At 27.6% G+C, this 140,962-nt stretch overlaps 17 protein-coding genes across 24 annotated transcripts; 12 read left to right on the plus strand and 5 right to left on the minus strand.

Annotated features, from left to right (window-relative positions):
* The first annotated feature begins 721 nt into the window (after positions 1 to 721).
* On the plus strand, positions 722 to 3,531 carry LOC135956750 (pre-rRNA 2'-O-ribose RNA methyltransferase FTSJ3). The gene is made up of 3 exons (XM_065507321.1): positions 722 to 878; positions 944 to 2,222; positions 2,295 to 3,531. The coding sequence occupies exons 1-3, from the start codon at positions 812 to 814 to the stop codon at positions 3,418 to 3,420; spliced, it is 2,472 nt and encodes an 823-aa protein (XP_065363393.1). The 5' UTR covers positions 722 to 811; the 3' UTR covers positions 3,421 to 3,531.
* Positions 3,532 to 3,904: 373 nt separating this feature from the next.
* Positions 3,905 to 7,615, minus strand: Slc25A46a (Solute carrier family 25 member 46a). Of its 4 annotated transcripts, none has more exons than XM_065508873.1 (9): positions 7,470 to 7,615; positions 7,127 to 7,285; positions 6,906 to 7,069; positions 6,751 to 6,804; positions 5,856 to 5,979; positions 5,631 to 5,789; positions 5,504 to 5,560; positions 5,226 to 5,441; positions 3,905 to 4,902 (listed from the first exon to the last, which is right to left on the minus strand). In XM_065508873.1, coding segments are annotated over exons 1-9 (1,491 nt in total). In that variant the 5' UTR covers positions 7,472 to 7,615; the 3' UTR covers positions 3,905 to 4,346. The 4 variants fall into 4 exon arrangements, with proteins under 4 accessions (XP_065364945.1, XP_065364943.1, XP_065364942.1 ...); XM_065508871.1 differs by having other exon boundaries at positions 6,751 to 6,801; positions 7,371 to 7,606; XM_065508870.1 differs by having other exon boundaries at positions 7,371 to 7,605.
* A 114-nt stretch (positions 7,616 to 7,729) lies between these two features.
* On the plus strand, positions 7,730 to 9,442 carry mRpL3 (mitochondrial ribosomal protein L3). Its single transcript, XM_065507090.1, has 4 exons — positions 7,730 to 7,896; positions 7,983 to 8,079; positions 8,151 to 8,698; positions 8,960 to 9,442. The coding sequence occupies exons 1-4, from the start codon at positions 7,859 to 7,861 to the stop codon at positions 9,387 to 9,389; spliced, it is 1,113 nt and encodes a 370-aa protein (XP_065363162.1). The 5' UTR covers positions 7,730 to 7,858; the 3' UTR covers positions 9,390 to 9,442.
* An 89-nt stretch (positions 9,443 to 9,531) lies between these two features.
* On the minus strand, positions 9,532 to 10,845 carry LOC135956713 (beta-lactamase-like protein 2 homolog). 2 transcript variants are annotated; one of them, XM_065507280.1, is made up of 4 exons: positions 10,664 to 10,845; positions 10,428 to 10,594; positions 10,079 to 10,288; positions 9,532 to 10,017 (listed from the first exon to the last, which is right to left on the minus strand). In XM_065507280.1, exons 1-4 carry the CDS (start codon positions 10,780 to 10,782, stop codon positions 9,638 to 9,640), a joined length of 876 nt encoding a protein of 291 aa, XP_065363352.1. In that variant the 5' UTR covers positions 10,783 to 10,845; the 3' UTR covers positions 9,532 to 9,637. The 2 variants fall into 2 exon arrangements, with proteins under 2 accessions (XP_065363352.1, XP_065363351.1); XM_065507279.1 differs by having other exon boundaries at positions 10,079 to 10,303.
* Positions 10,846 to 11,177: 332 nt separating this feature from the next.
* Positions 11,178 to 16,804, plus strand: LOC135958735 (adenylate kinase 8). The gene is made up of 5 exons (XM_065509629.1): positions 11,178 to 11,310; positions 11,369 to 11,609; positions 11,666 to 12,011; positions 16,367 to 16,487; positions 16,548 to 16,804. The coding sequence occupies exons 1-5, from the start codon at positions 11,215 to 11,217 to the stop codon at positions 16,716 to 16,718; spliced, it is 975 nt and encodes a 324-aa protein (XP_065365701.1). The 5' UTR covers positions 11,178 to 11,214; the 3' UTR covers positions 16,719 to 16,804.
* Positions 12,421 to 16,129, minus strand: LOC135957054 (uncharacterized). 3 transcript variants are annotated; one of them, XM_065507713.1, is made up of 7 exons: positions 15,739 to 16,129; positions 13,771 to 13,869; positions 13,680 to 13,712; positions 13,579 to 13,611; positions 13,342 to 13,514; positions 12,968 to 13,121; positions 12,421 to 12,902 (listed from the first exon to the last, which is right to left on the minus strand). In XM_065507713.1, the coding sequence occupies exons 2-7, from the start codon at positions 13,856 to 13,858 to the stop codon at positions 12,694 to 12,696; spliced, it is 690 nt and encodes a 229-aa protein (XP_065363785.1). In that variant the 5' UTR covers positions 13,859 to 13,869; positions 15,739 to 16,129; the 3' UTR covers positions 12,421 to 12,693. The 3 variants fall into 3 exon arrangements, 2 of the variants coding, with proteins under 2 accessions (XP_065363785.1, XP_065363786.1); XM_065507714.1 differs by lacking the exon at positions 13,579 to 13,611 and having other exon boundaries at positions 15,739 to 16,128; XR_010576397.1 differs by lacking the exons at positions 13,342 to 13,514; positions 13,579 to 13,611; positions 13,680 to 13,712; positions 13,771 to 13,869 and having other exon boundaries at positions 15,739 to 16,119.
* On the minus strand, positions 16,719 to 18,641 carry LOC135957053 (CXXC-type zinc finger protein 1-like). The gene is made up of 3 exons (XM_065507712.1): positions 18,528 to 18,641; positions 18,341 to 18,462; positions 16,719 to 18,272 (listed from the first exon to the last, which is right to left on the minus strand). Exons 1-3 carry the CDS (start codon positions 18,555 to 18,557, stop codon positions 16,838 to 16,840), a joined length of 1,587 nt encoding a protein of 528 aa, XP_065363784.1. The 5' UTR covers positions 18,558 to 18,641; the 3' UTR covers positions 16,719 to 16,837.
* A 1,166-nt stretch (positions 18,642 to 19,807) lies between these two features.
* Positions 19,808 to 21,742, plus strand: Sou (Souji). The gene is made up of 3 exons (XM_065510206.1): positions 19,808 to 20,277; positions 20,336 to 21,117; positions 21,258 to 21,742. Exons 1-3 carry the CDS (start codon positions 20,031 to 20,033, stop codon positions 21,528 to 21,530), a joined length of 1,302 nt encoding a protein of 433 aa, XP_065366278.1. The 5' UTR covers positions 19,808 to 20,030; the 3' UTR covers positions 21,531 to 21,742.
* On the minus strand, positions 21,736 to 53,198 carry Polr3A (RNA polymerase III subunit A). The gene is made up of 10 exons (XM_065510205.1): positions 53,059 to 53,198; positions 52,222 to 52,995; positions 50,968 to 52,052; positions 50,761 to 50,906; positions 26,120 to 26,537; positions 25,897 to 26,054; positions 25,555 to 25,832; positions 22,662 to 23,189; positions 22,084 to 22,591; positions 21,736 to 22,014 (listed from the first exon to the last, which is right to left on the minus strand). Exons 1-10 carry the CDS (start codon positions 53,100 to 53,102, stop codon positions 21,820 to 21,822), a joined length of 4,134 nt encoding a protein of 1,377 aa, XP_065366277.1. The 5' UTR covers positions 53,103 to 53,198; the 3' UTR covers positions 21,736 to 21,819.
* LOC135956652 (brachyurin-like) lies at positions 26,683 to 27,910 on the plus strand. Its single transcript, XM_065507203.1, has 2 exons — positions 26,683 to 26,854; positions 27,164 to 27,910. The coding sequence occupies exons 1-2, from the start codon at positions 26,771 to 26,773 to the stop codon at positions 27,908 to 27,910; spliced, it is 831 nt and encodes a 276-aa protein (XP_065363275.1). The 5' UTR covers positions 26,683 to 26,770.
* On the plus strand, positions 29,869 to 30,792 carry LOC135956653 (chymotrypsin BI-like). Its single transcript, XM_065507204.1, has 2 exons — positions 29,869 to 29,990; positions 30,058 to 30,792. Exons 1-2 carry the CDS (start codon positions 29,907 to 29,909, stop codon positions 30,790 to 30,792), a joined length of 819 nt encoding a protein of 272 aa, XP_065363276.1. The 5' UTR covers positions 29,869 to 29,906.
* On the plus strand, positions 39,058 to 40,055 carry LOC135958923 (brachyurin-like). Its single transcript, XM_065509875.1, has 2 exons — positions 39,058 to 39,175; positions 39,245 to 40,055. The coding sequence occupies exons 1-2, from the start codon at positions 39,089 to 39,091 to the stop codon at positions 39,971 to 39,973; spliced, it is 816 nt and encodes a 271-aa protein (XP_065365947.1). The 5' UTR covers positions 39,058 to 39,088; the 3' UTR covers positions 39,974 to 40,055.
* On the plus strand, positions 46,196 to 47,262 carry LOC135957036 (brachyurin-like). Its single transcript, XM_065507691.1, has 2 exons — positions 46,196 to 46,428; positions 46,493 to 47,262. Exons 1-2 carry the CDS (start codon positions 46,342 to 46,344, stop codon positions 47,219 to 47,221), a joined length of 816 nt encoding a protein of 271 aa, XP_065363763.1. The 5' UTR covers positions 46,196 to 46,341; the 3' UTR covers positions 47,222 to 47,262.
* Positions 53,199 to 55,940: 2,742 nt separating the features above from the next.
* LOC135957588 (pyruvate dehydrogenase E1 component subunit alpha, mitochondrial-like) lies at positions 55,941 to 59,126 on the plus strand. Of its 2 annotated transcripts, XM_065508366.1 has the most exons (5): positions 55,941 to 56,144; positions 56,283 to 56,351; positions 57,376 to 57,565; positions 57,634 to 57,836; positions 58,007 to 59,126. In XM_065508366.1, the coding sequence occupies exons 1-5, from the start codon at positions 56,085 to 56,087 to the stop codon at positions 58,682 to 58,684; spliced, it is 1,200 nt and encodes a 399-aa protein (XP_065364438.1). In that variant the 5' UTR covers positions 55,941 to 56,084; the 3' UTR covers positions 58,685 to 59,126. The 2 variants fall into 2 exon arrangements, with proteins under 2 accessions (XP_065364438.1, XP_065364437.1); XM_065508365.1 differs by having other exon boundaries at positions 55,941 to 56,351.
* Positions 59,127 to 60,423: 1,297 nt separating this feature from the next.
* On the plus strand, positions 60,424 to 62,169 carry LOC135958736 (pyruvate dehydrogenase E1 component subunit alpha, mitochondrial-like). The gene is made up of 4 exons (XM_065509630.1): positions 60,424 to 60,620; positions 60,680 to 60,869; positions 60,922 to 61,619; positions 61,723 to 62,169. Exons 1-4 carry the CDS (start codon positions 60,468 to 60,470, stop codon positions 62,167 to 62,169), a joined length of 1,488 nt encoding a protein of 495 aa, XP_065365702.1. The 5' UTR covers positions 60,424 to 60,467.
* A 2,824-nt stretch (positions 62,170 to 64,993) lies between these two features.
* On the plus strand, positions 64,994 to 79,739 carry LOC135958737 (protein TsetseEP-like). Its single transcript, XM_065509631.1, has 2 exons — positions 64,994 to 65,102; positions 79,327 to 79,739. Exons 1-2 carry the CDS (start codon positions 64,994 to 64,996, stop codon positions 79,737 to 79,739), a joined length of 522 nt encoding a protein of 173 aa, XP_065365703.1.
* On the plus strand, positions 65,065 to 112,550 carry Proc-R (Proctolin receptor). Its single transcript, XM_065507905.1, has 8 exons — positions 65,065 to 65,752; positions 97,923 to 98,651; positions 103,926 to 104,098; positions 104,383 to 104,499; positions 107,828 to 108,250; positions 109,428 to 109,792; positions 109,865 to 110,068; positions 111,686 to 112,550. Exons 2-8 carry the CDS (start codon positions 98,533 to 98,535, stop codon positions 112,052 to 112,054), a joined length of 1,770 nt encoding a protein of 589 aa, XP_065363977.1. The 5' UTR covers positions 65,065 to 65,752; positions 97,923 to 98,532; the 3' UTR covers positions 112,055 to 112,550.
* The last annotated feature ends 28,412 nt before the right edge of the window (positions 112,551 to 140,962 follow it).

Consider the following 140,962-nt stretch of genomic DNA (forward strand, 5'->3'; position numbering starts at 1 on the left):
CAGGCATGTCAGGAAGGATCTTTGTGTATACTAGGAAATTATACAAAGGTATGTGCAGGTTCCATTGAATAGCAATTCGTATATCGCAGCTTTGAACGACATTGATAGAGACGCCATCATTACCGCGGTCACAGGATACCACATGCATGTATGTGGAGGTCGCCCACCGCCCATAGCAAACTCGGAGAAAATTCTGCCGCGAAATACCATTGAGGTCGTGATGTAGCAGTAGTGTCTACTGGTCCCGCACAGACCGTGCCGTCCCAAATGTATGTCCTACATGTGGTCTGGATCCCCATGATACCCCCACATATTCAACTGCCCAGACAATCCTACTTCACTTAGTCCGACAAAAGTTTACCGGGAATTTCTAAAAAATATTTTCAGAAATTTCCAAGGAAGGTCCGTAAAGCTTCGGACAGCCCAAACATTTTTGATATCCAGAATATATTTATTAAGTTCTCAATATACCACAGAATAGAAAGATCCTATCCGGCCAAATAAATTCCATAAATAAAATAAATTAAGAAAAGCAAACAAAATATGAAACATTTAAATTTACACTATTTCTCTACAAAAATTTCTCTCACTGTATTTTTCATTTCATTTGATGTGGCAGCACTGCATTGTTTATTTCTCATTTGACAGCGTGTGTCAAAAAAGCAACACTTCGTATTTATTTCAACAAAAACACGTGCACTACTAAACTCTCATTGGGTTTTGTGCATTTTTATTGGAATTTTATTAATATTTAATAGAGTTAAAATAAAAATTAAGTTTTAAAATAATAGTTAACTAAAAAAGCAACAGAATGGGTAAAAAATCCAAAGTAGGAAAAGCCCGTAAAGATAAGTTTTACCAATTGGCCAAAGAGACGGGTAAGTTGTGGCAAAAAATGTGAGACATGCAAAGATTTTCTATAATTTTATTTTTATGCTTAAAGGTTTTCGTTCCCGTGCTGCTTTCAAATTGATACAACTGAATCGTAAATTTGGTTTCTTGCAACAGTCTCAAGTATGTATAGATTTGTGTGCGGCTCCCGGTGGTTGGATGCAGGTGGCTAAACAAAATATGCCTGTGTCCAGTATAGTCATTGGTGTGGATTTGTTCCCTATACGCGGCTTACCTGGCTGCATAAGTTTGGTGGAAGATATTACCACTGACAAATGTAGGGCTTCGCTCACAAAAGAGTTGCAATCTTGGAAGGCTGATGTAGTATTGCACGATGGTGCTCCCAATGTGGGTCGTAATTGGTTGCACGATGCTTATCAACAGATTTGCTTGACTTTAATGTCCCTGAAGTTGGCCACAGAGTTTCTGAAAAATGGTGGTTGGTTTGTTACAAAAGTTTTCAGATCTAAAGATTACAATGCCTTGTTGTGGGTTTTGAAACAATTGTTTAGGAAGGTGCATGCCACAAAGCCCAGTGCTTCACGTAAAGAATCTGCTGAAATTTTCGTTGTATGCCAGGGTTATTTGGCTCCCGATCGTATTGATCCCAAATTATTGGATGCCAAGTATGTGTTTGAGGAACTCGATTTGGAGGGCAACAAGAAGGGCAGCTTATTGCATCCCGACAAGCAAAAACGCATTAAAGCTGAAGGTTATACAGAGCAGGATATTGCTTTGAGAAACGATTTGTCTGCCACCGAGTTCATGCAGGCCGAAAGTGGTCTGGCTGCTTTGCAGGGCATTGGCTCGATACGCATTGATGATGAAAGAATTGCCAATCATCCCAAAACTACAGAGGAAATTTTGGAATGCTGCAAAGATATCAAGGTGTTGGGTCGTAAAGACATTAAGGGTCTTTTGGCCTGGTGGAAGGCAATCAAAGAACAATATTTCAAAGAGGAGGAGAAAGAAACCGAAGTTATTGAGGAAGAAGATGCTGCCCCAAAACGTCCTTTAACTCAAGAGGAAATTGAAGATATGGAAGATGAGGAATTGCAAAAACAAATCTCCACTTTGGCTGATGAAGAAAATAAGGATGTGAAACGCAAACGCAAGAAGACCTTGAAAGAAAAAGCCAAATTGCAAGAGAAAATGAACTTGAAGATGGTCATAAAGGGAGATGATGGTCCTCAGGAAGAAGTCGATCAAGAAATATTCGATTTGAAAATGGTCAAAACCCAAGAAGAGTTGGATCAAATGTTGGATGTAGTGCCAGATTTTGATGTGGAAAGCAATCAGCCAGAGGTACCCAAATTGCCGAAATATAAGAAGTAAGACCTATAAATCACTCCATCGAGAAGTTAGCATTATTTAGTTTAATTTTTTCTTAAATTTTCTTACAGATACGACAAAGATGACAAACGTATGGATGATGATGCCAATTACGAAAATGATGATGAGCCCGACGTATCTGACGAAGAGGATGAGGAAAGTGATATGGACAAAGACGGCTTGGGTTTAAGTGATGATGAACAAATGGAACAATCCACTAAAGGAGGCAAGAACAAAAAGAAAAAGGATCAACATCCACTGATCAAATCGGGTGATTTTCGTGATAAGGATACCAAAAGGCAACAGAGGGTACAGTTGTGGTATGAAAAGGAAAATCTACAAAATATAGACACTGATGATGATGAAGATTTCGATTTGGATCGTATAGCCAATGTGTACAAGAGCAAAGGCGTATCTGTGTTGGGTGAAACACAGGATACAGGCGAAAGTAATTTGTTAATGGGTAAAAAAGCCAAACGCCGTCAGCGTCATGACAATGAGAAAAAAGAATCATCTTCTGAATCCTCAAGTGACTCTTCCGATGATGAATTGGAGGTTGATGAGGAAGAGGGTGCTGAAAAAACTGCTGGTGATATGTCAAAAGAACCTAAGCCTAAGAAAATACGTTTGAGCGAAGAAGAACTGGCCTTAGGAGCCATGATGATTAAGGGCAAAAAGACCCGACGTGATTTAATTGATGCTGCCTGGAATCGTTATGCTTTCAACGATGACATTTTACCCTCTTGGTTTGTGCAAGACGAGGAGTTGCACATGACTAAACCAGTACCAGTGCCTAAGGAATTGGCCGAAGAATATCAACGTAAGGTCCAAGAACTTAATGTACGTCCGATTAAGAAGGTTATGGAGGCAAAGGCCCGTAAGCGTAAGCGTGCCGTCAAGCGTTTGGCCAAGGCTAAGAAGCAGGCCGAAAAGATTTTGGAAAATGCCGATGCGACCGCCCAGGAGAAGGCCAAACAGATTAAGAAGATTTACAAAAAGGCTCAAGAGAAAAAGAAGGAAGTTACCTATGTGGTGGCCAAGAAACATCAAACTGGTCGCCGTGCTAGACGTCCGGCTGGTGTTAAGGGACGTTACAAGGTGGTGGATCCACGTGAAAAGAAGGACAAACGTTCTCTTGTGGCCAAGGGTAAGAGAGATAAACGACAGGGTAAAGGCAAAGGCAAGGGTAAAAAATAGAATGTTTTTAATCACACACACCATAAACTCCTTAGCTGTTATTAATAGTTTTAACAAAATGTAAGTATATTTAGATAAAAAAAATAAATGTTTTTTACAAAAACCTAAAAATTCGATTTTTTTTTAACAAATTGGAAAAGAAAATGTTAAATTATTGAAGCTGTTTTTAATGAAATATATTAGAAGTAAACATAAATTAGAAGGGATACTCTTACCCTGTGTTTAAAAAGTGAAACAATTTTCACAGAAATGTGTATAATTTCTATTTCCCAAGCGTGTATTTTGAGTGAAAATTTAACAGGTGTTTTGTTATTGTATCAAAAACTAAACAATTTTTGTTCTCAATAAATAAGAACGATTAAAGATATATTTTGTCTATATAATTGAAAACCCACTACTTAAAAAGATACAGTTGAAATCGATAGATTTCCATCACATACCTGATAGTTTTTTTTTCAGAAAGTCTTGATTTTTTTAATTGAGATTTTTTTATTTTTGTTCTGTATTAATTTACATTTATTAGTTTCGATTATCATTTTCTAATTTAATACATAGATTTTTATTTGGTGAAATAAATAAGTTTTTAATTTTATTCGATTTTTTTTAAGAATTTTAATAATAGTTTTGGCCAAAATATGTTAAACTTTAAAAAAAAAAATTATTTAAGCTTCATCATAAATACAGGGAGGGAGGGATTTAAAATGTGTAACGGAAGTATCACAGTACAACTCAATATTTTTTTTTTGTTTGTTCAATTACTATAGAAAACTCGTAGATATAAGTATTACTGCAAATGTGTTTAGTTCAGTTATACACAGATTTAAAAAACAACTTCAAGAGAGCATGAAAGTATATAGTTAGTAAAACTAAGCCATTTACAAAAATTTTGTTTAAACGCTTTTTAAATATTATGCACAATTGTGATTTTAATCCACCGAACGATTGCCCACACTATTGGCATCTAAATCACTGGCCGAACTTAGGCTGGGCGATATCGTTGTTGAGTTTGAAATCATGCCACGATCTAAATTATAATATTGAACTACTTTGGGAGGAGGACGATTTGATATAACTTCCGTTATTTGAGTAACAATCCATTTTGTGAGCTTAATCACTGCAATGTGGGCAGCAAATTGTAATACGATGGCACCAAAACCCTTATAAAGACCCGAGAAACCCTCGGCGGCCACTGTGGTGCGATAGCAATCTATGGCTCCCTGATAGTTGGTTAAGATGGGCACCACCGCATAACCATTATCCAAATTATCTATAATGGTACGTGTACCCTGCAATTGTATGCGATGTAATATAGTTTCCAAGGGATAGAAAAAAACTTCGGTAGTCAGCATGGATATAAGATTCGAATAGACTTCTACGTTTTGATTTTCCAAGGAGTCATCCTTAAACTTGGCACCTTTGCGCTCCTGGGCATGTTGTATGCGACGACGCATTATGCGTGAGGATAAACCCTTGATAACCAAGCTGGATAAGATAAGAGTTAAATAAATTGTTGTAAAAAGTGAAGTGAGAATGAAAAAAAATTGGGTGAAAAATAATTTTTCAAAAACATAAATTTTTTGGAAAAAATAAAATTTCAGAAAAAAAATTGTTCGATAAAAATAATTTTTTCACAAAAAAAGTTTGGGTGAAAAATAATTTTTTAAAAAAAAAAATTTTCAGAAAAAAAAATTGATAAAAATAATTTTTTTTAAAAAAAAAAAAAATTGGTGAAAAAAAATTAAATTGAAATTTTGGATGAAAAATAATTTTTTAAAAAAATCCAGAACCAGAACTATATAACTTACCTAAATAAATATTTTGTTATGCCCACAGATACAGTGGGACCAATTAAAGCCCATACTGGCAGCATGCGTCCTTTTTGGGGATATTTCCAGTATAACAAACGTAGACTACCCTCGCGGAAAACATCAAATAGACCCGGCTTTTCGCTAGCTATATCACTTTGCACACTCTCTACCAAAGAGGCGGCATAAAATGGCATTACCAAGGCAATGCTGATGCTGTTAAGGAAAAACTGTTGATTTAGTTTTATTTATAACATAATTATAAATTATTTGTTTACCTTTTTAGTATAATATGTTGACCAAATCTTTTCAACGAAGTGCGATTATCCACTTCCCTAAAAACAACAAGAAATTGTTAAAAATATTAAAGTGATTTATTTATTAATTTTAAATCTGTTGACTTACTTGGGCCAAGTGGTTAATTTCGATAAAATATCATCCATGGCCATAGACATGCCTCTTACCAACAAACAACTGCCTAAACCTTTCCATAATGTGGTAACACCCTGGCGTCTATGCAGATGTATTATGGAGGGTATTAAAGCAAAAGGATGCAAATGATATCTAGCAAAAATAATTATTTATTATTAAAACATATATTTATAAATGCTATTATTTTAAGTTAACTACCTTTGGGAGGCATTGTATACTTGACATTGACGCCTCAATACAATAAAGGGATGACTGAGTAAATTTTCCGTTACCAAGCTAACCCATTGTACACCAATACCCAAATATTTACGTATTGAGATTTCTAAAAAATATTCAAATAAATAACAAACAAAATTTTATAGCCAAGTTTTTACATATTTTAAAAAAGAAAATAAGCAAAGAGGGGAAAGGCCACACAGTTAATACAGAAAATATTTGAATCTAGCTTTTAGTTTTAGTTATTTACTATTAGTTTAAACTTTGCTTAACAAAATATCCAAAGTCCTCAACCAAAAAATAAAAAAAGGTCTCCAGCTGGCTTTAAATTTTTATAGAATAACAGCGCTAGTTTAAAATATGTTAAATAAATCTATCGCTAGTTCAAAATGTCATAGAGTTCAGTTTAAAATTGCATACAGAGAAAATATTTTCTGCCTCAACCAATATTTATACCCTTCACCATTAGTCGTAAATATATAAGTTTGTCATTCCGTTATTAACCCATTAAGATAGTGGAGTCGATACTGTCATGTCCGTCTTTATTGACATATATAACGGCATAGAAATTCTTACCAACAATTGGAAAAAATATTTGTAACCCGAATTTTTTTTCTACAAAGAAAAATTTTTTATCCAAATCTTTTTTTAAAAAAAAAATGTTTTCATTAATTATTTTTTTTCACCAACAAATTTTTTCACCCAAAAATTTTTTTAAACAAAAATTGCTTTCAATCTTTATCTTAAAGTGTACTTTGGTGAAGGGTATATAAGATTCGGTACAACCGAATATAGCTCTCTTACTTGTTTAATATTCAGTTTGTTATTAACCATACATGCAGAAGACGTTAATTTTTTTTGTTTATAAACTACATACGTTTTTCATCGCTATAGCCTAAAGAACTCATATTTAGCTTCTCAGGATCTTCTACTACAGGAAAAAGGGGTACGAAACAAACACATACAATATTGTAGTAAAATGAACATAAAAAGTAACAAACTTAAAACAAATTTATAACAAAAATCACTTACCATCTTCTTGACTTTCATAGTAATTTTCTAAAACTCTATGCTTATCTAAAGGCAACGATAAATCTCTTTCAGAATTGACAGTTTTCATGCCACCAGCCATGCCATCATGGATACCTCTTAAACTTTCCAAATATACGTGATATTCCTCATCGCTGGTTTGAAATCTTGGTTGGAATACAAATATTTATAGCTAAAGTTTATATAATTTAGAATTTACTTACTGCATTTGTGGTGATCTTTGTATGGGTATATTTAAAGGTGGCAAAGTCGAGGGATCTGCTGGTGTTGAAGTAGTAAATATATTACGTGGTCTCACCGGCCGGGTTTCTAAATTGTCTGTTTCATCTTCGGCATTTACATGTCTCTGATTGGTGGCATACCTTAATTAGAATTATAACCAAAATATTAGCTTACACAAATACACATATCAAAAATTGCTTCCTTATTATTATATTTTTTGCCTACATTAAAGTTGAATAATTATTCATGCCTGCCATGACGCGTTGTTATAAAAAAACTTTGTTTAATTTTTTCTAAATTCTTCAAGTTTTATGCTAATCTTACATTAAGCCTGCAGTAATTTTATTAAATATTACTTAAATATTTGCTATTGCAGGCTGTATTATGGTTTTTTTCTAAAAATCTCCACCAATTCACTAAAAATATATAAAATTCTACAGATATTCTTTTTTTGCAAACTGTCACAAAAATGTCAATAAAATTAAGCTGACCATCCTTGTTTGTTGGTAATATAAACAATACTTGCTTCAATTCTTCTTAAACTGAACATACTCTTTTGAAAACTAAACAGCTGTGATTAAGAAGAAGACTAGAAAGAGAGAAAAAGAAAAATAAACGGCAAGGTTTAACAAGTATTTACAATTTTCCTGTTTCTTTAAAGGAAAATTAATAATTTTATGTATAAATAATTAGCTAATAGGAAATAAAACATCATGCTGAGAACCTTATTAGTGGATTTTAATAAATTAAGGTATTTTTAATAAAATATGTTTGTGAATTTTCTGTATAAATTTAAGATTATCTAACCTCAATTTTTTTGGTTGGGATATTTTTTAGTTTGCGGCCTGTGGCTGTTACACAAGTACGCCAAAAGGGTCAATTAAGCCGGCCACACTTAAGGAATCCATCATGGTTCTTAAGAAAAGAACGCAAGGTAGGTTTTTATTTACATTGAGTTTACTTAATACTTAGTTTAATCATATACTTATTTGTTTTCAATTTTAGATGCGCGACAATTTAGTTACTCCCGAAAATAAATCATTTGTGCAAGAAATTGTACAAGATAAATTTGGTCCTCCTGCTTTAATCAAGGGCGTGCCCTCTTATGACCAGTCCATACGTGAACAATTGGTTAAAACCCAAGAATTAGAACTGCAACCCTGGTCAGATACTGCCCGTCGTACTGGTGTCATAGCCCGCAAAATTGGCCAGTATCCGTTGTGGCTTAAAAATGGTGAAAGAATACGTACCACCTTATTGCAAATTGTAGATAACCATGTCATTAAGTATATACCACCAGAGGAATACAAGCCGTCTCAAAAACCCAATGTATCTAATCTGAGTAATTATGGCTGTTTGCTAGTAGGCGCTGAAAGTTGTGATCCCTCAGTGTTGACTAAGGAATATTGTGGTTTATTTAAGGATTCTGGTTTAATGCCCAAGAAACATTTAGTAAGATTTTTGGTATCTCCCTCGGCTGAAATACCAGTGGGTACCCCTTTGAATGTGGGACACTATAGAGTGGGCGATTATATAGATGTTAGAGGAAAAACGTAAGTAGATTTCTAAATTCAGATAATTTATTTTAGTGAAATCTTTAAATTTGCTTTAAAAAGTAAGAAGAGTCTTTATAAATTAAATTATGACCATACATTGCTAATAAGATGTAAAAAATGTCCTTTAAAAAAAAATCTTGCTGACAGTATCCAACAAAAATTTATCCTTGGCTCAAATATCCAATAAGAATTTACAATTTTCTGTACTAATTATCCTATTCAAATTTTAATAAAAAAAAATCCTTTTTTTTCCTTCAGAGTCGACCATGGATTCCAGGGTGTTGTAAAACGTCACGGTTTCAAAGGTATGCCTGCCTCTCATGGTGTTACTAAGACTCATCGTCGTGCTGGTAATATTGGTGGTGGTGGTGAAAAGGGTCGTGTCTGGCCTGGTACAAAAATGCCCGGTCACATGGGCAATAGATGGCGCATCTCTAAGGGTCTACGTATTTGGCGTATCAATACAAAATACAATGTTATGTGGGTAAATGGCAGTGCCATACCTGGCTCTACCAATGGTTTAGTTTATATCTATGATACTATATTACCATTGCGTAAACATAAAACAGCACCACCATTCCCCACAAGTTTTGAGCAAGTCACGGAAGGACCCGATGATATATGGTTTGATAAAGTGCATAATTTCAAGGACGAAACTATCACATTTAAACCGGAGGAAGAAAAGTAAGGTTTTTTAACAGAGTTGCTGCATATTGTTAACGAATAAAGTTTAGATGTAAAGATTTTTTGTTAAAGTGAAAGTGAGAAAACTGTTATAAAAATGAATAAACCCAAGCAATCAAATTTATTCTCAATAAAATATCAATTACTCAACTTAAAAAGGGACACACTAAAGACATCTTTATAACAACTTTATTTACATAAAAATAGCAAGCAAACGAACAGAAAGAAACAGTATTTACATATCACTTGTATTTATATTTTACTGGAAGTTTGATGCATATAAACATCCTCATCATCTTCTAGGAAATGTTGTAATTTGCCCTCCTTTTGCAATTTTGTCAAATGATGACTGACATTGTAGGCTGCTGCTGGCCATAATTTTTCGGGTGTTTCTTTGTACACCACTTTAACCACATCCATAGCCTGACATTTTTGTTGTGGACGTTGTACAAAGAAATCCAAAATCTGTTCTTCACGCTGATTACGATGTTTTATATAATACTTGATTTTATCCAAAGGATCATCAATGACATTACCATGACCGGGATATATAATCGAGGGTTTAAGATGTAAAATCTTATCCAAACTTTTCATATAGTCATATAAATCCTCGAAAACAGCAGTACCCTCACCTTGAAGATATTAATATAGTTAAGTAAAAAAAAAGTAAACTAATTTTTCTCAAAAGTTTACCCAAGATGCAATCTCCGCTAAACAAAGCTCCCTCGGGAGTGGTCAATACTACATGATCTGTGGTGTGACCAGGAGTATGTACAATCTTAACTTTGCCTCCTTCTACCTCGAATTCCTGATGATCCTGCAACTTTTCCAGCTTAACTTCTTCTGGAATCTCTGGACACACATCTGGGGCATCAGTTCTTAGGTATTTGTAAACCTGACAATCTTTATGAATATTTACTTTAAAGAATAATTTAATTTAACAATTAAAAACACAAAAATAAGAGTTATAAATGAAATCCCATAAAACAAAAAACATTTGATGACATGCATGATTTAAGTTTAAACAAATCGAGATAAAAACCTTTATCAGCACAAATTTTCAAAACATCTTTAACACCGCCTACATGATCATGATGCCAATGGGTTAATATGATGGTGCTAATGGAAGCATTTTCTTCCTTTAATACACCACTTAAATGTTTTATGTATTCTGGAACATCCGGATCACCGGTGTCAATTAAAATACGTCTGAAAAGGGAGAAAAATCACAGATTTATTTGAAATGGACTTTGTTCTTTTTCAATAACATCAACTTACTTTTGTCCAGTTCCCACTAAATAAGTATTGGTGCCCTGCAGGGTCATATGCCCTGGATTACAGCCCAATATTCTTATTATTGAAGAGGAAAGACGAGTAACCGGCGGTATTATAGACATATTTTACTAACTAAACACTCGTGTACTAGGGAATGTTGATAATTAAAAAAAACGCAATATTTACTACTAAATGTTAATTTTTCTTTTTTGGGAGGGGGAGCTTTGGGGAACAGCTGGTTTTTTTCGAGCAACAGCTGGTCTAAAATACACTGGGAAAAATAATTTTATGTAAAAAAATTCGGATTAAAAAATATTTTTCCCAATTTTGATCCATTGTCGGTCCGAATGTCTATGGTGTCATTGGAAAGGTCTTTGAAATGATTATCATTGGATAGCCTACCACTCATGGTGAAGATTATAATAAAGATTAACAAATAATGTCTGATAAAAATTCCTATCGGTAACAAATAGTTTACAGTTTTTTACATCATAAACTAATTTTTTCAATAAAAATATATATATTTTTTTCAAAGTTTTAAAATTCTCCTAAACATGACTCTTTTAAGCAATACCGAATATAAATTAACCGAATATGCTGCCGAAACTATGGTGTACTTTGAAAAGCATAAATTAATCGAGGTTGCTAAAGTAAGTAAAATCATTTCCAAATTTCCCTAAGCCATTGTGATTTTTTAACATGTTACAGAAAATTTTAGTAGAATGTGCTTTACTAAGACCCCTAGATCCCCAAGAATGGATTGGCCAGAATATCAAACGTATAGCCAACGAAATATATCAAGATTGTTTAAATCAAGGCCAAAATGGCATAGTAAAATCTTTGGAACTGTCTGCAAATTTTCTATATCGCATTGTTTTGTTTGGTAGACCTGGATCAGGTAGAAAAACTCAAGCCCATAATTTAGTTACTAGATTTAACTTGGTGTTAAGTAGGTTTTACATTTCGTAAGGATTTGAATAAGTAATCATTATTCTTTCTTGCTAGTTGATGCTGAAATGTTAATATATCATCATTTAAGAGGTGATGATGATCATCCCAATGATGCTTTAGATAGAGAATTGCAAAGAGCTTTTTATTATAATAATTGTTTGGCTAAATCTAAGGCCCTACTAAATATTATTAGCAGACGTGTATTAGAAAAAGATTGTTTAAGTCGTGGTTGGGTTTTAGTAAATTTCCCAAATACTTTACAAGATTTTAAAGATATTTTGGAAAACTTTAAAATACCACCCAATAAATTGGTTTATTTGAAATGTCCGGAAAAGACTTGCATGCGCAGGCTAACAAATACGCCCAATTTGGGTAAACCCAGTCATACCCAGCAAAAAAAGTGAGGAAGAAGATGCAGAATTTTCACAACAAATAGCATGCTTGATGTACTTCCAATTTTGGTGAAAAAGCTATGAATTTTACATTAGCTTGTCATTGGAGGGATGTTGTACATTTTTGACAACTTTTTACTTAATAAATTCGATGCTTTCGATGCGATTAAATTTCGATTTTAAGGTGTTATTTTAATGTAGGTAGTGGATACCTATATTTTTTGGCATCTTGGATGGAAATATAAATAATAGAAAAAAAGTGATGTAATTGAGCATTTATGAATTGATTTTAATGTAGTTATAAAATTTAGCATTTTAAAACCTAAAATTCATTAAAATTAATAAAATGTGATAATCACAATTTAATTAAAAGAAAACATATTTTAGTTTTCGTTTAATTAGTTGCAATTATATGAATTATTTAATTATAAATAATTTAATATTTATTAAAATTAAAGGCTTTCATTCAATAAAAAAAAACAGGTACATATTCAATTGGAGGTACATATTCAATAGGATAAATAAAATAAATTTAATTCAATATTTGAATATATACAAAACAAATTGTTGATAAGTAAGAAATATGAATAATTTAATTATATTTAATATAATATTTTTTAAAACTAAAAAACAGGTACAAAATAAAGCAAATTCAATATTTAATTAAATAAAAAAAAAAATTGCTGAGAACTAAAAAATTGAGGGGTATTTTAATACCAACTCATTGTCTGTGAGTTGCAAGACCTTTTCCGAATCCCCATCTTTGGGGGAGTCTATAGATATTTTTGCCTTTTCTATAGATTTTTTTTCTTTAAAAAATCTATTTTTAGCCAACTTTAAAGCGTCTCTTAACGTATTCTTAAAAGATTTTTCTGAACTATTCTCATCATAAGTTCCTTCTGAAAAACAATAATGAAATAATTTAATATTAATTTTGTAAATTAAATTAAAATTAAATACTTACGAAATAGTATATTAACAAATTTTGGGTAATTTAGAAGTCTCTGTTTATTATGACTTCCTTCCACATTAAAGTCAACCAACAATTTGTGAGACAAAATGTCTGTAAGGCCTTTTTTTAGTCCTCTTTTTCCGGCTATTGCTCTTATAGATGAAATCTGAATAATATAATGAAAAAAAAATATTTATAAGCTTCTGCGAAGTATTACATAACAAGTCTGGTATATATATTTGTTTATATTCTTGTCTATAAATTAGTCCATAAACAAATCTATTGGTTATGCTAGTATATAGTTTAGTCTATAGACTAGTCTGTAGTTTAGTTTATAGTCTAATCTAGACTTGAATTTATATTAACCATTAATGATATATACTTACATATTCCTTTTCGTTGCTCTCGTTAATATTTCGCTCCAAGTCATTCAACTCTTCGATTCTATTTATTGGAAAAGTTTTTATGTATTTTGGATTTCTATCTTTTAAGAAATCTTTTAATGCAACGTTATTTTCACTTAAGGCATCTAGAATCAAAGCATTTTGATTTCGAATTTCTATAATAATTATAAAATAATTATAATTTTGCATTTATTTGAGAAGGAAAATAAAATTGTATACCATTTAGCTGTTTTTTAAAAATATCATTATTTTCTGAAAAAAACACACGTGTGCACATATTAAAATAAAATATATAATGAAAATTATCTATGTCTATCTACCTTTAAGTTGTTTTTTTAATAGTTCATTGTTTTCTAAAAAAAAAAAATTATTATTAGTAAAATAAAATATAAAATAATTCTGAACACTTACCAGTAAGCAGATCAAGTTTCGTATTTATCTTCCGATATATGTCGGATTGATCTTCATTAAATGGCTTCTTGAGCATGACTTTCTTCATTGTTTTGAATCCTAAAAAAAATATTTTTTATTAAATCAGCGGAATTAATACAGAACCTTCCTTATAGGGAAGTAACTGGATTTTTTTTAAATCGTTTATGCAAAATTTGGTTTCAATTTTATCTAATTCCCAGTTTTCGCTGAAAGCAATACCAATATCCAGAGAATTTATAGGATATTCAAAAAAACTTTTTATATTTACAAATTTTTTTCCATAACAATATCCATTTTCAAAAATTTTGGTTATTGTTATATATGTGGTATTATTAATGGAACATATGTTATCTGGGAATTTTGATTTGAATGTGAAATCATTTGTGTAAACAGATTTTACATCCCCATTTTTATATTTTTTAATATTCCTAACGTCTTTTGGTAAAACTATCGATTTTTCTGAAAATTTATTGAAAATTTGTTTTCCTATATGTCGGGGCATTTTAATACATCGTTTTAATTTTTGTAAAAAGTTTTCAAATTCGTAAGCCGAAATATTCATTAAATTGCCAAAATTTTCATAACAATCTGACACATGTAAAACGTTATGAATATTGTATGAACGATTTTGTTCACCATAAAATTTTGAAAAGTTTTTTACAAAAAGTTCAAACATATCTTTAGCAGTGGCATAAGACAAGTTTTCGTTGTATATTTCAGCACCAACAAATATTCTGTATCCGACAAAAAATAAACAGAAATGTTCATAAAAATCAGAATCGACAAAATCTCGTAACAATACTATGCCAGTATAAAGAGCTATTTGCCTATATTCAACAGCCTTCCATCTTGCCATTTCGTCAAGTAATCTTGGTCTCCTGGCAAACTCAGATGTTATAAAAGGAACAAATGAAATAAGTTTACTAGAAATTTCTGATCTGGTAAATTTTTGTATTTTTTGATTGCTTTTATTATTTAATAAAAGCGTCAATATTTTTTTTGTCACACCTAGATCTAGAAGATGCATACAGTCTAACGGGAACTGTGTGATCATTCCAATTCCTGCATCTTCTAGATCAGACCCAATTTCCAAATTAAGATCCTTATGAAAAGAACTATCAATTTTATTTTTAAAATCTAAGTCTGACCTACTTGTGCCCACAGAATCTGAATAGACTGTGTGGTGCCCAATTCGGACACCAATTTGGCGACACATATGGCATCCATTTAAGGCATTGTGGCTCTTTGTGCCGCAAATAAATGATCTTGCGGGGGTGTCGCAAATAAAGGCCCTGATGTTAATCCTAAAGCTCCTTTCATTTACTTTAAAATCTACCTTTAATGATTTCAATTCTTCTATGAAGCTGTGAAGGAAGGTATTGACGTTTATTGGCTTGCTTTTGCCAATATACGTTCCTACCAAAAAGACGTCTATTTGGGGTTGATCAACAACTTTTGCTAGAATCGGCCACAATCCTATCGCAGAGCTTTTGTACAGTGGCAAGCCATCAATGCCAATATCCAATAATATCTCATCATTGGAATGTTGCAACAACAACTCCTTTGCTTTTAACAGTTGATTTTCTAAGCCGATATGGATGTACTTTCCTGGTGCGACGGTTCTCTCTAAACATTGTTTTTTTTCTTTTATGAGGCCACCAACACTAATGGGTACATCCATATTTTCGGCTTTTAGAATTTTAAGGAGGCTGTTGCAACATTCTAATGATGGGTTATATTGTATAAACCAACCCGCGAGCTTCTGCCTTAAGGTTTGTGGCGATTCCTGTATACAATTATACTCCTCATTTATTTCCAACTGTGGGACATTAATTGAAGTTTCAATTGGAGTTTGAGTGATGGAAGCATTTAAAATTTTGTTAAGGCGAGTTTTTTCACTCTGGATCTTTCTTTTGAAAGATCTTTTTGAACTCATATTAAACTTACCTGAGATTTTTATACAAATAAATAAATTTTTTATTATTTTTTCACTTTTTCACGACTTATTCAGTTTTGTGTTTAAATTTTTTATATGAATTTGCGCGTCGTTTTTGTAGTGATGAAGGCATTCAAATTAATAGTTGCGGTTACTCGGTTTCGTACAAGAACGAGTAGTCGAACCACTGAACAAAATAATATTTTATTGACTTACATGTTTAGGAAAATAATTGTTTTATTTGCAAAATAAAAATATGTTTAATTATTAACAATTCTAAACGGGTTTAAATTACATATTATTACAAATTGTTATTAATAGTACTTAATGTATGGGTACTTGTGTTAACAACTTTAATTAGTAACCATAATATAAATCATAAATAATAACAACACTAATCAGCTGTCTGAATGTAAACAAATTCAACTTTTGTGTTTTTTTTAAATTTATAAAAAGTAAATAAAATATGTACATTACAAAACATAAATATATGAAACAATGGTTGATTAATTTTAATGATTAAAAATTGTTTGTATACCAATTTTTACAGGTTTTAATAAATTTTATAAAATTCAAAAAATGTAGGAAACAATTACATCAACGAAATATTTATAATTCAGTGTCAAATACCCATATTTAAAATCACATCTTCAGAGGTAGAAAAGATTCATTTGCAACTTTAGATGTGATTAAAATGTCATATGTAAAGATGCACTTCCATTATTTTTTGCTGGGTACTTATTCTTATTATGGATATGAGGTTTATATAAAAATAATTTAAAGATATTTAAAAAACAAATCTAATAAAATGTTCCTTTAGATGAGATTTTTTAATCAGCAGGAGAAAGGTATAACGGATTATTTGTTACAACGCCAAGAGACGATTTTTGTTAATGCCATGGAACCTTCGGAGACTGTTAAAACTTACATGATGAGCGGTATTATGAAATCTCCTTATGTTATGGGTTTTAAACACAATACCAGGTTGTAATGCTGTCAAATTTTAGTATTTTTTCATTTTATTTCATGTTACTGTAAAGTTTTTATAATTATAAATTTTTTTAAGTTTCACACTTTCGTCCTGTTGTTTTATTATTTTTATTATTACTATTACTTTTCCATTAATTGTTTTTGCTGCTGAGCTGCAGCCAATTGTTGTTGCTGTTGGCGGCATAACTCTTCCATAACCTCATGATTATAAGTGGAATGTAACATTAAACCCAATACACCAGCCCTGGAAGCCATTTGATGTCTTATTTGTCTTTCCTGCTCCAACAGCTCATCCATTTTTAACCATTGCCTAACACGCTCCAAGTCAATTTCAGCCCTACGTATCTTTTCCCAAACATAATGTTTGTAACAGCTTTTCTTGGGAGCTCGACAAAATTCCCCCGTCGGCGTAAATACATCTAAGACCAAGGGACAGCCACAAACATCGGTATCGCTAACTTTCGGATCTTTACAGTGTTCAGGACACAAAACCTTCAAACGTTTGCAATAAGTTTTACTTGCTGGATTATAGAAGTCACAAAACATGGATTGACCCTCAATGCGTGTTTTAAAAATACTGCCAAAAGAAGCTTGCGATTCATATTTGTTAAAACATTTTTCCATGTGTTTGATGGCGGTCCTTGAGTGAATCTCATGACCACATGTAATACAGTACATAGACTGTTCATCTTCAATGTCATTGTGTTCTTGGAAATTTGGATCCAATGACGAATGTTTGGCTCTTTCCACAATCATATCCAATTCCTGGTGTCTTTTATCCAACTCAGCCAAAGCAAAACGTACCATAGCTTGCTTAGATCTAATTTGATCTAATTGTTTTTTGTTTTCTTCCTCGGCACGACAACGCGTTAGATTCCATTCTTGTACTCTTTGTGGTAGCACCTGAAATATTCGAGCGGTGGCCAAACGTAAACCACATTCATCACTACAATACTTAGATTGGGGACGAGAGTTGTGCCTACAACTGGGACCATAACATTGGCGTATGCCTTCTAGTTCTGGATTAATAAAGGGTTCGGGGGTCAAGGATCTTTTTCTTTTACGTTGGCGATCTTTCACTGGCTTTTCCTTTTTCTTAGCGGGTCTCGGTTGGGCTGGTTGCTGCTGTTGAGGTACAATTTGCGGTTGTATTTGTAATGACATTTGGGCCTGAAGTTGTACCAAACAAACACGTCTTTCACAACGTGGTTTATGGCCCACACGTATGCGACAAGCCTCACAGTTATTACAATTGGGCGTACGACAACCTTCACAAGTGCCACAGCGGTTAACTTTAGTGCTAGTTTTAGCCGGCACATCCCCCGAAGTAGTCGCGGTAAGATCTTTAGACTTTTTACGCTTTTCCTGTTCCATGGGCATTACCGCTCCCATAGGATTGGCTGTTTTTTCCACCGGCACTACACGAAAAACAGTTTGCAATGTGGGATCATCTTCTTTGCACTTCTGACAATAATAATGTTTAATATGTTTGGCCTCCTTTTCGGTGATGTTGATACAATCGCCATGATACCATTCCTCGCAACCATCACATCCGCTGTAATAAAAAATTAAGCAATTTATGTTAAATACTTGATGTTTGTGTAAAGTCTAATGATAACCTACATCATAAATCGGGAACAGTCAGAAGATCGGCAAATACAGTAAGCCTGGCCATCTTGCTTCATAATTGTTGCAATTTTTGATTTGCGCTCGGGCAAATCAAACTCCTTGGCAATTTCTTCTTTCTGTGAGAGTTAAAAAGTTATTACTGGTTGGAGCTTTATGGATTTTATTATAGAAATTTACTTACTGATTTCTTGTTTTTCCTTTTTTCGCTCATTGTGCAAAATTTCTTTACAAATTCTAATTGAATTACCACAAATACGCCAGAAAAAACAAAACAATGTTTTCTCTTCTTCCCAATTCCAACTGTCAACGCGCAAAGTGCAATGTGACCAGGGCTGCCAGATCAGCAAAAAAATACAAATTAAAAAGCAATATTTTCCAAAAATTTTATCAAAAAATATATGTAATAGTAAATATAAACAAAATTTATGCAGCATATACCAGGATGTTTCACAAATCTCATTAAATTTGTTTAATTTAATATTTTTTATAAATTTTAGAATTTCCCCTAAAAAGTTTCTGAAAATGTAGGATGGCTTATTTGTGGCAGCCCTGATTAAACAATAGTTGGCAAGGCATATTTAATAAATCTTGGTAGTTGGCAACATTTCATTAGAGGAGCCAGATTGTTTAGCACGGATAATTAAATCGGTTTAAATAATTCGAAAATATAAAAGTATATTGAAATATTGTATAGTTATCAGTATTTATCGTAAATTTTACAAAAATTCTTAACCAAAAATAACAAACGAGTAATAATGGATCCAGAATCCATGTTTTTGATATAAAAAGGTTTTGCTTTAACAGCTAGAACCGAATATATGGTTTTGAATATAACCCAAAAAAGCATTTAAGTTCCAAATTTTTGAAAATCAAATACTGATTGGAATTCCTAGAACCAATTCCTAGCAAACATTTAATATATTAGATTTCTTAGGCTTCACAATAAATGCTTTTAGCGAAGGGGTTAATAAAAGTGTATCTTAAAAAACACACGTTTTAAGCAGAGAAATATCTGTTTATTTTGCTTATTTATGAGGAATATTAAAATCTATCTAAATTTGTAAAAAAAAAATATTTGGATATCTTCGGGCATTTTCCATTATTGTTAATTTTGTAGGGTTTTTTGTACACAAAATTTAATTTTAAATAAATACAACTAATAAATAGAGGGTGTTTAATTCATAAACCACAGATTTGGGTTTGTTTGCTGAATATTTGGACTTCAAAAACGAATTTTCAAGAAAATCTAAGATGTGGCTATTGAATATACACCCGCGATATAGTTTTGCTGTATGTAGTATGTAGCCGACCCGTTATGGGTTAAATGCGTTGCCAACCTTTTGCTCTGTTTATTTTTCCTTATTTCTCTTTACTGTTTATTTTCCGTTTTTTTTTCTTCCAAAATGAAAAGTGCATATTAAGCATAACAAAAACAATTCCATTGTGTTGAAGAAAATTTTCAGACTTGTTTTTAAAGAAAACTAATTTTTAATTTATTGCTCCTAAAAATAAAACATTTTGTTAAAAACAAACAATAAAAAAAATAAAACAAAAATCGAGTTATACCAAAAGAAAAATAAAAGCAATAATAGAAAAGCTTAAAGTCGTGTAAATAAGATATTTAATAAAAACGCGTAGAAAATTTACCCAATAAAACGATTTGTAACAAGTGCAAACATCGATAATGGCCTCGTCTGAATTGGAGCCTATAATAGCTGTAGAAAAAGAATTGGATCGTGTTATAAGTAAATTTACAGAAATACAAGAGAATGCAGCAGCCGAAATTGGCGATGTGGCTTCTTTGCTGGAGGAATTAATGCAAGTCCTGGGCAAGGCTGAACAGGAAATGACGGGAACTATTAATACAGGCACCCAGGTTGATACAGATGACCCCATGGCCGATGAAGCCGAAATGCAAGTTGAAATGGAACGTAAGTTAAATGAAATGAAAGATAAAGATTAGATTTTTTAATATTTAAATTTGAATAGCATCTCCCCCACGTTTGACGGACAGCCAAATAGCCATTATCACTGAGGCCTTGCAAAAGACCAATGAAAAACTACAGCGTTTATCCAGTGAACATCGCGATCTGCATGGTGCCGTCTCCAAGGTGGGCAAAGTTATTGACCGCAATTTTGTTTCCGACTTTACGGCCACCACACGCACTGATGCTCTGCAGGATGAAGAAAATATGATGTTGTTGAACAAGGTCATTGCCAAACATTATTGCCGCCAAGGCATGGATGATGTTGCTCAATTATTGATTAAGGAATCCAAAATGCCCGAAGATATGGCTCAAGAAGTTTTCGATTCAGAACGTAGTTTTGCCGAAATCTATCGCATTTGGAAGGCCATACAACAGCATGACCTCAAGCCGGCCTTAGAATGGACTTCCCGCTATTCGAGTGAATTGATTTCGAAAAATTCTTCGTTGGAATTTAAATTACATCGTTTGGCATTTTTGCAAATTATTTCGAAAGGCATTTCGGCTCAGGCCGAGGCCATTGCTTATGCACGCAATAATTTCCATAAATTCATTGATAGATTCGAACATGAAATACCCAATTTGATGGGTTGTTTTATCTATTTGCCTTTGGGCATTGAGAATTCTCCCTATAAACATTTGATTTCAAATGAAACTTGGACTGAGGCTTCGTATGTGTTTCTCAAGGATGCCTGTCATACGTTGGGCATTAGTAAGAATTCGGCTTTGTCGGTGGTTATAAATGCTGGATGTACTGCTTTGCCGGCATTGTTGAATATAAAACAGGTGAGTTTCGGAATATTTATTAAGAAAAAATGGGTTTAAAAGTACTATAACTAAAAGTTTCTTTCAGCTATAACAGTTTTTAAACAGTATTGAATATAATTAAAAAAAATCAATATTTTTGGATTTTTTTTTTCATTTAGGTCATGCAATCCCGTCAAGTCTTGAACATTTGGAGTGGCCGTGATGAACTGCCCATTGAAATCGATTTGGATCCTGAATATCGCTATCATTCTATATTTGCATGTCCCATTTTAAGGCAGCAGTCCACAGAAGATAATCCTCCCAAAAAACTAGCATGTGGTCATGTGATTTCCAATGATGCTTTACATAAACTAAGTAATGGTCATATATTAAAGTGCCCCTATTGTCCCGTCGAACAAACTGCCGACGAGGCTGTAAGGATTTATTTTTAAAAACAAATTTGGCATACCCAGAGATTTTTAGAGGTACCTAGTTTTAATGATATAAAGGAAATATACAAAATAAAAAGGTCAGCTGGAGTTTAAAAAGAAAACTGATGTGAGCAGAAGACTTTGAAAATTGATTTATAAAACAGCAATGAAAACAAATATTTAACAAAATAAAGCCAATTTTAAATATATGTATATTAAACACACATTAAAAATATTAATTTTTATTTTAAATTCTGTTTAATAAAACTTACGACAAACTTTATAATATAAAACATAAAACAATTTAAATTTAGGCGGCCATGGAGGAAAATATGGGTGCTTGTATTTCAGGCAATGCGGTGTCCTCATGATTGTGTACCAATTTAAAGAGTCCAGTGCCTATAGCGGCCGGCATGCCCAAAATAATACGCTCGGAAACACCATCCACCGCATCGGTTTGGCCAAAGTAGGCAGCATCGAATAAATGATCAGAAGTTTTTTCAAACTAAAAATAATATAAAAAAAAAAATATTAGTTCACTTGTTTAAACAAAGTTTTAAGTATTAAAACTTACCGAAGCCAAATTGAAAACACTTTCACGCATTTTAGCCAAACCATGCCGGGTAATACCCAGCACTTCACCTCTCGAAGTCATTTGACTGGCCAGCAACATGATATGTCTCTGATCCACACTCATGCCATGACCCTCCATGACATCGGTAATTTCGGTCATTATAGTACTGCGTGCTGCCTCAATGCCCAATGTATTATAGACCTCCCAAATGTTATTACTTTTGGTCTTGGCTCCCACCACACCATATGTAGCCATTACATCTCTTAAACCAGCACCTTCTATACACAATTTATAAGTGGCGGGCAGGCGAGAATCATCAATAGCTATAACGGCTCGGGAAATATGAGGTAGACCGGCTACCACCACATTTTGTATGGAGGCGGATAAACGTTGAAGTTCGGCATTTAAGGCAGCACCATGTTTGGAGCTATCAATGCGCACAATGATAATGGAAGAGCCCATAATATCTACCAAGGCCGGTTTAATGCGTAATTTCGAAGTGCAAATGCTAAAAGAAAAGTTAAGGAAACAAATTAATACTGTATTTTAAATAGTATAGTAATAGTAAGAAAACTCACGAATATCTTATAGTTTCAGCATTAATTTCCAAGCCCAACACTTTAATACGATTCAAATCTAAACGTACCACCAAATAACAATCATCCGGCTTATAGACCTCTTCTATATAAGAAGAAATCTCACCTAAAGTAGTCTTTTCTATGCGCGACTTAACCTTGCGCGCATATTCCATACTGGTATTGTTTACAATTTCAGCTGTTATAACGGGGGTCGATATGGTTTTGGTGGCATTGATAATTTCCACAATACGTGGCACACCCTGGGTAATGTTCATGGAAGCTACACCAGCAAAATGGAAAGTTTTCAGGGTCATTTGAGTGCCCGGCTCACCAATACTTTGGGCCGCTACAGCTCCTACCGCTGTACCGGGTTCGGTAACAGCTCTATTGTATTTGTCATTGACCCAACGCATAAATGTGCGTATTTGTCCCTCTGACAAGCGCTCTACCTCATGGCCCAATTTCGGATGCTGGCTGTATTTTTCCTGGACCTTAGTGATTTTCTCAGAGATTTTTTCTATGAAAGTGCTGTAAACAATGAAAGAATTTTGTAAATAATACACGTATTTTTCTATAGAGAAAACTGTTATACACAAATATTTCAACAGAATTTTTCTATAGAAAAAAAACTGTTATACACAAGTTTTTCAATAGAAAAATCAGTTGTACAAAAATTTTTCTTCAGAAAAAACTGTCCTATAGAAAAATCAGTTATTCAGAAATTTTTCTATAAACAAACTGTTATACACAAATTTGTCTATAGAAAAAACTGTTATACAAACATTTTTCTATAAAAAAACTGTTATACGAAAATATTTCTTCAGAAAAAACTGTTATACGAAAATGTTTCTATAGAAAAAAACTGTTATACAAACATTTTTCTATAGAAAAAACTGTTATACAGACATTTTTCTATAGAAAAAACTGTTATACAGACATTTTTCTATAGAAAAAACTGTTATACAGACATTTTTCTATAGAAAAAACTGTTATACAGACATTTTTCTATAGAAAAAACTGTTATACAGACATTTTTCTATAGAAAAAACTGTTATACAGACATTTTTCTATAGAAAAAACTGTTATAAAGACATTTTTGTATAGAAAAAACTGTTATACAGACATTTTTCTATAGAAAAAACTGTTATACAGACATTTTTCTATAGAAAAAACTGTTATACAGACATTTTTCTATAGAAAAAACTGTTATACAGACATTTTTCTATAGAAAAAACTGTTATACAGACATTTTTCTATAGAAAAAACAGTTATACAGACATTTTTCTATAGAAAAAACTGTTATACAGACATTTTTCTATAGAAAAAACTGTTATACAGACATTTTTCCATAGAAAAAACTGTTATACAGACATTTTTCCATAGAAAAAACTGTTATACAGACATTTTTCCATAGAAAAAACTGTTATACAGACATTTTTCCATAGAAAAAACTGTTATACAGAAATTTTTCTATAGAAAAAACTGTTATACAGAAATTTTTCTATAGAAAAAACTGTTATACAGAAATTTTTCTATAGAAAAAACTGTTATACAGAAATTTTTCTATAGAAAAAACTGTTATACAGAAATTTTTCTATAGAAAAAACTGTTATACAGACATTTTTCTATAGAAAAAACTGTTATACAGACATTTTTCTATAGAAAAAACTGTTATACAGACATTTTTCTATAGAAAAAACTGTTATACAGACATTTTTCTATAGAAAAAACTGTTATACAGACATTTTTCTATAGAAAAAACTGTTATACAGACATTTTTCTATAGAAAAAACTGTTATACAGACATTTTTCTATAGAAAAAACTGTTATACAGACATTTTTCTATAGAAAAAACTGTTGTACAGACATTTTTCTATAGAAAGAACTGTTATACAGACATTTTTCTATAGAAAGAACTGTTATACAGACATTTTTCTATAGAAAGAACTGTTATACAGACATTTTTCTATAGAAAAAACTGTTATACAGACATTTTTCTATAGAAAAAACTGTTATACAGACATTTTTCTATAGAAAAAACTGTTATACAGACATTTTTCTATAGAAAAAACTGTTATACAGACATTTTTCTATAGAAAAAACTGTTATACAGACATTTTTCCATAGAAAAAACTGTTATACAGACATTTTTCTATAGAAAAAACTGTTATACAGACATTTTTCCATAGAAAAAACTGTTATACAGACATTTTTCTATAGAAAAAACTGTTATACAGACATTTTTCTATAGAAAAAACTGTTATACAGAAATTTTTCTATAGAAAAAACTGTTATACATACATTTTTCTATAGAAAAACTGTTATACAGACATTTTTCTATAGAAAAAACAATTTTTCTATAGAAGAAAACTGTTATACACACATTTTTCTATAGAAAAAACTGTTATACACACATTTTTCTATAGAAAACTGTTATACACACATTTTTCTATAGAAAAAACTGTTATACACACATTTTTCTATAGAAAAAACAGTTATACACACATTTTTCTATAGAAAAAACTGTTATACACACATTATTCTATAGAAAAAACTGTTATACACACACTTTTCTATAGAAAAAACTGTTATACACACATTTTTCTATAGAGAAAACTGTTATACACACATTTTTCTATAGAGAAAACTGTTATACACACATTTTTCTATAGAGAAAACTGTTATACACACATTTTTCTATAGAGAAAACTGTTATACACACATTTTTCTATAGAGAAAACTGTTATACATACATTTTTCTATAGAGAAAACTGTTATACACAAATTCTTCTATAGAGAAAACTGTTATACACAAAGTTTTCTATAGACAAAACTGCTATATACAAATTTTCCTATAGAGATGCTGTTATATAGAATAAAACACAAAACTTACACCACTTCATTTTGAAAATCTTTACGGCTCATGGTGAATTCGTCCTCTTTCAAAATCTCCTGGGTTTTGTTAATAATATCAGAGGCGGGCAAAGGTTCTTCGTCGCGATACGGATGTACGGCTCTCAAGTGATTTAATTGTCTTACCATATCAACGGGTTTATTTCTGACTTCCATAAAGACCGGATCCAAACCATCACCACCATAAATAAGTTCAACAATTTCGCCAATAGCATTGCGCACAGAGCCATCATAATGCACCACCAAATCTTCCAGACACTTAAAAAAAAACAAGTTTAAATAAATTATTAAGTTTTCATGAATTTCAACATTTACCACTTACTTTCACCAAACGTCTTTGCAAATAACCAGTTTCTGCTGTTTTGACAGCAGTATCTACCAGACCTTCTCTGCCGGCCATGGTGTGGAAAAAGAATTCGGTGGGTGTTAAGCCGGAATAGAAACTATTCTGCACGAAACCTCTGGCTGCCGGTATGGCGGCTAAAAATAATTTAAATATTAAATTAGTATATGTACGTTTAAATATTTGTTTATGAAAAACCTACAAAATTTCTCAAAATGTGGCAGAGCACGATTTTCAAAACCATTGGGTACCCGCTTGCCATTAATGGCCTGCTGTCCTACACAAGCAATCATTTGGGATATATTAATGTTGGAACCTTTGGAGCCAGACAAAGCCATTATCAAAGCACTATTGGTGGGATGTAATTCACGGAAACATATTTTAGCCGCCTGTTCACGTATAGTGGACAATTCACGCAGCATAACAGCTTCTAGGGTCTGTTCAGGCGTACAACCCGGTTGACATTGTAGTGTACCCTTTTTCATTTCCAATATATACTCGTCACATTTGGCATAACCTTTTTCCAGAAGCTTTTGTTTTTCCTCCAGCAAACGGGCACTGGGTGTAACGTCACTGATGCCAAAGGAGAAGCCACGATTTTGTATGAAATATGAAGAGATCTGAAATGGAAGAGAGGGAACATTATTAACAACAAATATGGTGACTTGAAAGTCTGTTTTGCTGAATGAGACAAAACAAAAATAATGAAAAAGCTTAACGAATTGAAAGTTTATGGTTAAAAATTTTAATATAGAGGCCTGGAAGAATCATACGATGTTTAAAACAAAGCAGAAAGGCTGTAGCCATCAAGCTAATTGGAAATCTCCTACAAAATACTTTAAAATTGTTCAATATGAAGACTTGTTATTTGTATACTCTGGGGATTTTAATGATATTTGGAACGTTATATGTAATACATGCACAAACAATAACATTTGTAAGTTTTTGTTAAAAAATATTCAGCCCAATTATGAAACAAAAATTCCCCGGGAGTTTTTCCCCATTTCTCATTTTTCCTATTCAAATTCAATGGGAAAAAACTCCCGGGGAACAAACTCCCGAGGAATTTTTTATTCATAATTAAGCTGATTCTAAAAAAATTAAAGGGAACTGATTCAGAAACACATCCAGAAAACAATTTTCAAATTTTAGTATAAAAATCACACGTAGGTCCAGTTGTGCTTCTGAACCAGGCTCCTCTAAATTAAATTAGTTTAAATAATAAATCTGGTAAATTTATTTTCAGAGTAAACGCATTATATCTGGCACACGGGCAGCAGTAAATCAATTTCCTTGGCATGTGATTTTAAAGAGAGACGAATTTGATGTTTTGCTGTGTGGTGGTTCACTAATTTCCGATAGTTGGGTTTTAACCGCCGCTCATTGTTTTAAAAACATCACCTCAGTTTTTTTGGTATTTGGCACCATAGACCTACGCAATGATGACATTAATATGACCTCTACTGAAATCTTTATGCATCCTCAATACAATGAAATAAACTTTAACAATGATATTGCACTTATTCAGCTACCAGAAACATTAAACTTTACCAGCAGCATACAAGCCATTAAATTGGTAACTACTGCACTGGCTGCCACTGGTTTTATAGGAGCTCAAGCCATTGTTGCTGGATTTGGTCAGCTAAACGATGAAGAGGTGGCATTTCCTGATACCTTACAATGGGCTCAGGTGGAAATTGTCAATACTTCTAAATGTGCCGAAGTGTATGGTGAAGACTTGGCTGCGGCTACAAATATTTGCGCCCGGGGTTATAATGATACGAATATGTCAATTTGTCAAGGTGATTCGGGAGGTGCTTTGGTTTGGCTGAACGATGCCGATAGTTTTGTGCAAATTGGCATTAGTTCATATGTGGCTTTAAACCAGTGTACGCAAAATTTTCCAGCCGGCTATACTAGACTGTCTTCGTATATGGATTTTATTCAAAATATTACTGGCATACATTTTGAGGATGCAATGGAAATTGCTTAACTGTGTTTAAGTTTAATGAAATGATTAAGTATTATTGAAGAAGTGACAATAAAGTGATAATGTTTGTTAAAAGGAATCGATAATTGCTGATATATGGTGGAATATCTACTTATTAGGAGCTTGAAATGTTATCCTTGGTGTTATGTTAGAACAATAATCCAACATTGTGTTCTCGAATGCTTTAGCAATCGAAATATAGGACTGTTAAGCTTGAATCTCCCATCACAATCCTTTTAGGAATGTTTATATGTCGCCAACGAATTTCTTTTAGGAAATTAGTAACCATCACTCCTTCGCTGCGTGATTACCAGTGGAGAAATATTCAAAGCTCGTAAAATGCTGCCTTAAGGACTGTAACAGGCTACATGCACATTACCTTGGAACCCCTTCTACACGAGGAAACAAAGAATCTTGCTGTAATGGAATACAACGTAAAGTCTAAACTGTTCCTACTGCAATGTCACCAGGGGAGCCATCCTAGCTTCAACATTACACAGTTGCAGCCTCCCCCGAGACATGTCAAGAAGGATCTTGGTGTATAAGAGGAAAACATACAATGAAATGTACAGCATCCATTGAATAGCAATTCGTATACAGCAGTTTTTAACGACATTCACAGAGGAATGTTTTACTTGGAGGTCGTCCAACTCGCATAGCAGACTCGGGGAAAAACCTGCCACGGAAAACAAGAATAGCTCAATCTGGCACAACTGAGGTCGGTCAGAATGAAGCAACATGATCAATGCCGCAAAGACCGTGCCCTCCCAAATGTATGCCCTTTATGTGGTCAGGGTCCCCATGATACCCCCACATATTCAACTGCCCTGCCAATCCTACCTTACAAAATTGAAGTAGCGCAGTTAATTGGAATTGACCTCGATGCAGAACCCCCAGATTAGAATATTGTATAGTTTAAGCTGTTACGACAACCTAAAGGGATCATTCCCACGACAGCCGGTTCTACGCACCGGAATGACCCGAGTTCACTCGGCCAAGGGCTGTCAACTCAGCAAACACTGCTGCTTCAACAACAACCTAAAGGGATACAAAATATCTATATATATAAAAATTAAATGGTCCATGTATGTAATGGCATCACATGAGAACGATTGGAGCGATTTGGCTGAGATTTTTTTTTATTCGATTCGAAATTTTCAGGAGATGGTTTGTAAAGAAAAAAATTCATAAATTCCGGGTAAAACACGGAAATTCTTTTTTTTGTGAGTCCAGTCAACAGTAATAAAAAAGCTCCCTAAAGTATGCAGTACAAATTTAGATATTTTATTTGCAAATAAATAAGAACAGGCAGGTGTATGTGGGTTGGAGAAACTTGAAGAACTAACATTAGTAAATGCTACCGGGCGAAGCCGGGGCGATCAACTAAAGGGATACAAAATATCTATATATATAAAAATGAAATGGTCCATGTATGTAATGGCATCACATGAGAACGGCTGCAGCGTTTTGGCTGTTTTTTTGATTCGATTCAAAATTTTCAGGAGATGGTTTGTAAAGAAATAAAAAATTCAAAAATTCCGCGTAAAACTCTGAAATTTTTTTTTTTTTTATTTCAGTCAGCTGTAATAAAAAAGCTCCCTAAAGTATGCAGTACAAATTTAGATATTTTATTTGCAAATAAATAAGAAGGTGAAACTTGAAGAACTAACATTATTAAATGCTATCGGGCGAAGCCGGTCGGTGCAACTAATATTAAATAAGAAAGCAAATTAATATTTTAGAAATAACAAATTACAAAAACACTAAAGTAAATATCAATAATAAATAACTATAATGTCTATGACTTCAAAGTGTTTGAAACTATAGAAAAAAATGCTTTAAAAAAACCTTAACGAATGTATAATTTATGTTAAAAAAACAATTAAATATTTCACTACTTGGAAGCAAAACAAATTTTAAATGTTTAAAACAAAACACAAAGAAAGTTGGTCTCAGTCTATTTGAAAATCTGCAACAAAATACTTAAAATTTGTTAAACATGAAGACTCAATATTTGTATCAAGTGGTCATTTTATTGGTTTTATTCACATTATATATAAAACAAGTTCAAACAATAGCAACTGTAAGTTTTTGTTAAAACAAATTATAAAAAGTTTAAATCAATTTTTTTTTCGAAAATTTATTTTTAGAATGAACGCATTATTTCAGGATCACAGGCCGCAGTAAATCAATTTCCTTGGCATGTGCTTTTAAAGAGAGATGAATTTGATGTTTTGCTGTGTGGTGGTTCTCTAATTTCCAATAGCTGGGTTTTAAGCGCTGCTCATTGTTTTAACAACATCACCTCAGTTTTTTTGGTATTTGGCACCATAGACCTATACAATGATGATATTAATATGACCTCTACAGCAATCTTTAAACATCCTCACTTTGATGCAGAAACCTTTCACCATGATATTTCACTTATTCAGCTACCACAAGCATTAAACTTTTCCAACAGCATACAAGCCATTGAATTGATAACTTGTGCCCAGGCAGAGCATGATTTTATAGGAACTCCAGCCATTATTACAGGATTTGGTCAGCTAGACGATGAAGATGACGGACTTCCTGATATCTTACAATGGGCTCCAGTGGAAATTGTTAATACTTCTAGTTGTGCAGAAGTTTTTGGTGACGATTTGGCCATGGATACACATATTTGTACGAGCGGTTATACCTCAATTTGCGATGGTGATTCGGGAGGTGCTTTGGTTTGGCTAAACGATTACGATAGTTTTGTACAAATTGGCATTAATTCTTTTGTGGCTGTAAACAGGTGTGAGCAAAATTTTCCAGCCGTCTATGTTAGATTATATTACTATATGGGGTTTATTCAAAATATTACTGGCATAAATTTTGAGGAACCAACGGAAATTTTTTAACTTTTGATAAACTATTGCATGTTTAATTAATAAAATTTATGAAAAGCTAAAGAAATATTGAAAAAGCGAAAATAAACTGATAATGTTTGTTACTTTTCAGATACTTGAAATGTTATCCTTGGCGTTCCCATCATACTATTCTAGAATGCTTTGGCAATCGAAATAAATGACTATTAAGTTTGATTCTCCCATACTTATCCTTTTAGGAATGTTTATATGTCGCCAAAGAATTTCTTTTAGGAAATTAGAAACTTTATCAAATAAGGAAAAATATAAATAACTGATTTAAATAAATATTTGAAACAAAATTTGTAAAAAGGAGGTTAGTACGTTTGTTTAATGTGTCAATGATACGTAGCTACTATTATATTTAAATTTTTTTGATATTTTCTATTCTTAAAATCTGTTTATAGGTGTTACGAATTGATTGTAATGGAAATTGTAGCTGATTTTTAATAGCAAAGTTCTCAAGAAAAGTTTATAATTATAAAATTTTCAAAATCAAATTAATTATGGATGACAACCTAACTAAAGTTGTGTTTGTTTCCAACTATTCCGTTTAATCAAGAAAATGAGCTCGATCTGTGATCACTCATATTTCTGACCAAAAATCGATTTTTTTTATATAAAAACTCAAAATATCTAAAATCGCTCATAACTTGGCCAATAAGCGTTTAATCAAGAAAAGCAGCTCGATCTGTGATCACTCATATTTCTGAACAAAAATCGATTTTTTATATAAAAATTCAAAATATCTAAATTCTCTAATAACTTGGCCAATATGCGTTTAATCGAGAAATGGAGCTCGATCTGTGATCACTCATTTTTCTGACCAAAAATCGATTTTTTATATAAAAACTCAAAATATCTAAAATCGCTAATAACTTGGCCAATAAGCGTTTAATCAAGAAAAGCAGCTCGATCTGTGATCACTCATATTTCTGACCAAAAATCGATTTTTTTATATAAAAATTCAAAATACCTAAAATCGCTAATAACTTGGGCAATAAGCGTTTAATATAGAAAAGGAGCTCGATCTGTGATCACTCATATTTCTGACCAAAAATCGATTTTTTTATATAAAAACTCAAAATATCTAAAATCGCTAATAACTTGGCCAATAAGCATTTAATCAAGAAAAGCAGCTCGATCTATGATCACTCATATTTCTCAACAAAAATCGATTTTTTATATAAAAACTTAAAATATCTAAAATCGCTAATAACTTGGCCAATAAGCGTTTAATCAACAAAAGTAGCTCGATCTGTGATCACTCATATATCTGAACAAAAATCAATTTTTTATATAAAAACTCAAAATATCTAAATTCTCTAATAACTCTCATATTCGCTAATACTCATATTTCTGAACAAAAATCTTTTTATTTAAAAACTCAAAATATTTAAAATCGCTAATAACTTGGCCAATAAACATTTAATCAAGAAAAGCAGCTCCATCTGTGATCACTCATATTTCTGTCAAAAAATCGATTTTTTATATAAAAACTCAAAATATCTAAATTCACTAATAACTTGGCCAATAAGCGTTTAATCAAGAAAAGGAGCTTGATCTGTGATCACTCATATTTCTGACCAAAAATCGATTTTTTATATAAAAACTCAAAATATCTAAAATCGCTAATAACTTGGCCAATAAGCGTTTAATCAAGAAAAGAAGCTCGATCTGTGATCACTCATATTTCTGACTAAAAATCGATTTTTTATATAAAAACTCAAAATATCTAAATTCACTAATAACTTGGCCAATAAGCGTTTAATCAAGAAAAGCAGCTCGATCTGTGATCACTCATATTTCTGAACAAAAATTGATTTTTTATATAAAAACTCAAAATATCTAAATTCGCTAATAACTTGGCCAATAAGCGTTTAATCAAGAAAAAGAGCTCGATCTGTGATCACTCATATTTCTGACTAAAAATCGATTTTTTTATATAAAAACTCAAAATATCTAAAATCGCTAATAACTTGGCCAATAAGCGTTTAATCAAGAAAAGGAGCTTGATCTGTGATCACTCATATTTCTGACCAAAAATCGATTTTTTATATAAAAACTCAAAATATCTAAAATCGCTAATAACTTGGCCAATAAGCGTTTAATCAAGAAAAGAAGCTCGATCTGTGATCACTCATATTTCTGACTAAAAATCGATTTTTTATATAAAAACTGAAAATATCTAAATTCACTAATAACTTGGCCAATAAGAGTTTAATCAAGAAAAGCAGCTCGATCTGTGATCACTCATATTTCTGAACAAAAATTGATTTTTTATATAAAAACTCAAAATATCTAAATTCGCTAATAACTTGGCCAATAAGCGTTTAATCAAGAAAAAGAGCTCGATCTGTGATCACTCATATTTCTGAACAAAAATCTTTTTATTTAAAAACTCAAAATATTTAAAATCGCTAATAACTTGGCCAATAAACATTTAATCAAGAAAAGCAGCTCCATCTGTGATCACTCATATTTCTGTCAAAAAATCGATTTTTTATATAAAAACTCAAAATATCTAAATTCACTAATAACTTGGCCAATAAGCGTTTAATCAAGAAAAGGAGCTCGATCTGTGATCACTCATATTTCTGAACAAAAATCGATTTTTTATATAAAAACTCAAAATATCTAAAATCGCTAATAACTTGGCCAATAAGCGTTTAATCAAGAAAAGAAGCTCGATCTGTGATCACTCATATTTCTGACTAAAAATCGATTTTTTATATAAAAACTCAAAATATCTAAATTCACTAATAACTTGGCCAATAAGCGTTTAATCAAGAAAAGCAGCTCGATCTGTGATCACTCATATTTCTGAACAAAAATTGATTTTTTATATAAAAACTCAAAATATCTAAATTCGCTAATAACTTGGCCAATAAGCGTTTAATCAAGAAAAAGAGCTCGATCTGTGATCACTCATATTTCTGACTAAAAATCGATTTTTTTATATAAAAACTCAAAATATCTAAAATCGCTAATAACTTGGCCAATAAGCGTTTAATCAAGAAAAGGAGCTCGATCTGTGATCACTCATATTTCTGACCAAAAATTGATTTTTTATATAAAAACTCAAAATATCTAAAATCGCTAATAACTTGGCCAATAAGAGTTTAATCAAGAAAAGGAGCTCGATCTGTGATCACTCATATTTCTCAACAAAAATCGATTTTTTATATAAAAACTCAAAATATCTAAAATCGCTAATAACTTGGCCATTAAGCGTTTAATCAAGAAAAGGAGCTCCATCTGTGATCACTCATATTTCTCAACAAAAATCGATTTTTTTATATAAAAACTTAAAATATCTAAAATCGCTAATAACTTAGCCAATAAGCGTTTAATCAAGAAAAGGAGGTCGATCTGTGATCACTCATATTTCTGACCAAAAATCGATTTTTTATATAAAAACTCAAAATATCTAAAATCGCTAATAACTTGGCCAATAAGCGTTTAATCAAGAAAAAGAGCTCGATCTGTGATCACTCATATTTCTGACCAAAAATCGATTTTTTTTATATAAAAACTCAAAATATCTAAAATCGCTAATAACTTGGCCAATAAGCGTTTAATCAAGAAAAGGAGCTCGATCTGTGATCACTGATATTTCTGACCAAAAATCGATTTTTTATATAAAAACTCAAAATATCTAAAATCGCTAATTACTTGGCCAATAAGCGTTTAATCAAGAAAAAGAGCTCGATCTGTGATCACTCATATTTCTGACCAAAAATCGATTTTTTTATATAAAAACTCAAAATATCTAAAATCGCTAATAACTTGGCCAATAAGCGTTTAATCAAGAAAAGCAGCTCGATCTGTGATCACTCATATTTCTGACCAAAAATCGATATTTTTATATAAAAACTCAAAATATCTAAAATCGCTAATAACTTGGCCAATAAGCGTTTAATCAAGAAAAGCAGCTCGATCTGTGATCACTCATATTTCTGACCAAAAATCAATTTTTTATATAAAAATTCAAAATATCTAAAATCGTTAATAACTTGGCCAATAAGAGTTTAATCAAGAAAAAGAGCTCGATCTGTGATCACTCATATTTCTGACCAAAAATCGATTTTTTTATATAAAAACTCAAAATATCTAAAATCGCTAATAACTTGGCCAATAAGCGTTTAATCAAGAAAAGCAGCTCGATCTGTGATCACTCATATTTCTGACCAAAAATCGATTTTTTTATATAAAAATTCAAAATACCTAAAATCGCTAATAACTTGGGCAATAAGCGTTTAATATAGAAAAGGAGCTCGATCTGTGATCACTCATATTTCTGACCAAAAATCGATTTTTTTATATAAAAACTCAAAATATCTAAAATCGCTAATAACTTGGCCAATAAGCATTTAATCAAGAAAAGCAGCTCGATCTATGATCACTCATATTTCTCAACAAAAATCGATTTTTTATATAAAAACTTAAAATATCTAAAATCGCTAATAACTTGGCCAATAAGCGTTTAATCAACAAAAGTAGCTCGATCTGTGATCACTCATATATCTGAACAAAAATCAATTTTTTATATAAAAACTCAAAATATCTAAATTCTCTAATAACTCTCATATTCGCTAATACTCATATTTCTGAACAAAAATCTTTTTATTTAAAAACTCAAAATATTTAAAATCGCTAATAACTTGGCCAATAAACATTTAATCAAGAAAAGCAGCTCCATCTGTGATCACTCATATTTCTGTCAAAAAATCGATTTTTTATATAAAAACTCAAAATATCTAAATTCACTAATAACTTGGCCAATAAGCGTTTAATCAAGAAAAGGAGCTTGATCTGTGATCACTCATATTTCTGACCAAAAATCGATTTTTTATATAAAAACTCAAAATATCTAAAATCGCTAATAACTTGGCCAATAAGCGTTTAATCAAGAAAAGAAGCTCGATCTGTGATCACTCATATTTCTGACTAAAAATCGATTTTTTATATAAAAACTCAAAATATCTAAATTCACTAATAACTTGGCCAATAAGCGTTTAATCAAGAAAAGCAGCTCGATCTGTGATCACTCATATTTCTGAACAAAAATTGATTTTTTATATAAAAACTCAAAATATCTAAATTCGCTAATAACTTGGCCAATAAGCGTTTAATCAAGAAAAAGAGCTCGATCTGTGATCACTCATATTTCTGACTAAAAATCGATTTTTTTATATAAAAACTCAAAATATCTAAAATCGCTAATAACTTGGCCAATAAGCGTTTAATCAAGAAAAGGAGCTTGATCTGTGATCACTCATATTTCTGACCAAAAATCGATTTTTTATATAAAAACTCAAAATATCTAAAATCGCTAATAACTTGGCCAATAAGCGTTTAATCAAGAAAAGAAGCTCGATCTGTGATCACTCATATTTCTGACTAAAAATCGATTTTTTATATAAAAACTGAAAATATCTAAATTCACTAATAACTTGGCCAATAAGAGTTTAATCAAGAAAAGCAGCTCGATCTGTGATCACTCATATTTCTGAACAAAAATTGATTTTTTATATAAAAACTCAAAATATCTAAATTCGCTAATAACTTGGCCAATAAGCGTTTAATCAAGAAAAAGAGCTCGATCTGTGATCACTCATATTTCTGAACAAAAATCTTTTTATTTAAAAACTCAAAATATTTAAAATCGCTAATAACTTGGCCAATAAACATTTAATCAAGAAAAGCAGCTCCATCTGTGATCACTCATATTTCTGTCAAAAAATCGATTTTTTATATAAAAACTCAAAATATCTAAATTCACTAATAACTTGGCCAATAAGCGTTTAATCAAGAAAAGGAGCTCGATCTGTGATCACTCATATTTCTGAACAAAAATCGATTTTTTATATAAAAACTCAAAATATCTAAAATCGCTAATAACTTGGCCAATAAGCGTTTAATCAAGAAAAGAAGCTCGATCTGTGATCACTCATATTTCTGACTAAAAATCGATTTTTTATATAAAAACTCAAAATATCTAAATTCACTAATAACTTGGCCAATAAGCGTTTAATCAAGAAAAGCAGCTCGATCTGTGATCACTCATATTTCTGAACAAAAATTGATTTTTTATATAAAAACTCAAAATATCTAAATTCGCTAATAACTTGGCCAATAAGCGTTTAATCAAGAAAAAGAGCTCGATCTGTGATCACTCATATTTCTGACTAAAAATCGATTTTTTTATATAAAAACTCAAAATATCTAAAATCGCTAATAACTTGGCCAATAAGCGTTTAATCAAGAAAAGGAGCTCGATCTGTGATCACTCATATTTCTGACCAAAAATTGATTTTTTATATAAAAACTCAAAATATCTAAAATCGCTAATAACTTGGCCAATAAGAGTTTAATCAAGAAAAGGAGCTCGATCTGTGATCACTCATATTTCTCAACAAAAATCGATTTTTTATATAAAAACTCAAAATATCTAAAATCGCTAATAACTTGGCCATTAAGCGTTTAATCAAGAAAAGGAGCTCCATCTGTGATCACTCATATTTCTCAACAAAAATCGATTTTTTTATATAAAAACTTAAAATATCTAAAATCGCTAATAACTTAGCCAATAAGCGTTTAATCAAGAAAAGGAGGTCGATCTGTGATCACTCATATTTCTGACCAAAAATCGATTTTTTATATAAAAACTCAAAATATCTAAAATCGCTAATAACTTGGCCAATAAGCGTTTAATCAAGAAAAAGAGCTCGATCTGTGATCACTCATATTTCTGACCAAAAATCGATTTTTTTTATATAAAAACTCAAAATATCTAAAATCGCTAATAACTTGGCCAATAAGCGTTTAATCAAGAAAAGGAGCTCGATCTGTGATCACTGATATTTCTGACCAAAAATCGATTTTTTATATAAAAACTCAAAATATCTAAAATCGCTAATTACTTGGCCAATAAGCGTTTAATCAAGAAAAAGAGCTCGATCTGTGATCACTCATATTTCTGACCAAAAATCGATTTTTTTATATAAAAACTCAAAATATCTAAAATCGCTAATAACTTGGCCAATAAGCGTTTAATCAAGAAAAGCAGCTCGATCTGTGATCACTCATATTTCTGACCAAAAATCGATATTTTTATATAAAAACTCAAAATATCTAAAATCGCTAATAACTTGGCCAATAAGCGTTTAATCAAGAAAAGCAGCTCGATCTGTGATCACTCATATTTCTGACCAAAAATCAATTTTTTATATAAAAATTCAAAATATCTAAAATCGTTAATAACTTGGCCAATAAGAGTTTAATCAAGAAAAAGAGCTCGATCTGTGATCACTCATATTTCTGACCAAAAATCGATTTTTTTATATAAAAACTCAAAATATCTAAAATCGCTAATAACTTGGCCAATAAGAGTTTAATCAAGAAAAGCAGCTCGATCTGTGATCACTCATATTTCTCAACAAAAATCGATTTTTTTATATAAAAACTCAAAATATCTAAATTCGCTAATAACATGGCCAATAAGCGTTTAATCAAGAAAAGGAGCTCGATCTGTGATCACTTTTATTTCTGACCAAAAATCGTTTTTTTATATAAAAACTCAAAATATCTAAAATCGCTAATAACTTGGCCAATAAGCGTTTAATCAAGAAAAGCAGCTCGATCTGTGATCACTCATATTTCTGACCAAAAATCGATTTTTTATATAAAAACTCAAAATATCTAAAATCGCTCATAACTTGGCCAATAAGCGTTTAATAAAGAAAAGGAGTTCGATCTGTGATCACTCATATTTCTGAACAAAAATCGATTTTTTATATAAAAACTCAAAATATCTAAAATCGCTAATAACTTGGCCAATAAGCGTTAAATCAAGAAAAGCAGCTCGATCTGTGATCACTCATATTTCTGACAAAAAATCGATTTTTTTATATAAAAATTCAAAATATCTAAATTTGCTAATAACTTGGCCAATAAGCGTTTAATCAAAAAAAGAAGCTCGATCTGTGATCACTCATATTTCGGAACAAAACTCGATTTTTCATATAAAATCTTAAAATATCTAAAATCTATAATAATCAAGAAATGGGGCTTTTTTAATGAAGTTGCTGTAATTCTGAATATGCTAGTAATATCTATAAATTCAAAGTGTGTGAAACTGAAGATAAATGCTAAAAAACCTTAACGAATGAATAATTTATGCTAAAAAAAAAACAATTCACTACTTAGCACCAAAACCAATTTTAGAATGAAAGTTGGTCTCAGTTTATTTAAAAATCTCGAATAAAATACTTAAAAATTGTTTAACATGGAAACTCAATATTTGTATCAAGTGGGCATATTAATGGTCCTAAGTACATTGTATGTAATACAGGCGGATCAAACAATAGCAATTGTAAGTTTTTAATAAAAACAAAATAATATAAGAAACCTTTAATTTATTCGGTTATTCTGTTATTTTAAGAACAAACGCATTATATCAGGCACACAGGCGGCACAAGGCCAATTTCCTTGGCAGGTTATTTTAAAGGTAGATGAATCAGATGTATTATTGTGTGGTGGTTCTATTATATCTGATAGCTGGGTATTAACCGCCGCTCACTGTACTTATGGCTTACAATCTGTTTTTCTGGTATTTGGCACCATTGATCTATTCAATTATGAAATTAATATGACCTCCACAGCATTCTTTATGCATCCTGAATACAATGATTACAACTTTAGCAATGATATTGCACTTATTCAACTACCTCAAGCATTAAAGTTTACCAGCAATGTACAAGCCATAGCTATGGTAACTTCATCACAAGCTGCAACTGGTTTTATAGGCACTCAAGCCACCATTACTGGATTTGGTCGGACAGGCGATGCCTCCCCGAATAGTTCTAGTGTGTTATTATGGGCTCATTTGCAAGTTGTCGATAATAGTATTTGTTTAAATACTTTTGGCCCAGACTATGTAAAGGATACAAATATCTGTGGCAATGCAGAGAACGATTCGAACACGTCAATTTGCAATGGCGATTCGGGAGGTGCTTTAGTTTGGAAGAACGAAGCTAATAGTTTTGTACAGATTGGCATCAATTCGTTTATGGCTGTCAACAAGTGCAGCGAAAATTTCCCCTCGGGTTTTACTAGATTAAGCTCGTATTCGGGTTTTATACAAAATATTACCGGTTTTGTATTGAATTAATTGAAATAAAAAGAACAGTTAAGTGGTACATAATAGAATTCATGATGTTTGTGGCAGAAGTAATAAATTTTTATTTATGAACATGAAAAAAACTTTTTGTTTTTGTTGGTTTTTTGAAAAATTCCTTCTGATTAAGAAATCAGTATTAAATTTAAATAATTTAAACGATTTAATTGCAATAAAAAAATAATACCAATATTTGTTTAAAGCTAAGCGAATATACATAATTATTCGAATAAAATTATTCGTATAAAAATGTATATTTTTCCACTAATTTGCAAAGAGTTCATACAGATTAATGTAAAAATATCGGAAAATATTCGAATATTTATTTGATTAAAATTACTCGGATAAAATTATTCGAATAAAAATATTTGAATTTTTATTTATTTAAAAAGAAATAAAGCACAACATTTTTATAAAAAAATTAAACAAAATATTTGAATAAAATTAACCAGTTTGGGATAATTATTCGAATAATATTATGTATTTAGTATTTAAACGATTACGAAAAAAATATTCTAAAATTTCTTTAAATAAATAAAAATATTCGAATAAAATTATTAAGAAATTAATATTAGTAAAATAAAGAAACATATTTCTATAAGAAATTATAAAATATTCAAATAAAATAAACCGGTTTGGGAAAATTATTCGAATAATATTATGTTGTTTTAAACGAATTTTGTAAAATGTATAAGTATAAATTTATAAAAAAAAATTAAATAAATAAACAAATATCCGAATAAAATTAATTAATCGGATAAAATGAGAAGAAAAAAATTAATTAAATTTAATAAACTTTATTTTAAGTGCCTAAAAATATTCGAATAAAAAAATAAATAAAATTTTTCGAATAAAATTATTTGATTTTTATTTTACTTAAAGGAAAATACAATAAAAATAAAATATAAAAAATTAAAAAATATATTCGAATGAACCAAAAATAATATTCGAAAAAAATTAAAAATTAAAATAAAATAAAGAACAAAATAAAATATAAAAAATTAAAAAAAATATTCGAATAAAATGAACCAAAAAAATATTATTCGAATAAAATTATTTCCTTAAATAAAAATTATTGAAAAAAGTAAATTATTAAGAAATTGATGTTAATAAAATGAAGGACAAATTCATATAAGAAATTATAAAATATTCGAATAAAATAAAGGGACATGAGAAAAATATTCGAATAATATTTCGTTTTTAACGAATATCGAATAAAATGTATTAAGTATAAATTTAATACAAAATTTCTATAAATAAAAAAAAATATTCGAATAAAATTTAATCGGATAAAATTATCGGGTTTTAATTAATCGGATAAAATAAGAAAAAAAAATATTTTTGTAATAGATTAGCATTAAATTTTATTTATTTAAATTTAATACAAAATTTCTATAAATAAAAAAAAATATTCGAATAAAATTATCGGGTTTTAATTAATCGGATAAAATGAGAAAAAAAAATATTTTTGTAATAGATTAGCATTAAATTTTAATAAACTTTATTTTAAGTGCATAAAAATATTCGAATAAAATTACTTGGATAAAATTTTTCGAATAAAATTATTTGATTTTTTTTTACTTAATTGTATTTTTCAATTAAAATAAAATAAAAAACAATATAAAAAATTAAAAAAATATTTGAATAAAATATTTTTGTAATAGATTAGCATTAAATTTTAATAAACTTTATTTTAAGTGCATAAAAATATTCGAATAAAATTACTTGGATAAAATTTTTCGAATAAAATTATTTGATTTTTTTTTACTTAATTGTATTTTTCAATTAAAATAAAATAAAAAACAATATAAAAAATTAAAAAAATATTTGAATAAAATGAAAATATTCGAACAAAATTATTTCTTTAAATAAAAATATTAAAAATTAAAATAAAGAAAAAAATAAAATATAAAAAATTAAAAAAAAAAAATATTCGAATAAAATGAACCAAAAATAATATTCAAATAAAATTATTTCTTTAAATATTTTTAAGAAATTTATGTTAAAAATGAAGGACTAAATTCCTATAAGAAATTATAAAATATTCGAATAAAATAAAGGGACATGAGAAAAATATTCGAATAATATTTCGTTTTTAACGAATTTCGAATAAAATGTATTAAGTATAAATTTAATACAAAATTTCTATAAATAAAAAAAAAATATTCGAATAAAATTTAACCGGATAAAATTATCAGGTTTTAATTAATCGTATAAAATGAGAAGAAAAAAAATATTTTTGTAATAGATTAGCATTAAATTTAATAAACTTTATTTTAAGTGCATAAAAATATTCGAATAAAATTACTCGGATAAAATTTTTCGAATAAAATTATTTGATAATTTTTACTTAAATGAAAATAAAATAAAGAACAATATAAAATATAAAAAATTAAAAAAATATTCGAATGAAATGAATTAAAAATAATATTCGAATAAAATTATTTCTTCAAATACATAAAAATTTTCGAAAAAAATGAAGCGGAAAAATTATTGAAAAAAGTAAATTATTAAGAAATTGATGTTAATAAAATGAAGGACCAAATTCCTATAAGAAATTATAAAATATTCGAATAAAATAAAGGGGCATGAGAAAAATATTTCGTTTTTATCGTATTTCGAATAAAATGTATTATGTATAAATTTATTACAAAATTTCTATAAAAAAAAAAAAAATTTACGAATAAAATTTAACCGGATAAAATGATCAGGTTTTAATTAATCGGATAAAATGAGAAGAAAAAAATTATTTTTGTAATAGATTAGCATTAAATTTAATAATCGTTATTTTAAGTGCATAAAAATATTCGAATAAAATTACTCGGATAAAATTTTTCGAATAAAATTATTTGATTTTTTTTTACTTAAAGGAAAATAAAATAAAGAACAATATAAAATATAAAAAATTAAAAAATATTCGAATAAAATTAACCAAAAATAATATTCGAACAAAATTATTTCTTTAAATAAAAATATTGGAAAAAAATTAAAAATTAAAATAAAATATAAAAAATTAAAAAAAAATATTCGAATAAAATGAACCAAAAATATTATTCGAAAAAAATTATTTCTTCAAACACATAAAAATTTTCGAAAAAAATTATTAAGAAATTGGTGTTAATAAAATGAAGGATCAAATTCCTATAAGAAATTATAAAATATTTGAATAAAATAAAGGGACATGAGAAAAATATTCGAATAATATTTCGTTTTTAACGAATATCGAATAAAATGTATTAAGTATAAATTTAATACAAAATTTCTATAAATAAAAAAATATTCGAATAAAATTTAATCGGAAAAATTATCGGGTTTTAATTAATCGTATAAAATGAGAAGAAAAAAAATATTTTTGTAATAGATTAGCATTAAATTTAATAAACTTTATTTTAAGTTTATAAAAATATTTGAATAAAATTAATAAAAATTTTTCGAATAAAATTATTTGATTTTTTTACTTAAAGGAAAATACAATTAAAACAATATAAAATATAAACAATCTATTCGAAAAAATTAAAAATTAAAATAAAATAAAGAACAATATAAAATATAATAAAAATATTCGAATAAAATGAACCAAAAATATTATTCGAAAAAAATTATTTCTTCAAACACATAAAAATTTTCGAAAAAAATTATTAAGAAATTGGTGTTAATAAAATGAAGGACCAAATTCCTATAAGAAATTATAAAATATTCGAATAAAATAAAGGGGCATGAGAAAAATATTCGTTTTTAACGTATTTCGAATAAAATGTATTAAGTATAAATTTAATACAAAATTTCTATAAATAAAAAAAAAATATTCGAATAAAATTTAACCGGATAAAATTATCGGGTTTAATTAATCGGATAAAATGAGAAGAAAAAAAATGTTTGTAATAGATTAGCATTAAATTTAATAATCGTTATTTTAAGTGCATAAAAATATTCGAATAAAATTACTCGGATAAAATTTTTCGAATAAAATTATTTGTTTTTTTTTTTACTTAAAGGAAAATAAAATAAAGAACAATATAAAAAATAAAAAATTAAAAAAATATTCGAATAAAATGAACCAAAATAATATTCGAACAAAATTATTTCTTTAAATAAAAATATTGGAAAAAAATTAAAAATTAAAATAAAATATAAAAAATTAAAAAAATATTCGAATAAAATGAACCAAAAATATTATTCGAAAAAAATTATTTCTTCAAACACATAAAAATTTTCGAAAAAAATTATTAAGAAATTGATGTTAATAAAATGAAGGACCAAATTCCTATAAGAAATTATAAAATATTCGAATAAAATAAAGGGGCATGAGAAAAATATTCGAATAATATTTCGTTTTTAACGAATTTCGAATAAAATGTATTAAGTATAAATTTAATACAAAATTTCTATAAATAAAAAAAAAAATATTCGAATAAAATTTAACCGGATAAAATGATCGGGTTTTAATTAATCGGATAAAATGAGAAGAAAAAAATTATTTTTGTAATAGATTAGCATTAAATTTAATAAACTTTATTTTAAGTGCATAAAAATATTCGAATAAAATTATTTGATTTTTTTTTTACTTAATTGTATTTTTCAATTAAAATAAAATAAAAAATTAAAAAAATATTCGAATAAAATGAACCAAAAATAATATTCGAACAAAATTATTTCTTTAAATAAAAAGATTCGAAAAAAAATTAAAATAAAGAACAAAATAAAATATTAAAAATTAAAAAAAAAATATTCGAATAAAATGAACCAAAAATATTATTCGAATAAAATTATTTCTTCAAATACATAAAAATTTTCGAAAAAAATGAAGCGGAAAAATTATTGAAAAAAGTAAATTATTAAGAAATTGATGTTAATAAAATGAAGGACCAAATTCGTATAAGAAAATTATAAAATATTCGATTAAAATAAAGGGGCATGAGAAAAATATTCGAATATTTCGTTTTTAACGTATTTCGAATAAAATGTATTAAGTATAAATTTATTACAAACTTTCTATAAATAAAAAAAAATATTCGAATAAAATTTAACCGGATAAAAGTATCGGGTTTAATTAATCGGATAAAGTATGATGATTTCGTTTAAGAAAAATTTAATAAACATTATTTTAAGTACATAAAAATATTCGAATAAAATTAATCGGATAAAATTATTCGAATAATATTGATTTTTTATTTGAATAAAATTATTTTTTTTTTATTTTTTTAAAAGAAAATACAATTAAAATGAAAAAAAAAACAAAATTTAAAAAAATATTCGATTAAAATGAGCCGATTTGATAAAATTATTGAGAATATTATTCGAATAAAATTATTTGATTTTTAAATAATTTTAATTAGGAAAATTTCCACAAAAAAATTCAATAAAGAGAAACATTAAAATTGTCTTAAATAAGAGTTTTCGAATAATTAATCGGATAAATTTATTCGAAAAAAAAAAATTGAGTTCTATATTCCGCTGAGCTAAATATTATAAAGTATATTTTTAAAAAATATTGAAAACTATTTTTGGAAATAAAAACTTTTTTTGAATGAAAAAAAATGTTCAAAAAATCAATGTAGTCGTGTCGTGAGGTAGTCGGCTCACAATGTCTTATATCTCAGCCATTTGTAAGACGATTTTCTCGATTTCGCCATCTATAACGATCCAGTTGGAGGAACAAACTGGAATTTTGTGAAACATATGTAAAGATTTAAAATTAGAATATTTCCCAGCGTTATGAAGCTGTTTAAATAATTTCCATTGAATACCGCAAAACAAATTGCTATTGAATTAATAATTCATGTTTAATATAATCTTAAAAATAAATTTTATTACTTCCAAGTATGTACTTCAAATGCCATTAAAAAGAAAAACAAATCTGTCTAAAGAAACCCAACAAATTCCCACGAAAGAAATTATAAAACTCAATTAAAAGCATTATAAACGTTTATTATATTTTCAAAACAATTGTTTGGGCCAATAATGATAACATCTCTTATGGCAGTTAGAGGTTTTTGTTTATAGATTAGCAATTTTTTTTTAAATAAAAATAAAAAGTTTTGATATGAACAACGTCATGGTTTTTAAACCAACAAAACTAAAGGCCAATAATGCCTATAACAACACGTCTTGAAAGTCTGTTTTGTGGAGCAAGAGAGAAAAAAATGAAATGGTGAAAAAGCTTATCAATGAGATAACTAAGGGTAAAAAATCGTTTAAATATTTTAATACAGAGGCAACGATACTATTATACAGTTATCAAAACACTTGAACAGTTGAAGATATCGGACCCAGAATCAACTCAAGTAGTTTAAAACAAAACAGAAAGAAAGTTGGCTGTAGTCTATTTGGAACTGTTGAACAATATAGTAAAACAAGTTAACATGAAGACCTGCTGTTTGTATCAATTGGTTGTAATATTGGTAATATGTTCTACGTTATTTATAACACATGTTCAAACAAAGGCAATTGTAAGTTTTGAATAAAAAAAATTAAAAATAAATAAACAAAATTTAATAAAAGGACTATTTTTAGGAAGGGCGCATTATATCCGGCACAGCAGCTGCACCCAATCAATTTCCTTATCATGTTATTTTGAAAAAAGATGAATATGACAGTGTACGTTGTGGTGGTTCCATTATTTCTGATAGCTGGGTTCTAACCGCTGCTCATTGTACCTCCGGCTTCACATCTATGCTGTTGGTATTTGGCACCATAGAACTGGCTAATGATGCCATTAATATGACGGCTACACAATTTTTTATCCATCCCCAATACAATGCCACCAACTTGAACAATGATGTTTCACTTATTCAACTACCTACACCACTGACCTTCACCAGCAGCATACAACCCATTACTTTGGTTACTTCGTTGCAGGCTGCCAATGGTTTTATTGGTGATCAAGCCACTATTACCGGATTTGGTTTGATGGACGATGAATATCTGGATTATTCGGAAGTGTTATTATTTGCTCAAGTACAAATTGTCAAGAATAGTGTTTGTTCAATTGAATTTGGCAATGATGTGGTAAAAGATTCAACTCTTTGTGCCAAAGGTGCCAATGGCAGCAACATGTCAATTTGCAGTGGTGATTCTGGTGGTGCTTTGGTTTGGCAAAACGTAGATGGTTCTTATGTACAAATTGGCATTAATTCGTTTGTAGCGGAAGACCAGTGCACGGATAGTCTGCCCTCGGGTTATGTAAGATTATCTTCATATTTGACTTTTATTTCTAGTGTTAGTGGTATTAATGTTAGTTGAAGGTGAAAATAAATGGAAAATGTATTTTATTGCAAAGAAAATAGATATTTTTCTTTTGAAAAAAAAACAAGTGATATTTCATTTATCACATTATCTTAAAATAGATAAAGATTGATAAAAAAAAATTTATTTTGGTGAAAGAATTTTGTAAAAAAAAAATTGGGTTAAAAATACTTTTCATGATTTTGATCCATTGTAGGTCCAAATTGCTATACCGTTATATGTATGTATATCCATATATATCTTTAAAAAATTGGGGTATTCGTGAACCAGGTCTATAACCTACATATTGATATATCAATCAAGTTTGTAAGTTATTTGGGGCCTTTGAAAAGTTGATTTCAACAGACTCCCAAAAACTAGGGTTACAAAATATTTTTCCCGATTTTAATCCATTGTAGGTCAGACTTACTATGGCGTTATACACTGCGTTGCAAAGGTTTTTGAAATATCTATCATTAGATATCCACATTGCTTATTATAATGATTTTGTAATTCAGATCTAGATCGAGGTTGTCCTGGTTTTTTTTCTTATATCTCAGCCATTTGTGGTCCGATTTTCTAGATTTTAAATAGTAACCGAACCAGGTCTATAGCGGATATATTGAGGTATGAAACATTTATGTAAATTATTTGGGGGCTACGGAAAGTTGATTTCAACATACAAACGGACATATCGTTATGTCCTAAACAAAGTTATCAAATAAGAAATTCATTAAAAATTATAAATAAATAAACATTTTAAGCAATCATTAACTAAGTATTATTAAAAAAGAAACAAGAAACAGATAATTTTCAAAAATTACAGGTTAATTAAAAAAAACGGCTGATATTTTTTAGAAGTTATATTAAAAAAAAATTAATATTTCTAACTTTTAATAACCCCTATCATGAAAAACATGTGAAATGTATGTTCCCATGAAATATCCATTTCCCTGGAAGGGAAAATTGCTATCGTGATATTCCCCTGAACTTTTCATTCACAATAGTTGATTTTGTTCGTAACAGCTGTTTATTGTTTACAAAATTCCATCTAAAAATTTCCCAACATGGGGAATTGTTTCACGTGAACAAAGTTTATGAACGAAAAATGGGAAAAGGGAACATATTTTATGTGAAATATTCACCCCTATCGCGAATCAATATTTCACATGCAATATTTTCCCTTTTCCTTTTTGCGTTCATCAACTTTGTTCACGTGAAAAAATTCCCCTTGTTGTGAAATTTTTAGATGGAATTTTGTAAACAATAAACAGCTGCTACGAACAAAATCAACTATTGTGAATGTAAAGTTCATCGTGATATTCCCGATAGCAATTTTCCCTTCGAGGGAAATGGATATTTCATGGGAACAAAATTTCACATGTTATTGCCGATAGGGGTGATTGATTCGCGATAGGGGTGAAGCACTCTCTAATACATATAAAACAAAACTTGAAAGGTTCTGAATTTTCTGCAGTCACGTATAAGGAATTAAATTTAATTTCTTTTAATTCTCAGAATTTTTATATGTTTTAAAATGTTTTGAAAATCTTGATAAGATAAAACCAAAAAAATATTATTAAACAGAGAAGCAAAAGTAATCAGATTTTAATTTGCAATTAACACAAGTATAAAATGTGTATTAAATAATGAATGAAAAAAAAAAGTTAAACAAATCAACTGAAGTGGGAAGTACAAATTGTTAAAATTTTTAGCAATATTTGTATAACGCAAGATAATGTATAAAAATAACACTAAATGGAATTAAATAAATTAATTAAAAATTGGAAAATATAATTAATTACAAATTTGTAAAAAAAATTTAGAGGAACATTATGGAATTTTTGTGTGAAACTTATTTTTTCATAGGGAACTAAATGGAAAATGGTAAAACATCAAAAAATTTTATAGAAAATCAATAAAAATTTAGGTGGGCTAAAAACCATAATGAATTTGCAATTCTGTTGATATTAAAAGAGGAGGAACGAAATGGAATTCGGTGAAACATCAACAAATTTTATAAAATATCAATAAAATTTAGATGGTTTATAAAAACTATCACAAAATCGCACTTCTGTTGATATTAAAAGGGGAGGAACGTAATGGAATTCGGTGAAACATCAATAAATTTTATAACAAGTCAATAAAAATTTAGATGGTTTATAAAAACTATAATAAAATCGCACTTCTGTTGATATTAAAAGGAGAGGAACGAAATGGAATTCGATGAAACACAAAAAAAATCATTAGAAATCTATAAAAATTTAGGTGAAATATGAAAAAAATATACTTTTGCTCAGGAAACTAAATGGAAATTGGTGAAACATCGAAAAAATTTATAGTAAATCAATAAAAATTTAGGTGGGCTATAAAACCATAATGAATTCGCAATTCTGTTGATATTAAAAGGAGAGGAACGAAATGGAATTCGGTGAAACATCAACAAATTTTATAACAAATCAATAAAAATTTAGATTGTTTATAAAAATTATAATAAAATCGCACTTCTGTTGATATTAAAAGGAGAGGAACGAAATGGAATTCGGTGAAACACAAAAAAATCATTGGAAATCAATAAAAATTTAGGTGAGGTATGAAAAAAATATATATTTGTTCAGGAAACTAAATGGAAATTGGTGAAACATCGAAAAAATTTATAGTAAATCAATAAAATTTTAGGTGGGCTATAAAAACTCTATTAAATCAGCACTTCTGTTGATATTAAAAGAGGAGGAACGAAATGGAATTTTGTGAAACATCAAGAAATTTTATAATAAATGAATAAACATTTAGATGGTGTATAAAAACTATAATAAAATCGCACTTCTGTTGATATTAAAAGGAGAGGAGCGAAATGGAATTCGGTGAAACACAAAAAAATGATTGGAAATCAATTAAAATTTATGTGAGGTATGAAAAAAATATATATTTGTTCAGGAAACTAAATGGAAATTGGTGAAACATCGAAAAAATTTATAGTAAATCAATAAAAATTTAGGTGTGCTATAAAAACTATAATAAATCAGCACTTCTGTTGATATTAAAAGGGGAGGAACGAAATGGAATTTTGTGAAACATCAAGAAATTTTATAATAAATGAATAAACATTTAGATGGTGTATAAAAACTATCATAAAATCGCACTTCTGCTGGCATTAAAAGGGGTGGAATAAAATGGAATTCCTTGAAACATCAACAATAAAAAAATTTGTAATAACTAGGAATGAATTGAAAACCCTGAATCATAGCGAATATCATCTACAGCCAAGAACTAAATATGTCTGAATGCCCCTATTGCACTGCACTTTCAAACAAGTTCAAGTCTAAGGCCTTAAAATAATAACAAATGAAAAACTACGTCAGTATTTCTATTTCTTTTACCAACTGTTTAAACAATTACTTTGTTTTTTTGTTCTGTTCATTGATATCAATAACATGTAAAATTTATAAACAAACATTGTAAATCAACATAGACTACTTGTCTATCATAATTAAGTACATAATAAACTGATTAAATAATAGCTATAAAAAAAAACTTAATTAAAAACTTAAACTCACCCTAGATAATCTCCACATGCATTTGGTGGAAAAGTTTTCACCATAATCCCTCAAAATAACATAGAATATACAATTCTTAGTACCAGAACCCATAGTACTTTTGTCCATGGAACCGCAAATCAATTCGGAATTACGTATAATAACCCCTGGAAATAGAAAGTTTTTTCTAATTCAATGAAACTTTTTTTAAACATTTTTTTTACTCACATGAATCTTTGGCACACAAATCATAATTGCCCGTATAATTTCTGCCTTTAGTGATTAAATTCACTTTAACCGGACATTGTTTATTGGGCTTTAATAGCAAACTAAAGATTTGTTTACCCGTCCAAAGTTTACGTGGCTTGAGTATGGCTGGTGGTGGCATATCAATATGCATATTAGCATCTGGTCCAGCCAAAAAGCAGGCCGCCAATTGCATGGCCTGTTCGCGGGTCAAAAATTCATCTTTTTGAGTCAACAAATAACCGCCCGTTATGAAATCTTGAGTGGCTGCTATAAGAATTTCTCCATTTTTGGGTGTAACCAAATTAGATTTATTACCCATCAATATTAAGGCCTCTGCTCGGGCCTCTTCGGTTTGGGGTAAATGTAAATTCATTTCATCACCATCAAAATCAGCATTGTAGGGAGTACAGGCACACTCATTGAAACGGAACGTTCTTTGGGGCTGCACTTTGGCTTGATGACACATAATGGACATTTTATGCAAAGAAGGTTGACGATTGAATAAAACTATATCGCCATCACATAAATGACGTTCCACTATATCGCCACACTTTAAATCATGAGCAACTTTATCACGATTACCATAGGCCAAGTATTTTTTAAACGTTGAACCTCTTTGTTGCACATAATTTGCGCCCGGATGTACATTGGGGCCATTCTTGACTAACTCTTTCATTTTCTGTATATTAGCTGGATTTACACGCTCGGGATAAGTTAAAATTTTAGCTACTCTTTCGGGTACACCTACTTGATGTATCATAAGATTGGGATCGGGTGAAATGACGGTACGTCCTGAGAAGTCAACACGTTTGCCGGAAAGATTACCACGAAAACGACCCTGTTTGCCTTTAAGACGTTGCACTAAACCTCGTGTGGTTTTTTTGGGTGCCATGTTGAGGGGAATGCCAGAAATCTCACTGTGAAAGTAGAGAGCCACATGCAGTTGCAAGAAGTCCCAATCTTCTTGGATGAGCTCAATTTTACCGCCACCAGTCATGTGTTTCTGTATAACGTCATTGATGAGAAGAATTTCACTTTGTTTCATTGTCAAATCGTCTTCAGTTCTAAAAGAAATGAAACGAATACACATATTAAAGACGTTTTCAGATTCCGTAAAGTTTTATTTCGTAGAAAAAATAGCAAAATTTGGTAATTTTTTTCCAACGACCCATAAGATTCTTAGTTTTTATCTTTAAATTATTAAAAATATTCCAAAAAACTTTGTTTACTTACGTTCCCGCTTTAACTTCCGAAACCACCGAAGGTCTTATGCACACCGGCGGCACAAAGACCCGAGTCACAATTAAATTCGAGGGATTAGCACCTTCGCAAGTCATACCCAGCAGAGGAATATCACGTTTTGGAATACTTTTGAATAGCTCCAATACCGTTAATGGATTTAATTCTTCCATATGATTGTAATTAGGCAGCATTTGATTCAATTCACGATTATTATCTGTAGCCGCCAGCAATTCATCCAAATCTTTGTGCATTAGAGCATCCTGTTTCTTGCCCTTATAGGGATCATGCAAAATTTTCAATAATCCAGGACCTTTTTTCACACCGCCATTAATGGCTTCACAATTAGGACATTTCGTTTGCTTTTTAGCCTTGGTCAGGATTTGGCCATGCAAAGCTTTTTTGGCCAAATAGGAGAAATTCGGATTGAGCAACTTTTTCTCATACACTTTCTTTTCGGTATCTTTGAGCATGACATGGGAACATGATTTACAAATCATTTGTAATATATTAATGGTGGAGCGAAAATGTCCTATGTGAAATACCGGCAACGATAAATCCAAATAACCAAAATGTCCTATGCACTCATTAAGTCCTTGGCCACATGTCTCACAGCTGGAGTCTTTGCTGCTGACGCCCATGCGACGATCCAAAACACCATTGGGCACTGGCTGACGTTGAGCCTGATAGAGATTTTTCGAAACAATGCGTAAGTGAGACTCCTGCTGTATCTCCTCGGGACTGCTAATGCTAAATTGCACATGTGATCTAAAATAAACATTAAATATGAGTTTTTCAATTTGTTTTTTTAACACTACTAAAAAATATTACATTTTTTTAATCACATCTGCCTCACGGAACTGTTCTTTAGGCATTTTTATTAATTATTTATCAGTTTTTAATGAAATTTTATAAAATTTTCATTGAAATTTAGAAGATTCTAACGAAATTAACGCGTGCTAAACAAAAAACTAACAATGTTTACATTTTTTTTTGAACAAGGGCTGCCTAGTTTTGTAGTTAGTCTGAGAATAATGTATTGAAGAAGAATTAATAGGGAAATTATTACCCTAAAATTAATTTCTAGTAGTAAAGTTAAGAAAATTATTTAAAATTCATGTCTTTGGTAATTTTTAATGACAACACATATTTTTCTTTAAATTAATGCTTTTTTTTAATTATTTAAATCAAATTTAATTATTTATTTTGAATTTATTTATATATTGCAGCAGGTGTTGGCAACTCTAGCTTTAACAATTACTCTCTTTTTTTGAGAGAGACCGGCGAAAATGTTGCCACACTGCAAAATGTTTATTTTGCAACCAGTGTTGCCAGACAAAGTTTACCTCATGTCCCCAATTTGAAAGTCGATGTCCCCAAAAAATCCCCATTTCAAAATTTAAATCCCCAAGTTTGTACCCGTAAGTTTATATGTATTTTTAAAAAAACAAAATTAAAAAAAAAAACTTATATTATATTGTTAATACAAAATTTTACTATTGTCCGTTTTACAAAAAGTTGATTCATCGATTTTGGAACAACTTGTTTAGAAGATATTATTTTTTAGGACTCCTTGAGAAATCAAGAGTTTTTAATATTCGATTTTTAAAATGTAGGGGTTTGAATTTTTTATCCCAAAAAATTATGTTTTTTTAAAAAATGTAAATTCAGTTCACCTTTTAGTACATAATTAAGATTCGAATTTAGAACTTTAACTTAATTTGCAATACAATTGATATATAAGATGGATACTGTATTCGATTATAGCCATGTCCGTCTGACTGTCTATCTGTAGAAATCAACTTTCCGAAGCCCCCAAATAACTTACATACCCGATTCATACATCAATATCTCCGGAATTCTTCCGGCTCGGTTGCTGTTTAAAATCTAGAAAATCGGTCCAGATATAAGGAAAAAACCAGGACAACCTCTATTTTTGACCTATATCTAGATTACTATGACCATAGTATGTTGGACCCATTGTAGGGTCAAAAACGGAAAAAATATTTTTTAACCCGATTTTTTTTCACCAAATTTTTTTTTACTAAATATTAAAAAAAAATTTTAAAAAAAAAATTTAAATTTAAAAAACAATTTGAAAAAAAAAATTTAAAAAATGTTGCCTCTAAAAAGCCTTTAAGGCGCTGAGGCATAATTTATAATTTGAATTTTTTGTAATGAATAAAGAAAAAAACCCTTAAAAAAAATTAAAAAAACTACTTTTAAAAATAAAAATTAATTTTGTTTACTTAAAAATATTTAAAATTTTTATTTTGAAGTATAATTTGGTGAAGGGTATATAAGATTCGGCACAGCCGAGTTTTTCAGTGCTATATAATTTTTCTTATTTAAATGATGATAGAATTATGGTAGCAATACTAAATGTCAAACAATTATCGATAATTTTGCATAAAACAGGTGTTCAACCAAAACAAAAATTTGTACGTTTTACCCAATAAAAAAATTAAAGTTTATTAAAAAATAAAATTATTGGTAAGAAAATGGACAAAGAAGACACCGCATCGGAAGTGGAGTTTTTGCTTTGGAGTTTATGAAACTTAAATAAATTTTAAATAACTAACGTTGGCCATTTAAGTACCATTTAAAAGAGCACTGAAAAACTCATTGAAATAGAACATAAAGATAATTAATATTTAAATACGAATTCAAAAAATAGCTCTTAGAGAATGATTCAGCTTTGTATTTTTAGCAAGAATTTAAAACAATTTAACATCTGTGAACATTTTTTGAAACCTTTTTTTAATTTTTAGATTATCAAAGTAAATTGTGGCCTGGGAGCAAAAAAAGTCTCGAAATGCATATCTAAAATTTTTGTCATTTTCGTCAAATTCTGAAGAAATGTAATTAACATTTTTAATTACCGATACAAGCACTATAAAATTTAAATAAAGAATGTCTAAAAATGTAAAATCCCCAAAAATGCATGTAAATCCCCAAATTTTGTTAAAATCCCCAAATCCCTCCCCACGAAATTCTGTCCCCAAAAAAATCTTGAAATCCCCAGTTTGGGGACAAATCCCCACATCTGGCTACACTGTTTGCAACATATGTTTAGAGATGCCAGTCGGTACTGATATAAATGAATACCGACATGTGGGATTTAAAAATAAATACCGATATCGAAAACTGGGATTTTGTAATCTCTAAAAATTAGTATTAAAAATTTAAGTTTTATTATTTAAAATATATTTTCAGGGGAATTAAAAGAAATAAATCGTTTAAAAATCGAGTAAATATCTTAAATTGGCATAACAAATAAAACATTTAAAATAAATTTTAATTTGTTCAAGAAAATTAATGAAAAGTTTTGATTTTCAAATATAAAAATTCCTTTAAAATTTAAATTAAAGAATATTTAGTATAATAAATATCAGAAAACTATTATTATTAAATTATTTTTTATGGCAATCATTTGTTTTATTTAGTTTTTTATATTAAATCACTTTAATTTAGAAGTTTTCTTTCTTTTTTAATAAAATTAGGTACTTTCATCCTGGCAGAATTTGCATTGTTCTCGCTTTTCGCTTCTGCCAAAAGATTAATCATTCATCATCGTGAATAAATCTTAAAATTTCCCTGGCTCCCAATAAAGCTCTTGGCAACATATTGTTGGGGCTTTTTGGAGATATAATTGGGGATTGACAAAAACTACTGGCAGCACCACTGCCCCCACATTAACTGTCAGTGAGAAATTTTCAGCAAATTGGGACGGCTGGTTACGCGACACGAAAAATATCACGAAAACGACTTGAAAATTTTCTATTTCACCATTGCTTAACAAAAAAAGTTTTTACAAAACGCCTTACCTAGTAAAAGCAATCGAATTTGGTGAAAAAATGTTGCGTCAGTTAAGCCGAGTCAGTGAACTGCCCAAAGTGGCCAAACAATTGCAAAAAGTAGGTTGTCTAATAACAAATAAACAATTGCATGTTCTGTGTTCGTTTAAGGCTCCATTGCCAGCCATAAGAGTCATAAATCAATGTTTTCCTAACCACGGACGTTTTAAATCAAGCTCATTTTTCGGTTTATTCCAGAGTTCAGCTATAGCCGGAACACAAAAATCCAACAATTATGCCACGGAAGCTACAGTGCAAGTGCAACGGGTAAGTTTAAGGCTGAAAAAGTGTGCGTTTCAAGAAAGAAAAAAAAGGTTACATAATTTTTTCCGTAAAGATTTTTTTCTTTATTATTGAATTTAAAGAAAATGTAAAGTGTAAAATGAGTTGTAAATTAGGTTTTCATGTTTAAGAAATAGTTTTTGAGGGAAATTAATAGTTTAGGCAAGCTGGAGCTTTGTGTTTGTGCCTAAAATGCAACATAAATATCAATCAAGGTCATTTTGTTTATATCAGCACAGATTTTTTTTTGTTATTCCTCTACCCCTTGCTTAACTAATGTCAAACATGCTGTCATTTTAATTACAGTGTCTTCTTCCCCTACTCTTCCTTTGTTAAGTAACTAATTTTCTTGTCATATAACGGTAAATAGTTGTATATTTATGTCTTTGTTGTTTTTTTAGGGTTTGTTTATTTTTAAAACGTCATTAATCATGCGTTTATAACCTCAATGGGAGGAAGCCCTTCAATTTTCCCCCTCTTTTCCGAAGAGTAGAAATTAGTATAAGAAAATGTTACATTCTTATCATTATTATGGGTAATTGTTGTTTATTATTATCTCTGTTGTCAGGTGGGGGGTATTTCAATAAATTTGTTTATTTCTTATCGTTTAATTTTTGGCGTTTAATTAAATTTGAGTTTTTATAGCAATTGTGTTTGTTATTGTTATTATTTTGTCTATGTGAAGAGGAGTACTAGGTCAATTTTTGTTTATTTTTGGTATAAATTGCGAACAAGTCATTGAACGCAAAATTAGCGGCTTTTTATTTCAAGTATGTACAACTAATAAACAATAACATTTTGAATCAAAATATTGAATTATTTTATAAATAATTTTTAAATTTTAAAAGAATTTTTTGTTGAAAAATAATAGAATTAACAATTTTAAATAAAATTTAATTTTTTTCGAAAAATTTTCAAATATTATTTTTTTCACCCAAAAATTTTTCCTACATTTTTTGATTTAAAAAATGTTAAATTTAAATATAATTATCTACAATATTTTTTTTAGCCCTTCAAATTGCATCGTTTGGACAAGGGACCCGAAACTACCGTCAAATTAACAAAAGAAGAAGCCGTCAAATACTATACACAATTGCAAACCATTAGACGTATTGAGACCTCTGCTGGTAATTTGTATAAAGAAAAGATTATTCGTGGTTTCTGTCACTTGTACTCCGGCCAAGAAGCCTGTGCTGTGGGTATGTTTTGAAAAAACTTAGTTGTGGATAACATCCAACATTTCATCAATTCATTTTATTTTCTATAGGCATGAAGGCAGCCATGCGTGATGTGGACAATATCATTTCGGCTTATCGTGTGCACGGTTGGACCTATTTGATGGGTGTACCGCCCGCAAAAGTGTTGTCTGAATTGACTGGCCGTCAAAATGGTTGTGCCCGCGGCAAGGGTGGCTCTATGCACATGTACTCACCAAATTTCTTTGGTGGCAATGGCATTGTGGGAGCCCAGGTAAGAAAGATATTAATTTCTTGGATATGTACGATTGTTGATAATGACCTTGACATTATCAATTATTACATTGTAAAATTGAACTCAAGCTGGAATAAATTTTATTCTAAAATATGCAAATATTTCATATCTTTTGTAGTTCAAAAAATACTTTATTTGTTTTGTTGTAGGTGCCTTTGGGTGCTGGTGTAGCTTTGGCCTGCCAATACAAGGGCAATGGTGGCATGTGTTTGGCTTTGTATGGTGATGGTGCTGCCAATCAGGGTCAAGTGTTTGAAGCCTACAACATGGCCTATTTGTGGAAGTTGCCTTGCATTTTTGTGTGTGAAAACAATAACTATGGCATGGGTACCAGTGCTGAACGTGCCTCCTGCAACACCGACTACTATACACGCGGTGATGCTTTGCCCGGTATCTGGGTAGATGGCATGGACGTCTTGGCTGTACGCAGCGCCACCGAATTTGCCATCGATTATGTAAACAAACATGGTCCCCTTGTTATGGAAACAAATACCTATCGTTATTCCGGCCATTCTATGTCCGATCCCGGCACCAGTTATCGTACCCGCGAAGAAATCCAAGAAGTGCGCCAAAAACGTGATCCCATTACCTCATTCAAGGAGTTGGTCATTGAGTTGGGTCTCATGACAGCCGATGAGGTCAAAGCGATTGATGCTAAAGTGCGCAAGGAGATCGATGAAGCAACCGCCGCTGCTAAAGCTGATGCTGAATTACCACCCAGTGGCTTGTATACCGATGTCTATTCGCAATGTTTGGAGCCCAAGATACGTGGCATCGTTGATTTCAATCTTAAACACATTCAAGAAAACAAGGGAGTTAATCATTAAGTTTGCGCTCACCCATCACTCTCTTTATTCTTTTCAAAAAAAACTACTTCATCAACAGCGGACTTTTTGTTTTAATTATTAAGAAGAAATCAAACGGAAATGTATTTTAGCCAACGATATTAATTAAAAGTGAAATTTGATATTTTATTTTGTTAACTAATTCATTTTCTCTGTAAGTTAAAAGTATTTTACACAAAAGTTTAACTTAACTAATTGGCTGTTTTATTTTGTTATTAGTAAAAGAAACATATTATTTACACTCATCTCAAATTTGTTAGAAAAATAAAAACAATAAGAAAAATAAAAATGATTTCTGTAAATATTTCTTAGTTTTTGCAAAATACATTTTTAGTTTCTATAAGAATAAAAAAAAATACCATACAAATTAGACAAATTTAAATAAAACGAATAAAATAAACAATAAAATAATGATAAATAAAAATTTATTTTGATTTCATCATGGTTCCATTAAAAATTCCTTACATTTTATGGTTATATATCCAAAACATGAGTTCAGAGAAAAGTTATTTTTAGTTTGGCTTCCATATTATTAATTTTTATTGGTTATTAATTACAAAAATTTTAAAATTGGCTAAAATCCATTTTAACTAAAATTTCCCTTAAAGGGAATTTTTTCAAAAAAGGAAATTTTCAAAATTTATGTAAATTTTTAATTTTAATTCGTAAGAAACCACAAAAATCTTAAAATTTGGGAAAAATCCATTTTAACTAGAATTTCCCTTATGGGGAAATTTTCTCAAAAAAGGGAAATTTTAAAAATTTATCAAAATTTTTTATTTTTATTCGTTATAAGCCACAAATATTTTAAAATTTGGGAAAAATCCATTTTAACTAAAATTTCCCTTAAGGGGAAATTTTTTCAAAAAAGGGAAATTTTAAAAATTTATCCAATTATTTTATTTTTATTCGTTATAAACCACAAATATCTTAAAATTTGTGAAAAATTTCTTTTAACTAAAATTTCCCTTAAGGGGAAATTTTCTCAAAAAAGGGAAATTTTAAAAATTTATCCAAATTTTTTATTTTTATTCGTTATAAACCACAAATATCTTAAAATTTGTGAAAAATCCATTTTAACTAAAATTTCCCTTAAGGGGAAATTTTTTCAAAAAAGGGAAATTTTAAAAAATTATCCATTTTTTTATTTTTATTCGTTATAAACCACAAATATATTAAAATTTGGGAAAAATTTCTTTTACCTAAAATTTCCCTTAAGGGGAAATTTTTTAAAAAAAGGGAAATTTTAAAAATTTTTCCAATTTTTTAATTTTTATTCGTTATAAACCTAAAAAATCTTAAAATTTGTGAAAAATCCATTTTAACTAAAATTTCCCTTAAGGGAAATTTTTTCAAAGAAGGGAATTAACAAATTTTAGCAAATTTTTTTATGTTTATTCGCTAAGAACTACGAAAATCCAAAACTTGTTTAAAAATAACTTTTAACTAAAATTTCCCATTTAGGAAAATTTTATCAAAAAAGGGAAATTTTCAAAATTTATTAAAATTTTTAATTTTTACTCATCATAAACCACAAATATCCTAGTTACTTTTAACTAAAATTTCCCTTTAAGGGAAATTTCTTAAAATTTGAAAGTACGTGAATGGAATATTTATTCATATTCTTGATGGCAACATCCTATTTATACAAAAAGCATTTCAAAACTGGCAATTTTATAAATTCCGAAACTTTGACAATACTTTTTTAATTTCCATTCAAATATCAAACAAATTTTAATTTTATTTTCTTCCAAACTATTTGAAAATGATTTCGTTAAGACCCTTGACTTTAAAATTTGTGTTACCAAAGATTTCACGCCGTTGTTACTCATTTTTGGAGCGTTTTTGTAAAAAGGACTCGTCCGATGTAAAAGATTTAAATGGTGGTGGTCCTAGTGTAACCCTACAGTTGGAAAATGTAGGCATTTTCTTTTAAATTAAAACTTTTAAAACTGATTCTAATTAAAATTTTGCTAGTCCTTCAAATTGTATAATTTGGAAAAGGAGCCCTCAACCACAATTTGTTTGACCGCCAATGCAGCTTTAAAATTGTATAGAGATATGCAAACTATACGAAGAATGGAAAATGCCTGTGGCAACTTGTATAAGGAAAAGATAATACGGGGATTTTGTCATTTATATGTGGGTCAAGAAGCCTGTTGTGTGGGTAAGAGAAAAAGTTATAGATTTTTACGCCAACAAATGATTTATTTAAACAGGCATTAAGTCTTCCATGAGATCTCAAGATAGCATTATAACTTCTTATCGTTCTCATGGCTGGACGTGGCTAATGGGCGTGCCCATTTACAGTATTATAGCAGAACTGTGTCAAAAACAATCCGGCTGCAGTCGTGGCAAAGGCGGCTCTATGCATACATATGCTGAAAATTTCTTTGGCGGCAATGGCATTGTAGGAGCCCAAGCTCCCTTAGGGGCGGGCGTGGCTTTTGCTCATGCCTATCGTTGTGATGGGGGTGTAAATTTCGCCTGCTATGGTGATGGTGCTGCCAATCAGGGCCAGTTACATGAAGCCTTCAATATAGCCTGCCTGTGGAAGCTGCCGATTGTGTTCGTTTGTGAGAATAATAAATATGGCATGGGCACGTCTGTGAAAAGATCCTCATGCAGCACGGATTATTATACCAGAGGTGATTATATTCCAGGGCTATGGGTTAATGGCAATGATGTTTTGGCGGTTCGTAGTGCCGCGGAATTTGTTATAAATCATGCTCACACTTGTGGGCCTATAGTAATGGAATTGGAAACTTATCGATATCATGGTCATTCGATGTCCGATCCAGGTACTAGTTATCGCAAACGGGAGGAGGTGCAAATGATGAGAGAGAAAAATGATCCGATAACCACGTTTAGGGAATTGTGTTTGAGAAATAAACTGATCAAGGAGGAGGAGTTTAAGGTGAGAAAAGAAAACATTTTCTGAAGATCCCAAAAATCGAAGTAAAATTCAAAATAAACTCGAAAGTTTAGATTTAACCACTACCTTTCCCTTTTTCCTTTAGAAAATCGATGATTCAATTAAAACCGAAGTAGACGAGGCCGTCAAACAAGTACGCCAGGACAAAGATACCGATCCCGGCGAATTGGCCATTGATGTTTATGCCAATAATTTAGAGGGCAATATAAGAAATATTATCAGGCGTGATTTAAAACATGACAATGTGGGTACACCTTTAATACCCCTGGGTAAAGTAAAAGCCACACCCAAGACGGACATAAAAGAAATACCCAAAAAAGAAGAAAAATCTGCTATAAAACCTTTAGCCGAGGGTGACATGAAAAATGACAAGGAGCCTGCAACAAAAGCGAAAGAAGATGGCAAAAAAGAGGAAGCTAAAAAATCATTGGAAGTTAGCAAAAATTTAGCTAAAAAATCTTCGCCACTGCTTAAAAACAAAACTGATAATTCAGACAAAGATAAAAATCCTAAAGATTCCACAAAGAAATAAAATTGTTGACTAATTAATTAAAATTAATAAAGTTTTGGTTTAAAAATATAAATTTTTTTATTAGAAAAAATAGTTTTTATATTTTTTGGAATTGAAATTTAATAAAATGTTGAAGTTTTATAAATAAATTGTTTATTTTGCTTACACTGCGTTTTGTAGTTATCGCTTGACGTTACAATTGTGTTAAATCACAATAACAACACTCTCTCACTCTTGCTTCATGAATTGAGTTTTTACCGTTATTTTGTTATTATATTTTCAGGGATGGGAATGTGAATGTGAAAATAAACTATTTTGATTCAAAGACAAACATAACGAAACTTTGTTTTATTAAATAAAAAGGACACAAAATAAGGTTTTTCTATATATTTGTTTAAATCAGATAAGCTTTAAATTATATTTATAAAAATTTCTTATTTTTTATGTTTTTTAAAACTTAACGAAACCTTACTTTCTAAACCATATTTATTAAAATTAATTTTCTTCCATATTTAGTTAAACTTGTTAAGTTTCTATTCATTTTTAAAGAAATTTTATATTTTTGCTTATTTTGGAAAACTTAACGAAACGTTATTTTCTAAAATAATAGCATTTAAATAAAGCTTTTACTTTATTTGTTCAAAATATATAAGCTATTATTTAAATCTAGTAATTTTTTTAATTTTGTAAGATTTTATTAAACTTAACGAAACTTTATTTTTTAAACCGTATTTACTAATAATAAATTTCTTCCATATTCGTTTAAATCTATTAAGTTACTTTTTATTCATAAGGAAATTTTTTAGTTTTGGTTATTTTGAAAAACTTAACGAAACCTTATTTTCTAAACTAAAAGCAACAAAATAAAACTTTTGCTATATTTGTTTAAAATAGATAAGCTATTATTTAAATCTAGTAATTTTTTTCATTTTGGAAGATTTTATAAAACTTAACGAAACTTTATTTTTTAAACTGAATCTATAAAAATTTAATTTTTTCTATATTTGTTTAAATTTCCTAAGTTTCTATTTATTTATGAGGAAATTTTTGGTTTTTGTCAGTTTTGAAAAACTTAACGAAACCTTATTTTCTAAACTAAAAGAATTTGGAGAAAATTTTTACTAAATTTGTTTAATATTAAAAACCTATAACTTTAATCCCTAAAAATTTATTACTTTGGACATTTCAAAAAACTTAACGAAACTTTATTTTTTAAACCGAATTTACAAAAATTTAATTTGTTCTATAATTGTTTAGCTATTTTAAGTTTCTATCCACTTATGTGAAACTTTTTTATTTTCGGCAGTTTTGAAAAACTTAACGAAACCTTAGTTTCTAAACTAAAAGCATTTGGTGAAAAATTTTACTGAATTTGTTTAATATTAAAAACCTATAACTTTAATCCCTAAAAATTTATTACTTTGGACATTTTAAAAAACTAAACGAAACTTTATTTTTTAAACCGAATTTATAAAAATTTAATTTATTCTATAATTGTTTAGCTATTTTAAGTTCCTATTCATTTATGTGAAATTTTTTTATTTTCGTCAGATTTGATAAACTTAACGAAACTTTATTTTCTAAACTAAAAGCATTTGGAGAAAAATTTTACTAAATTTGTTTAATATTAAAAACCTGTAACTTAAATCTCTAAAAAATTATTACTTAGGACATTTCAAAAAACTTAACGAAACTTTATTTTTTAAACCGAATTTATAAAAATTTAATTTTTTCTATATTTGTTTAAATTTCTTAAGTTTCTATTTATTTATGAGGAAATTTTTTGTTTTTGTCAGGTTTGATAAACTTAACGAAACTTTATTTTCTAAACTAAAAATATTTGGAGAAAATTTTTATTAAATTTGTTTAATATTAAAATTCTATAATATAAATCCATAATAATTTATTACTTTGGACATTTTAAAAAACTTAACGAAACTTTATTTTTTAAACCGAATTTATAAAAATTTAATTTATTCTATAATTGTTTAGCTATTTTATGTTTCTATTCATTTATGTGAATTTTTTTTATTTTCGGCAGTTTTGAAAAACTTAACGAAACCTTAGTTTCTAAAATAAAAGCATTTGAAGAATTATTTTACAATATTTATTTAACATTAAAAAACTACAATTTTAATCCATAAAAACTTATTACTTTTGACGATTTATAAAACTTAACGAAACTTTATTTTTTAAACCGAATTTATAAAAATTTATTTTTTTCCATATTTGTTTAAACTTGTTAAGTTTCTATTCATTTATAAGAAAATTTTTTATTTTCGGCAGTTTTGAAAAACTTAACGAAACCTTATTTTCTAAAATAAATACATTAGGAGAAATATTTTACTAATATTGTTTAATATTAAAATGCTATAATTTGAATCCATAAAAATTTATTACTTTGGACATTTTAAAAAACTTAACGAAACTTTATTTTTTAAACCGAATTTACAAAAATTTAATTTGTTCTATAATTGTTTAGCTATTTTAAGATTCTATTCATTTATGTGAAAATTTTTTATTTTCATCAGTTTTGAAAAACTTAACGAATCCTTATTTTCTAAACCAAAAGCATTTGAAGACATATTTTACTAAATTTGTTTAATATTCAGAAGCTATAATTTAATTCCATACAAATTTATTACTTTGGACGATTTATAAAAGTTTAATTTAGTATTTCTCGCCTAACGCTTTGTTTGTGTTTTTAAAAAGAGAACTGTTTCTTTTGTTTATCTATTGAGTCTTTTACGGTTAATTGATTTAAGAGATTGTTTTTATACGAAAAAGCTTTTTTGTTGTTTATTTTCTCTTTGCACCCAGGGATTTGTGGAGAAAATTTATATCAATGATATTAAAAGATCTTGTTAATGATCTTTTGAAAATCCTACACTCTACTCAGTCTAAGGTGCACGGTCTAACAATACTAACGTCTTGCTCAAAAGCTCAAACACACGGTTTAATAAAACAAAAACGCAAAATGGAGAAAATTTTAATTAAAAAAATATAAAAATTTAAGGAAAAAAAAAACAACAAAAACGAAAATAAATAAAATTTAAAAGCATATTTAACATAAAACGAAAAAATAACCAAAAAATATTGAAAAAATTTTAGAATAAGTGCCAAAATTTTGTAGTTTTCTAAAAAAAAGAAAAAAATATGAATAAAAACAACAGCATCATAATTATTTAAAATTTATCAAAAAAAAAAAAAACAACTAAAAAATTATGTAAATTTTTGAAATGCATTTGAACATAATTTATCTATAATCTATGATTAATCAAGTTAACAGCTATAAAAATTATATAAAAATAAAATTTAACTAAGTTTAACATTTAATTGAAAGCCTGTTTTTTTTTCGTATAACAATTTTGAATAAAATTTTCAGTTGAATAGTTTTTTTCTTTAAATCTTTTAAGTGTACTTGTGTGTTTTTCGTGTTGTTATTATTGTTGTATTTAAATTTTAGTTAAATTGAATAAGTACAAGTATTTACGAGAGCTACTTAATCATAATAATCATCAGTCATCCATCTATACTACTGCATATATACCTTGGGGTGTATTTATTTCTTGCTTTAAGATGGAACAGTAAACGGTTGGAAGAGGTAAGTTTTTCTGAATCTATTAAGTTTAGTATTATAAAAGGAGAATTGAAAAACAACTTTGAATAATTGTTGGGGGAGGAAGGGGTACAAGATTTAAACTAATTCTTCAAAATTTTAAAAACACAGTGTTTTTCCATTAAAAAGAAACAATTGCAAAGTTTTACCCTCATATTCATAAAGAGATTTTAAATTGAAACAAGTAAGTAATTCGGATGTGCCGAATCTTATATACCCTTCACCAAATTATACTTTAAAATAAAAAAATGTTTTCTTAAAAATTTATTTTTTTTAAAGTTATAAAGTTATAAAGTTATAAAGTTATAAAGTTATAAAGTTATAAAGTTATAAAGTTATAAAGTTATAAAGTTATAAAGTTATAAAGTTATAAAGTTATAAAGTTATAAAGTTATAAAGTTATAAAGTTATAAAGTTATAAAGTTATAAAGTTATAAAGTTATAAAGTTATAAAGTTATAAAGTTATAAAGTTATAAAGTTATAAAGTTATAAAGTTATAAAGTTATAAAGTTATAAAGTTATAAAGTTATAAAGTTATAAAGTTATAAAGTTATAAAGTTATAAAGTTATAAAGTTATAAAGTTATAAAGTTATAAAGTTATAAAGTTATAAAGTTATAAAGTTATAAAGTTATAAAGTTATAAAGTTATAAAGTTATAAAGTTATAAAGTTATAAAGTTATAAAGTTATAAAGTTATAAAGTTATAAAGTTATAAAGTTATAAAGTTATAAAGTTATAAAGTTATAAAGTTATAAAGTTATAAAGTTATAAAGTTATAAAGTTATAAAGTTATAAAGTTATAAAGTTATAAAGTTATAAAGTTATAAAGTTATAAAGTTATAAAGTTATAAAGTTATAAAGTTATAAAGTTATAAAGTTATAAAGTTATAAAGTTATAAAGTTATAAAGTTATAAAGTTATAAAGTTATAAAGTTATAAAGTTATAAAGTTATAAAGTTATAAAGTTATAAAGTTATAAAGTTATAAAGTTATAAAGTTATAAAGTTATAAAGTTATAAAGTTATAAAGTTATAAAGTTATAAAGTTATAAAGTTATAAAGTTATAAAGTTATAAAGTTATAAAGTTATAAAGTTATAAAGTTATAAAGTTATAAAGTTATAAAGTTATAAAGTTATAAAAATATAAATCATAAAATTATAAAAATTTGAATCATACAACCAATATTTACCCATAAATTAAATTGTTTACATAATGTCAACAATAGAAATTGTCAGCCAAAAGTAACAAAATCTATAAAATGGTTAATTTCAAACACATTTTATATACATATTTGACACCAAAAATACATTGAATTTTTAAGAAATTAAAAATACAAATTTTTAATTTGTTAATTTTAACTAAAATTTGTATTATTTACCCAAAAATTACATTGTTTACATAACGTCAACAATTAAGATTTTCAACAGAATTAAGAAAAATCTTTAAAATGTTAAATTTGTTTAAAATTTTTATTATTTATTAAAAAATACATTATTTACATAATGTAAACAATAGAAAATTTCAGTAAAATAAATGTCAAATCTATAAAAATGTAAATTTTACACATATTTTATATTTTTGACATCAAAAATACATTGTTTACCTGATGTAATAAATTTATATTTTTAGGTAATTCGAATAGCAAATGTTTCATTTCATTATTTTAACTAGAATTTTTATAATTTACCCTAAAATTACATTGTTTACATTATGTCAACAATTAAATTTTTTCCTAAAATTAAAGAAAATTGCTTGAAAACTTTAATTTTATGAAGATTTTGTATTGTTTACACTGAAATTACATTGTTTACATAATGTCAAAAATAAAAATGTTGTAGTAAAATGAAAGGTAAACCTATAAAATGTTTTATTTTACACATATTTTATATTTTTGACACTAAAAATACATTGTTTACGTGATGTAAACAATTAAATTTTTTAAGAAATTCAAAAAATAAATTTTGAATTTGATAATTTTAGCATAATTTACCCTAAAACTAAATTGTTTACATAATGTCAACAATAGAAATTTTCGGTCAAATGAAACAAATTTATACATTTTTTAATTTTACACATATTTTATATTTTTGACACTAAAAATACATAGTTTACATGATGTAAACAATTGCATTTTTTAAGAATTTCAAAATATAAATGTTTAATTTCATAATTTTAACTAGAATTTGTATAATTTAGCCTAAAATTACATTGTTTACATCATTTCAACAATTAAGATTTTCCGTAAAATTAACAAAAGTCCTTTAAAACTTTAAAGTCCTACATTTCGATTTAAATTTATTTGTTTTTCCACTCCAAAAAAATGGTATATTTTAATAGTTTAAAGACTTTATTTCAACTTTAATAGTTTTTTTTACAAAACTGCTTTAAAATTTATAGATTTCCTTGAAATTATTAAAACTATAGACAATTGGCTTTAAATGTCCTTTAAACGTATGATTAATATTAAATATTTGCTTAAAGTCAATCCAAGCGTATGATTAATATTAATTATAAGTAAATTTGTACAATAAATATTAATTTAGTTAGAACTTTTAAACTAAAAGTCAGATCTAAACGAAACTTGACTTATGAATAAAGAAGAAATTGAATTTTCAGAATATTATGGGAAGAGCCCACTCATGTAATTACTGCCTGATTTATTGTAATGCAAAGTCAAGCTCTTTAAATGTTTTGTTATCCTCTTGATTCAATTCAATTAAAACTTAAATTTTAATTTATTTTTCTGTTTTTCAAAACAAATTTAACATATTTTTTTTTATTAAACATTTATTTTGTTTATTAGTTTAAAGAAAAAAAAAAACATTTGCTATTCTTATGTTATTTATTTTTATTAAAACACACCCAGTTCATCCCATTATTATTGCTTTATTTATCTATTTAGTTCAGTTTATTTGTACATTTTCTTTTGTATCTTTATTAAATTGTCTCTTTATTTGTGTATCAACAAAATTTTAATCAAATATTTTTTAAACTTTTAGCGCCATATCTTTAGCAAAGTGTTTGTAGCATGTGTTTGGTTTTGTGTTTGAACAAATTTTTTTAATACAATTTTTGAATTTATTGACTCAAGGTTAATGTCATTACAATGCCATTAATTTTATTTATTTATTTAGTTTTCTTCTTGTTTGCTTTATTTATTTTAAAAAGCCAAAATTAGTTGTAATAAAATTATTTTATTTTGTTATAAAATTTCGTTTCTTTTTTTATAATGGTGACATTTAGTGAGAGTAAACTATACATAACTACACCTGTTGTAAGAATTCGAAATAAGTTCAAGAGCGAAATTGTCATAAAAAAAGCACAAAAATGTTGCAAGAATTTTGTTAAAAGACCTTTAGAGAGGGGCACACTTTGATCTAGTGCCGATAGATAGGCAAAGGTTTTGAAATTCTAGAAAATTGTTAAGCATGACAAATAAAAGAGATCTAAGATATGAACTATATTGTTTTTTTTTGGGTAAAACAAAATCTTAGTGGGTGTCTTTATCCATATAAAAATATTGCTAAAAATACCTACATATTTAAATAAAAATAACAATAATACTTTTTTATACATCTTTTTGGTTGATTTTTTATTTATTATTTGTTTGTCTTTTCCATATATAAATCTTAAGCAGATGAAATAAATGTCATATTATTTTTAACAGAAAAAAAACAAAAATTCTGAAAGTTGAAGAATGACTAAATTCAAGGAAATTCTACAAAATTTCCAAGAAAGAAAATAATGAGCAAAAGATCTTGAAAGAAATTGAAATGAATAAAAAAAAACAACAAAAATAAAACAAAAAACTACAAAAAAAACAAATAAATTATAAAATCCCTTTAAATTCTCTTAATTTATAACTTTATATGGTTATAGTTTTATAACTTTATAACATTATAACTTTATAACTTTATAATTTTATAATTTTATAACTTTATAACTTTATAATTTTATAATTTTATAACTTTATAACTTTATAACTTTATAACTTTATAACTTTATAATTTTATAATTTTATAACTTTATAACTTTATAACTTTATAACTTTATAACTTTATAACTTTATAACTTTATAACTTTATAACTTTATAACTTTATAACTTTATAACTTTATAACTTTATAACTTTATAACTTTATAACTTTATAACTTTATAACTTTATAACTTTATAACTTTATAACTTTATAACTTTATAACTTTATAACTTTATAACTTTATAACTTTATAACTTTATAACTTTATAACTTTATAACTTTATAACTTTATAACTTTATAACTTTATAACTTTATAACTTTATAACTTTATAACTTTATAACTTTATAACTTTATAACTTTATAACTTTATAACTTTATAACTTTATAACTTTATAACTTTATAACTTTATAACTTTATAACTTTATAACTTTATAACTTTATAACTTTATAACTTTATAACTTTATAACTTTATAACTTTATAACTTTATAACTTTATAACTTTATAACTTTATAACTTTATAACTTTATAACTTTATAACTTTATAACTTTATAACTTTATAACTTTATAACTTTATAACTTTATAACTTTATAACTTTATAACTTTATAACTTTATAACTTTATAACTTTATAACTTTATAACTTTATAACTTTATAACTTTATAACTTTATAACTTTATAACTTTATAACTTTATAACTTTATAACTTTATAACTTTATAACTTTATAACTTTATAACTTTATAACTTTATAACTTTATAACTTTATAACTTTATAACTTTATAACTTTATAACTTTATAACTTTATAACTTTATAACTTTATAACTTTATAACTTTATAACTTTATAACTTTATAACTTTATAACTTTATAACTTTATAACTTTATAACTTTATAACTTTATAACTTTATAACTTTATAACTTTATAACTTTATAACTTTATAACTTTATAACTTTATAACTTTATAACTTTATAACTTTATAACTTTATAACTTTATAACTTTATAACTTTATAACTTTATAACTTTATAACTTTATAACTTTATAACTTTATAACTTTATAACTTTATAACTTTATAACTTTATAACTTTATAACTTTATAACTTTATAACTTTATAACTTTATAACTTTATAACTTTATAACTTTATAACTTTATAACTTTATAACTTTATAACTTTATAACTTTATAACTTTATAACTTTATAACTTTATAACTTTATAACTTTATAACTTTATAACTTTATAACTTTATAACTTTATAACTTTATAACTTTATAACTTTATAACTTTATAACTTTATAACTTTATAACTTTATAACTTTATAACTTTATAACTTTATAACTTTATAACTTTATAACTTTATAACTTTATAACTTTATAACTTTATAACTTTATAACTTTATAACTTTATAACTTTATAACTTTATAACTTTATAACTTTATAACTTTATAACTTTATAACTTTATAACTTATAACTTTATAACTTTATAACTTTATAACTTTATAACTTTATAACTTTATAACTTTATAACTTTATAACTTTATAACTTTATAACTTTATAACTTTATAACTTTCTAACTTTCTAACTTTCTAACTTTATAACTTTATAACTTTATAACTTTATAACTTTATAACTTTATAACTTTATAACTTTATAACTTTATAACTTTATAACTTTATAACTTTATAACTTTATAACTTTATAACTTTATAACTTTATAACTTTATAACTTTATAACTTTATAACTTTATAACTTTATAACTTTATAACTTTATAACTTTATAACTTTATAACTTTATAACTTTATAACTTTATAACTTTATAACTTTATAACTTTATAACTTTATAACTTTATAACTTTATAACTTTATAACTTTATAACTTTATAACTTTATAACTTTATAACTTTATAACTTTATAACTTTATAACTTTATAACTTTATAACTTTATAACTTTATAACTTTATAACTTTATAACTTTATAACTTTATAACTTTATAACTTTATAACTTTATAACTTTATAACTTTATAACTTTATAACTTTATAACTTTATAACTTTATAACTTTATAACTTTATAACTTTATAACTTTATAACTTTATAACTTTATAACTTTATAACTTTATGACTTTATAACTTTATAACTTTATAACTTTATAACTTTATGACTTTATAACTTTATAACTTTATAACTTTATAACTTTATAACTTTATAACTTTATAACTTTATAACTTTATAACTTTATAACTTTATAACTTTATAACTTTATAACTTTATAACTTTATAACTTTATAACTTTATAACTTTATAACTTTATAACTTTATAACTTTATAACTTTATAACTTTATAACTTAATAACTTTATAACTTTATAACTTTATAACTTTATAACTTTATAACTTTATAACTTTATAACTTTATAACTTTATAACTTTATAACTTTATAACTTTATAACTTTATAACTTTATAACTTTATAACTTTATAACTTTATAACTTTATAACTTTATAACTTTATAACTTTATAACTTTATAACTTTATAACTTTATAACTTTATAACTTTATAACTTTATAACTTTATAACTTTATAACTTTATAACTTTATAACTTTATAACTTTATAACTTTATAACTTTATAACTTTATAACTTTATAACTTTATAACTTTATAACTTTATAACTTTATAACTTTATAACTTTATAACTTTATAACTTTATAACTTTATAACTTTATAACTTTATAACTTTATAACTTTATAACTTTATAACTTTGTAACTTAAAAAATATTAACGAATCAAGTAAGAGAGCTATGCCGAATCTTATAAACCCTTCGCCAAAGTATTAGAAAGATTGGAAATATTTTTTGGCAAAAACAATATTGTTTTGAATTTTTTTTCCTGAAAAGGTTTTTTTTAATGAAAAAAAGGTTGAAAAGAATTGTATAGTAAAAAATTTTTTTTTGTGAAAAAAAAATTCGGCTTAAAAAATATTTTTTCCGATTTTGACGCATTATGTTCATTGTATGTTCATATTACTATGGCTTTATATAGCTCGTTGGAAAGTTCTTTCAAATACCTATTATTAGATATCCATATTGTCGATATTAATGACTTAGTAATCCAGATATAGATATAGTTACAAAATAGGTAAAAAATCGAGGTAGTCTTGGTTTTTGGCTTATATCTCAGCCATTTGTGGACCGATTTTCTAGATTTTTAATAGCAACCGAACCGGGACTATAGCGGATATATTGATGTATCGTTCATGTATGTAAGCTATTTGGGGGCTACGTAAAATTGATTTCAACATACAGAAGGCAATTGCTATATGGACCATATCTACAAAAATCCGGAATTAATATACTTTAAGGGGAAGCAAATGAAAAATATTGAAATAATAAAGGTGATGACAAACTTTATGACTGTAAAAAAGTTGAATTTAATATATTTTGTAATTTTTTTATTTTTTTTTATTTATTTAAAAAAATACCTCTCAAAATTTGAATAATTTTTTTTAAATTTTTTTTGGAATTAACTTTGAAATATATTTCAATTTAAAACCATTAGTAATAATTCTTTTTATTTTAAATGCGTTTCTTCTAAAGCTCTATAACAAAAAAATGTATAAAAATAGTTTTGAAATTGAATTGTTTTTAGTTTAAGTGTCCAATTCGCTCATCCATTTCAAACATTTGCTCATCTGTCATAAAATTTTTGGTCAACACTTTTTGACTCTATTATACACGTCATGTGTTAAGCAATGTATTATTTTAGTGAGAATATTTGAAAATATTTCAATATTTTAAGATTTCGGTTGGAAAAAAAACACACTTTTAAAATGTGTCTCCTCCCCTGTGCTTGTGTTAGCGGTAAAATAAAAACACTCACTAGCCAATGTCATGGCTGTTTTAAATTTTATATTAATTATTATATATTTGACTTTTTTTTTGCTGTTCATCTGTAAACATTGTTGTTCTTCATTTGTATATTTTGGTTTCGAAAATTCATTGTATTTTAAAAATACAAAATAAAAATAAACTTTGTGGTTTTTATTATATTATGACAAAACCAAAACCAAAAAAAAAATTGTACTTGTAAATTATATTTGTTGTTGTCTTGTATTTTAATTAAATCTTCTGGTTATATATGAAACAAAAAGCAAAAAGTTGAAATGTTTTGTTTTAAAAATTTTTCAAATTTTTCTTTGAATCTTTGAGATTTCCGTTATTGGTTTATTAAAAAAAAAACCAAACAAATTTCTGGAAATTGTCTTAATAAACTAAAGGAAATATTATAAGTATTATGTCAATAAATTAAATTTCATTCTACATATTCCAAATCAAATTTTACCCGTTTTGAACTTTATTTTTTTGCTTTGCTTAATAATTAAATTTATTCAATTAAATATGAAACAATTTAGCCAAATCTTATATAGTTGTGATTGATTTTAAATGTTTTTGGCACTTGAAGAAAATCTAATTACTTTTAAATGGAAATTTTTTAATAATGAAAAATACGTCATTTAAAGAGAATTCTTAAACAATGATTTAATAATAAAATATGCTATAGTTTGGTATAGAATTGTATTTATAGTCCTTTTTCAAAACCTTTTTATAGCCTTTTCCTTAGTTTTTTCAATTTTCTTCCTATTTTTCTATTTTGAAAGTAACTGGTCGCAAACATTATGTTTAGCTGCTAAAAATAAATTCAAATTTTGTTCTAAATTTACTTGTTTCAGCATTAAGCCTTTTAATGTGTTTCCGCTTGAAAACATTTTCAACATTTGAATTTTTGAATAACATTTGTGAACTGGTCAAACACAGCATATGAAATGAAGTTTTTTTTTTTTGTTTAAAAATAAACAATCAAAAAAAATAAAAAAAACGTGGTGATAAAATTTAAATTTCTGCACCTACACTGTGGCTTTTAATAGAAGTTTTAATCAATTCTTTTTTTCTTCAGCTGCTGCTGTTTCTAAGAAACAAATGTTTGCTGTTTAAATTTTCGAATCTAGATAAAGAGAATATTGAATTAAAGTCTATATTGAGCAGGAAGAGAGAGAAAAAAGAGAAAATATACAGTTAAAAAGCTGAAAGAGCAGAAAAAGCTACAAAAGTGATTAAACAACTAGATTTATTTAACATAATCAAATTTTATTAAAATTACGGTTTGAATTTTCAATAAAAATAAACAGAATATTGAATTTAATTGAATATTAAGCCTGCTATAGAATGATATTAAAACAAATAAGAGAGCTATATTCCGTTTAAGAATATTTAAAACTATTTTTGGTGAAAAAAAAAAATTTGCTATTGGCTGCGGGATTAACAATAGATGGCGTATCATGTTTTTAATAATTTAGATGTCATTTTGAAGGGTACATATCTGTCATTTATTCTCACTTAGTATAAACAATTCAGTTGCTTTTGCTTCGATAATATCGAATTTTATACCAACAAAGCGTCATATGCTGCAAGTTTCGCTTAACTTTTTTTTATTGTCAAACTCAACAATAATTTGAAAAAATACTTAGGAGCTACTCAAACATCAATTTCAAGACGTACGCCAGCAGAAGGATCTATACAAAAGCTGGGAAATTGGGTTACCATACAAATTGAAGTGGAGAGACCTTGAATGACGATTTGGAATATCCGAAATTATGCTTGAACGTTATAAAAAAAAATAATTTTTTGCATTGAATCATTACTTGTGATGCAAAATAGATGCATTACAATAACTCGAAGCGAAAGAGAGCGTATGTGAAGCCCGTCCAAAGCCAAATATCCATTAAGCTAAGGTAATGCTCTGTATTTGGTGGGAGAAAAAGGGTCATATTTCTTATGAGCTGCTGAAATCTGACCAGATCGTTCCAGGGAACCTGTAGCAAATGCAACGGATTCGTTTGAAGCAAGCATTGGCTGAAAAATACCCAGAATATGCGTAATATTCCATCATTAATTTTTTTAACCCAAAGTACTTGACTTTGACTTACTATGAATTAGGCTGTAATTAAATTTGAAACTTCTTCCAATAACATTCGAAAAGCTTAATTTCTTCTTTATTAACACTAGAAGTTTCATTTAGATCTGACTTTTAGTTTTGAAGTTCTATTTATATTAACATTTTCCTTGAAATTCACATAATTAATATTAATCATACGCCACGTATGTTTTTAAATAAATATTTAATATTACTCATACGTTTAAAAAGCATTTTAAGCCAATTTTCAATAGCTTTAATAATATCTTAGGAATTTCTTTATATTTTTAACAAATTTTATAAAAAAACTATTAAAATCAAAATAAAAATTTTCAAAATATTAAAATCTGTAATTTTTTTTATTAATACAAACTTTACTTGAAGTGTTAAATGTTCGCCTATTCATCACTAAGAGGGAAATTTAAGCTTTTTAAAAGAAAAAAAATTAAAAAAAATTTTCTCAAAGTGCTTGACTTTGCTTTACCATGAATCAGGTTGTATTTATACTAGAAACTTTTTTTTAAGAATATTAAGAAAGCTTAACTTCTTCTTTATTAACACTGCAAATTTGGTTAAGATCCGACTTTTAGTTTGGAAATTCTAGCTATATTAACATTTTTCTTATAATTCACTCTTAATTAATATTACTCATACGCCCGGTATGACTTTGAGTAAATATTAATCATACGCTTAATTAGAATTTTAAGCAAATGTTTTATTTTTCTTAAAGCTAATTAATTTTGTGTAATATTACCAACAATTTAAATTGATTCCATTAATTTCAAATAATTTTAAACTTCAATTATATGCTTTATAAAAATTCATGTAAAAAAATCTAATAAAAATTTTTTTTTCTGCTATTGTGTTTTCTTTATTTATTTTGTGTAAAACATTTTTACTTAATTGTTTCTCATGTATTTTTATTCATATAAATTCTTTGTTAAACGGCTATGAATAAAAAAGAAAAAAGAGCAGGGGGAAAAAGGAAAACTAAAACATTCATGACGAAAATTGTTCATATAAAAGAAATGTTAGTTTCAAATGAATGTTTTTTTTTCACATTTATTTTTATATTTTTATGATTTTTAGTGTTAGTGTTTGTTCTTTGGCATTTAGTAATAAAAATGTTATTAACATTTAGTATTTGTTTATCTACAAATTCAAATGTATGAGTAAATGTACATATATGTTTAATACTTACTTATTTTTTTTAATATTCAAAAAACATTTATTGAAATGCTCCTTTGTGTATTGTTTTTGATATGTTAGGAATTCTCATCTCTTGTTTACATTTTAAACATAATTTTATATGTTATTTTTTTATATTTTTTATTCAAATAAATATTTAAAATAAGCAATGCTAACTCGTGCACATAAAAACCATTTAAAAAATTGCTGCTAAAATTTAATGATTCAATTTGTAGTAATTTAACAAGATGTGTTTAAAAATTGTATACAATAAATTTATTATTAAACACTCAAAGAAAAATCTGTAAACAAATTTCTATAAATCTCTTTACCTTCATTCTTTGTTTTATAGAATTCCTTTAATTATTTTCTTAATTCCCCCTTCTAAACAGTGTCAACACAAATTTTTTAATCCGCTTATAAAACCCACAAACTATTGTATTTTATTTATACCAATTAAAGTTTCTATTGTTGTTATTAATTAAACAAAAAGGATTAAAAAAAGAGGCCTAACCATAGACAACAATATCGTTTATAAAAACTCACACAAAAAACTACCACAAACACAATAGAAAGCTAAATATAATAAAATAAAATAAAGTAAAATATAATGACAAAAAAACATATATAAAAATTAAAAGGAAGGCAACAAAAAAATACCATAACTATGTATACTAAAGAGTCATGACATTTGGAAATGACACACAGAAAATCAACCATAAAAGAGTATTTAAAAAGCTACTAGAAAGGACATAAACGACAACTGAAGGACCCTATAAAAGGAAAAATAAATCGTACAATAACATTCTGAAAGATCATTTTCTTCTTAATTAATATACAAAATTTTATTTAGATCTGACTTTTAATTTAGAAGTTCTATCTATTTAAACATTTATGATTTTGTTTAAATTCCTATTAATATTAATCATACGTCTGTTAGACTCTTAAACAAATAATCAATATTAATCATACGTTAAGCAGAACTAGAACAGAACTAGAACAGAACTAGAACAGAACTAGAACAGAACTAGAACAGAACTAGAACAGAACTAGAACAGAACTAGAACAGAACTAGAACAGAACTAGAACAGAACTAGAACAGAACTAGAACAGAACTAGAACAGAACTAGAACAGAACTAGAACAGAACTAGAACAGAACTAGAACAGAACTAGAACAGAACTAGAACAGAACTAGAACAGAACTAGAACAGAACTAGAACAGAACTAGAACAGAACTAGAACAGAACTAGAACAGAACTAGAACAGAACTAGAACAGAACTAGAACAGAACTAGAACAGAACTAGAACAGAACTAGAACAGAACTAGAACAGAACTAGAACAGAACTAGAACAGAACTAGAACAGAACTAGAACAGAACTAGAACAGAACTAGAACAGAACTAGAACAGAACTAGAACAGAACTAGAACAGAACTAGAACAGAACTAGAACAGAACTAGAACAGAACTAGAACAGAACTAGAACAGAACTAGAACAGAACTAGAACAGAACTAGAACAGAACTAGAACAGAACTAGAACAGAACTAGAACAGAACTAGAACAGAACTAGAACAGAACTAGAACAGAACTAGAACAGAACTAGAACAGAACTAGAACAGAACTAGAACAGAACTAGAACAGAACTAGAACAGAACTAGAACAGAACTAGAACAGAACTAGAACAGAACTAGAACAGAACTAGAACAGAACTAGAACAGAACTAGAACAGAACTAGAACAGAACTAGAACAGAACTAGAACAGAACTAGAACAGAACTAGAACAGAACTAGAACAGAACTAGAACAGAACTAGAACAGAACTAGAACAGAACTAGAACAGAACTAGAACAGAACTAGAACAGAACTAGAACACAACTAGAACACAACTAGAACAGAACTAGAAGTAAATCCTGAAATAGAACCTGAAGAAGAAACTCAGAAGTAGAACCTGCAGTATAAACTCAAGTAGAACCTGAAGTAGAACCTGAAGTAGAAACTCAAATAGAACCTGAAGTAGAACCGCAAGGAGAACCTGAAGTAAACCGCAAGGAGAACCTGAAGTAGAACCTGAAGTAGAAACTGAAGTAGAACCTCAAGGAGAACCTGAAGTAGAACCTCAAGGAGAACCTGAAGTAGAACTTGAAGTAGAACCAGAAGTAGAACCTCAAGGAGAACCTGAAGTAGAACCTCAAAGAGAACCTGAAGTAGAACCTGAAGTAGAACCAGAAGTAGAACCTCAAAGAGAACCTGAAGTAGAACCTGAAGTAGAAACTCAATGAGAACCTGAAGTAGAAACTCAAGTAGAATCTGAAGTAGAACCTCAAGGAGACCCTGAAGTAGAACCTGATGTAGAAACTCAATGAGAACCTGAAGTAGAAACTCAATGAGAACCTAAAATAGAACCTAAAGTAGAACCTGAAGTAGAACCTCAAGGAAAAACTGATGTAGAACCTGAAGTAGAACCAGAAGTAGAACCTCAAGGAGAAATTGATGTAGAACCTGAAGTAGAACCAGAAGTAGAACCTGAAGTAGACCCTGATGTAGAAACTCAAGTAGTACCTGAAGTAGAACCTGAAGTAGGAACTCAAGTAGAACCTGAAGTAGAACCTGAAGTAGAAACTCAAGTAGAACCTGAAGTAGAAACTCAAGTAGAACCCGATGTAGAAACTCAAGTAGAACCTGAAGTAGAACCTCAAGGAGAAACTGATGTAGAACCTGAAGTAGAACCAGAAGTAGAACCTGAAGTAGAAACTCAAGTAGAACCTGAAGTAGAACCTAAACTAGAAGTAGAACAGAATAGAACTAGAGTTTGAACTAGAAGTAGAACAGAAATAGAACCTGAAGTAGCAATACAAGTAGAAACTGAAGTAGAACCTCAACTAGAACCTCAACTGGAACATGAACTACAACCTCAATTGGAGCCTAAAACTAGAGCATTGTGTAAAACCTCAACTAAAACCTGAACCTGAACCTCAACTAGACCCTGAACGAAAAATTCAACTAGAAACTCAACTAGAACCTGAAATAGAACTAGAACCTGAACTGTAACCTCAACTAGAACCTCGACTAGAACCTGAACCTGAAATAGAACCTGAATGAGAAACTCAACTAGAAACTCAACTAGAACCTGAACTGTAAATTCAACTGGAACCTCGACTAGAACCTGAACTAGAACCTCAACTAAGACCTCAACTAGAACCTCGATTAGAACCTCGACTAGAACCTGAACCTTAACTAGAACCTCGACTATAACCTGGACTAGAACCTCAACTAAAAATTCAGCTCAACCTCAACATAAAATAGAACTAGAACCTCAAATAGAAACTGAACTGGAACCTGAACTAAATCATGAGCTAGAAAACAACTTAAACTGACTATTAATAACAATCATACGCCTGCAAAACTTTTGAGCAAATAATTATTATTAATCATACGTTTAGCTGGAATTTTAAGGAAATTTTCTGCAGTATTAAAAAATTATTTGAATTTCGTTTAAAATTATTCAATGTTTTATTGCTATATTTTAAATTATCCTCAAATTGTTTCAATATTTAGTGAGTTTTAGTATAGGGTGCCAATTAAAAGCCTGTGGGTGTTTTGTGTTTCAACTAGTTGACACCATGTATGGTGTTAAAGTGAGATATTAAAAGGGGTAGGAGTTCGAATGTGTATGGTTTTGTTTGCCCCTAAAAAAGGCTTATTTTGTAATTGTTGATAAAACTATGGCTACAAAAATTTTATATTTTTTTTTTAATAAATTGAACACCACAGGCACAAGATCAAATATAAGTTATGAAAAAAAAATATTTGCTTTATAACAGGGGTCATATTGATTACATAAAAGAGGCAACAAAAAATACTTCAACAAAATTCAATAAACATTAAAAAGGTTGGCCTTAATACTAGTAAAACAATTAAGCCTATAGTTTTATCTTTCGTATTATTTTTTTTTTGGACACCAACGATATAGTTTTTGCTCTCCAACTTAGTTGCCATTTAAAGCCAGCTACATTGACACTTAACGCTGAAAACAAAAATTTCATAAAATTTTTATTAATTTGTTAAACAAAATATTTTTTAATTAAAAAAATTAATTAACCATTAATTTGGTTTAAACGTTAAAAACAAATAATTTAATTTAATTGAATTTTTTTGTTTTTTTTTTTGAAAATAAAGTCACATAAATATAAATGCATGTATTTTTTAACACAATTGTAACAGTTTATATATATTGAATAATTAATTGGAAATTAATTTAATTATAACAAAATAAAAAAAAACAACAAACAATAAATGAAAAAATTAAAACTCATTAAAAATTCATAGAGCTGTTTAAGTGTTTTAAAACAAAAGCAGCCAATAAATTAAATCATGCAAAATGAAAATGTATAAAACTATCTACATAAATGAAGTGAAATAATTATAATTGTAAAAAAATACCTGACCAGCATAATAATTGTGGAAAAAAAACTAAGGCTGGGCCTAAAGACAGCTAACACTTGTTGTTTCAAAAACTCTTAGAAAAACTACCGCTATTAAACAGTTGTCTTACGTTTCCCCCAGGCTTGTCATTTATTTTGAAATGTAAATTGAAAAATTTCCATAAATCTTTAAACTAAATAATCTAAAGACGTATGATTAATATTAATTAATTTTTATATGGGAATCAAGATTACAGGGCGTATGATGAATGCTGTTAAGCAACAATATAGTAAATCAATTGCAAGGCAATAAAATCAATCAATTTGTCAGGGTAAATAATTAGAATTGTAACAGAATGTTTGGAATGGCTATAAATTATGCTTAAGTGTGGCGGCAGTTTTAAAAAAAATTTACAATATTTTATTAAATGACAGACAATTTGTCACCGGTTTGTTGCTATCACATTTTAATTTATTAGAAATAATGATGTGATAAAATCAAATGGAAACTTACTGAAAAGATAATTTCAGTTGAGACAAAATGCAATGAAAACAAATAAGAAAGTATGGTCGATCAAGCCCGACCCTACACTAAGTAAAAGAGCAAAAACATTTTTCTTTTAAAATTTCAATAATTTATATTTTTGATAGATTTTCGTAAGTGGGCCTTATATGGGGGCTATGACCAATTATGGACCCATCACCATGAAATTAGGTTGTGTGATTTATGTCTATATTAAAGTTAACTATGTTGAATTTTGACAGTATACCAACATTTTTAAGCGATTTATGCACGTTAAAGTGATATTCGGATGCGGGTCTATATGGGAGCTATGACTACTTATGGACCGATCGTAACAAAATTTGGTGACATGAATTTTGTGTATATAAAACTTATATATAAAACTTATTAATAAATTAAACATTTATGACCGATAAAGTCCAATTTCGGGAGGAAATTTTTATGGGGGCTAGGTGAAATAATCGACCGATTTCAGCCAGTTTCAATAAGCTTGGTCCCTGAGCCAAAAAAGTAATATATACCAAATTTCATCGAAATGTCTTCAAAATTGCGACCTGTACTCTGCGCCAGCCAGCCGACCAGACGGACGGACGGACCGACATCGTTTAATCGACTCAGAAAGTGATTCTAAGTCGATCGGTATACTTTAAGGTGGGTGTCAGACTAATATTTTTGGGCGTTACAAACATCTGCACAAACCCATTATACCCAGTGAAGGGTATAATTAATAGAAAATTTTATTTCAGTTATAGTTAAGGTTCTAGTTCGGTTTCTAGTTAAAGTTCTACTTTTAGTTCAGGTTCGATTTCAGGTTCTAGTTGAGGTTCTAGCTCAGGTTCAGGTTCTAGTTCCAGCTCAGTTTCTAGTTCTGGTTCGATTTCAGATTCTAGCTCAGGTTCTAGTTCAAGTTCTAGTTCAGGTTCTAGTTTAGGTTCTAGCTCAAGTTCTAGTTCAGGTTCTAGTTCGATATCAGGTTCTAGTTCAGGTTCTACTTCAGGTTCTACTTCAGGTTCGATTTCAGGTTCTAGTTGAGGTTAAAGTTCTGACTCTAGTTCAGGTTCTAGTCCATGTTCTAGATGAGGCTCTACTTCAGGTTCTAGTTCAGATTCTAGTTCGGGTTCTAGTACAGATTCTAGTTCAGGTTCCAGTTCAGGATCTAGTTCAGGTTCTAGTTCTGGTTTTAGTTCAGGTTCCATTTAAAGTTATTGTTGAGGTTCTAGTTAAGATTCTAGTTCAGGTTCTTGTTTAGGTTCTAGTTCAGGTTCTAGCTGAGGTTCTATTTTAAGTTCTAGTTCGGGTTCAAGACCAAGCTCAATTTCTAGTTCAGGTTCTAGTTCTGCTTCTAGTTGAGGATCTATTTCAAGTTCTAGTTGAGGTTTAGTTCAGGTTCTAGTTCAGGTTCTATTTCTATTCTACTTCTAGTTCAGGCTTTAGTTCTGTTCTACTTCTACTTCTAGTTTAGGTTTTACTTCAAGTTCTACTTCAGGTTCTACTTGAGTTTCTACTTGAGGTTCTACTTCAGGTTCTACTTGAGTTTCTACTTCAGGTTCTACTTGTGTTGCTACTTCAGGTTCTACTTTAGGTTCTACTTCAGGTTTTATTTCTGTTCTACTTCTAGTTCAGGCTCTAGTTCTATTCTACTTCTAGTTTAGGTTTTACTTCAAGTTCTACTTGTGTTGCTAGTTCAGTTTCTACTTCAGGTTTTATTTCTGTTCTACTTCTAGTTTAGGTTTCACTTCAAGTTCTAGTTCTGTTCTAGTTCTGTTCTAGTTCTGTTCTAGTTCTGTTCTAGTTCTGTTCTAGTTCTGTTCTAGTTCTGTTCTAGTTCTGTTCTAGTTCTGTTCTAGTTCTGTTCTAGTTCTGTTCTAGTTCTGTTCTAGTTCTGTTCTAGTTCTGTTCTAGTTCTGTTCTAGTTCTGTTCTAGTTCTGTTCTAGTTCTGTTCTAGTTCTGTTCTAGTTCTGTTCTAGTTCTGTTCTAGTTCTGTTCTAGTTCTGTTCTAGTTCTGTTCTAGTTCTGTTCTAGTTCTGTTCTAGTTCTGTTCTAGTTCTGTTCTAGTTCTGTTCTAGTTCTGTTCTAGTTCTGTTCTAGTTCTGTTCTAGTTCTGTTCTAGTTCTGTTCTAGTTCTGTTCTAGTTCTGTTCTAGTTCTGTTCTAGTTCTGTTCTAGTTCTGTTCTAGTTCTGTTCTAGTTCTGTTCTAGTTCTGTTCTAGTTCTGTTCTAGTTCTGTTCTAGTTCTGTTCTAGTTCTGTTCTAGTTCTGTTCTAGTTCTGTTCTAGTTCTGTTCTAGTTCTGTTCTAGTTCTGTTCTAGTTCTGTTCTAGTTCTGTTCTAGTTCTGTTCTAGTTCTGTTCTAGTTCTGTTCTAGTTCTGTTCTAGTTCTGTTCTAGTTCTGTTCTAGTTCTGTTCTAGTTCTGTTCTAGTTCTGTTCTAGTTCTGTTCTAGTTCTGTTCTAGTTCTGTTCTAGTTCTGTTCTAGTTCTGTTCTAGTTCTGTTCTAGTTCTGTTCTAGTTCTGTTCTAGTTCTGTTCTAGTTCTGTTCTAGTTCTGTTCTAGTTCTGTTCTAGTTCTGTTCTAGTTCTGTTCTAGTTCTGTTCTAGTTCTGTTCTAGTTCTGTTCTAGTTCTGTTCTAGTTCTGTTCTAGTTCTGTTCTAGTTCTGTTCTAGTTCTGTTCTAGTTCTGTTCTAGTTCTGTTCTAGTTCTGTTCTAGTTCTGTTCTAGTTCTGTTCTAGTTCTGTTCTAGTTCTGTTCTAGTTCTGTTCTAGTTCTGTTCTAGTTCTGTTCTAGTTCTGTTCTAGTTCTGTTCTAGTTCTGTTCTAGTTCTGTTCTAGTTCTGTTCTAGTTCTGTTCTAGTTCTGTTCTAGTTCTGTTCTAGTTCTGTTCTAGTTCTGTTCTAGTTCTGTTCTAGTTCTGTTCTAGTTCTGTTCTAGTTCTGTTCTAGTTCTGTTCTAGTTCTGTTCTAGTTCTGTTCTAGTTCTGTTCTAGTTCTGTTCTAGTTCTGTTCTAGTTCTGTTCTAGTTCTGTTCTAGTTCTGTTCTAGTTCTGTTCTAGTTCTGTTCTAGTTCTGTTCTAGTTCTGTTCTAGTTCTGTTCTAGTTCTGTTCTAGTTCTGTTCTAGTTCTGTTCTAGTTCTGTTCTAGTTCTGTTCTAGTTCTGTTCTAGTTCTGTTCTAGTTCTGTTCTAGTTCTGTTCTAGTTCTGTTCTAGTTCTGTTCTAGTTCTGTTCTAGTTCTGTTCTAGTTCTGTTCTAGTTCTGTTCTAGTTCTGTTCTAGTTCTGTTCTAGTTCTGTTCTAGTTCTGTTCTAGTTCTGTTCTGTTCTAGTTCTGTTCTAGTTCTGTTCTAGTTCTGTTCTAGTTCTGTTCTAGTTCTGTTCTAGTTCTGTTCTAGTTCTGTTCTAGTTCTGTTCTAGTTCTGTTCTAGTTCTGTTCTAGTTCTGTTCTAGTTCTGTTCTAGTTCTGTTCTAGTTCTGTTCTATATGAACCATTTCCAGTTTCAATCTATTTTTTATGAACTTTGCATCATTTGATATGATTTCAAAATTAAACTTATTTATGCGGCATTAAAATAGCAAGGTAATTATGTATGTTTGTATTTACCTGAAATAATTGTCCAGTTCGTTTTTATTTCGCATTACAGTTAATTAGCAAACAAAACTATAGTGGATGGACATGTTCAAACATGACACAGAATATGCACACACACTTACCACAGCAAGTACATGAGACTAGACGAGGTTAAGAGCAAAATTAAGCAGAAACATGCTCAAACACACATATAAAACAACCAAACAAAACCATTGCAACAACATAAATACACAGGATTACATTAACACACAGAAATACAACAGAAACAACAACACAAACACTCAAACGAATGCTCTCAATCATACGCACTCTCTCAAATACACCGTTATAACATGTAAACATGTTTCAAGTTGGTGTGTTTGTTTTAATGTTTACCATGTTGTTACGGTTTAATATGAGAGTATGAGAGGAAAACTGTATATAATCATTTTCTCAAGAGTGGTCATGAAGAGGGGGTTGGGGGAGAGGGAGATAAAGTGTGTTTGCCTGCATAAACGTGTTTGTTAAGTATTGTTGTATGTGGTAGTTAAATGAATAACTAGTGTTTACCATGTTTCTGTTGGGTAAAGTGTTGTTTTTGCCCCTCTTAATAATGTTTCTTTTGCTTTTAACCTTTGCTAGGGAAATGTGGTGTTCTGTCATTACTATTTTTTTTGCTTCTATAGATATAATTAGGGAATTTTGTTCACTTTTTACCCTAACTTTTGTAGGCAGTGTTGGGATGGAGTATCAGTTTTTATAGGCCGAAATGGATGAGCTTCTATTTGTGCGTTGTTAGTTGGAAAAACCCCTGTTATTAAGGATTTTGTACAGTAATTGTTTGTCAAAGTTCTCATCAACTTAAAACTTTATAAAATATTAGGGATATTCAGGTTGATATCTATAATTCATAGAATTTTAATTAAAATTTAGCAAGTAAATTAATTGGCATAGACTTTAGTTGGTTAAAATAGATGACAAATTTAGCAAAATTCAAGCCAATGGTGGAAAATATTAATTTTGCAGCCTTTAAAATATAAATTTGAAAGTCAGCTTACTAAATAATACTGCAAAATATTAGTAATTGTTGTTTCCAATGATTCACACAGCTTTAAACCCCTTTCTATTACATTAAAAACCAAATAATTAAAAAAAATTAATATGCGTATGAGTAATATTAATTGTAGACAATTTAGCATTTACTTCAATTTATAAAGATTTAATGGCAGATAAACAAATTAAATCAACAAATTTTAAAATAAATATTTATAAACTATAATTCCTTATTATACTTTTTAAATATTTGTAAACATTTTATAAAAAAAACTTCTTTTAAATACTCTTTACAAATATTTGTTTATTTTTTTGGTTTTTGTGTGTTTTAAAAATATTTATTTATAAATATTTCCCCTGTTTAAGCTGGTAATATACCCAATATTATTTGCTAACAGTAAGACTCTAAAAAATTCATTTCTGTTGACAATCTTCTGGTAAAAAATATTTACAAAATACACTTTGCATACAAAAACCTTTAACGAAAAACATTTTTGTTGGTTTCTTTTAATTTTTTTGTTTTTGCTAGCACATTTTGCATGCAACATAGTTTTTGCATATTTTCAATATGAGACACCTTGTACAAAAATAAAGCACAAAAAAAGAAAAAAATGGAATGAAGAGGCAAAAAAAGTACAAAAAAAACTGTACAAGAAATGCATAAATAACGAACACAAAACTTAATATACAATTCATATGCAAAATGTTTGTACAAGGTAGTCAATGTTAATAACAAAAAAAAATATTTTAGGGAAGGTCTGCTTTTGAAAAATAAGTCATTTTTTTAAAAATCTAAATATTACCCAAAAAGTACTTTTTCAAAATTTTAGTATTTAAGATTGGATAACGAAACAAATTATTTTTTTTTGTAATTTTACTTAAAAATTACTTTTTTTCAATATAAATTAAAATTTTCCAAAAAGTACCACAAAAGTACTTTTTTCTAAATTCACAAAATTATGTACCAAAAAGTACTTTTCTCTAAATTTTTTGAATTATATTTCGAAATGTTTATTTAATTTAGCTTTATAATAAAATTACAAAAAATCTCTATTTTTTGTTAAATTTAAAAAAGTACCAAAAAAGTACTTTTCTCTAAATCATCAAAATTATGTTTTGAAATGTTTATTTAATTTTTATTTTATATAAATGAAAATTGAAAAAAAAAATTTTCAAATAAATTTAAATTTTCAAAAAAAGTACCACGAAAGTACTTTTTTCAAATTCTCAAAATTATGAGAAAAAAGTACTTTTTAAAATTTTTTTTTGGAACATTACTTAAATATTACTTTTTTCAATATAAATTTAAATTTTCAAAAAAGTACCACGAAAGTACTTTTTTCAAATTCTCAAAATTATGTACCAAAAAGTGTTTTTCTCTAAATTGTCTGAATTATATTTCGAAATGTTTGTTTAATTTAGCTTTATAATCAAATTACACAAAATCTCTATTTTTTGTTAAATTTAAAAAAGTACCAAAATAGTACTTTTCTTAGATTATCAAAATTATGTTTTGAAATGTTTATTTAATTTTTATTTTATAATAAAATCAAATGCATTTTAAAAATTTACATTTTTTGCTAAATTTCAAAAAAAGTACCAAAAAAGTACTTTTCTAAAATGTTTGCTTTTAAGGATATTTTTATAAATTAAATACTTATATAACAAGTTTTTGTTTAATTTCACTTAAAAAGTTTTTTTTTTTCCAATATAAGTTTTGCTTTATAATACAAAACTACACAAAATCTCAATTTTTTGTTGAATTTTAAAAAGTACCAAAAAAGTACTTTTCTCTAAATTATCAAAATTATGTTTTGAAGTGTTTATTTAATTTTTATTTTATAATAAAATCAAATGCATTTTAAAAATTTCCATTTTTTGCTAAATTTCCAAAAAAGTACCAAAAAAGTACTTTTCTAAAATGTTTGCTTTTAAGGATATTTGTATAAATTAAATACTTATATATCAAGTTTTAGTTTAATTTCACTTAAAAAGTACTTTTTTCCAATATAAATGGTTAATTTTTTGATAAATTTCAAGAAAGTACCAAAAAAGTACTTTTCTCAAAATTAGTTTTTTATGTTGAGCTTTATATAATTTCGCTTAAAAAGTACTTTTTTCAATATATATGGTGAAATTATCATTTTATCATAAAAATTTCAATTTTTTGCTAAATTTCAAAAAAAGTACCAAAAAAGTACTTTTCTAAAATGTTTGCTTTTAAGGATATTTGTATAAATAAAATACATATATATCAAGTTTTAGTTTAATTTCACTTAAAAAGTACTTTTTTGCAATATAAATGGTAAATTTATTAATTTTTTGGTAAATTTCAAGAAAGTACCAAAAAAGTACTTTTCTCAAAATTATTTTTTATGTTGAGCTTTTTTAATTTCACTTAAAAAGTACTTTTTTCAATATATATGGTGAAATTATCATTTCTTGGTAAATTTCAAAAAAGTACCAAAACAGTACTTTTCTTAAAATTTTGATTTTAAGCAATATAATAACAAATTATATATTTTAATGTAATTTTTTTTAAATTTTTATTTTCAAGTAATTTTTCCAAAATAAATGGTTCATTGTCAAATTTTTTCAAAGTTTCCAAATACATGGTACCAAAAAAGTACTTTTTAAAATTTTTGGTTTTAAGCATAATTGTATGAAATTAAAAAATTGTATGTTTAGTTTTTGTTTTATTTTACTTAAAAATATATTTTTTTATAAATGAAAGGTACATTTTAAAAAAAGAACCAAAAAAGTACTTTTTTTCAAATTGTAACAAGTTTGTTTTAAAAGCAAAATTAAGGCAACTAATAAATATTCTGAAAAATTATAAATAAAATGTAATAATTTTACCTTTTTAAAATAGTACTAAAACTAATACTATTTTCAAAAAGTAGTAAACACAATTATTTACATTTCTTTTAAATTTCCTTGTTTATAATTTATAAAATTTTGCAGATTTTTTACTTTTTCAATTAGTACTGAATTTAGTACTATTTTCAAAAGTAGTATATTATCAAAAAAACTTGCATTATTATAAATTTCCTTGTTTATCTTCTTAAATTAAGCAATTTATGTATTAATTTGATCTTCTTTAAATAGTACTAAATCTACTACTATTTTCAAAAAGTAGTAATTTACAAAAATTATTTTTTTTTTAATTTCCTTGTTTATTATTTGTAAAATATTGCAGATTTTTAATTAATTTTTAACTTTTTTAAATAGTACTAAATCTACTACTATTTTCAAAAGTAGTATATGACTAAAAAAAATTGTATTTTTATAAATTTTTTGTTTTTCTTGTTTAAATTATGTATTTTATATAGTAATTTGATTGTCTTCAAATAGTACTAAATTTAGTACTTTTTTCAAAAAGTAGTAAATTACAAAAATTTAGTTTTTTTTTTTAATTTCGTTGCTTATAATTTGTAAAATATTGCAGATTTTTAATTAATTTTTTACTTTTTCAAATAGTACTAAATCTACTACTATTTTCAAAAGTAGTATATTACTAAAAAAAATTTGTATTATTATAAATTTTTTGTTTTTCTTGTTTAAATTATGTATTTTATATGGTAATTTGACCTTCTTCAAATAGTACTAAATTTAGTACTTTTTTCAAAAAGTAGTAAATTACAAAAATTTAGTTTTTTTTTTAATTTCCTTGCTTATAATTTGTAAAATATTGAATTTTTAATTAATTTTTTTCTTTTTCAAATAGTACTAAATCTACTACTATTTTCAAAATTAGTATATTACTAAAAAAAATTTGTATTATTAAAATTTGTTTGTTTTTCTTGTTTAAATTATGTATTTTATATGGTTATTTGTCCTTCTTTAAATATTACTAAATCTACTACTTATTTTCAAAAAATGTTAAAATGTAAATTTTTTTTTTAAATTTCCTTGTTTATAATTTATAAAATATGTGTGATTTTTATTTTTTTTAACTGTTTCAAATAGTACTAAATCTACTACTATTTTCAAACAGTAGTAAATTTTAAATAATTGATTTTAGAAAATTTCCTTGTTTATTTATAATTTATAAAATATGGGTAATTTTTATTTTTGTAATAAATAGTACTAAATTTGGTACTATTTTAAAAAAGTGTCAAATTATCAAAAAAGTTGAATTCTTTGATATTTTTTTGTTTAAAATACTTAAATATATTCAAATTATTTTAAAATTTTATCTTTTCAATTAGTACTAAATCTACTACTATTTTCAAAAGGTAGTAAATTGTTAAAAATTTATCTACTACTATTTTCAAAAGTAGTATATTACTAAAAAAATTTGTATTATTATAATTTTTTTGTTTTTCTTGTTTAAATTATGTATTTTATAGAGTAATATGACCTTTAAATAGTACTAAATCTACTACTATTTTTAAAAAAATGTTAAAATGTAAATTTTATTTTTTTTTTAAATTTCCTTGTTTATAATTTATAAAATATATTTGATTTTGATTATTTTAACTTTTTCAAATAGTACTAAATTTAGTACTATTTTGAAAAAAGTGGCAAATTATCAAAAAAGTTGAATTCTTTGAAACTTTTTTGTTTAAAATACTTAAATTTACTCAAATTATTTGAAAATTTAATTTTTTCAATTTGTACTAAATCTACTACTATTTTCAAAAAGTAGTGAATTGTAAAAAAATGATTTTAGGAAATTTCTTTGTTTAATTATAATTCATAAAATATATCTGATTTTGATTATTTTAACTTTTTCAAATAGTACTAAATTTAGTACTATTTTAAAAAAAGTGTCAAATTAGTAAAAAAGTTCAATTCTTTGATATTTTTTTGTTTAAAATATTTAAATTTATTCAAATTATTTAAAAATTTAATTTTTTCAATTAGTACTAAATCTACTACTATTTTCAAAAAGTAGTGAATTGTAAAAAAATTATTTTTGGAAATTTCCTTGTTTAATTTTTCTTGGAAAAAAGTACTTTATAGTTATATCTCTTTCATTTTTAGTTTTCTTCAGGCTGTTCTTCCCCTGTTTTCCAAAATGGTATTTACATGAATTATTGTCACTCACACATTCCTGTAGCTGTACACACTTAGTTTTATGTGTAGTTGTTGTTTTTTTTCATTTATGGAAAAACCTCGTAACACAACTGTTTAAGTTTAAAAAAGATAAATAGAAAGACAAGGTAGCAAGGATATTTTCTTATTTGCATGTCCTGTCACATTATTATGTGCATTTATATGTATGCACCAGAAAATTCATAGGTTTTTTTTGTTTTTTTTTTGCTACATAAACATGTCAAACTATTTTTCATATTTTTCGTTTACAATTTTGTATTATTTTTTTTTTGGGGATTTTTTTTTTCATCATTGTTATATGATTATCATGATGCCACCATGTATTTCTATTTTAGCAGGAAACACAAAAACTGCAATTTTCTTGTAGGTAAAATATTCTGTTTTCTTTTTTTTGTTATTCTCCGGAAAATAATAAATATACATACATGAGAAGCAAAAAAGAAACTGAAGATTTGAAACCTTAACCATTTTAAAACATGCAATGAAAAGTAATATGATACATCCTGCTCTGCATATCATATGAGTGAATGTGTTTTTGTGTATTTGTATTAAATGTGATCCGACATGTTTGTTACATGTTTATGCAGTTGTTTAACTTACTCTCTTTCTCTATCTCTAGCCTGTTTTCATGCATCTTGTTGTTGTTGTTGTCTCTCTAACTGTAAACATTCAAATCACTTTGCATTTCTAAACAGTTTTGTGTTGGTGCATGAAATCATGTTTTTTCTTTAACATCCGGTGTGTGTTTACACTCACTCCTACATTCGTTTACACAAGCCAACATGTTTGTGTGCATTTTAAATGACAAATATTATAAGGAAAATGTCTTGCAAGCATGTTGCTCGCCTTGTATCTAGAGCTATGCTTGAATTAAAGAAGGAAAAAATGTAAGAAAAAAATTATTAAAAAAAATATATCCTTATCAAGCAATAGTCTTGCAAATACTAGGATGATGATGATTTTTATAATGTTCAGGGTTGTTGTTGCAAGTGTTGTTACTGCTGCTGTTGCATGTGATTTAAAATAATCAGAAAATACAACAACTGGAGCAAAAAAAAAAAACAAGAAGAAAAATCACTACAAATACATGACAGTAAACAGTGGAGCAAAAATTTGTCTTTCTATAAATCAACTAGAGTTAAATTATAAAATTTTTTAGAATCATATTCGAAAATCTTATAACCCTCTCTTTATACATTTAATAACATTTCTGTTTTAATCTTAACCACTGTGCCATAAAGCTATCATTTTGCTTCCCCCATAAATTATGAAAAAAAAAACAACAGAAAATTGTAGCAAAAACGGATATAAAAGTAATTTAACCAGCATTATACAGCCTGTTCACAAATAAATTGTCAAGGTTTGGAAATTTTCTTTCACACTCTAAACGAAATATTATTTAAAGGGTTTCACAATGGAAACATGAAACCAAAACCAATGAATTCAACATAATTTTCAATATGACAAACACGAATTAAAAAATATATGATCTCCTCAAAGCAAACTTTTACATTACAGCCTTTATTAAACTCCTGAAAACTAATATGTTTTCTAAGAATTCATTTAAATCTCTTTATAGTAGGTCACCTACATAAGCCTTCATTAAGAAAATCTTTACAAAGCAGTAACTAACACAAGACGACGGCATTTGTGTCTTTAAACTTTATGTATCCTTTTGTAATAAACACAAAATGTCCTTTGGATGACTTGTTATTTTATGTTGCAGCAGCAATTGCTGCAGTTGTTGTTATTTATACAATTTTATTATGACCAACATTTCAAGGAATTTTTTCTTTTGAAAGAAAGATGCATTTAGAACAGAGAAAGGCATAATAATAATAAACCCACATAAGGTTTTCATAAAGGATATCTTTACAAAGAAAAATATTATTCTTATTTACTAATAAAAAAACCAGAAAAATAAATTAATGTAATCTTAGACTAGACTAGAGAATAGACTAGAGACTAGACTAGAGACTAGACTAGAGATTAGACTAGAGACTAGACTAGAGACTAGAATAGAGACTAGACTAGAGACTAGACTAGAGACTAAACTAGAGACTAGACTAGACTAGAGACTAGACTAGAGACGAGACTAGAGACTAGACTAGAGACTAGACTAGAGACTAGACTAGAGACTAGACTATAGACTAGACTAGAGACTAGACTAGAGACTAGACTAGAGACTAGACTAGAGACTAGACTAGAGACTAGACTAGAGACTAGACTAGAGACTAGACTAGAGACTAGACTAGAGACTAGACTAGAGACTAGACTAGAGACTAGACTAGAGACTAGACTAGAGACTAGACTAGAGACTAGACTAGAGACTAGACTAGAGACTAGACTAGAGACTAGACTAGAGACTAGACTAGAGACTAGACTAGAGACTAGACTAGAGACTAGACTAGAGACTAGACTAGAGACTAGACTAGAGACTAGACTAGAGACTAGACTAGAGACTAGACTAGAGACTAGACTAGAGACTAGACTAGAGACTAGACTAGAGACTAGACTAGAGACTAGACTAGAGACTAGACTAGAGACTAGACTAGAGACTAGACTAGAGACTAGACTAGAGACTAGACTAGAGACTAGACTAGAGACTAGACTAGAGACTAGACTAGAGACTAGACTAGAGACTAGACTAGAGACTAGACTAGAGACTAGACTAGAGACTAGACTAGAGACTAGACTAGAGACTAGACTAGAGACTAGACTAGAGACTAGACTAGAGACTAGACTAGAGACTAGACTAGAGACTAGACTAGAGACTAGACTAGAGACTAGACTAGAGACTAGACTAGAGACTAGACTAGAGACTAGACTAGAGACTAGACTAGAGATTAGACTAGAGATTAGACTAGAGACTAAACTAGAGACTAGACTAGAGACTAGACTAGAGACTAGACTAGAGACTAGACTAGAGACTAGACTAGAGACTAGACTAGAGAATAGACTAGAGAATAGACTAGAGACTGGACTAGACTAGTGACTAGACTAGAATAGACTACAGACTAGACTAGGGACTAGACTAGAGACTAGACTAGAGATTAGACTAGAGATTAGACTAGAGACTAAACTAGAGACTAGACTAGAGACTAGACTAGAGACTAGACTAGAGACTAGACTAGAGACTAGACTAGAGACTAGACTAGAGACTAGACTAGACTAGAGACTAGACTAGACTAGAGTCTAGACTAGAGACTAGAACAAACATTTAAGTACGATTTTTTTTAATTTATTAATAAAAAATCTAAAAATATTTTTTTTTCATTTTTTTTTCCAAAAAAGTTTTTTCATTTTTTTTTCCAAAAATTTTTTTTTAATTTTTTTTTTCAAAAAATTTTTTTAAATTTATTTATGAAAAAAAAAATTTGTTAAAAGAATATTTCTATTTTCAAAAAGTAAAAAATTACCAAAAAATTTTATTATAAATTTCCTTGTTAATGTTTTGAAAATTTTAAAGTTTATATAAATAGTACTAAATCTACTACTGTTTTCAAAAAGTTGTAATATAATAAAAAATTTAGATTTTTTACTTGTCTTGCATTTAGTTCATAAAATCAGGAAAATTTTGTAAATTTTATTAACTATTTCAAATAGTACTAAATCTGCTACTATTTTCAAAAATGAATAAATTACCAAAAATTATTAAATTACCAAAGAAAACTGGTTTATCTTATAAATTAAGTAGTTTATGTAAAAATTTGGACTTTTTAAATAGCACTTAATATACTACTATTTTCAAAAATTAGTAATATGCAGTTTTTTTTTAATTTTCTTGTTTTTAGTTCATAAAATTAGTCAGATTTTGTAAATTTTTAACTTTTTTAAATAGTACTAAATCTACTACTATTTCCAAAAAGTAGTAAATTACCTAAAATATTGCATTATTTTAAATATCCTCGTTTATGGTTTTTTTTTTAAATTATGCAGTTTATGTAATAATTAGACATTTTTTAAATAGTATTAAATCTACTACTATTTTCAAAAAAGTGTGATATATAGTAAACTTTTTTTCTAATTTTCCTGCTTTTAGTTCATTAAATCAGACATATTTTATACTCTTTTAAAATTTTTAAATAGTATTAAATCTAATACTATTTTCAAAAAAGTAGTTAAATGCAAAAATTTAGATTTTTTTTACTTTTATTGTAATTAATTCATAAAATATGTCAGATTTTTAAATTTTTTTAACCTTTTCAAAAAGTACTAAATCTACTACTATTTTCAAAAAGTAGTAAATTTACAAAAATGTTGCATAATTTTAAATTTCTTTGTTTAAAAAAAATTTTTAAATAGTACTAAATCTACTACTATTATTTAAAAAGTATTAAAATGCTAAAAGTTTATTTTTTTTTTAATATTCTTGTTTTTAGTTTATAAAATATAGTAGATTTTTTAATTTTTAACTTTTTTAAATTTTTTCAAATAGTACTAAATCTACTACTATTTTCAAAAAGTGACAAATTAGCAATGAGTTTGAATTCTTTGATAATTTTTTCACTAAATTACTTAAATTTTTGCAAATTTTTTAAAAATTTTACCTATTCTATTTGTACTAAATCTACTACTATTTTCAAAAAGTAGTAAATTTTTTAAATAGTACTAAATCCAATACTATTTTCAAAAAGTAGTAAATTGTAAATAAGTGGATTTTAGGAAATTTCTTTGTTTATAATTGCAGATTTTTAATTTATTTTTTTTACTTTTTCAAATAGTAATAAATCTACTACTATTTTCAAAAAGTAGTAAATTAACAAAAATGTTGCATAATTTTAAATTTCTTTGTTTATGCTTGTTAAATTATGCAATTTATGTAATAATTTTAAAATTTTTAAATAGTACTAAATCTACTACTATTATTTAAAAAGTAGTAAAATGCAAAAAGTTTAATTTTTTTTGAATATTCTTGTTTTTAGTTTATAAAATATGGCAGATTTTTTTAATTTTTAACTTTTTTAAACTTTTTCAAATAGTACTAAATCTACTACTATTTTCAAAAAGTGACAAATTAGCAAAGAGGTTAAATTATTTTATATTTTTTTTTACTAAATTACTTAAATTTATGCATTTTTTTTAAAAATTTTAACTATTCTATTAGTACTAAATCTACTACTATTTTCAAAAAGTAGTAAATTTTAAAAAAAGTTAATTTTCGGAAATTTCCTTGGTTATAGTTCCTTAAATTATGTAAATTTTTGGAGATTTACAATTTTATAAATAGTACTAAAAATACTACTATTTTCAAAAAGTAGTAAATTTAAAAAAAAATTGATTTTCGGAAATTTCCTTGGTTAAGTTCCTTAAATTATGTAAATTTTTCGAGATTAAAAAAAGTAGTAAAATGCTAAAATAATTTGCTAGAGACTATTCTAGACTACTCTTTAGTTATAATTAAAATATTTTTAATATTGATTGCTTATTATTCATCTAAATTTGTTATTGTATTAATTGATTTTTTAAAATTTCTTTGATTCATTTTCTCTTTGTTTAATAAATTATTTAACATCTTGAATTATTCGTTTCTTTTTTTCATGGCAAATAATAAATTCTATTTAAACAACTTAGACAAAAAAGTGTAATTTATTTGTTTAATCACAAAAAAATCAATTTTAATGAGTGCACAAGTTCTGCTAGCTGTTGTTTCGTTTTATTGTTAAACAAATTATTTTAAACACAATTTTTTTTTTTAATAATCTAAACAATATTTAGCTGGCAGCTAATAAAAATTATATTTATTTATATTGTTGGAAAACGATATAAAAATCGACAGACGTAAGTAAGAAAGTGAAAGATTTTTTTGATGGAATAGGGAAAAAGCGAGGGAAGGGAGGTGAAAATTCTATTGTTATATTATAAATATTATATTGTGAAATAGTTGTGGACATAGTTTTGTTTACTATCTATGTTTATTAATAAATAATGTTTATAAATTTATGGACATTAAGGAAGTCATTATAAATATTTATAATAGTGTTTAATTTAACAACAGATTTAATAGGAAATGTTAATAAATCAATGAAAATTAAAAAAATAATGAAATAAATTTTACAAAATATTGTAGAGTTTTTGTTAGATTTTAGTATTTCAATAGCGTAATAAAAATTTGCTGGATTTTCCTGTATTTATCAACTAAAAACCACCTTCAAAATAGTTTTACAATGAAAATAGTTTATTTTCTTTTTGGTAGCCTATAAAAATTCTAAATTTTGTTTACGATTTGTTTACATGTTAAAAATGTAAACAAACAATTTTCTCCCAATTTAAACATTAATTTTTTTTTAAGTAATTAACCTTTTAATATGCAAATCACAACACACAGCAGTAAAAAACAAATTAAATTTAATCATTTTTTTATTTCTTTAATATTTTCAGCTTAACAAACAACAAACGCTGAATATAAATGAAATGTCTCTTTAAAAACTTGACATACGAATGCAAGTTTTTATGGCCGCAATTAAATTTTATGTTTCAACATTTAACCAACGTTTTAAAATAATAGAAAAAATCAAATTGAAATTGTAAAGGAAACCCAAAAATATCAATGGAAAATACAAGATAAAACCGAAACCCTCTCTGCAAGAAAACATACAATAAACATGCAATTTTTAAATCACTAAAACGTGTTTGTTTATCCGCCAAAACGTATGCAACAAAAAACGAAAGAGAAAAAACCGATACTTGCTGCTGCAGCTCTCTTACCGTGAGCATGTCAGCCATTCCATTAACCCAGAACAACAACAAACAATAATAATCAAAAAATAAAAACCCCAAGAATTTTCCAAATTTTAAACTGAAATAAAACGGAAATCCACAAAAAACAATATTGCACCACAATCATAAATACACACAGACACACACACGGATACACAAAACACACATCTACCGCCAGCTAAACTTTTGCATGTGTGTAAGAAGTGCGGTCTGCAACAGCAACAACAAAAGCAACATTCAGCAATAGCGCTAAGCAAGTCATCCAACCATTATGTCGTTTACAGATGACGATGTTGCGGAAGTGCGTCATGTGGTGCAACGGATATTGGTGCCATGTGTTTTTGTTATTGGTCTTTTGGGAAATTCTGTTAGCATTTATGTTTTGACAAGGTAAGTTGTGGCAGTTGTATGTGCAAAAGTGCATGCATGTTGCATGAAGTTGTTTTTTTTTTGTTTTTTAAGGGGATTGTATTATTGTCTAATACATATAATGAATAAGAAAGTGGGTAAAAATGGTGATGAACGAAAGTGGAAGGTACGCTGTAGGATTTATAGAGAAAGACTATAAACTAGACTAGAGACTAGACTAGAGACTAGACTAGAGACTAGACTAGAGACTAGACTAGAGACTAGACTAGAGACTAGACTAGAGACTAGACTAGAGACTAGACTAGAGACTAGACTAGAGACTAGACTAGAGACTAGACTAGAGACTAGACTAGAGACTAGACTAGAGACTAGACTAGAGACTAGACTAGAGACTAGACTAGAGACTAGACTAGAGACTAGACTAGAGACTAGACTAGAGACTAGACTAGAGACTAGACTAGAGACTAGACTAGAGACTAGACTAGAGACTACATTAGATACTAGACTAGAGACTAGACTAGATACTAGTATCTAGTCTAGTCTCTAGTCTAGTCTTTAGTCTAGTCTTTAGTCTAGTCTTAGTCTAGTCTTTAGTCTAGTCTTTAGTCTAGTCTGTAGTCTGGTATTTACTCAAATTTTTAGTGTAGTCTTTAGTCTAGTCTCTAGTCTAGTCTCTAGTCTAGTCTCTAGTCTAGTCTCTAGTCTAGTCTCTAGTCTAGTCTCTAGTCTAGTCTCTAGTCTAGTCTATGGTCTAGTCTCTAGTCTAGTCTCTGCTCTAGTGTTTAGTCTACTCTCTAGTCTAGTTTATAGTCTAGTCTCTAGTCTAGTCTCTAGTCTAGTCTCTAGTCTAGTCTTTAGTCTAGTCTTTAGTCTAGTCTCTAGTCTAGTCTCTACACCATTTCCAATTGTATTTCAGAAATTTCTAATTATATTTCAGAAAATTCCAATTGAATTTCAGAAATTTCCAATTATATTTCAGAATTTTCCATTTATATTTCAGAATTTTCCAATTATATTTCAGAATATTCCAATTATATTTCAGAATTTTCCAATTATATTTCAGAATTTTCCAATTATATTTCAGAAATTTCCAATTGTATTTCAGAATTTTCCAATTGTATTTCAGAAATTTCTATTTGTATTTCAGAAATTTTCTTTTGTATTGCTATTAGAATTTTCTGAAATACAAATGGAAATTTCTGAAATACAATTTTAAAATTCTGAAATACAATTAGAAACTTTTTAAGTATAAATTAACAATTCTGAAATACAAATGGAAATTTCTGAAATACAATTGGAAAATTCTGAAATACAATTGGAAATTTCTGAAATACAATTAGAAATTTCTGAAATATAAATGGAAATTTCTGAAATATAATTGGAAAATTCTGAAATATAAATGGAAAATTCTGAAATATAATTAGAAATTTCTGAAATACAATTAGAAATTTCTGAAATACAATTGGAAATGGTGTAGTCTAGTCTCTAGTCTAGTCTCTAGTCTAGTCTCTAGTCTAGTCTCTAGTCTAGTCTCTAGTCTAGTCTCTAGTCTAGTCTCTAGTCTAGTCTAGTCTATGGTCTAGTCTCTAGTCTAGTCTCTGCTCTAGTGTTTAGTCTACTCTCTAGTCTAGTTTCTAGTCTAGTTTCTAGTCTAGTCCGGCTTTTAGTTTAGTCTCTAGTCAAGTGTTTAGTCTACTCTTTAGTGTAGTCTTTAGTCTAGTCTTTAGTCTAGTCTTTAGTCTAGTCTTTAGTCTAGTATTTAGTCAAATTTTTAGTGTAGTCTTTAGTCTAGTCTCTAGTCTAGTCTCTGGTCTAGTCTCTAGTATAGTCTCTGGTCTAGTGTTTAGTCTACTCTCTAGTCTAGTTTCTAGTCTAGTCCGGCTTTTAGTTTAGTCTCTAGTCAAGTGTTTAGTCTACTCTTTAGTGTAGTCTTTAGTCTAGTCTTTAGTCTAGTCTTTAGTCTAGTATTTAGTCAAATTTTTAGTGTAGTCTTTAGTCTAGTCTCTAGTCTAGTCTCTGGTCTAGTCTCTAGTATAGTCTCTGGTCTAGTGTTTAGTCTACTCTCTAGTCTAGTTTCTAGTCTAGTCCGGCTTTTAGTTTAGTCTCTAGTCAAGTGTTTAGTCTACTCTTTAGTCTAGTCTTTAGTCTAGTCTTTAGTCTAGTCTCTAGTCTCTAGTCTAGTCTCTAGTCTAGTCTCTAGTCTAGTCTCTAGTCTAGTCTCTAGTCTAGTCTCTAGTCTAGTCTCTAGTCTAGTCTCTAGTCTAGTCTCTAGTCTAGTCTCTAGTCTAGTCTAGTCTCTAGTCTATTCTAGTCTCTAGTCTAGTCTCTAGTCTAGTCTAGCCTCTAGTCTCTAGTCTAATCTCTAGTCTAATCTGTAGTCTAGTATATAGTCTAGTATATAGTCTAGTCTCTAGTCTAGTCTCTAGTCTAGTCTAGCCTCTAGTCTAGTCTCTAGTCTAATCTCTAATCTAATCTCTAGTCTAGTCTCTAGTCTAGTCTCTAGTCTAGTCTCTAGTCTAGTCTCTAGTCTAGTCTCTAGTCTAGTCTCTAGTCTAGTCTCTAGTCTAGTCTCTAGTCTAGTCTCTAGTCTAGTCTCTAGTCTAGTCTCTAGTCTAGTCTCTAGTCTAGTCTCTAGTCTAGTCTCTAGTCTAGTCTCTAGTCTAGTGTCTAGTCTAGTGTCTAGTCTAGTCTCTAGTCTAGTCTCTAGTCTAGTCTCTAGTCTAGTCTCTAGTCTAGTCTCTAGTCTAGTCTCTAGTCTAGTCTCTAGTCTAGTCTCTAGTCTAGTCTCTAGTCTAGTCTCTAGTCTAGTCTCTAGTCTAGTCTCTAGTCTCTAGTCTAGTCTCTAGTCTAGTCTCTAGTCTAGTCTCTAGTCTAGTCTCTAGTCTAGTCTCTAGTCTAGTCTCTAGTCTAGTCTCTAGTCTAGTCTCTAGTCTAGTCTCTAGTCTAGTCTCTAGTCTAGTCTCTAGTCTAGTCTCTAGTCTAGTCTCTAGTCTAGTCTCTAGTCTAGTCTCTAGTCTAGTCTCTAGTCTAGTCTCTAGTCTAGTCTCTAGTCTAGTCTCTAGTCTAGTCTCTAGTCTAGTCTCTAGTCTAGTCTCTAGTCTAGTCTCTAGTCTAGTCTCTAGTCTAGTCTCTAGTCTCTAGTCTAGTCTCTAGTCTAGTCTCTAGTCTAGTCTCTAGTCTAGTCTCTAGTCTCTAGTCTAGTCTCTAGTCTCTAGTCTAGTCTCTAGTCTAGTCTCTAGTCTAGTCTCTAGTCTAGTCTCTAGTCTAGTCTCTAGTCTAGTCTCTAGTCTAGTCTCTAGTCTAGTCTCTAGTCTAGTCTCTAGTCTAGTCTCTAGTCTAGTCTCTAGTCTAGTCTCTAGTCTAGTCTCTAGTCTAGTCTCTAGTCTAGTCTCTAGTCTAGTCTCTAGTCTAGTCTCTAGTCTAGTCTCTAGTCTAGTCTCTAGTCTAGTCTCTAGTCTAGTCTCTAGTCTAGTCTCTAGTCTAGTCTCTAGTCTAGTCTCTAGTCTAGTCTCTAGTCTAGTCTCTAGTCTAGTCTCTAGTCTAGTCTCTAGTCTAGTCTAGTCTCTAGTCTAGTCTCTAGTCTAGTCTCTAGTCTAGTCTCTAGTCTAGTCTCTAGTTTCTAGTCTCGTCTCTAGTTTCTAGTCTCGTCTCTAGTCTAGTCTCTAGTCTAGTCTCTAGTCTAGTCTCTAGTCTAGTCTCTAGTCTAGTCTCTAGTCTAGTCTCTAGTCTAGTCTCTAGTCTAGTCTCTAGTCTAGTCTCTAGTCTAGTCTCTAGTCTAGTCTCTAGTCTAGTCTCTAGTCTAGTCTCTAGTCTAGTCTCTAGTCTAGTCTAGTCTCTAGTCTAGTCTCTAGTCTAGTCTCTAGTCTAGTCTCTAGTCTAGTCTCTAGTCTAGTCTCTAGTCTAGTCTCTAGTCTAGTCTCTAGTCTAGTCTCTAGTCTAGTCTCTAGTCTAGTCTCTAGTCTAGTCTCTAGTCTAGTCTCTGTCTCTAGTCTAGTCTCTAGTCTAGTTTTGTCCAACAATGTAACAAACTTTTCTTTCAATCTGTAGTTCCTCAAATTGTTTCGTAGTTTATCATCCATGTATTCCTTGAAGCAGTTATTTTGTTTCAAGGATGATGTTTGCTCCATGATTATGTTGCAGTTTTATCCCCTATTTTGTATTTAGTATCTTCAAGAAGTTGTTTTACAAGGGGAGATTGGTATTGATTCTCAGCATGAATTGACAGTAGAGTATTAATCGATTATTTGAAATGTTAAAGGTGCAAGACAGTAAGATTTTCAAAGAGATTTAATTGAAAGTGGTTATTAAGGCAATAGTTTTCGGCAAAACTTTGAAAATTGAGAAAAAACTAAGGTTTTGAGGAAAAAAATATCCAAGATTTGGAGGGAATTTGGGAATCAGGGTTTAAATGTGTAGTAGGCTAATTGATAAATGGTAGCATGAATTGAAGAGGGGAAACACAGTAATAAAAGAAGAGGTCAAGGTTAGAGAGGAATCATTTAAAACAGGCTGTCAGCTGTCCAAAAAACTTAACTTTCCTTAGCTAATTGAAACTGCACAATTTTACAATATTCTTAAATAAAATTTGAACTTTGAACCTTGATAGTATTTTAGGGAACATTTTGCCTTCCTTCCTGATATTTCTTTAATAATATGGAATTTTCATTTTCGATTTCAAATGATTGTTTTATTTTTGTAATCTTTGCTCTTAAATATTGTTATGTTACTGTTATTGTTTTCAATTTAAAGAGAAAATAAAACAATATATACAAAACTAGGGGTATTCACTTCTAAAAGAAACTTTTAAAAAAAGGAGACAAGTCAAAGCAAACGATATTACAATTAAAAATTGTTTTAATAACAATAGTATTGAAGTTTTAGGAAAGATGGGAAAATAAAAAATAATGAGCAGCATGTGAATACCCCTATTTTGGGGATTTTCTTTGTTTTTGTGTTTTTCTATCAAAAATCGTTTTCCAAAAACTACTTTCATATTAAAAGTAATTGAGATATAAATTAAATAAATAGTAATAGAAACCCATTACCGGAATAAACATGTTTTGGTAGTTTGTTTTAAACAGAAACTCCTCACCAGCAGCACAGTAAATGTGGAAAGTAATTTTAAGGATATTTTAGGGGAAATGAAAGAAAATTGAAAAAGGGAATTTTATTTCAAATAGATAAAAATCAGCTAAATGACAATTTTGGACAATTTGGAGAAATCCTTTTTGTTTTCTTTTCAGCAATAAATATATGATTTTTATTTTTATAACGTTTTTCGTTTTTTCATTTAAGGAGACGCATGAGATGTACCACAAATATATATTTAACGGCTTTGGCCATAACGGACATTATTTATTTGACCATGGCGCTGTTGTTATCGTTGCAACATTATAACTACGTGCATCTTTATTGTAAAATCTATTGGATGTGTTATGGCGTGGTGGTGTGGCTGTGTGATGCCTGCTGTAAGTAGTTTGCTGGAAACGCAAACGATTTATATATCCTTAATTTCTTTGCACCCAAAACTACATGAAAAAGTAAAATCTATAAAGAGAAATAATAATAAAGATTTTTATGGTTTTATTTTTTCCGGTTTTTGTATTGTAACACAACATGTAATGGGGATGTTGCATGATGCTGCTGCTGCTTGCTGTTGTGTTCTATTGATTGGAATGACGGAAATTGTTTTTCGCCTTTGTTGATGATGATGTTGATGCTGCTATGATATTTTGTTTGAGGCCATTTATAGCCTACATATCCATATATATCGCTGTGTGTTTTACCATCGAACGATTTATAGCGATACGTTATCCATTGAAACGTCAGACTTTTTGCACCGAATCGTTGGCCAAGAAAGTTATTGCAGGTAAGTCCACAATGCAAACAAGCAACTACAATAACATCTGCAATAATATCACAGCTCAAATGTAAATATTAAGGCCTTCAGGTAAATTTTTATATGGAAAACATTTAAAGGAAAGATTGCTACAAGAAAATCACAAAGCAATGAATGGTTTAAATCATAGTTAATTTCTTGAGCTTTAAAATAAAAGAAAAATATTTTAAATTTATAAACTTTAAAAAAATAAAATTTAAAAATACTAAATTTTAGACTTGTATTAAAAAAAGGTATATTCATTTTTTTTATAAATAATGCTATAGATCGATAGCTTAGGTCTTTAGCTATCTAACGGTGTAGACATTTTTTAATTTTTGCTTACACAATTAAATTTATTAAGATTTAAAAAAAAGCTTTTTTTGAAAAATTTAATTTTTACTTTGAAATACCAATTTTTAGAATCATATTAAAAAAAAGTATATTCATATTTTTTAACTATTATTGTTTTATTTAATAGACCATAGCTTTGGCTATTAAATATAAGAAAAATATTTTCCATTTTAGAAATACACATAAAGTTATTAACATTTAAAAAAATTATTTTTGAAAAAATTTAATTTTCAAAAAATGGCAAATTTTCAACACATATTACAAAAAAGTATATTTATATTTTTTATAAATAGTTCTTACGATTTATAGATTATGTCTTTAGCTATATTATTATGTAGACATATTTCCATTTTTGCTTACATAATTAAATTTATTAAGATTTAAAAAAAACATTTTTGGAAAAATTAAATTTTTACTTTGAAATACCAATTTTTAGAAGCATATTAAAAAAAAGTATATTAATATTTTTTAACTATTATTGTTTTATTTAATAGACCATACCTTTAGCTATTAAATAAAAGAAAAATATTTTCCATTTTAGAAATACACATAAAGTTATTAACATTTAAAAAATTATTTTTGAAATAATTAAATTTTAAAAAATAGCAAATTTTAAACACGTATTACAAAAAAGTAAATTTATATTTTTTATAAATAATTCTTGGGATTGATAGCTTAGGTATTTAGCTATAAAATAAAGTAGATATATTTTAATTTTTGCTTATACACTTAAATTTATTAAGATTTAAAAAAAGCTTTTTAGGGAAAATAAAATTTTCATTTTGCATAAAAAGAGAAAATTTTAAATGCATATTGAAAAAAAGTATATTGAAATTATTTAACTATTATTATTTTATTTAATAGGCCATACCTTTAGCTACTAAATGAGAGAAAAATATTTTCAGTTTTACTTACACCTATAAAGTTATTATGATTTAAAAAAATAATTTTTGAAAAAATTTAATTTTCAAAAATAGCAAATTTTCAACACATATTACAAAAAAGTATATTTATATTTTTTATAAATAATTCTTGGGCTTGATAGCTTAGGTCTTTAGCTATAAAATTATGTAGACAGATTTTAATTTTTGCTTACACAATTAAATTTATTAAGATTTAAAAAAAATTTTTACTTTGAAATACCAATTTTTAGAAGCATATTAAAACAAAGTATATTAATATTTTTTAACTATTATTATTTTATTTAATAGACCATACCTTTAGCTACTAAATATAAGAAAAATATTTTCCATTTTAGAAATACACATAAAGTCATTAACATTTAAAAAAATTATTTTTGAAAAAATTAAATTTTAAAAATAGCAAATTTTCAACACATATTACAAAAAAGTATATTAATATTTTTTATAAATAATTCTTGGGATTTATAGCTTATGTCTTTAACTATAAAATTATGTACACAGATTTAAATTTTTGCTTACACAATTAAATTTATTAAGATTTAAAAAAAGAACTTTTTTGGAAAATTTTAATTTTTAGTTTGAAGTACCAATTTTTAGAAGCATATTAAAAAAAAGTATATTAATATTTTTTAACTATTATTATTTTATTTAATAGACCATACCTTTAGCTACTAAATGAAAGAAAAATATTTTTAATTTGCTTTACACACATAATGTTATTAACATTTAAAAAAATTATTTTTGAAAAAATTAAATTTTCAAAAATAGCTAATTTTCAACACATATTAAAAAAAAGTATATTTATATTTTTTATAAATAATTCTTGGGATTAATAGCTTAGGTCTTTAGCTATAAAATTATGTAGACAGATTTTAATTTTTGATTACACAATGCAATTTATTAAGATTTAAAAAAAGCTTTTTAGGGAAAATATAATTTTTATTTTGAGTGAAAAGAGCAATTTTTAAATGCATATTAAAAAAAAGCATATTGAAATTATTTAACTGTTATTCATTTATGTAATAGACCATACCTTCAGCTACCTAATTGATTAAAACTATTTTCAATTTAACTTACACTTATGAAGTTATTAACATTTAAAAAAAATATTTTTGAAAAAATAAAATTTTCAAAAATACCAAATTTTCAACACATATTATAAAAACATATATTACAATTTTTTATCAATTATTTTTTTGATTAAAAGTTCATATCTTCAGCTACCACATAACTGAAAAATATTTACGGGTTTTCTTATGCACTTAAATTTATGAACGTTTGAAAAACAGAATTAAAAAAAAAAAATAATTTTGAAAATGTTGCACAAACCGTTTTATAACTCCCTTTTACACCTAAATCAAATTCTGATTTATTCATTTCCCCCAAAAAAACCGACTTCTGTTACTGAACCTGACTTCCCCAGCTTTATATATGACTACAACAATTGAATAAACTCAAGTTAACTGTAAATAAATGTGAACAAATGTCTCTGTATCACACATACACTATGTGTGATACATATTTGAATTGCTGTAAGTGCGTGTGACTGATATGCAAACTGACTGCTTGACTGAGCTACATATATATGACTATCTGCCAAAATTGATTGGCAGTCATATGCTATGAACACATTTTTGGACTTAAGATTGTTTAAAAACAAAGATGCCGTATTCAATTTTCGTATGTTTAAAATAAAAGCTGAGAAAAGTATTCGAAATTATTGTAAAACTATTGCAAGAATCATAGAAAAATCCTTAATTCAAGAGGAGTTTATAACAAATTCGAGAAAAGAGAGATATTTCTTTTGATATGGCAACCTTTTAGTTTCCGTTATCCTTTGATATCTTGTTTACCAGTTTGTTTAAGTGTGCGAGCAATTGTAACATGATTGCATACTTTTAGGCGTTGTTCCCATTTAAAACCACTGTAAACATTTACAGCTATATTTTCATGTATTGCTGTTATTCTTTCGTATTGTTTTCACTTCTTTTCACTTGCCAACATTGTTTGTGTTGTTTGTTTTTTTTTTTCTTTCTTTCTAGGTGTGACCCTCTTTTGTTTATTATCCACCATTTCAACAGCCTTCGAGCATCAACACGGTATTGAGTATCGTATGATGGATAATCGTGGCCAGACATGTAATCAAACTGTAGCCAAAGCTTATGCGATACAGCAACATAAAAAATACCAACAACAATTACAGCTACAGCAGCAGCAACAACAACAACGGCATCATCCGCAACATCAACAAGAAATGCCATTAAAAGATATGGAGAAATTTGTAGAATTTCTTGATGAAACTGAAGGCAGTGGCGAACGTAATGATCGGGAATTTATTTTAACAAATGAAATGAATCTATTGCAAAGATTGTCCAGGTTGAGTAGAGAAATAGAAGATGAAGAAGAAGGCACAGCAGAACACAAGAGGAAAAGAAGTGTGGATTTAAAGCATGAGGAAATTAAAAGTAAGTATTTCTTAGTGTAAATATGTTTAAAGAAAGCTATAAATTTTCATCACAAAATTTAAAGCTTTTGGGGAAACTTTAGTTTGAAAAGCTTTTTTTTGAAAAATCAAAATAATTTTTTTAAAGCTTAGTCAAAGTTATATTAGGAAAAGCTTTATTATGAAAAGCTTTATCATATTAAATTGTTGAAGCTTCCTTGTAAAAGCTTCCTCATATTAAACTTTTGTCTAAACTTTATTATGTAAAGCTTTATTAAGTTTTATAATATACTACATCTTAAAAGCTTTGAAATGTTTTTAAAGCTCAACAAGCTTTTGCTAAACTTTCTAAAACTCTTTTTACTTTCTTAAAGCTTTATAATAAAAAGCTTTCTATATAGATTTGTTTATAAAGGCTTTCAAAACTTTATTAAAGCTTTTTGAAATTTTGTCACCTGAAACCTAATAAAGCGTTTTAAAGCCAAATCATGTTTTGCATTTTCAAAGCTTTATCATTTAGTTAGGCTTTTTAAAAGCTTTAATTAGTAAAGCTTCAAAGATTTTAAAAACAAAGCTTTTTAAAGACATCTATAGCAGTTTTTAAGCTTTATCATCTAAAGCTTTTTCAGGTTTTTCTTAAAGATTTAATATACAAAGTTTTTAAATATTATCCTTATTTTGTAAGATTTTCCAATAAAAGCTTTTAGAGATCAGCTTTTCAAGATTGAACTTCACTGAGCTTTATTATTGTAGGACTTTTATAAAGCTGTTATCAATATAATTCAAGTTTTTTTCATGTTTTTATTTATTATAAAAAGCTTTTGTACGGTTTTCTCTTACAAAACTTTTTTTTAAATTTATCTCTTTAATAAAATGTTTAAAGCATTTCAAAAGCTTTAAGTTATAAATATTCCTTACTATTCAATATTTATTCTACCAAACAGTTTTTTTTATTATTCTATTCCCTTTAAGCACTTTGCATTCCTCTTTCAATCTTTTTGCATCCTTTGAGATTTCATCATCATAATAATATCTTACTTGTTTTTTTGCTTTATGACCATAACAAATCTAGCAACAAACAAAGTACATTTTTGTCAAACAACAAACAACAAAAATATTTTTCTATTTCCATTCGAAAAATACCAGTTTATTTTCAAACCCCACTATTTTTTTTTATGCTTCCTATCTCTATCTTTTAGCATTGACATCCAGAACTTTAACAAACATTCCTTCACATTTATCAATAACGTTGACATTATCATCATCCTCCTCGCCGTCTTCGCCATTGGCAGCAGCATCACTAGTGATGGAGCCAGCGGTAACACAGCAGCCTCTGCACAGTGAAGCCTTATTAATGGATACAACAGAATATGAAATGCATGCAGATAACTTAGAGTTGATGTCGTCGTTGGCTAGACCAACATCACCACCATCACCTCTATCCACATCACCGCCGCCAGCCTTAGTTCCCTTGCAGCAAATGGATTTGAATGCCTGGGAAAATGATACGGAACCCCAAATGGTGGAAGAAATGTTCTTTAATATCACAGAATTTTGTGAAAATGTTGGTATTTTGTTGGAAATTTGCAAAAATTATATTTAAAAATTTTGTTTTTTTTTTTGTCTTTTCCTGCAGGTAACTTATTATAATCACCAGCCGACCGCTTTGGGAGATGATGATTTCTATATAAATGTTTGGTATTTCGTTACATTGTGCGTATTTGTGCTGATACCGTTGTGTGTGCTGGTGACATTTAATTGTTTTTTAATTATGCTGGTAAGACGTTCCACTACTATAAGGGGAGAGATGACAAATGCCAGTAGTATCAGGAGACCGAAGGTGAGTTGGAGATGAATTTAAGATTATTTGCAAAGTAAAATATTTTCTTTAAAAATAAAGGTTTTATTAAAGCTTAATAAAGCTTTAAAAAGCTTTTATTAAAGCTTAATAAAGCTTTTATTAAAGCTTAATAAAGCTTAATAAAGCTTTTATTAAAGCTTAATAAAGCTTAATAAAGCTTTTATTAAAGCTTAATAAAGCTTTTATTAAAGCTTAATAAAGCTTTTATTAAAGCTTAATAAAGCTTTTATTAAAGCTTAATAAAGCTTTTATTAAAGCTTAATAAAGCTTTTATTAAAGCTTAATAAAGCTTTTATTAAAGCTTAATAAAGCTTTTATTAAAGCTTAATAAAGCTTTTATTAAAGCTTAATAAAGCTTTTATTAAAGCTTAATAAAGCTTTTATTAAAGCTTAATAAAGCTTTTATTAAAGCTTAATAAAGCTTAATAAAGCTTTTATTAAAGCTTAATGAAGCTTTTATTAAAGCTTAATGAAGCTTTTATTAAAGCTTAATAAAGCTTTTATTAAAGCATAATAAAGCTTTTATTAAAGCTTAATAAAGCTTTTATTAAAGCTTAATAAAGCTTTTATTAAAGCTTAATAAAGCTTTTATTAAAGCTTAATAAAGCTTTTATTAAAGCTTAATAAAGCTTTTATTAAAGCGTAATAAAGCTTTTATTAAAGCTTAATAAAGCTTTTATTAAAGCTTAATAAAGCTTTTATTAAAGCTTAATAAAGCTTTTATTAAAGCTTAATAAAGCTTTTATTAAAGCTTAATAAAGCTTTTATTAAAGCTTAATAAAGCTTTTATTAAAGCTTAATAAAGCTTTTATTAAAGCTTAATATAGCTTTTATTAAAGCTTAATATAGCTTTTATTAAAGCTTAAAAAAGCTAAATTAAGCTTTTATTAAAGCTTAATAAAGCTTTTGTAAAAGCTTAATAAAACGTTTATTAAAGCTTAATAAAGCTTTTATCAAAGCTTAATATAGCTTTTATTAAAGCTTAATACAGCTTTTATTAAAGCTTAATAAAACTCCTGTTAAAGTTTAATAAATATTTTATTAAAGATTAATAAAGCGTTTATTAAAGTTTAATAAAGCTTTTATTAAAGCTTAATAAAGCTTTTATTAAAGCTTAATAAAGTTTAATAAATATTTTGTTAAAGTTTAATAAAGCGTTTATTAAAGTTTAATAAAGCTTTTATTAAAGCTTAATAAAGATTTTATTAAAGCTTAATAAAGATTTTATTAAAGCTTAATAAAGCTTTTATTAAAGATTAATAAAGCTTTTATTAAAGTTTAATAAAGCTTTTATTAAAGCTTAATAAAGCTTTTATTAAAGCTTAATAAATCTTTTATTAAAGCTTAATAAAGCTTTTAATAAAGTTTAATAAATATTTTATTAAAGTTTAATAAATATTTTATTAAAGTTTAATAAATCGTTTATTAAAGTTAAATAAATCTTTTATTAAAGTTTAACAAAGATTTAATTAAGGTTTAATGAAGCTTTTAAAGCTTAGTTCATTAAAGCTTAGTAAAGCTTTTATCAAAGCTTTTTTTATATTATTTAGTTTTAATTGTAAAACAATTCACACCTTGATTATTCTCCCCCAACAGCGCAAATCTACATCATCTTCTGTGTCCCAAGAGAATCGTGTCACCATTACCTTAATTGCTGTCGTTCTACTATTCATCATTTGTCAATTACCGTGGGCAGTTTATTTGGTTGTCTCTTCGCAAATCGAAATCGAATCTCATTTACAAGCTGTATTTGGCAATATATTCAATTTCTTGGCAGCCACAAATGCGGCAGCAAATTTTTTCTTATACTGTGTCTTATCCGATAAATACCGAAAGACCATACGAGAAATGATAACGGGCTATAGATACAAGCAGCAGCGTAATACATTGACCACCACAAGTCTGTATACGAATGGCAGTCGACGCAGCTATAGGCCAGCCTCATCATCGATGGTGATTAAATGAGTGGAAATTGAATTTGAAGATAATTTATGGCAAAATTTGATGTTTTTATAATTAAGTTCCTTACGAATGAATGAATGCATGTAGGTGGTCAAGAGATAGGAAAAAGTGAAAAGAAAAGAAATGAAATGTTTAATGAAAGCAGAAATTGTTAAATAAATATTAAAGTTTTTTTTTTTATTTTTATGTATAAATATGTGTAACTAAATGTGAAAATATTATTAAATAAATGTTATGTAAATTGCTGGCTAATAAGAAGTTTTGTAATACAAGTCTCTCATTGAAATAAATCATAAATTTTAAATAATTGTGCCATTATGTGATCCTTGTAGGATAGAAATTATTAAAATAAATATAAAACTTTATATGTTTAATTAATATTTATAAGAATAATATTATGTTTAATTAATAAAACTATTGTTTAAGCTTATTTAAGTCTTTAAAACTAAATTGTAGCTTATTAAATTAGTAAATAAATAACGATTTGTAAATAAATTTATATTTTTAAAAGAGGTTTTCTGTTGCAAAGGTTTAGAAATTGGGTTAAAACTGTTGAAATTCCAAAAAGTACTTTTTGGAAAAAAGTACTTTTTTTTGGTACTTTTAAAAATATAGTTTTTTCATGTAATTAGGTTAAAACTGTTGCAATTTCAAAAAGTACTTTTTGCAAAAAAGTACTTTTTTGGTACTTTTTGATTTAAAAATTTGTTCTATTGATAATTTCAAATACTTTAAAGAATTATTCTTATGGGAAGCATGTAAATGTCTTATTTACTTAGGGTTAAAATTGTGTACAAATTTCAAAAGGTACCTTTATTGAAAAAAGAGACAAATTTCCAAAAAAGTACTATTTTTTCTAATTTGTTAACTTTTTTAGTTGCAAAACATATAGTAAGTTAAAATATTAATTTTTTTTGAAATCAAGAAAAGTACTTTTCTGGTACTTTTTCCACTAGGGGGAATTTTGTAGATTTGAAGTTCAAATCATATAGAAAATTATTGTTTTGAAATATTTTTTAATACAGGTTTCAAAAAAGTAAAATTTTTGTTAGAATTCTCTTACAATTTCAGTTTTTTGTAAAAAGTACCTTTTTTAATACCTTTTTAATTAGCCTGATTTTTAGAGATTTGAAGTTCGTATTAATAATATTTTATGGTTGTAAAACATGTTTAAATAATAGTTTTCATTAAAGATACTTTCTGGTTAGTTTTCGGTTATTTTTTGGAACTTTTGGAATTTTGGAGTTTTGAAATACAAATGATAAAATGATATAAATTTGGTTTTTGAGATCTATTTTTCTTAAAAAGTGGTGTTTTTTGTTATTTAAAAGTCCTTTTTTGGTACCTTTTGAATTTTGGAAATTTAAAGTTAAAATCTTAAATTTTTCAAAAGGTAGTAAAAATAGTACTATTTTTTTATTTTTATTTCGATTTTGAAAAAGGTAGTAAATTTACTACAATTTCTTTTAAACAAAACCTGACCAATTTGGAACAATCTAGGAAAAAATTGTATAAAATTTTAATTTTTGAAAAAGGTAGTAAAAATAGTACTATTTTTTTGTTAGCTAATAATGTTTAAATTAAAAAATTTTTTACGAATTTACAAAAATGATTGAAAAAAGGCAACAAATTGTGATTTTAAAAAAGGTAGTAAATTTACTACTATTTTTTTCTAAACAAAATTACGCCTCAGTATAAAAAACATGATCAATTTTGAACAATCTGGGAAAAAAATTTATAAAATTTTTAATTTTTCAAAAGGTAGTAAAAATAGTACTATTTTTTTATTAGCTAATAATGTTTAAATCATAAAATATGTTAAGAATTTATAACAATGACTGAAAATAGGCAACAAATTGTGATTTTAAAAAAGGTAGTAAATTTACTACTATTTTTTTCTAAACAAAATCTGACCAATTTTCAACAATCTAGGAAAAAATTGTATAAAATTTTAATTTTTGAAAAAGGTAGTAAAAATAGTACTATTTTTTTTATTAGATAATAATGTTTAAATTAAAAATTTTTTTACGAATTTACAAAAATAACTGAAAATAGGCCTAAATTTCGATTTTAAAAAAGGTAGTAATTTACTACTATTTTTTTCTAAACAAAATTAAGCCTCAGTATAAAAAACATGACCAATTTCAAACAATCTCGGAAAAAATGGATAAAATTTTGAATTTTTCAAAAGGTAGTAAAAATAGTACTATTTTTTTTATTAGCTAATAATGTTTAAAACAAAAAAATTCTTACAAATTTACAAAAATGACTGAAAATAGGCCTAAATTTCGATTTTAAAAAAGGTAGTAAATTTACTACTATTTTTTTCTAAACAAAATTTCAATTTTTGAAAAAGGTAGTAAAATAGTACTATTTTTTTTTATTAGCTAATAATGTTTAAATTAAAAAATTTCTTGCGAATTTACAAAAATGACTGGAAATAGGACAAATATTTGGATTTTTCAAAAGGTAGTAAATTTACTACTATTTTTTTCTAAACAAAATTACGTCTCAGAAAAACATGATCAATTTTGATCAATTTGGGAAAAAAATTTATAAAATTTAAATTTTTCAAAAGGTAGTAAAAATAGTACTATTTTTTTTTATTAGGTAACAATGTTTAAATCAACAAATTTCTTACAAATTTACAACAATTATTGAAAATAGGACAAATATTTGGATTTTTCAAAAGGTAGTAAATTTACTACTATTTTTTGTGTAAACAAAATTATACATTATACAAAAACACTTCAATTAAACAATATTGGTTAAAATTTGATTAAATTGTCTAAAGTACTAATTTTAAAAAATAGTAGTAGAAATACTACTATTTTTAAAACTAGTAAATTCATCGTAATTCTTCAAATATATTGCATAAATTGCAAAAATTATCAAAAATTTCGAATTTGAAAAGAGTAGTAAAAATACTACTATATTTGTTTGGAGTTGAAATGATTCATTTTTCAAATGTATAATAAATTTACAATAAAAGTGAAAAATTACAAGAATTTAACTAAAATAAATAATTTAAAAAATGTAGTAAATTTACTACTATTTTTAAAACCAGCTAAATAACTATTTTTAAATCTGTGAATTTGATGGTTTCTTTTTTTATATTTCATTCAATTTATAAATTTTATTAAATTATTATTTTTTTTAATTTATCTTTGATGTTCTCATTATTAATTCAATAGTTTTTTTTGCTATCGTGTTCAAGTTGTTCATTCAAATAGTTGCAGAAAAAGTTCAGAAATCCAAGTACTTTTTTTATTTCTGTGCAATTTAATAACATAATTGAAGTAGTAGGTACTTTTTACAAATAAAAATTTTTAATTGATACTTAAATTACCGTCTATTTATTATTGCTAATAATTTAATGAGGATTTGCAAAGAATGGTAAAAAAAAAATAAATTAAAATAATATGATTATTCAGCTTTATCTATATAAAGTGAAAAATTAATGGAAAGATGGCAATAAATGAAAAAAATTATTAAAAAAACAAATAAGAATGCTACATTCGGTATGTGGCAAATCTAATATAACCTTCACCAAAGTATAATTTAAGAAAAATATTGAATATTTTTAGGTTAAAAAAATGTTTCTTTTAGTTTTCATTTCAAAATATATTTAAAAAAACATTTTTTTCAAAATTTCTTTTTAGAGTATTAAAATTTATTTTTTTTTTAAAAAATTTAGTTTTAAATTTTTTTTGAATTTTTTTTTTGAATTTCATTTCAAAATTTATTTAAAAAAAGTTTAAAAATTTATTTAAAAAAAGTTTCAAAATTTATTAAAAAAGTTTCAAAATTTATATTTTTTTTAAAAAAATTTAGTTTTAAATTTTTTTTAATATTTTTTCCAATTTTTTTTTTTGAATTTTATTTCAAAATTTATTTAAAAAAAGTTTCAAAATTTATTTAAAAAAAGTTTCAAAATTTATTTTAAAAAAGTTTCAAAATTTATTTTTTTTTAAAAATTTTAGTTTTATTTAAAAAAAGTTTCAAAATGTATTTAAAAAAGTTTCAAAATTTATTTTTTTTTAAAAAAATTTAGTTTTAAATTTTTTTTTTATATTTTTTCCAATTTTTTTTTTTTAATTTCATTTCAAAATTTATTTAAAAAAGTTTAAAAATTTATTTAAAAAAGTTTCAAAATTTATTTAAAAAAAGTTTCAAAATTTATTTAAAAAAAAAAATTGTTTTAATTTCCAAATTTTTTTTCAAAATTTCTTTTTCCTTTTTAAAATTTATAAGGCAAACATTTTTTTAATATTTTTTCCAATTTTTTTTTAAATTTCATTTCAAAATTTATTTAAAAAAAGTTTCAAAATTTATTTAAAAAAAAATTGTTTTTCTTTTATTTTTTCTATTTTTTTTTAAATTTCATTTCAAAATTTATTTAAAAAAAAAAATTGTTTTAATTTTAAATTTTTTTTATCAAAATTTCTTTTTCTTTTCTTTTTTAAAATTTATAAGGCAAACATTTTTTTTAATATTTTTTCCAATTTTTTTTTTAATTTCATTTCAAAATTTATTAAAAAAAAGTTTCAAAATTTATTTAAAAAATTTTTTTTTTCAAATTTTTATTTTGATTTCTTTCAGTGTATTATTTTTTATTAATTCCCATAAAATACAATTTTATTGGATTTTTATTAAGTTTGTTTAGGCTTTTTTTTAATGTATATTTTATATACACATTTATTTATTTCAAATTCATACAAAAGGTGTGTTCCCAACTACTATTTATTTATGTAAATTTAATGCGTATTGAAATACAACATTCAGCAATTCTAGCTAAACATTTGCCAGTGCTTTTAAAAGCACTTTAGCATTGATTTCTCCATAAAAATCCAGCTAGATGTGCTAAAGCATGGGCTATAAAATTCATGTTTGTCTAGCTTCAATCGTTTTTTATATTGTTGGGGCTTTGGTGCAGACATACACAGGAATTTTAAGATTTACATACGAGTAGAACTCAGCCATGGACAGATAAGAAACAATTTCACATAAGTAAACATTATAGAAATATTTTAGCAATGATTTAGTAAATAAAATGGAAATTTTATTGGAAATTGAGACATCTAAAATATATTGAATATGAAAATGAGATAAAAAATAAAAGAAAGATTGTATGGATATAAAATTAAGCTGGCAAAATGTTATAACAATAACACGTACAATATTTAGATAGAAAAGTCAAATTCAAATGTCTTTATTCTAAAGCAGGTGTTTCAAAGGATGTAAAAGTATTATTAAATATTCAATAATATTTCATTTAAAATACAAGAATGAAAAAAATACCTCAAATTTATAATTTTTAAAAAAGATAGCAAAAATAGTACTATTTTTTTTATTAGGTAATAATGTTTAAATCATCAAATTTCTTAAGATTGACTAAAAATAAGACAAAAATGTCGATTTTAAAAAAGGTAGTAAATCTACTACTATTTTTTCTAAACAAAACCTGACCAATTTTGAACCCATTTAGAACATCCTGGGTAAAAATTTTATGAAATTTTAATTTTAGCAAAAGGTAGTAAAATAGTACTATTATTAGCAAATAAGGTTTAAATCAACAAATTTCTTACGAATTTGCAACAATGATTGAAAATAGGACAAAAATTTCGATATTTAAAAAAGGTAGTAAATTTACTACTATTTTTTTCCTAACGAAAATACGCCATAGTATAAAAAACATGTCCAATTTTGAAAAATCTGGTGAAAAAATGGATTATTTTGTAATTTTTGCAAAAGGTAGTAAAAATAGTACTTTTTTTGTGATGGACTAATAATGTTTTAATCTGCAAAATTCTTACGAATTTACAACAATGACTAAAAATAGACCAAAAATTTCGATTTTAAAAAAGGTAGTAAATCTACTACTATTTTTTTTCTAAACAGAATTACGTCGCAGTATAAAAAATATGTCCATGAAAAATCTGAGAAAAAATTTATTAATTTTTAATTTTTGGAAAAGGTAGTATAAATAGTACTATTTTTTTATTAGCTAATAAGGTTTAAATCAACAAATTTCTTACGAATTTTCAGCAATGATTGAAAATTGGCCAAAAATTTCGATTTTAAAAAAGGTACTAAATTTACTACTATTTTTTACTTAACAAAAATACGCCGCAGTATAAAAAAACATGTCCAATTGTGAAAAATTTGGGGAAAAAATTAATTATTTTGTAATTTTTGCAAAAGGTAGTAAAAATAGTACTTTTTTGTGATGGAATGATAATGTTTTAATCTGCAAAATTCTTACGAATTTACAACAATGACTAAAAATAGACCAAAAATTTCCATTTTAAAAAAGGTAGTAAATCTACTACTATTTTTTTTCTAAACAGAATTACGTCGCAGTATAAAAAACATGACCAATTTTGAAAAATCTGGGAAAAAATTTATTAATTTTGAATTTTTGGAAAAGGTAGTAAAATAGTACTATTTTTTTAATTAGCTAATAAGGTTTAAATCTGCAAATTTCTTACGAATTTTCAACAATGACTGAAAATATGCCAAAAATTTTGATTTTAAAAAAGGTAGTAAATTTACTACTATTTTTTTTCTAAACAAAATTGCGCCGCAGTATAAAAACATGACCAATTTTGAACAATCTGGGGAAAAATTTATTAATTTTGAATTTTTGGAAAAGGTAGTAAAATAGTACTATTTTTTTTTATTAGCTAATAAGGTTTAAATCAACAAATTTCTTACGAATTTTCAACAATGACTGAAAATAGGCCAAAAATTTAGATTTTAAAAAAGGTAGTAAATATACTACTATTTTCTTCTAAACAAAATATGGCATGGTATAAAATGCAAGACCAGTTTTGAACAGTCTGGAAAAAAATACTTAAAAAATTTCGATTTTATAAAAGGTAGTAAATTTACTACTATTTTTTTTCTAAAAAAAAATTACGCTGCAGTATAAAAACTTGACCAAGTTTGAACAATCTGGGGAAAAATTGATTAATTTTTAATTTTTGCAAAAGGTAGTAAAAATAGTACTATTTTTGAATGAGCTAATAATTAATTGTCTTTGTGAAATATGTTAAAAATTAAAATTTAAGTTGAAAAAACCAAAAAAAAAAATCCTAATTGAAAAAAGTAGTAAAATTACTACTATTTAAAAAAAGTAAAAATTCTTTGAAATAACATGGAAAACTTAGCATTTTCTTTTTTAAAGGTGAGTAAACAGTTAAAAGTACTATTTTTTTTAAAAAATATTGCCAAAACTTGCAATTTGTAAAAAGTACTATAAATACTACTATTTTAGAAAGAGTTAAAAATGTGACAAATAAGATAATTAAAATATTACAAATGATTTTTAATAAATTTAACTTAAATTGTAAGGATTTAAAAAGGTAGTGAAAATACTACTTTTTTATAATTCTCCAAAAATGGTAGAAAATATTTTTTTAGAACATAAACTTTGAAAATAGATAATTTTCTATGAACTTATTGAAAAAATACTAAGTTGGAAAAAGGTAGTAAAAATACTACTGTTTTTAAAAAAAGTAAAATTTGTTGAAACATTTACGAAAATTTTAATTTTTTTTAAGAGTGAAAAGTTACTATAAGTATTTTTTGTAATAAAATATGGCCAAGAACTACTAATTTCAAAAAAGTACTAAAAATACTACTATTTTTGAAAGAGTTTAGAATGAAATAAATATGATGATTAAATGGTTAAAATTGATTTTTTAGGTATTTTATTTAAATCATTAGGATTTAAATAAGGTAGTAAAAATACTACTTTTTTTATATAACTCAAAATTTATGAAATTTATCAAACTCGAATTTTTTCTAAGATTAAACAAGTAAATAGTCGTTTTTTAAATAAAAAATTACCAAGAACTACTAATTTAAAAAAAGTACTAAAATACTACTATTTTAAAAAGAGTTTAAAATGCACTAAATATGATGATTAAGAGTTTAAATTAGATTTTTGAGGTATTTTTATCTAAATCAGAAGGGTTTAAAAAAGGTAGTAAAAATACTACTTTTTTATATAACTCAAAATGTATGAAATTTATCAAATTCGCATTATTTCTAAGAGTGAACATGTAAAAAGTAGTTTTTTAGATAAAAAATGACCCAGAATTAATAATTTCAAAAAAGTACTAAAAATACTACTATTTTAGAAAGAGTTTAAAATTTACTAAATATGATGATTAAACAGTTAAAATTGATTTTTTAGGTAATTTTATTTAAATCAAAAGAATTTGAAAAAGTAGTAAAAATACTACTTTTTTTATATAACTCAAAATGTATGAAATTTATCAAATTCCCATTTTTTCTAAGAGTGAACAAGTAAATAGTTGATTTTTAAATAAAAAATTACCAAGAACTAATGATTTCAAAAAGGTACTAAAAATACTACTATTTTTGAAAGACTCTTAAATGCAATAAATATAATTATTAAAAGGTAAAATTAAAGTTTTGAGGTATTTTTATCTAAATCTGGAGGTCTAAAAAAAGGTAGTAAAAATACTAATTTTTTTATAAAACTCAAAATGAATAAAATTGACAAAATTAGAATTTTTTCTAAGAGTGAACAAGTAAAAATAGTATTTTTCAAAATAAATTATGGGCAAACCTACTAATTTAAAAAAAAGTACTAAAATACTACTATTTAAGAATGATTTTAAAATGCAAAATAATTAACATCTAAATGTTCAGGGAGATGTTTAGATAATTTGACTTGAATTAGAGCTATATAAAAAAGGTAGTGAAAATACTACCTTTTTTAATTTGTTGTATTATTGTGAGTTTTATTCTCGTACTTAATTCCATGATTCATAGCGATTATAAAACTGCTAAAAAATAAAACATTTCTTTACACACAACCTAAAAAAAAACTGTCTACAGTTCCGACACCATATTTATTTGACCTCTTATCAGACTTGCTAAGAAGGACACCAAAATAGCAGTCATGTTGTTTAAGTTAAAAATTTCTTAATAAAACTTAAACAAAACTTTAAAGGTCAGTAAGTCAAAGTGTCTAACAGACAGGACACTTTCAAAGAAGACATCAAAAGTTTTAAGTAAATAAAAAAAGACATCCTCCTAGACTTGAGTATGTTGTTGAACTAAAAAGATTTTAAGCTTTAATATCCTGATTAAAATGAAAACATTTTATCAAAGCAGACAAAGGAAAGCTACAAGATAAAGAGCAAAAGATTTCTATAGAAAAATTTTTCATATTTAACAATTTAACAAATATTTATTAAAACCAAGAAAACATATACGGAAATTTTGTTATACAAAAGTGTGCTGTCAAAAGGACAGTAGTCTTAGAAACTATTTTAAAAAACTAAAAGTATTTCATTGTTTAACAAAAGGCTTTAAAACAAGAATTTCCTAAAATTATTCTAAACAATTTTTATTATATAAATTCCTAAGAAATCTTTCTGTTATCTTTACACTTAAACCTGTTTTCTTATTAAATTCTCAAAAAACTAAATATCTTATTCCCAAACTAAAAATAAAACAAATTCATTAGTTAATGCGTTTCAGTTTACCTTTGTTTCTCTTTTTTTCAATTTTAAATTTCTAAACAATTTTAATTAAATCCAATAGTTTTGTAAAATTTGTTTAACAAATAAATAAAGGTAAAATAATTACAAAAAGTATCCATGTACAAAACAAATTTTTGTGTATACAAGAAACCATAAACTATTTATTCATTTAAATTTATAGTTAAATAGAAAGTTTTTCCCTTTTTAAAGGAGCAGAACAAAAAAACCAATCAAAAGATTTTTACCACAAATACAAATTGCAAACAAACAAAAACTTAAACTAAAAATAAAATGTAAAAATATTTATTTTTTGTTTTCACTTCAATGGAATTTGAAAAGTTTTCAAAAATTTATTAAACTTGATGAAAATGAAAAAAAAAAATGTTTAAATGCATAAAACAGGGAAAGTGGAGAAGAGTATATTATAATCAGCTCTAGAGACTAGACTAGAGACTAGACTAGAGACTAGACTAGGGACTAGACTAGAGACTAGACTAGAGACTAGACTAGAGACTAGACTAGAGGCTAGACTAGAGACTAGACTAGAGACTAGACTAGAGACTAGGCTAGAGACTAGACTAGAGACTAGAATAGAGACTAGAGACTAGACTAGAGACTAGACTAGAGACTAGACTAGAGACTAGACTAGGGACTAGAGACTAGACTAGAGACTAGACTAGAGACTAGACTAGAGACTAGACTAGAGACTAGACTAGAGACTAGACTAGAGACTAGACTAGAGACTAGACTAGAGACTAGACTAGAGACTAGACTAGAGACTAGACTAGAGACTAGACTAGAGACTAGACTAGAGACTAGACTAGAGACTAGACTAGACTAGAGACTAGACTAGAGACTAGATTAGAGACTAGACTAGAGACTAGACTAGAGACTAGACTAGAGACTAGACTAGAGACTGGACTAGAGACTAGACTAGAGACTAGACTAGAGACTAGTCTAGAGTAGTCTCTAGTCTAGAGTAGTCTCTAGTCTAGAGTAGTCTCTAGTCTAGAGTAGTCTCTAGTCTAGAGTAGTCTCTAGTCTAGAGACTAGAGATCTAGTCTAGAGACTAGACTAGAGACTAGACTAGAGACTAGACTAGAGACTAGACTAGGGACTAGAGACTAGACTAGAGACTAGACTAGAGACTAGACTAGAGACTAGACTAGAGACTAGACTAGAGACTAGACTAGAGACTAGACTAGAGACTAGACTAGAGACTAGACTAGAGACTAGACTAGAGACTAGACTAGAGACTAGACTAGAGACTAGACTAGAGACTAGACTAGAGACTAGACTAGACCAGAGACTAGACTAGAGACTAGACTAGAGACTGGACTAGAGATTAGACTAGAGACTAGACTAGAGACTAGACTAGAGACTAGACTAGAGACTGGACTAGAGACTAGACTAGAGACTAGACTAGAGACTAGTCTAGAGTAGTCTCTAGTCTAGAGTAGTCTCTAGTCTAGAGTAGTCTCTAGTCTAGAGTAGTCTATAGTCTAGAGTAGTTCTAGTTCAAGTTCAGTCCTAGTTTAGTTCTAGTTCAGTTCTAGTTCAGTTCTAGTTCTAGTTCAAGTTCAGTCCTAGTTTAGTTCTAGTTCAGTTCTAGTTCTAGTTCTAGTTCTAGTTCTAGTTCTAGTTCTAGTTCTAGTTCTAGTTCTAGTTCTAGTTCTAGTTCTAGTTCTAGTTCTAGTTCTAGTTCTAGTTCTAGTTCTAGTCCTAGTTCAGTTCTAGTTCAGTTCTAGTTCAGTTCTAGTTCAGTTCTAGTTCAGTTCTAGTTCAGTTCTAGTTCAGTTCTAGTTCAGTTCTAGTTCAGTTCTAGTTCAGTTCTAGTTCAGTTCTAGTTCAGTTCTAGTTCAGTTCTAGTTCAGTTCTAGTTCAGTTCTAGTTCAGTTCTAGTTCAGTTCTAGTTCAGTTCTAGTTCAGTTCTAGTTCAGTTCTAGTTCAGTTCTAGTTCAGTTCTAGTTCAGTTCTAGTTCAGTTCTAGTTCAGTTCTAGTTCAGTTCTAGTTCAGTTCTAGTTCAGTTCTAGTTCAGTTCTAGTTCAGTTCTAGTTCAGTTCTAGTTCAGTTCTAGTTCAGTTCTAGTTCAGTTCTAGTTCAAGTTCAGTTCTAGTTCAGTTTCCAGTCTAGTCTCTAGTTTAGTTTGTAGCTCCATTTTCCTGTTCCTTTTTTGCCTAACCCTTTAAATGTTTACTAATTCTGCCTTAATTACTAAATATTTCTAGCAGTATTACCTTTTGTTTGTTGCTGTTGATTTTTGTTAATGAATGGGAAAACTCTTTACAAAGGTAAAAGATAAAAACCAAAATTACAGAAGATAGTAAAATTGCAACTTTTGCTTTGTGGATTTAAAATTTATTAAAAAAAAAACAAAACTCCAAACATACAAAGCAAGATATTTCTTTTTGTAAACAATTTGCCTAACAAAAGCAAAACAAACAAAAAATACGGAAAAGTTTATAGTTTTTTTTTTTAGAAATTTACCAGCCTTCAAATATGCAATAGGGCTTATGGTAAAAAAAATTTTACCAAACAAGATTTCCTTTAGGCTGCTGCTGATGCGTGGCCTAACCAAAACTCATTGAGAAACATAAAACATTTTCATATGATTTTTTGGGTGAGAAACTAAAATTTCATATGCTGCCTTTTAGAGGAGTTTAGTTTAAGGGTATAAATAAACGTTTGTTTTAAACTTTTATTGCTTTGTAGTTAAAGGCAAAAGAAATATTAAAAAACAGCACAAAGGGATGTAAAAAAGCATAAAAAGTTTTTACAAAAAATAGTGTTGCAAATGAACACGCACTGAAACAGAAATTCCCACATATGCGTTACACCTTTCAAAATTGCGCTTTAACACTTTGGTAATATTCACAGTATGAGGTTGTAAACGATCTTTGAACTTCGTTTTGCAAACATATTAATATAACAAAGAGATAAGGTTTTTTTTTAGAGTGAAGAGTTCAGAGAAATTATTAAAAGGTTTTTTTTATTGTTAGAATACTAACTAGACGTAGAAGCGATAAAGCAAATTTATACCTTTTGGTGGAATTTAAGCTGCAGGGGTTACAGCAAGGAAATGTATAGAAATCGTTTAATTTTGCAAATTAAATTGTCATGGGTTTTTTGTGAATTAAATATTACTCATACGTAAATTTAATATTGTAAAAACTGTCTAATAAATGAGTTTTTTGTGGAACATTATTGAAGTTATTATTAATGATTTCATATAATTGTATAATTGTGAGTATTAGCTGAAACTGAAAAAGAAATTGGGTTACTATTTCATAAATAAAACTTTTTGTGTTTGTTATTAAAAAAAAATATTTTTTTTAAATCAAAATTTTTTAAATTTTTTCTTAAGAAAATGAACCAGTTAGACTTTCATAATAAAGAACAAGCTTTTGGTTTTATTTCCTGTAAGTTTCATTAAAATCATACAACATTTAAGGTCTCTAGGAAAAGAAATAAAAATGGTCTTTAATTTGTATGAATTAAATATTACTCATACGTCTTTTCTTAGTATTTCACAAAAACTGTTTTTAATTGAAAATTTTTCATAAGACATTGAGTATTTAAACTCTTTTTGGATTCAGAACAATAATAAGGAATAAAATAAAATACTATTTGCGTTTGTACTGTAAAAATATTTTGTTTTGTGGCAGTATTAAATGTTTAATGTTGAAATTTTTCTGGGTTTTCTTTAACACATGAACTGGATTTATATTTAAAAGAAAGAACAATTTTTTATATTTTATTTTCCAAGAGTTTTATTGAAATCATAAAAAATTTAAGGTCTCCTTGAAGAAAAATAGTAAACAGTTTTTAATTGGTATGAATTAAATATTACTCATACGCCTTTTCCTACAATTTCACAAAAAGTCTTTTCAATTGAAAATTTTCCATAAGATGTTACGAATTTATACTTTTTATGGATTAAGAACATAATAAAGAATAATATAAATAAATCTAGCAGCTTCTTACATTTGAAAACTAAGAGTTTTTGTTTTGTGGATATCTAAAATTTTTAGTTATTTTGAAGCCATTATTTTTCAGAATTTTCTTAAAGACTTGAAGCAGATTTTCACTCACATGAAAGAACGAACTTTATATTTTGTTTCCTGCAAATTTCATAAAAATCATAAAACATTTAAGTTCTCCTGGAAAAGAAATAAAAATGGTCTTTAATTTGTATGTATTAAATATTACTCATACCTCTTTTCCTACAATTTCACAAAAACTATTTTTAATTGAAAATTTTCCATAGGACATTATGAATTTATACTTTCTATGGATTCATAACGCAATAATGAATAAAAAATAAATAAATCCGGGAACTATTTCTACTTGTAAACTTATTGATTTTGTTTTGTGTATATATACAATTTTTAGTTTTTTTAAAGCCAAAATTTTTTAGATTTTTCTTAAAGACTTGAACCAGATTTTCATCCAAATGGAAGAACAAACTTTATATTTTACATCCTGCAAATTTCATAAAAATCATAAAACATTTAAGGTCTCCAGGAAAAGAAATAAAAATGGTCCTTCATTTGTATGAATTAAATATTAATCATACGTCTTTTCCTTATATTTTACAAAAACTGTTTTTAATTGAAAATTTTTCATAAGACGTTACGAATTTATACATTTTATGCATTCATAAAATAATAACGAATAAAATAAATAAATCTAGCAGCTCTTTATATTTGAAAACTAAGAATTTTTGTTTTGTGGAAATCTAAAATTTTTTGTTTTTTTGAAGCCTTTATTTTTTCAGATTTTTCTTAAAGACTTGAACCAGATTTTCATCCAAATTGAAGGACAAACTTTATATTTTATTTCCTGCAAATTTCATAAAAATCATAAAGCATTTAAGGTCTCCAGGAAAAGAAATAAAAATTGTCCTTAATTTGTATGAATTAAATATTACTCATACGTCTTTTCCTACAATTTCACAAAAAGTATTTTTAATTGAAAATTTTCCATAAGACGTTAAGAATTTATACTTTTTATGGATTTAGAACATAATAGAGAATAATATAAATAAATCTAGCAGCTTTTTATACTTGAATACTAAGAGTTTTTGTTTTGTGGAAATCTAAAATTTTTAGTTTTTTTGAAGCCATTATTTTTTCAGATTTTTCTTAAAGACTTGAAGCAGATTTTTCCTCACAAGAAAGAACAAGCTTTGTATTTTATTTCCTGCAAATTTCATAAAAATCATAAAACATTTAAGGTCTCCTGGAAAAGAAATAATTTATTTGTATGAATTAAATATTACTCATACGTATTTTCCTAATATTTCACAAACACGGTTTTTAATTGAAAATTTTTCATAAGACGTTAAGTATTTATATATTTTCCGGTTTCACAACATAATAGAGAATGAAACAATTAAATTCAGCAGCTCTTAGCACTAATAGTTTCTGTTTTGTGAATATATGAAATTTTTATTTTTTTTAAACCCAAAATTTTTCAGATTTTTCTTAAAGACTTAAACCAGATTTTCATCCAAATGGAAGAACAAGCTTTATATTTTATTTCCTGCAAATTTCATAAAAATCATAAAACATTTAAGGTCTCCAGGAAAAGATATAAAAATGGTCTTTAATTTGTATGAATTAAATATTACTTATACGTCTTTTCCTAATATTTCACAAAAACAGTTTTTAATTGAAAATTTCCAAAAGACATTATGAATTTATATTTTTTATGGATTCATAAAATAATAACGAATAAAATAAATAAATCAGGGAATAAATTTTAAAGACAAAATTTTTGAGATTTTTCTTAAAGACTTGAACCAGATTTTCATTTAAATGGAAGAACAAGCTTTATATTTTATTTCCTGAAAATTTCATAAAAATCATAAAACATTAAAGGTCTCTAAGATGAAGAATAAAAATTGTCATTAATTTGCATGAATTAAATATTACTCATACGTATTTTCCTACAATTTCACAAAACGTATTTTTAATTGAAAATTTTCCATAAGACATTATAAATTTGTACCTTTTCTGTATTCATAACACAATAAAGAATAATATAAATAAATCTAGCAGCTCTTTATACTTGAACGCTGAGAGTTATTGTTTTGTGGAAATCTAAAATTTTTAGTTTTTCTGAAGCCATTATTTTTCAGATTTTTCTTAAAGACTTGAACCAGATTTTCATCCAAATGAAAGAATAAGCTTTATATTTTATTTCCTGCAAATTTCATAAAAATCATAAAACATTTAAGGTCTCTAAGAAGAAGAATAAAAATTGTCTTTAATTTGTATGAATTAAATATTACTCATACGTCTTTTCCTACAATTTCACAAAAAGTTTTTTTTATAGAAAATTTACCAAAAGACGTTACGAATTTATACATTTTCTGGATTCATAACACAATATAGAATATTTGTGTAATATTTCAAGCAAATTGCTCTATAAGTTTTTTGTATTAAAAGCTTTAAATTATATACAATAAAAATGATTTTCTTATACAATTTCGCCAACAATACAATTTGTTCATTGACACTTTAATGCCTTTGTAATAGTAACAATGCTCAAAAGCAGTTGTTCAACTGTAAATATATTTAATCGAAAATATGCACTCTAGTGCATATAAAAAAATCTTCAGACAAATGCCTGGTGAGAACAAAAAAATTAAAAATTTTATAGCCTGCAGTCATCAGTATGAAGGCTTAATACTATGTGCAAGTGTAAGTAAGTGTAGTTAAGGCTTTTTAAAATAGGTTTCAGTAAATTTATGAAACTATTTCTTTGGCTGGCTGTTTGTTGTTTAAAAATGTATAAGAATAGAGTTTAACATTGCCACCAAAATCCAGTTTTTACAATTGCTCTGCATGCTGTTTTTTTAAAGCATGCATGAGCAGTCAGGCATGTGCTTGATGTTTATGCGCTGTACTATAAATAAAAACAAAAAATTTAAAAGGAAATATGGCATTTTCTGTTATGAATAACAGGATTGACAAATAAACAGCACAATATTAAAATAGTTTTATTATAAATTAAGTTAATTTGTTATACAATATAAGTAAGGCTTTTGTTTTTAGTTTTACAAAAATCAAGATTTTTAAGCTTAATTTTTTCTAAAAATTTTAGAGAAATTTTATTAGTGTTTTACAGTTTTGAAATCTCTATTTTCCAGACTCTATTAAGCCTAAGTTTCATTAGAAACGCTTTAAAATTGTGGATTGTAGAGAGTAAAAGGTTGAAGCTTATCTTTTTGTTTGAATTAAATATTACTTTATTACGTTAGAAAATTTTTTAAAGCTGAAAAAGAAAGATTTTGTTAATGTAAAAAGTTCTAGAAAGGAAAAAAAAACTATACATAAACTTAATTATTCTTTTTTGAGTTCTTATACAGCGAAGTTACATAATTAAAATAAATTTTTTTTATCAAATTATAGCTGATTTTATACTTTTATTTTCTTTAATATTTTTGAAGAAAATTCTACAATATTTTCTATTATTGAAATCGCTGTTTTCTATACTCAATTGTGCTCAAGTTTCATTGAAATCTCTTAAAAATCCTGGATTTTAGAAAGTAAAACATTGAAGCTCCTCTTTTTGTTTGAATTAAATATCACTCATACGCTTTCGATAGAAAAATTTTTAAAGTTCAAGAAGAAGGAATTTTTTAAATAAGAAAATGTTAAAGAGGGCTTGTGCATGCAGTACCTTAAAAATTAATGATTTATTTTTTCTTGAGCTTTTAAAAATCGAAGTTTTAGAGTCGAATAAAAGTAAAGATTTTTTCCCAACTAAAATATGATTTTTGAAATTAATTTTTTCTAATAATTTTGTAGGAAATTTTAAAAACATTTTCTATAATTGAGATTCCTAATTTTCATACTCCATTGCGCTAAAGTTTCATAGAAATCTCTTAAAAATCCTGGATTTTAGAAAGTAAAACGTTGAAGCACCTCTTTTTGTTTGAATTAAATATCACTCATACGTTTTCATTAGCAACATTTTGAAAACTGGAGGAATTTTTTTAAATAAGAAAATATTAAAAAGGACTCGTGCATTGCAATACCTTAAAAATTAATCATTTATTTTCACTTCAGCATTTAAAACTCGAAGTTTTAGAGTCGCATTAAAGTAAAGATTTTATCCCAACTAAAATATTATTTTTGAAATTATTTTTTTCTAATAATTTTGTAGGAAATTTTAAAAACATTTTCTATAATTGAGATTCCTAATTTTCATACTCTATTGTGTTCAAGTTTCATAGAAATCCCTGAAAAATCCTGGATTTTAGTAAGTAAAACATTGAAGCTTCTCTTTTTTATTTGAATTAAATTTCACTAATACGCCTTCGTTCGAAAAATTTTTTTAAACTTAAAAAAATAATGATTTTATTACAATAAAATTGCCGGACTCGAAAATAAATTCATTCACATGTTATTTTTATTAACTTCTTATCATCTCCATACACTTAAACAACTTTTACATGAATCGAAATTAAATAAAAGCAGCAGATTTCCGTTAACATACTTTCCATACACTCAACAACAGCAACAATAGCCAGACACACATATTTCCAAAAAGAAAATTAAAAGCTTGTTAATTAATTTTGCTTATTCATGCATGCTTATGCCACATGTAAAGTATGGATGTAGCGGCATGAAGCAGCAGCAGGGCTCATGTATTTAAGCCATATCTTTCGTAAGTAAATTATAAATATTTCATGATTTTTTTTTCGTTGTTCATTGCTGCTGTTCTTTTACAATTCATTAAATAAAGGAAACTGTGCAACAGTTAATCAATGGTTCAAAGTTGGCACTTTCAGTTGAAGTTATTATTTCTACATTAATAAATAGAATTTATGATTTATGGAATATTAACATGATTTTCCCTTCAAAATACTAACTATTTAATTTGAAATTACTAAAAATTTTGATAACCAAGAGGTTAAAGTTGTCACATTTATTTGAATTAAATATCACTCATACGTACTTATACATTTTTGTAGAAACATTGTTTTTATCCACAATATGCCAAAGAATATATATATTTTTTATATTAATAAAATATTGCCATCATTTATATATAATTTGCATTTAATTAGAAACAATTTAGTAATTGGAAACCATTAACATTTTTTGTTATTATTTTCATTTGAAAAAAAAAAATTTTGAGACAAAATTTTGTCCAATAATTTTTAAAAAAATTATAATGTGTTATATTTTTGGAATCTGTAATTTATAGACTCTATTATCTATAAGTTTCATTAAAATCGTTTGAAAACTCTGGATTTTATAAAGTAAAAACTTGAAGCTCTATTTTTTGTTTGAATTAAATATTACTCATACGCCTTGTTTAGAAAAAAAAATTATTAATAATTTCTAAGGCAATTTTAATGATTTCTTGATGTTTTTTTATTTGTTTAAGAGTTGCATCGGTTTTAAATATGCCTTGAAGCCTTTTTTCTATATATAATATTTTTTAATTGGAGCTAAATCTGGCTTGAGATAAAAATTAATTTTTGTTAAAATTATGTTTCTTTTTAAATTTATATTTACAGGTTATATAAATAACTTAACAACCGCATATACCACTTTTACTTTTTTTTTATTTCAAATATTTTTTTCCTACTTGTCTTTTTCGAGTTAATTAAAAAACATCCAAAGGTAATGTTATTATATATTAAATGTATATATTTGCCTGGGAATAATTTTATTACAATATATTTGTAAATGTTTATATGTGGTCTTGTATAAATGCTTACAATTTCACATTATTAAATGTAGCAATTCAATTAAATGGTTAAAAATATGAAAAAACAAAATGCTTCAACATACGTTATGTAAGATCAGCAGAATGTTTAAGCAAAAATATGTATGGCTGATAATATTTACATTTAAAAATTTATATTGGTAAATATATGGAATTGTAATGTTTTATTAAAGGCCTAATAAGGAAAAGAAGTTTCATAAAAAGTGATTAAAAACAGGAAACTGGAAGTACGGATCCAGTTCTAGGTTAGGTTCTAGTTCTGTTCTAGTTCTGTTCTAGTTCTGTTCTAGTTCTGTTCTAGTTCTGTTCTAGTTCTGTTCTAGTTCTGTTCTAGTTCTGTTCTAGTTCTGTTCTAGTTCTGTTCTAGTTCTGTTCTAGTTCTGTTCTAGTTCTGTTCTAGTTCTGTTCTAGTTCTGTTCTAGTTCTGTTCTAGTTCTGTTCTAGTTCTGTTCTAGTTCTGTTCTAGTTCTGTTCTAGTTCTGTTCTAGTTCTGTTCTAGTTCTGTTCTAGTTCTGTTCTAGTTCTGTTCTAGTTCTGTTCTAGTTCTGTTCTAGTTCTGTTCTAGTTCTGTTCTAGTTCTGTTCTAGTTCTGTTCTAGTTCTGTTCTAGTTCTGTTCTAGTTCTGTTCTAGTTCTGTTCTAGTTCTGTTCTAGTTCTGTTCTAGTTCTGTTCTAGTTCTGTTCTAGTTCTAGTTCTGTTCTAGTTCTGTTCTAGTTCTGTTCTAGTTCTGTTCTAGTTCTGTTCTAGTTCTGTTCTAGTTCTGTTCTAGTTCTGTTCTAGTTCTGTTCTAGTTCTGTTCTAGTTCTGTTCTAGTTCTGTTCTAGTTCTGTTCTAGTTCTGTTCTAGTTCTGTTCTAGTTCTGTTCTAGTTCTGTTCTAGTTCTGTTCTAGTTCTGTTCTAGTTCTGTTCTAGTTCTGTTCTAGTTCTGTTCTAGTTCTGTTCTATTTCTGTTCTAGTTCTGTTCTAGTTCTGTTCCAGTTCAGTTCTAGTTCAGGTTTTAGTTCAGGTTCTAGTTCAATTCTAGTTCAGGTTCAAAAACATTATTTTTAAAATATATTGCACAAACTGTCGTATTTAAAATCCATCATTATTTCTTAGCTTTTGCCCTCATACGTTGGCCATTTGCTGCAATTCCATTCCTGACATCAAAATTGAGATCATGATTAAATGTTAGCTTCCTGACACTCAATAGCGCAACTGAAAAGATTTAATATAAAAAAATACTAAATAAAAAGCACTTAATTATGCCGCATTTCATGCATGTTTCATAAAAAAGGTCATGATGGTGCTGGGCTGAGTGAAGAATGTTACAGTTTGATGTTTAAATGTGTAAAGGCAGCCTCAAAACTGTTCTTTTTTTTCTTTTACTGTTTGAACAATGTACATCGTCCATCATTATTTAACCTACATTTTGGAGAGGTGTCATGAAGTGTATGAGCCTGTTTTAAAACTTAAATAAACTTAAATATTGCAGTTAAAATCAGTCATTATTTTATCTTAAATTAAAAGCATGTGATGCCTGGTTTTGAAATTGAAGGAATAAAAGGGAATAAGGAGGAGTTTACGTTACAGATTTTAACCAAAAGTCAGATGCCCTGTCAGTCATGAGGTAGAGACATTAATGGGTTTTTAAACGATTTTTCGTTTACTTAGAGTTGTGATCAAAAAGAGTGGAAAATGTTTTTTATTTAAGAGATAAAAAAATGAACGTTTTCATAACGAATGGTGTCATTTCAAAGAAATTTTCGACGACGTATATAATGCGTATTTAAAAAAAATTAAAAAAAAAAATTTTCCTCAAAATTTGTTCCCGAAAATTTTTTCTTAAAAAAAAATTTTTATCAAACTTTATCTTAAGTATATTTTGGTGAAATAGATATATAAGATTCTTAACACCCGACTGTAGCACATTTACTTGTTTGAATTATGTCTTAATTTATTGCCTTAATAGGAGTTTCTTGTCAACTGTGAAACGTATCGGACGTTTATAAAAAAGCTCAGCAAAATATTTTAAAATTATTTGAATTTATTTGTCAAGAAAAAAATAAATTAAATAAAAAATTTTTTTCTCAAAAATTAAATTTCAAATTGTTTACCGAAAATTAACATTTGAAACATTTGTTGTATCTGTAATTGATCAACTACTATGGAAAGGGATCCATTACTTTCCCAGTCAGGAGGAAGACCTCCCAATAATTCCAAGAAGTCATTATCAATCGCTAATAAAGGGGCATCAACAATTCATAATTGCGCAATAAATGCAAGTCCACCTGACTCCCAATCAAAAGGACAATCTTCAAAAAAATTAAAAGATGCAGTAAAAAATATAGATGACGTTAAAAATTCCGAGCTTGGAAAGCAGTTTTTCGACGCAGTATTTGCAATGCAGTCAAAAGAAATAAATGATGATTGTCAAGAGCTTTTTGAATCTAGCAACAACAACAATGTCAAGATTTTAGAAAATATTACAATCCATAATATACAATTTGAAGAACAAACATGTATGGAACATGAAACTCTTTCAATTTCCTCAATAGAAGATGAATTCAAAATTGTCCAAAACAAAAAACGAAAAATTCAAGGTGACGTAAATATTGATTTGTCAAAATGTAAATTTAAAAACTTAAGTAATATCGATGATAATGTTAATCGTATAAATAAGTATTCACTACTAGGTGATTTGAATATTGAGGCCGAAAGGGCAATTAATAACAACATTTCAGAACCTAATGACCAACAAATTAACAATACTTCCCAAACTAAAGTTCCGACCAGGAACATATATTGTCCTCCTATTTTTCTAGAGAATGTTAATGTTAAATCTCTGATTGACCAACTAAATTCCAAAAACGTTGAATTTAAGATTAAGAACCAATCTAAAAACAAAAGTAAATTATACTTCAAGGATTCTTCTGCTCATTCAGAAATGATGCTTCTATTAAAGGAAAAGGAAATTCCATCATACACATACACACCTAAGGAATATAAACGTCAGAGTGTAGTTTGTAGAGGTCTTTTTTATAAGACTGATATTTGTGACTGTTGAGCTGAGAAGCTGGGTGAAGGGGGAAAGGGCTGGATGAATTGGAAGTTGTTCAAACTCTCTGAGCCGAAACAAAATCGTTTAGATTTTGTTCTCAGAATAATTGGACAAATAAATATGAAAAAAGGAAAGAAAGAAATAAAACAAAATAATTAGGATTTTTTCTAATTATTTATTCAATTATTTGAAAGGTGGATTCTTACCATAAGGAACAATAGGATTAGCGAAGTGAACAGTTCAAAGTTTGATTTGTATCTCTCTCAAAAAGAAGTATTTATGACTATTGACGTTTAATTTAGAACTTATGACAATTGGAAGTATACTGCAACACATAGCATTCTGCATTTATATATATTAAGGAAAAATAGGAATTGCAGGGAACTGAGGAAAATCGCTAAGTGTTGTTTTTGGCGTAAACATTCCGCCCGCCTTGCAGTATACAGGTAGGAAGAAAATGGAATACATAGTCGTAAATACTTGTTTTTGCTATGAGGAAAACTTAGAAATTAATATTAGTAATTCAAGAAATTTGGAAATTAGGATTACATTTCAAATGATAAAATAAATAGTACAATATTTTAAATTAAATATAAAATCAAGGATAAATTCAAGTTAGTTTGTTTTCATTTTGCTTATTGATACTACTAAAGTGCGTTGGAATGGAAAAACTAAATCAGAGTGCTTTGTGTCGTGATTTTCGGTAAATATTATGAGTAAATAGAAAATGAAAACGCAATGTTAAATGGATAGGAGAAAGTAGTCGGAAAACATAAGATATAGTAAGAATTTCACGGAGAAAATAGAAACTCAAATATGAAATATTCAGTTTTGGATAATATGCAAAATGGATTTTTACATTAGGAATATTCTTCGTGTTGGATGCTATTAAGTGACTGGATTTCTTAATACCGTTAGTTATTCGGATTTTAGCGTTTGGAATAATATTTTCCAGGATTGGAATTCGGATCTCATTATGAATGTAGTTCCTGGATTGGAAAATGTGCCATTGCTCTAAGGATTTCGATGAAAAATGCTTGTCCCAAATCATCTGCTTCTGGATTTCTGGTAGAAACACGATCTTCGATAAAACCTCCTTCCATAAAATACATCGCGGCTTTGGGGTCCTGTTGTCATCACATCTTAGGAAGTTTTTATATAGCGGATGTTTAGGTTGAATGTCCGAAAGTATTTCTTTGGTATTTTTCGACCATTTTCTAATCGAAAATCCTGCAGGAATGTAATCGTTTTTGGATTCTTTCGCTTCTTGGATAGAATGAGCATCGGCATACATATAACTACGGAGAATATGACTTACTTTTGGATAAGTAGTCCCTTGGAGTGAAGTCCGAATAGCTAGGTAAGGCGAGGAATTAACGCCGAGCGTCACTGCTGATTCGTAATTTTGGACAATTACGTTTGGACTTTTATGGAATTGGATTATTTGGATATTAGTATGCTTCAGATCGACTAGGATTTGTCGATCCAATTTTTGGACATCTGCATACTTGGAGAAACGACCATTTGGATTTAGTAGGTTTAAGCCATTTTCTAGATTCGGAATAGCATGAAGGATATCATGAGCACTTAAACCATTAGGAATTAGAAATGACTCAGTGCCAATAGCGCGTAGTTGGGAATATAAATTTAAAATGCACTGCGGAAACACTTTGAACGTATGAACCAAATCAATATATTCATCAACTAGGCTTTTGTAAATGGATTTCAAGTCAGGAATAAGGAATACAAAACTGGTATTTTTTTGAAATTTGGATAATATTTTTGGAGTTTGGCTATTTAAATGACCTTGACCAGTCTTCAAATGTAGCATTTCAGAAATTAAAGATTTTATTTCTACTCTTTCTGTCCCCAGTAAAATCTCTTTAGAATTTACGGACAAACAATATTGAACCATCTCAGCTCCGGAACTATTAGTGGACTGTAGAGTATTGGAATTAAGTTGAAAGGGAGCTGAATCAATATTAAGATTTGAATTTGGAATAGAGCTTGGGGAAGATTTTTGTATGGATGTGTCAGAATCTTTATGGAGTAATGTGTTATGCCTTTTGCTACAATGGATGCAACTATTTTGGCTATAACAGTTTCGGACTGAATGCGTTTTGGAGAAACAATTGAGACACAAACCTTGTCGTTTTATCTCATTGAAGCGCTCAGAATAAGTCATTTGCAAAAACATTGGACATTTGCGAATTGGATGATTGTCGTTCGGACACCATTGACATTTGGACGAATTATTTAACTTTTTAGAATTTGATTCTGAAGGTTGGAAAGCAGTTGCACGAATTTCGGAAACGGAGGTCTGTCTGATGGAAGCTGGTAGAAAAGCCGTAGAAATTGTATCACATTCGACTGGAGACTGGACCCGAATGGTATCAGACAATTCGGACAACTTTGTAATAATACTACAATAAGTAATATATGTATTTCTGTATTTTTCTTTAAATGTCTTCTCTTCAATGGCATTGTCGAATGAAAATGTATCATATACTGATTTTATGCGACTCCATGTGGACTTCAGATCGGATTTGTGGACCTCAATCGCATGAATAGAATTTATGTTATATCGATTATCATTATAATCAGCATCAAATTCAACAATGCTATCGGCAAGACAATGGAAAAGATTGAGAGACATATTGGAAAACGGAAAAATATAACCAGCAGAAAACAAATTTAAGTTTGGAATTAGGACAAAATAATGGAATCTATCGAAATAGGATTTTCTCGAACTTGGGGAAAAAATTACAGAAATATTCCAAGAATTGTAAGAAAAATCAATTAATTGTTTAATGCAAGTGGAAAAAATAAATATTTCGGAAAATATTTGTTTGAAGAATTAATTGTTTTACAGAACTGGATTGTTAAAATCAACTGATCACAACTTTTTTTGGAAAACAACAACAATGCAACTAGAATTTGTTTACAATTGTAAGTCGATTAACCCTTTGGAGTACAGGAAAATAATTAACTAAATTTAAATTGATATAAACTATAAGCTAGAATATTGATTCATTATAGGACTATGGAAAAAGGAACGACAAATAAATTTAAAGAGTTATTTGTTGTATACAGAAATTTGTGGAATAAATTATTTACGGAATTAAATATTATTTATACAAATTTATTAAATTAATTAATTTATTGAACAACAACCGTAAATATTTTCATGAATTAGATCAATTAATTTAAATAATTAATTTCAAACATAAATAAATTCATTAAAAAAAAATTTGAAAATAATTTAAAAAATTGTATGCACCCACCGGTCATACAAGGGTTAATGATGATCAGTTGCGTATTGTAAGAATAAAGGAGAAAGCAAAATAGGAAGAAATTGTATTGTGTTGATTTACATACGCACAAACAAGTGTATTTATGGGAATGCTTGTAACCACGCATAAACAAGTACAATGCTTGTTAGTGTGATATACAAACGGACAAACGTATGTAAATTATAGGATTGAGAACTATGCAATATTAATAATGAGAAATAATATTGTTTGGAAAGAATCAAAACAAATTGTTAAGAGAAAGTATTAAGGAAAATTGAAGTGTGAAGAATATTTTTCGATGGGAAGAAATAAATTAACCAAAAAGCATACTAGCATACAGGAATTGAAATGCAATTGAACCACGAACAATTTAAAAGAGAATTGAGCTGTAAGAGATTACTCGGAGTTGAAATAAAATATTTATCAAATAAATATATTGGAGAAGAAATGAAATGGAGCAAATATACACGACAAAACGAATGAAATACCCTACGAAGGGTCAATAGAAATAGAACAACTGTCGGTATATTTTGTCCGTACTACAAATGAAGGAAAAACTATCGTTAAACTCTTACAGCGTATTCATGTAGTGTAAACCAATGTCGATGTTTACAAGTAAATTTTATTCCTTGTGGATGAAATTCAATTGCCGTCGGCTTTTTGATTTATTTATATTTTGGAGAACTATTTTTTTTTTTTTTTCACTTCACAAACACTCTTATTTATGCACTTTGGAATAAATATAAACAATGCAAAATGTAAGTAAAACAAACTAACCTGTGTATTTATTGTCGAAGAGAACTGATGAAAAACTATTTGTTGGTAGGAAATCCACAACAACTGAGTGAAATCTCAGAGACTAGGATGAATCTTCCAATATAAATCCGGTTCGTACTGGACCAAATGTTGAGCTGAGAAGCTGGGTGAAGGGGAAAGGGCTGGATGAATTGGAAGGTTGTTCAAACTCTCTGAGCCGAAACAAAAACGTTTAGATTTTGTACTCAGAATAATTGGACAAATAAATATGAAAAAAGGAAAGAAAGAAATAAAACAAAATAATTAGGATTTTTCTAATTATTTATTCAATTATTTGAAATATGGATTCTTACCAATAAGGAACAATATGAGTAGAATAACGAAGTGCACAGTTCAGAGCTAGAATTGTATCTCTCTCAAAAAGAAGTATTTATGACTATTGACGTTTAATTTAGAACTTATGACAATTGGAAGTATACTGCAACACATAGCATTCTGCATTTATATATATTAAGGAAAAATAGGAATTGCAGGGAACTGAGGAAAATCGCTAAGTGTTGTTTTTGGCGTAAACAGTGACATTAAATCGGAAATTGATAAAATTGTTCCAGATACGGTTGATTCTGTTTCAAAGTTTTCTACGGAATACTCCCGGAAACAGGGAATCGATACTGGTCTATTTTTGGTAATCCTTAAACCGAATCGGAAAGTTAATGAGTTACTCGGCATAAAGTATATTCTTAATCAGGTAGTATCATGGGAACGACCAAAGTCTAATAAGAAAGTACCACAATGTTGGAGGTGCCAAAAATGGGGTCATTATTCAAGAAATTGTAGTCGTCCATTTTCTTGTGTGAAATGTCATGATAAGCACGCACCTGGCGAATGCTCTATTGTGCCAGAAAGTAATGTTTTACCATACTGTGTGAATTGTAACGAGAATGGTCATACATCCAATTACAGAGGCTGTCCCGCTTACAAGAAATATCTTACTTTTAGGAAGAAATCGTATCAGGAAACTAAGAATAGGAATATATCTGCTGCTGGCAATGTCGCAATGGCACTGAATCCATCTAATAATGTGGTAGCAAATAAATCATTTGCCAGTATGTTCAATGTTTTGAGTGAAGTTTCTACGCAGAACAAACCCGAAAAGCCTCCTTTAATTCAGGAATTTATGAAACTTGCAAAAATGCTATGTGCACCAGACCCCTTGACTTTGGAAGATAAGATTAATAATTTTATGAGGAATTACAAGTCAATGACAAGAGATCAAGCTAGGAAAGAATGCTTGAGTTTAATTAATGAAATTCAAAATGTCTATGGTCCGTAATTTTCTAAATTTAGTAACTTTTAATGTTGGTTCTCTTATCCATATTGGTAGGAAAATTGAACTGAACAGATTATTAAATCAATCTAACATTGAAATTGCTTTTTTACAAGAATTGCATTTGTCTTCGGACACAAATGTATATTTTGATAACTATATTGTTTTGAAGGACAACAGCTCATTAGGTGTTGGTATTGCTCTTAAAAATTCGATCTCTTTTTCAAGGGTTAGTATTCCTAATCTTCAGTTTCCAAATTTATTTGTGGAATTAAATGTTTGTGTAAATGGTAGTGTTAAGAAAATTCTCTGTGGTTCAATATATTTGAAATGCAATTGTAATCGTCAAGTTATATGTGGGGGTCTATCTACGATTTTGAATGTTTCAAACAGTTATGATGGACTGATACTAGGTGGGGACTTAAATGCAAAACATAATTCATGGGGTGATACCAATAACAATTTCAATGGTGAAGTGTTATCGACTTGGCTCCAAGATGAATCCATTTCGGTAGTAAGAATTTGTGATTCATATCCCACTTACCCTGGTGCATCCTCTCATTTGGACCATTTTATAGTGAGCACTAATATTATTGATAGTTCTCAACCGAATTTTGAAACGTCAACACTTCCTACCTTTTCGGATCACATTCCGTTAAAACTTCAAATATCTTTATCAGATTTTAATTATATTTTTAAAGCCCCCGATAATTTTATTTCTTTTAATGACACTAATTGGAACACATTCAAAATTGACTTAAGTAACACATTATTAAATCACTTCCCACCAGTGAATAAAAATTTGTCAAATAGGGAAATAGATTGTTTTGTAGATGAATTTAATAACTCCGTAAATTTTATGACAGAAGTCCATTCAAGGAAGGTCGATAATAAGAATCGAAAATACGTTGTATCGAATAAAGTAAAAAACTTGTTGAGAATTAAGTATAACTGGCAAAAGGATTTGAAGAGGATTTTTCAAAGAACCTTGAACAGGAGAAATTCTGAATATCTCCTTATTTCTAAACAAATTGATCTAATTAAAATTATTATAAAGGAGCAAATTGAAATAGAGCAGGTCAATTTGTTTAATGAGAGATTGAAGGAAATTAAACCTGGCCCATGGGCTTATAAGCAAATTTTTCAGATGATCGGAAATAGAAAACGTTCTTGTGTTAAAAAAGTATCAGTAAACGGTGTCGAAATAACACAATTAAATC

This window comes from Calliphora vicina, chromosome 4 (assembly GCF_958450345.1).
Source record: "Calliphora vicina chromosome 4, idCalVici1.1, whole genome shotgun sequence".
NCBI lineage: Eukaryota > Metazoa > Arthropoda > Insecta > Diptera > Calliphoridae > Calliphora > Calliphora vicina.

What these genes read in the sequence shown, in the direction of transcription:
- LOC135957054 (XM_065507713.1), bottom strand. Translation starts at nt 13,858, where the DNA reads ATGAAGAAAGTCATGCTCAAGAAGCCATTTAATGAAGATCAATCCGAC. An exon ending in ATTAAAAAAACAACTTAAAG is followed by an intron (nt 13,612 to 13,679) that starts GTAGATAGACAT and finishes TGTTTTTTTCAG; the next exon opens with AAAATAATGATATTTTTAAA. An exon ending in ATTTGTTAATATACTATTTC is followed by an intron (nt 12,903 to 12,967) that starts GTAAGTATTTAA and finishes ATTGTTTTTCAG; the next exon opens with AAGGAACTTATGATGAGAAT.
- LOC135956653 (XM_065507204.1), top strand. Translation starts at nt 29,907, where the DNA reads ATGAAGACTCAATATTTGTATCAAGTGGTCATTTTATTGGTTTTATTC. An exon ending in AAGTTCAAACAATAGCAACT is followed by an intron (nt 29,991 to 30,057) that starts GTAAGTTTTTGT and finishes ATTTATTTTTAG; the next exon opens with AATGAACGCATTATTTCAGG.
- LOC135957053 (XM_065507712.1), bottom strand. Translation starts at nt 18,557, where the DNA reads ATGAGCGAAAAAAGGAAAAACAAGAAATCA. An exon ending in AAAGGAAAAACAAGAAATCA is followed by an intron (nt 18,463 to 18,527) that starts GTAAGTAAATTT and finishes TAACTCTCACAG; the next exon opens with AAAGAAGAAATTGCCAAGGA. An exon ending in GACTGTTCCCGATTTATGAT is followed by an intron (nt 18,273 to 18,340) that starts GTAGGTTATCAT and finishes TTTTTATTACAG; the next exon opens with CGGATGTGATGGTTGCGAGG.
- LOC135958735 (XM_065509629.1), top strand. Translation starts at nt 11,215, where the DNA reads ATGACTCTTTTAAGCAATACCGAATATAAATTAACCGAATATGCTGCC. An exon ending in TAGATTTAACTTGGTGTTAA is followed by an intron (nt 11,610 to 11,665) that starts GTAGGTTTTACA and finishes CTTTCTTGCTAG; the next exon opens with TTGATGCTGAAATGTTAATA. An exon ending in AGTCATACCCAGCAAAAAAA is followed by an intron (nt 12,012 to 16,366) that starts GTGAGGAAGAAG and finishes TACCCATATTTA; the next exon opens with AAATCACATCTTCAGAGGTA.
- Polr3A (XM_065510205.1), bottom strand. Translation starts at nt 53,102, where the DNA reads ATGCCTAAAGAACAGTTCCGTGAGGCAGATGTGATTAAAAAAAT. An exon ending in TCGGAAGTTAAAGCGGGAAC is followed by an intron (nt 52,053 to 52,221) that starts GTAAGTAAACAA and finishes CATTTCTTTTAG; the next exon opens with AACTGAAGACGATTTGACAA. An exon ending in TGCAAAGACGTTTGGTGAAA is followed by an intron (nt 25,833 to 25,896) that starts GTAAGTGGTAAA and finishes TTTTTTTTTAAG; the next exon opens with TGTCTGGAAGATTTGGTGGT.
- LOC135956750 (XM_065507321.1), top strand. Translation starts at nt 812, where the DNA reads ATGGGTAAAAAATCCAAAGTAGGAAAAGCCCGTAAAGATAAGTTTTAC. An exon ending in CCAATTGGCCAAAGAGACGG is followed by an intron (nt 879 to 943) that starts GTAAGTTGTGGC and finishes TTATGCTTAAAG; the next exon opens with GTTTTCGTTCCCGTGCTGCT. An exon ending in AAATTGCCGAAATATAAGAA is followed by an intron (nt 2,223 to 2,294) that starts GTAAGACCTATA and finishes ATTTTCTTACAG; the next exon opens with ATACGACAAAGATGACAAAC.
- Sou (XM_065510206.1), top strand. Translation starts at nt 20,031, where the DNA reads ATGGCCTCGTCTGAATTGGAGCCTATAATAGCTGTAGAAAAAGAATTG. An exon ending in AATGCAAGTTGAAATGGAAC is followed by an intron (nt 20,278 to 20,335) that starts GTAAGTTAAATG and finishes AAATTTGAATAG; the next exon opens with CATCTCCCCCACGTTTGACG. An exon ending in CATTGTTGAATATAAAACAG is followed by an intron (nt 21,118 to 21,257) that starts GTGAGTTTCGGA and finishes TTTTTCATTTAG; the next exon opens with GTCATGCAATCCCGTCAAGT.
- LOC135957036 (XM_065507691.1), top strand. Translation starts at nt 46,342, where the DNA reads ATGAAGACCTGCTGTTTGTATCAATTGGTTGTAATATTGGTAATATGT. An exon ending in ATGTTCAAACAAAGGCAATT is followed by an intron (nt 46,429 to 46,492) that starts GTAAGTTTTGAA and finishes GACTATTTTTAG; the next exon opens with GAAGGGCGCATTATATCCGG.
- Proc-R (XM_065507905.1), top strand. Translation starts at nt 98,533, where the DNA reads ATGTCGTTTACAGATGACGATGTTGCGGAAGTGCGTCATGTGGTGCAA. An exon ending in AAAGCATGAGGAAATTAAAA is followed by an intron (nt 108,251 to 109,427) that starts GTAAGTATTTCT and finishes TCTATCTTTTAG; the next exon opens with CATTGACATCCAGAACTTTA. An exon ending in TCACAGAATTTTGTGAAAAT is followed by an intron (nt 109,793 to 109,864) that starts GTTGGTATTTTG and finishes CTTTTCCTGCAG; the next exon opens with GTAACTTATTATAATCACCA.
- LOC135956652 (XM_065507203.1), top strand. Translation starts at nt 26,771, where the DNA reads ATGAAGACTTGTTATTTGTATACTCTGGGGATTTTAATGATATTTGGA. An exon ending in ATGCACAAACAATAACATTT is followed by an intron (nt 26,855 to 27,163) that starts GTAAGTTTTTGT and finishes ATTTATTTTCAG; the next exon opens with AGTAAACGCATTATATCTGG.
- LOC135958923 (XM_065509875.1), top strand. Translation starts at nt 39,089, where the DNA reads ATGGAAACTCAATATTTGTATCAAGTGGGCATATTAATGGTCCTAAGT. An exon ending in CGGATCAAACAATAGCAATT is followed by an intron (nt 39,176 to 39,244) that starts GTAAGTTTTTAA and finishes TGTTATTTTAAG; the next exon opens with AACAAACGCATTATATCAGG.
- LOC135957588 (XM_065508365.1), top strand. Translation starts at nt 56,085, where the DNA reads ATGTTGCGTCAGTTAAGCCGAGTCAGTGAACTGCCCAAAGTGGCCAAA. An exon ending in CCAAGAAGCCTGTGCTGTGG is followed by an intron (nt 57,566 to 57,633) that starts GTATGTTTTGAA and finishes TATTTTCTATAG; the next exon opens with GCATGAAGGCAGCCATGCGT. An exon ending in ATGGCATTGTGGGAGCCCAG is followed by an intron (nt 57,837 to 58,006) that starts GTAAGAAAGATA and finishes GTTTTGTTGTAG; the next exon opens with GTGCCTTTGGGTGCTGGTGT.
- mRpL3 (XM_065507090.1), top strand. Translation starts at nt 7,859, where the DNA reads ATGCTGAGAACCTTATTAGTGGATTTTAATAAATTAAG. An exon ending in TCTTAAGAAAAGAACGCAAG is followed by an intron (nt 8,080 to 8,150) that starts GTAGGTTTTTAT and finishes TTTCAATTTTAG; the next exon opens with ATGCGCGACAATTTAGTTAC. An exon ending in ATAGATGTTAGAGGAAAAAC is followed by an intron (nt 8,699 to 8,959) that starts GTAAGTAGATTT and finishes TTTTTCCTTCAG; the next exon opens with AGTCGACCATGGATTCCAGG.
- Slc25A46a (XM_065508870.1), bottom strand. Translation starts at nt 7,402, where the DNA reads ATGGCAGGCATGAATAATTATTCAACTTTAAT. An exon ending in CAAAGATCACCACAAATGCA is followed by an intron (nt 7,070 to 7,126) that starts GTAAGTAAATTC and finishes ATTCCAACCAAG; the next exon opens with ATTTCAAACCAGCGATGAGG. An exon ending in GTATACAATGCCTCCCAAAG is followed by an intron (nt 5,790 to 5,855) that starts GTAGTTAACTTA and finishes TATTTTTGCTAG; the next exon opens with ATATCATTTGCATCCTTTTG.
- LOC135958737 (XM_065509631.1), top strand. Translation starts at nt 64,994, where the DNA reads ATGATATTAAAAGATCTTGTTAATGATCTTTTGAAAATCCTACACTCT. An exon ending in CTCAAAAGCTCAAACACACG is followed by an intron (nt 65,103 to 79,326) that starts GTTTAATAAAAC and finishes AACCTAAAATAG; the next exon opens with AACCTAAAGTAGAACCTGAA.
- LOC135956713 (XM_065507279.1), bottom strand. Translation starts at nt 10,782, where the DNA reads ATGTCTATAATACCGCCGGTTACTCGTCTTTCCTCTTCAATAATAAGA. An exon ending in GAAAATTTGTGCTGATAAAG is followed by an intron (nt 10,304 to 10,427) that starts GTTTTTATCTCG and finishes TATTCTTTAAAG; the next exon opens with TAAATATTCATAAAGATTGT. An exon ending in TAGCGGAGATTGCATCTTGG is followed by an intron (nt 10,018 to 10,078) that starts GTAAACTTTTGA and finishes AATATCTTCAAG; the next exon opens with GTGAGGGTACTGCTGTTTTC.
- LOC135958736 (XM_065509630.1), top strand. Translation starts at nt 60,468, where the DNA reads ATGATTTCGTTAAGACCCTTGACTTTAAAATTTGTGTTACCAAAGATT. An exon ending in TAACCCTACAGTTGGAAAAT is followed by an intron (nt 60,621 to 60,679) that starts GTAGGCATTTTC and finishes AAATTTTGCTAG; the next exon opens with TCCTTCAAATTGTATAATTT. An exon ending in TCAAGAAGCCTGTTGTGTGG is followed by an intron (nt 60,870 to 60,921) that starts GTAAGAGAAAAA and finishes TTATTTAAACAG; the next exon opens with GCATTAAGTCTTCCATGAGA.